This window comes from Barbatula barbatula (genome assembly GCF_947034865.1).
Source record: "Barbatula barbatula genome assembly, chromosome: 17".
NCBI lineage: Eukaryota > Metazoa > Chordata > Actinopteri > Cypriniformes > Nemacheilidae > Barbatula > Barbatula barbatula.
In genome coordinates this window covers 1,398,899-1,524,545 of record NC_136780.1, presented here as the reverse complement: position 1 = coordinate 1,524,545, position 125,647 = coordinate 1,398,899, and the positions used below count along the sequence as shown (strand labels likewise).

At 38.6% G+C, this 125,647-nt stretch overlaps 6 protein-coding genes across 8 annotated transcripts; 2 read left to right on the top strand and 4 right to left on the bottom strand.

The window, feature by feature from the left end:
• Positions 1 to 11,944: 11,944 nt before the first annotated feature.
• On the bottom strand, positions 11,945 to 16,615 carry tent5ab (terminal nucleotidyltransferase 5Ab). Its single transcript, XM_079478427.1, has 3 exons — positions 16,524 to 16,615; positions 15,477 to 16,352; positions 11,945 to 14,799 (listed from the first exon to the last, which is right to left on the bottom strand). The coding sequence occupies exons 2-3, from the start codon at positions 15,876 to 15,878 to the stop codon at positions 14,017 to 14,019; spliced, it is 1,185 nt and encodes a 394-aa protein (XP_079334553.1). The 5' UTR covers positions 15,879 to 16,352; positions 16,524 to 16,615; the 3' UTR covers positions 11,945 to 14,016.
• A 363-nt stretch (positions 16,616 to 16,978) lies between these two features.
• Positions 16,979 to 28,810, top strand: LOC306906644 (protein-glutamine gamma-glutamyltransferase K-like; the record flags this gene model as incomplete). The annotated part of the gene is made up of 14 exons (XM_079478243.1): positions 16,979 to 17,006; positions 24,006 to 24,203; positions 24,307 to 24,498; positions 24,591 to 24,842; positions 24,988 to 25,106; positions 25,793 to 25,900; positions 25,996 to 26,173; positions 26,260 to 26,398; positions 26,546 to 26,738; positions 26,922 to 27,075; positions 27,190 to 27,474; positions 27,886 to 28,046; positions 28,408 to 28,544; positions 28,666 to 28,810. The coding sequence occupies 14 exons, from the start codon at positions 16,979 to 16,981 to the stop codon at positions 28,808 to 28,810; spliced, it is 2,289 nt and encodes a 762-aa protein (XP_079334369.1).
• Positions 28,811 to 29,452: 642 nt separating this feature from the next.
• Positions 29,453 to 55,625, bottom strand: LOC306906862 (complement receptor type 2). Of its 2 annotated transcripts, none has more exons than XM_079478560.1 (25): positions 55,362 to 55,625; positions 53,093 to 53,290; positions 52,334 to 52,570; positions 51,957 to 52,130; positions 49,626 to 49,823; positions 48,867 to 49,103; positions 48,488 to 48,661; positions 47,586 to 47,768; positions 47,186 to 47,374; positions 47,004 to 47,100; positions 43,724 to 43,797; positions 43,349 to 43,528; positions 42,549 to 42,740; positions 42,288 to 42,467; positions 41,149 to 41,349; positions 40,967 to 41,063; positions 37,706 to 37,779; positions 37,331 to 37,510; positions 36,531 to 36,722; positions 36,270 to 36,449; positions 35,128 to 35,316; positions 34,946 to 35,042; positions 31,516 to 31,589; positions 31,141 to 31,320; positions 29,453 to 30,140 (listed from the first exon to the last, which is right to left on the bottom strand). In XM_079478560.1, the coding sequence occupies exons 1-25, from the start codon at positions 55,411 to 55,413 to the stop codon at positions 29,938 to 29,940; spliced, it is 4,032 nt and encodes a 1,343-aa protein (XP_079334686.1). In that variant the 5' UTR covers positions 55,414 to 55,625; the 3' UTR covers positions 29,453 to 29,937. The 2 variants fall into 2 exon arrangements, with proteins under 2 accessions (XP_079334686.1, XP_079334687.1); XM_079478561.1 differs by having other exon boundaries at positions 41,149 to 41,337; positions 55,362 to 55,465.
• A 1,399-nt stretch (positions 55,626 to 57,024) lies between these two features.
• On the bottom strand, positions 57,025 to 69,450 carry pfkfb2a (6-phosphofructo-2-kinase/fructose-2,6-biphosphatase 2a). Of its 2 annotated transcripts, none has more exons than XM_079478124.1 (16): positions 69,285 to 69,450; positions 69,065 to 69,193; positions 67,678 to 67,803; positions 66,738 to 66,834; positions 66,178 to 66,244; positions 65,984 to 66,058; positions 65,605 to 65,661; positions 65,219 to 65,343; positions 63,969 to 64,176; positions 63,641 to 63,787; positions 63,342 to 63,446; positions 62,600 to 62,729; positions 62,055 to 62,117; positions 61,878 to 61,942; positions 59,122 to 59,313; positions 57,025 to 58,900 (listed from the first exon to the last, which is right to left on the bottom strand). In XM_079478124.1, exons 2-16 carry the CDS (start codon positions 69,120 to 69,122, stop codon positions 58,847 to 58,849), a joined length of 1,569 nt encoding a protein of 522 aa, XP_079334250.1. In that variant the 5' UTR covers positions 69,123 to 69,193; positions 69,285 to 69,450; the 3' UTR covers positions 57,025 to 58,846. The 2 variants fall into 2 exon arrangements, with proteins under 2 accessions (XP_079334250.1, XP_079334249.1); XM_079478123.1 differs by having other exon boundaries at positions 69,281 to 69,422.
• A 1,387-nt stretch (positions 69,451 to 70,837) lies between these two features.
• Positions 70,838 to 73,541, top strand: myl9a (myosin, light chain 9a, regulatory). Its single transcript, XM_079478133.1, has 5 exons — positions 70,838 to 71,108; positions 71,550 to 71,756; positions 72,225 to 72,386; positions 72,834 to 73,036; positions 73,318 to 73,541. Exons 2-4 carry the CDS (start codon positions 71,570 to 71,572, stop codon positions 73,007 to 73,009), a joined length of 525 nt encoding a protein of 174 aa, XP_079334259.1. The 5' UTR covers positions 70,838 to 71,108; positions 71,550 to 71,569; the 3' UTR covers positions 73,010 to 73,036; positions 73,318 to 73,541.
• A 2,244-nt stretch (positions 73,542 to 75,785) lies between these two features.
• Positions 75,786 to 97,287, bottom strand: dlgap4a (discs, large homolog-associated protein 4a; the record flags this gene model as incomplete). The annotated part of the gene is made up of 11 exons (XM_079478242.1): positions 75,786 to 77,263; positions 77,542 to 77,694; positions 78,813 to 78,904; positions 79,476 to 79,873; positions 80,568 to 80,656; positions 81,377 to 81,786; positions 90,908 to 91,091; positions 93,540 to 93,696; positions 95,662 to 95,900; positions 96,046 to 96,909; positions 96,994 to 97,287. The coding sequence occupies 11 exons, from the start codon at positions 97,285 to 97,287 to the stop codon at positions 77,042 to 77,044; spliced, it is 3,102 nt and encodes a 1,033-aa protein (XP_079334368.1). The 3' UTR covers positions 75,786 to 77,041.
• Positions 97,288 to 125,647: the final 28,360 nt, after the last annotated feature.

Below are 125,647 nucleotides of genomic sequence, written 5' to 3'. Positions count from 1 at the left end.
AAATATATGGAAACTTGTGAGTAGATGCAGCAAAATTGCCCAAAACATGCCTAGAAACTTTGCTCGCCTCTTTCTGCTCTTTGGGAATGACTCAAGTTTGTAAAGCTTAGAACTTCTGTTTACCTCAACGTGGTTACAGCAGTAAGCAAACAAAGAGCGTAAAATACTCCTTTTCTTCATATCAAGGGCCTACAGCGCCTCGGATTTACAACTCTAAAGGTGCATCTTAACAAACCATACATCAATGGAATGCTTTTTTATTCAGATGATGTATAAATCTCAATGTAACAAATATTGACCTTTATGACTGTTTTTTTAGTCCTGGGTTAAATTTGTTTCTGCTTTTATATCTCCTAAGCATTTTCAGGAGAGACAAACACAATTGAGATCCTGACTTAACATCTATGTGAGGCGACATGGAAATAATGATGTATTTTTTTTGTTGAGAATTTCAAAATCAGATTTTCTTTGTAAATGTGTACCAACTGTTTTTGCAATGTATTTATCGTCCATATTTTACCCAACCATGAGTTGAAACAACCCACCACATTTTTAGACAAAGATAAAAATATCCACATATGGATGACTCTTTAACCTGTTATAATTAATGTCTTATTTTAAAAATCACGAGCCAAATAAAGCCACACTTTAATCCAAGCCATCCATCTTTTCGACTTCATAGCAAGGGTGGATGTTTGACCCTTATTTGTGGCCTGCCCAAGAAAAATAAAAAGCCCTTTGTTGCGCTCAAAGTCAATTTGGATTGAAGCGCTGAATGAAAACAGTCTGGAGTTTCAACGTCCGGCATCGCTAAACCAGATCCAGCCATCATCCTGAATCACAAAAAATGATGCAAAAAAGTGTGACATCTGCATCTGATGGTGCCCTACAGAATGATCTTGGTTTAATCTAATCTAGTTTGTGCATAACAAGTCTGGCTTTATAACAGCTGTTGAAGGGAGATAAATAAAGGGAGGTCACTCGGTCCGTCACAAGGCCACGCGAGGACGCGCTCTCAAGAACGGGGTCACCGTCACTTTCATTGATGCTCACGCCCGCCTAATCAAAACCACAACATGCCCTGTCCTCTTTTTCCGGATATTTGTCGATCTCATTCACAGCTGGTCGGCTGGAAATATGTATTCATTTGCTTCAATAAACTCCAGTTACCCCGCTGTTGGGTAGTGAATGAATCAAGTGTGTTGAGACAGCTGGCTACTGAGGCAATCTTAACTTAGTGTCAGAGGTTTTGATGCACCCCACCGGGCACACGATACGGGATTCGACAACACTCTTTTAACCTTGTTTCACCTGCACGTGTTCGAGCTATCGACGATCTTGTTTTTCCTGAACGCTAGCGCCAAAATCACTGGTTTTTAATTCCACGTGAGTCATGGTTATCATTCCTGTTTTAGACACACCTGTATTGGATTTGTTAACGCCAATGTGCAGAAAAATAGGGATTGGATACATGAGCCCAAGGTAGAAATTATATCGCAGTAGCTATGGTCTGTTGTGTCTTTCTCTTCCAATTTCTTTTTTGAGAAGTTTCAGAGGAAGCGTTCTGTTTTGCCAAAAGGTGGATGTTTTGTGTTTTATATTTTGTAAACACGGGACGACTTTGGAGCTCACGGTCGATTGAGAGCTGTTACTGTAAATATTGCATTGGAAATGAAAGAAAGCGATGACAAACACTGCTCTGTTTGTTTCAGTGTTCTGCATAGAGACAAATGTTATTGCTTTGGAGTTCTCAGTTGTGTTTCATTTAGGTATCGAGGTGGTTTCTGTAAAATAGCTTAGGAACAGAAAAAAGAGAAACAAATGAGACTAATTGTTGAAGAGATTGTAGAGATAAAATAAACTGGATTCGGGTCAATGTGATTAGAAATATTTCTTATTGAGTTCATATTGAGATCTTCCATAACATTGACTTTTGATTGCAGACTTCACCTGAGCTCTCAGGAGAAATATCTGAGACTCAGGTGAGACTTGATGTCTTGTCTCGAGTAAAACAATAAAGAAGATTTCATTAGGTCATTTTTTTCTTTGCTTGATATAATGGATGTAAATGGAGTCCACGAGGTCAAGAGTTCTGGTGACATATTGACGTCTTGTGAAGCGAATCGATTGTAATTTGCAATAAACTGCACATCATTTATACAATTATGAGCGGTATTCTACAGTTTCCGCCAAATGTCCCGAACGCATGTCCACTGTCGCATAAATGACGCTCAAAGGTGAACGGACACTGGTTTGTTTACGGGAGGATGCGTGTGCATATCTTAAGATACGCCATTTATGCGACATAACGAGCTGATAAACCGATTCGCTTCACAAGACGTCAATATGTCACCAGGAGCCACAGTTTCACGCTTGTGTTTAATGTTTATGTGCTTTATTAAAATATCTACCACATGCACAAACGTAAATATATCTCTTAAATGCAATGCAATGGTTCATTTTGAACTGCGGGCGCTTGTTGACCATGGCCTTTTTCCTTTTAATATTCCATTCATAACCAAACCCTTTGAGGTCAGACGCTTGGCTTGCCCCTTCAGGTTTTGGCTGGTTGCTGGTGGTTAATAGCAGCTGGTGAGTCATCATCTTAATGGCAGAGTGCGGTTCCTCACAATCCAGCCAGAGCGACTCACATCTCACATCTGGTTCTGATGTTCCTGTCGACCTGTAGACCGAACCCTTTCTGCCTCAATCTGACACTCGCTTAAGAGTTCAGAACCGTTGTCTCTCACAACATCAACTCGCAGTCAAGAAAAACATGACCGATGACACACTTTAGACATCCCCAGAGAAACATCTCACTATGAACTCAAACACTTCTCAGTTTACCTGAATCTACCATCTACATAAAATTTACTCATCCATCCTCTTCGTGTTTCAACGATTGTCTCATTTGTTTCTGTTTCTGCTTCTGTTGTTTCTGAGACTTGAATGAAACACGACTGAGAACTCCATCGAATCTCCTGAGCTATTAAAGAGCGGTAACATATCCGGCTGTGAACGCGTATGGAAGTGAAAATAATGACAGGGCTGTTTATGATGGTACTGTCTGGGCTAGTCGGGTCATTACAAAGCGCAGTTCTTACATTGCGCAGGTTGACATGACCAAACAGACTGTAGCTGTAGAAACATCTGTTAGCGTTGTGTAATATTTAAAAAAGCAGATGGGCAACGTTTCAAATCAGTTTAGATTTGAGCAAGGCACCTTACCCCTGATTGCTCTGCAGTAATGTGCCACTGTAAAAAACTACCTGTAAGTCGCTTTGGATAAAAGCGTCTGCCAAATGAATAAATGTAAATGTAGATCCGAAACAAAACCAATTCCAGTGTTACATTCCCCTCCAGTGTTTTCACGTTTGTCTTTTTATTTTCCTTTCATCTAAGAAGCTGTCGACACGAGACGGTTTTCACCTGAAAACGCAAAAAAAAGCCATTTGGCTGTCCGTTTACATGGAAAGGGCGTTTTAGGGGACTGAAAACGCAAACTTTTGAAAACGGGTCTCAAAGTGCAACTTTTTGAAAACGTTTCCATTTAAACTGCAAGACAGAACTTTCCGAAAACGATGATGTCATGCGCATGCGTATTACGCGCTCGGTCCCGCGAGTATTACCAAAACAATATGGCGGCTTCTCGTACAGTAAATTCTCGCTGCTCGACTATCTATTAACGTTTGGATTAACGTGGATTTGTTGCACCAATAAGACCAGCGCAGATGGACTATTTACATTCGCCAGATTTAAACACACATATACGTCGACCAACGGTATTTAAAAGCACAACTGTGCATGTGTTTGTGCCAAGGCACGTCCTGTTTCTTTACACAACAATGCCAATCGCCATCCACTGGCCTGGAAGTGCAAACTACAGCGTTTTTATTCGTTTTACTGGATCCGTGTAAATGCAGAGCGTTTTGATGACGTTGTCATGTGTATACTTTCCTGTAGCTCAGTGGTAAGAGTCTTATAAACAGGCAGATGTCCAGACAGTGTATTCGCTGGGGTTTTAGTCAGTTAAAAAACTGCATGTGTGATGTATACAAAATGTATATGAATGCATACAAAATAGGAAATTGTTGTGAGAATCTTACATTGAACACTAATGTTTCAGCTGTTATTTATTGATTTAGGTGATTCATGCAATGAACTGGACTTTAAAACAATACAAACAACGCATGAACACAAACAAAACAAGTGGACACAATTCATTTGAAGCATATTACCTCCTGATTGTATTCAGATCTCCACATTTCAACCAGTGAATCAGGATTATATAACCCAAACATGAAAACAAACTTAACTGCTGACTTTAAAACGCATTACATCACATAAGAATCTAAGAAGCACTGTGAAGAAATACAGACTGAAAACATGGCCCGGCCCGCACAGGAAGAAAAATATTAAAAAGTCATTTTTTAAATAGATAATTTTCCGGCTTTTTATCAAACCCTTGTAATGCAGATGTCATGGAGATGTCATGCAAGCTCCCTGTTTTTGAAAGAATGTTTCAATAGTTTACTGGAAAACATAAGAATATTCTATCATATTAAATATTACATTTACAGTGTTTTTTGCTATTTATCATGTAAAATCATGTTTCACTTTTATCAAGTCCCTTAATACCTTACAAAGCAACGATATACACCAACTATAAAAATAAGCACCTTTTGCTTCAGTTTCAATCATTCTTAAGAGAATAGCAATGTCCACACCAGAACTATAAGTTCTTTTTAATAATCGTATATTTTTGTACCAATCACATTTTTATGTTGTGAACATCCATCTTTATCATGTTGTGAGGGCTCTCACGATATCATATTTTCACTTCAAGGTTATGATATGATATCACGATATCTGCAACTCTTTTTTGGGGGGGGGCAACTAATGCTAATAGTTCATTTTGTTATTTGATCATGAACTTTTTTGGCCAACGAATCACATTTTAATTTCAAGTTTATGGATTAGAGAGTTTGTAATCATTGTGACTCTTAAGACACCATTTCAAACAGATGCTCGATGAATTTATGTTTAAATTCGTGTTTAGATTTAGGACGGTATTAATAATCAAGGGTTTTAATATCACGGTTATCCGGTCAATTGTGAGACCCCAAATTTAGACTTACCCAGACCACAACTCTCATGTCACACAAATGGCCGGAAACATCTAATTTGATTTGAAAGGTAAAGTGTATATTTATCTCAGAACAGGTGTATGTATGAAGAGCAGGTGTAGGAACGGTGTTTTGTGGGTTTGATCTGCAGAGGTGGAGATTAGCCTGGGGAGAACTGAACAAAACAGCTTAAATCTGTTCACGCTTGAGTTTATATACATGATTGCGACTGTACAGCATTAAATGGAGAGAGAGGGGGGAGAGATAATGGTGTCATGCTTTTATTTTATTGGGCAAATGTGAAAAGAGAAACAAAACAGCAAATGGGTTCAGTCTGCAGACAGAGTGACTGTACGTCCTGTCCTTGTGTTAATATGCGACGTTCTGCCCTGTCAGCAGTGGTTTGTGTATAAAGATTTCAATGAAAAAATGGTTAAAGGCTTATATTTTACAAGGTGTTCATACATCGGACAGCTCGTGTCATCTGGATTGGTGATGACTCAATGCATTTAAAGTTTCAGATTGATACATTATTTTTACGTTTTGGTTTTTGACATCTGTTTACACCATTAATGTTATAATCCAAATTTCAAGTTGAACTGTAGTCATTTTATCCATGAAATTTCATGAAAAATATTACAATGTGTACACTAATAGTTTTGGAATTGCTGGCATATACTCCTAAAAATGTAATTGCCATATTTTTTGAATGTATTAAATTAAACTTGTGCATTCATTCAGCATCATTAAATAAGTGAAGCCTGAAACCACACAGCACAGTGATGGATTTCATTTGGAAAAAACATTGTGATTTTAGGGGCAGAACTGAACATGAATATGTACCTATGGAATGTCTAAAAGGTCGTATAAAGGCTCAGTTCCTCTCTGGTTCTGGTAACAGTTTCCGAACTTTATTTCCATTCGAATTAAAAAGTAGGAAGAAAGATTTGTGCGTCTAAATTCATATTTAGTTGTGTTGAAAACACATGAATTGAAAAACAAATTAAACGTTTTTTTTCACTGTAGGCCAGTGTCTCCGCTTATTGTAGTGTGCAAAATATTTTGACTTCTAAAGCAAATTTTTGAAAGTCTTCAATGTTTTTTCTTAATATTTATAATTTAATCCTATTTCAATTTCATTTGTAATTGATTTTCAGTATCTTTAATAGCTCACTTTAGTATTCAGTGTTCACTTTTAGCTTATTCACAGAAACAGGGACATCATAAACCCAGAAATGTGTTTAAATCTATCTAGAGTTAAAACATCACATACGGACAATTTTAGTCTTTGAGATCGGCTAGAAGCTCTCTGAGGAGTAAAGTGTGACATTTCAGTACTCCTTGTTGTTTTAAACCTGTTTCCTTGCGTTAAAACTCTGCATATCTTCAGCCAGAGGATGAAAGACTTCAGATCTACACACGTGGTCAGAAGATGTCCAGAGATACAGATGGGAGATGCACACACACTCAGTGAAGAAGAACATTTAGGTGGAAGTTCAAAGCGAAGTTTGGAAATTAAATTATTATTCGTGGGCATGATATTAACAACCATAACACTTCATTCGTTTAGACTATAAATATAGTATCTTGTCCGTGTCATTATCTATTGTTTAAGTAAGGGATGGTTGTCATCGCAGAAATAAGCCCCGACAGTGTGATCAGGCTGGATCAGACCGAAGTGGTTTATTTCGCGATAACAGCCGGCTGCTTGTACATTATCCCATTTATTACACGGCTCCTTGCCACATGAAAAAAACCTGAAAATATATGTGTATGTTATCTGTTAATAACAAATCTGCTAATCAGAATCAAGCATTTCAACGAGCCGTGTAATAATCATGCTTAGGATGCTTTGGAAAATAAATGACACTTTGCATTGATATTTTGTTATCTAAATCAAGAACGTTCATACAGATGACAGTATGGCAGCACAATGCAATGCACATTGTATTCTATAGAAAGAGTGATGGAGAATCTCTGATCACCCTTATGTACATGATTCTGTGCGTGTGAATTATAATGTTATTCTCAGACAGTGTGTGGCTGCGTGTGGAGGAGACACGGCTCGTGCCAGATTTGTGCGCGGGTTGTTCCGTTTATCAGCAGATTTATAGATGCTGTGGAAAAGCCTCTTCATTCCTGAGTCATGGCCAATCACCATAACATTTACATTTCACATCATTTTAGCCCACTTTACCACCAAGTCTGCTGTTATCATTGCCCACCCGCTGCACAAGAAAAATACTGTAATTCAACCCATGGTTGGGTAAAATATGGAAAACGCAACTGTTGGTTTAAATGAACCCGTCTCCATGCTTTCCTATTTAATTTTGCAACAATCACCAAATTGTTAATAATACATTGTTGTCGCATAATGTAACATGTGCATGCGATTGATTCAACTTCTAGTTATCGTGTAAAACTTGAGCGAAAATATTTTCAGAGCTTTAAACTTCAGTTGACATCAATCAAATAGATTGCATTGCAAAAAAAAGAGTAAGAGTGGTTTATTACATTAACACAATCATAGCAACAAACTTGCTGAACCGCATCTCTTCATCTAGTCAGCGTAAACATACATAAACGTTTTGTTTAAAACGTCTGCTTGTTTGGGTGTCTCGCACTGCTCCCTAATGCTGCAGTAATCGTGAAATTGGTTTTGGAAACTGGGAGTTTGGAGATTTATAATATTTACATAACTATCATGAACGTTTTTTGGAAGGGATGTTTAAGTGACATGTCTGGCTCGAGCATTTATGATTCTGTGAAACCCTGCAGACCCTCTGTTTTCTTTCTCTCTCTCTTTCGCATTCAGATTACAAGTCTGGAAGATTTTACTTTGGCTTGCTGAGAATCCAACTGGCAGGACTCAGGAAAGGTCAGAGGTCACTGTCTCACATGGACCGAAATTCAATGACCTATAGGACATACACTTGCTGTCAAAATACAAACGTGGCATATCAAGTTTTTATGATTACATCACAGACAGATTGTGTTTCTGTGACGTTCAGTTTTTGTCAAGGATATACAGAGTAATGCCTATAGTATGTTTGGACAGAAGTAAATGTAATGTGTAAAAACTCAAGACATGGTTACCGTTGAACATTTCTTAGCTTTGCTTCTATCATAATATTATAAAAAATAAGCAAAATGACTACAGCCTCAACATTCATATCTTTCAATGTCATATTCAATGGTTTTATGATGTAATCTTTAATGAAAATGACACCAAGTCTAACTGAGAATGAGATCAATGTGCTACTGTACAGTACAGTTAGTTAAAATAAAACACGTTTTTGTTTTGTACATTTTAACAGGAATGCAACACGTGTTTTTGATTCACTGGAAAACAATATCCAGCTTTAAATGAGGATTGCATGGCTAATAAACAAACTGCTTCTCAATCCAAGATCCGTCTGTTTCAAGACATTGGATTTATTGTCAACATGGTCATGTTTCACAAAAACTCAAAGACTCTCAAGAGACTCGATGTCCAGCATCTGTTTCCGAGATAGGAAACGATTTGCAAAGAAATTTGCAAAGATATGTTTGTGTTTCTTCAACTGTGGGTACTTTTGTGTTCAAAGGGTTTGATTTTATTAAAGAAGGAACAGATTTCATACATGTATGTATTGGCAGACACTTTATGCAAATAATTGTATTTCTTTTATGCATTGCATTTTTCTATGTGTATTCTACTGCTTGTTTCTCATTTTAATTGAATCACATTAAAAGTGTATTGCAGTTATTTAAAAAACGTTTTTAATATAATTTATATCATTCTTTATCATTTATTGTACTATCGCTTCAATTTTCGTCATATATCAATATGATTGTTGTTAAAGCTAAAAATGTCGAAAAACTATATAAACATCAAAACAAATATGGACATATTTTATATAAACCATTTTGATGTTTGTTGTGCAATTTGTCGTGTATTCATTCAAATTGCAATATTATAAAAAAGTGTCTTCCATTTTGCTTTACAGATATTTGAAATATCATTTTCATGAATAGATTCGTGAGGATGTTTCTAGGAAATCTAGGCTGACAAGTCTTTGCAAACTGGTGCACGACCTTTTCTGTAAACCATAGGTCAAACCGCACGCACAACACGTTTCTGTGTCGGCATGCACCAGTTTTGCCATTACAAAATCATTCAGAGTTACTCCCTGAGTCTTGCGAATCTCACAGAAGGATTTGATTTCAATCTATTGGTCTGTTGAAGTTGCAGTATTGAGAAGAAGCTGACGTGTTTTTTCCAGGGTTCATTCACAGCGCACTACGTCATTCTTGTCACAAGGAGGCGCAGCAGAATGAACAAACACATCCAGAGAGACTTTCTCTCTCAATTCCCCACAAATTCAAACACTGATTTTTCATAGAGTTTAGAGGAAGGTGGTGGCTTAGCAAGATGAGCTGCATGCAAATGGAGCTAATGAATAAGTAGAACCAACTTGTCTAATTCATTGAGCCGTCACGTGGTTAGCTTGAGGCTAGGTAAGTTAGGGAATTGTGCAACGGCGCGGCTCGGTTGAGCAAGCCTTTGTTTGCTTTGTTTGAAGGCGTGAGAAGCAAGTGAACCCAAGAATCAAAGGAGTATTCTGTCTCTCCACTTACTATTTGTCTTTCATTCGTCCATCACTGGCGCACACTGACCCAACAGTTTAATCCGGTGACAGAGGAGGGCGCTCTTATCACCGGGGTGTATGCGTCACGATACACATAAACCCATGAGCTGTGTCTTCCCCAGACACTTGAGCACATGACTATTAAGCGTTTAATAAGATTAAGGGAGATGGGTAAATATCCCGCTCATGAAGCGCTAAATTTAGTACATTCAAAGTGATGCTTAACCCGAGGATAACGCTGGCCCTGCCCGGCCCCCTTTACCGCTGACGCCCTCGGACCCAATTGCAGGCTCCGAGGGCGAGCTAAGGTAATGCACTTACTCTAAAGGGTGAAAGCTAGCTTGCTAAAATGATGCTGGCAAAGACATTTTTATTTGATGCAATTTACAACATCGATGTGTTATAAGAATAAGAATCAAAGCCATGATATTTCAAGCACCACATACTGGGAGCGTTGTCAAAGTGAAATTTGTGATGGTGCTGTCTTCCCTTTTGTCAGAAGGAAGTGACTTCTGGGAATGAGGAATAAAATAGGATACAAACACACCGGGCAATCGTTTATAAACCCTCCAATATTACATTAAAATAAAATTCATGGTGACACAACACTGTGCATTGTTTGTTTGACAAGTGACGCATGTGTAACTGTGTTTTGCTTTCTAAGAGGAAGTGCATTAGGAAGCATAAGGAAGTGCAAGAGGAAGTGTGCAACAGTTGGAGAGGGACAACAGCATTTCTTCCACATCGAGAGCTGTTGTTAATATGTTTCAGATACATTTAAAGCATCTTTTTGGTTCCTCGAAGTGGAAAAGGGTTCTCCAGATTATACAAGTAAATGGTTCTTATAAGTTAATCGTTTTTTAGGGAACCAAATATGGATTTTCCATATGGGCATCGATACAAGGAAGCTTTTATGTGACTACAGTTTGTATTCCGTATTATTTATTGGGGTTATATAACAAAATGACTAAAATACTTCAAAGATGTTCTGAAGCAGTCTTCATAATGCACATAAATACAGTCAGATACAAACTGAGAGAGAGAGAGAGAGAGAGAGAGAGAGAGAGAGAGAGAGTTACCAATGAGGGAATGATATCCTACATTAAGAAATAATCTAGTATACTTCAGTGTTTACTATAGTTAACTGCAGTCAAATTCTGTTTTTGATCCTTACCGTATATTAAAGGATGCTACAATATTTACTACCGTTTGTCAATTCATTCAACTTGATCCCTTACGAAAATGAACAATGGTTTTATTACAGTAGAAGTGTATAAACCGTCCTTTTTAGTTTTATTTGTTGTAAAATATGGTTCATTTTTGTATGGGATACAGCAGAATACTGTATTATCAAAGTGTAATACAGTATAGGCCTACTACAATTGACCACAGCTTACTATAGTAAACATTAAAGTATACCACAGCATTTTTATACAGGGTCTATCAAAACATACAGACACTAATACATTTATTTGCAGTGTGTGCTGTTTAGTCAACAGTTACAGGTGAAATGCACAATTAACACACGATTTCTGTCGGGTTCACTGCCATCAAATTGATTTACAATTGGCTTTCGGTTTAGATTTGCCGTATGGTTCTGTTCTGGGCAAGTGCAGCGATAACCCCCCTTAGTGTTAGAACAGCAGATGTCATTAGATCTTTAAGTGTAACACATTATATAAATAATTGAGAAATTATGAAAGGGATAAATGAATTTTAAAACGGAATGATGGCGTCATATTTCTATAGGTAGATGATGACCTACTAAGGGCTTGACTCACGTGACCTGCCAGAACTAACGCTATACGCTAGACTTTAGATTTTCAGACGAGTCAAAATAAGTGTAATATCTACGAATTATATTGTAAAGTGTTAATGATTTTTCTTTATCTACACAGTGTTGATGCACAACTCAGCCGATTTGTATAAAAAAACCATGCTGCTCAAGACGGGTTTATCGCTGGTCTAGATCAGTTAGTACAGCCGGTGAAGCCGAATAGGTTAATAGTTTAAAGTAACTTGTTCGCTGGTGGTGGGTTTTATCATTCTGCATCACTCAGCTCTATGAACATCATACTCGTTATCAGCCATTGGGTTTTGTTAAAACCACACAACAGGATGTGATCGACGTGAAGTAGTCGCTTGTGTGCACAGTTGTTCACAAACATCACTGAGGCTATGTCTTTTCTCAAATCACCATTTAATGAGTCATTCATGTTGGAAATACACGATGCATTGCAAGAAGGACAGCTGTGAGTTCAGAAGACCACGTCTGAATTCAAAAACACATTTAATTTAGAAGATAAGACACACATAGATTCTTCTCGACAGCGGCCAGCCGTATGCAAGCCGTAATGAGAACACGCTGCATTGATTCTTAGTCAGCTTTTTATTTGACTCATAAAACACGACAATTACTCTTCACAGCTTTGAAATAAAGGTCCTGTGATCTTCAGCTGCACAAACCTCACAATATACTGTACAAAAATAGAAGAATCAGTAGAAAAATAAGTGATATGTTAACCATGCCTTTACGATCGATTTGGAGGAATTTTTCTATAAGAAACGCTTATACTCACAACATATATTCAAGTTCTCTGATTCAGACTTTATGGAAACATAAAATAGGGAATTGTGGGGTGACTTTCACAGAGTATGCAAGTACACTCTCAAACATGCTGGGTGGTTGTTTTGAACAATTGTTAAGTAAAATCTGGATTTGAGTATATAGTAGTATATAGAGGAAAATGCTGACTCAGGGATATCTTCTGCATGTCTTACATGTGCTCAGTTTCTTTATACTGTTCTTAATCTCCCATGTTATACAGGTCAAACGGGTCAGAGGTTGCTGGATTTGGTGACTGTGATAATTGGGTCGGCAGAAAAACTTCAGCTTACATGGACTTAACGACCACGGTTTGAACGTCATTCGGTTTTTCTGACAGTTTAGCGCAGAGCTGTTTTACATATCTGCTTTAGTTGTAATGGCATTGCCCTGGACATTTTAATCTGAAATAAGCCAACGTTGAGCCAACGCTGAGCCAACAGTACATCGAGGTCAGTTCAGATAAGACTGCGAGCTGGGAAGACCGTATACGTATATAGAGTCAAATCTTGACTGCTTCATTACAGGGGTCACATGGCGCCAATACGTGTTTTATTGTGTCTTTGATGTGTAAGAAGATGCCCATGCATGTATTAGACACTAAAATTAGCAATAAGCTCTTATTGGATGCATTTGTTGTTGGGGTTTTTTCTGAAAATGTGCTAGTTGCAGGGCATCCACGGCGAGAAGGTGTGGGTGGGCTGACAGGCGTAGACCCGCTGCACTTGAGCGATGTAATAATTGTTAAAGTTGTCGTCCGCGATGTATTAGACACTAAAATTGCAAAAATGTAAGTGTCGGAACAAAAGATGTATTCTATCTAAAAGCGAATGCTCGGCCATTGTGAATGTGTACCGGAAGTGAAGTCGGGTTCACAAAAGTGTGCATGCGCAGTAACGTTTATGTTGTAAAGATGAAACCTTCTATACACAAAATCCCAGTCAAACGTGATTCCAGCGGGTGTTTTTAGCAACAAACACACACACAGAATGAATGAATGTCCTAAGTGTAAGGCACTTGATTGAAACGGTTCAGCTGTCTGATATTTCTACAAAACTAATCCAATCCATTGACTTCAGTTCTTTCTGTGTGAGAACAATATTGCCCTACAAAGGCAAAATACCTCAATTCGCTGGAGTGTGGAACTGAGAAAAATGACTTTAAAATGTTTACTTGTTATTTTCTCAGGGGATTTTTGAAGTTACAGCCCATTTATTTCTTGAGAAAACAATGAAATCACTCAAGATACTAATCCACATGATAAAAAGGGTCTGGAATGTCCCAAAAATATCAATAACAAATTTTCAACCGAACGTTAAGTATGTCTATCACACACACACCTTTGTGTCCTTGTGTAACTGCTTTGACTCATGTGCTCTTTATATCTGGAGTCTGTGTGTGCGTCGGTGTTGTTAGAGCAAGTGTTGTGCTTCTGTAGGCTGGGCACATAGCCACGTAAAGCCTAGTTAAAACGTGCCGTCCCATGGGAACCCATCCAAGTTCACCTCACTCTATGTATGATCTTTTATCCGGTGGCTTCCCCTCGCAGAGAGCATCTTGGGTTGCACACTTCTCAACCTCTTTAGAAATTGCTTTCTTTAGCAATAAGCTCTTATTGGATGCATTTGTTGTTGGGGTTTTTTCTGAAAATGTGCTAGTTGCAGGGCATCCACGGCGAGAAGGTGTGGGTGGGCTGACAGGCGTAGACCCGCTGCACTTGAGCGATGTAATAATTGTTAAAGTTGTCGTCCGCGATGTACGGCGCAGGCTGGTAAAAGCAGGTGACATTGGCCACGTTTGGAATAACGTTCTGTTCCGCCAGCACGCGCACCGCCAACATAGTGATGAGACTCAGCGTCTGACGTCTTTCGTGGCCCATCAGGCACACCGTACTTTCATTGACGACGCTGTGGAGCGTGGTCAGATACTCGTATTTGCGGTCCTCCAGTCCCACGAAATGATTCTGCAGATAAGACTCGAGTTTGCGTCTCTGTTCCGCCACGTCCGAGAAGTCGATGAAGAACCGAGAGCACATGTAACGCTCCAGAAGCTTCATCTCACGTTCCGAAGCAGCGCGGAAACCCCGCACCAACAGATGGCAGTACTTCAGCAATCCTCCGCCCCGTATCTCCTCGGGATTCCGCGTGCAGATAAGTTTCCTTTGCAGGTGGTCCAGGGCGACGGTGAAGTCGCCGTAAACACTTTCTCCAACGACGGAGGGGTGAAAGGTCTCGGCCATGGGGTTCTCAGAGCACTCATAGAAAAGCTGGAGAGAGTCAAGGTGGATCTGGAAAGAGTCCACGCTGAACTCGAACTGACGCCGGAGGGAATCGACAAACTTGAGCTCCACGTTCTTCCCGCTGTTGTTCGATAGGGAGATTAAACTCCAGCGGTCTGAGTCGTTGCATACTTTTACCATCTTCTGCACGTATGCCTCCTGAGGAAAGAACGTTGGAGAATGGAATTGTTAACAAAAACGTATTGTAGAAATAATGAAAAAAAAGAGTATAAATGAAAATAAAGAATACTATAAAATTTGTGCATTTGTAACGTAGAATACCTAAAAACGTTGCACTTGCATTCATGGCATTGCATTACTATTGACATAAAAATATCAATGCTATCTGCCTCATTTGAATGCTCAACTCAACGCTTTGCATACGTGGAGTAGAAGGAGGTGAAAGCAGGTCCATGGAATACAGGTTTAAATAAACCTTTGTAGTAGAAAGCAACGTTTTTACTATCAGTGCCCTTATCATTCTGCAGCTTAAACCTCACTCAATGTCAACTTACACAGTCGTGGCCTTATGGAAGGAAGCATATGGAATTATATCAATTACGGATTAGTCAATTGTTTGTCTTTACTAGAAAGACAAGCTGAAAGCCACGAGCAGTCCTTATGTCAAAGATGCAGCTGCTGGTCAACATTAGGAATATTGGAACTATACACAATTTATTTAGTCTCAGAACTTTAAGCACCACGTGCCTCGTTTATAATACTTAGTGCTTAGATTTCGTCCGTAAATGTTGTGGCTACGCAACAATTATAAATGACGCCCCACTTTACACCACAATGAAATGCAAAAAACAATGTAATGCACGTGAAACTTTTACCTTCAAAGCCAGTGGAGTTATTTTCTCTTTATTTACGCCTTCGGGTAAGAAATCCAGGAGTGAATCCAGAACGATATCTTTGACGGTCTGAAACTCGGCTTCTCCTTTTAGATCTGCGCAAAAGATGAGGTCCAGGTCCTTGTAGCCCAACCCGCTGTCCTCGTGGAGGACGTGACTGGCCGCGGAACCGTTCAAACGGACCTCGCGGACGTGAATCTGACGCACTTCCATACGACACCGCACCGCTTTGACGATATCCCGAGGCTTCATCTCCAAAGTGGGGAAGTTCCACTTGCCGTGAATGGGGATGTATTCGGTGAGGATAGCGTCCAGACGCCTCACCTGCTCCCAGTTTAGCACGCTCAGGTTGGAGCATTCACGGTTATTCAGATTCTCCTCCATGCTGATCGATTGGAGATCACCTGTTATGATTTGATCTGGTCTATGGTCTTATATCGCTTTCGCCATGTCGCAAATTTGAGGAACTCGCAGTGGCGTTACATACGATGTCGAAACGTCACAATGTCGTTAAATAACGCTAGAAAAGAGCATTGCTCGCAGGGATGAGAGTTTATTCGCGCGTCCGTGCATGTGCGGTGGATGCCGCGCGCCGCTGGCGCTCCACCTCTGTGCGTAAAAGCTCGCCAGATGTCCCGTGTGCGCAGTGCGCTTTAGTTCGCGGCGAGGGCGAGCACCGTGACAATCACAGTCTCTTGGATGATGGCTGCATAGTGAGTTTTTAGGTCCATTCAAATAGTTTGTGAAGTAAGAGCACCGTCTCTCTAAGTCTATCAATATCAAATGGCCAAAGACGCGGTCACTCTTCTCAACTAAAGTGAGATTTGCGCTTGAAGTCTTCACATGTTGTTTTATTTCCTGTAAAAGATAAATACATATGAAAGTTGAGCAAAGTTACAAGTACAAAGAAACTAATACAGTGAATTAATACAGTAATGTTGTGCAGAAAATATGCACGTCAAATCAGATGCAAATGCAAACCTTTTAAATGAAATGAAATAATATATGTGGTGTTAATGCGATGCCTACCTGAATCCTCACATTGTGAGTTCCGTGTGAAGTGCTGGTTGCTCGTGTTATCTCGTTGCGCACAGTGTGAAGTTGCATGAAGATTAACCCGCAAACTAAAGAAGGCGTGACGATAAACTTGAGAGACGGGTGAGCAAACCAATCCGAACCCGCCCTCACTATCTTCAGTTATTTTACACACATCTATACTTCAGGATGAAGTTGAGCAAGGATGGGAATATACATTTTTTTTGTACAGCTTTTGTTTTTATGCAAAACGTACTAAAACGCAATCATATCTGTATTTGTATGTGACTCAGAAAACGTGAAGATGAGGCTTAAAACATTTCTGCGAAGAAAAATAACATGTATGAAACAATGACTATGGCAAAGTTTAACGAAATGTTTTCCTTCTGTCTGTTTACTGTACAGTAGATAAAAGTGAATCTCAACGCTGCCCTCTAGAGAAAAACATCATGGTGCTGGAGCTGTACCTGTACACAGGTGAGTACTGTCACTAAATGTGTAAATACACACAAAAAAAGAACAACAAATTGTCTGTATTATCATAAATAATTGAGTTTGTGTGTGTGTGTGTGTGTGTGTGTGTGTGTGTGTGTGTGTGCGCGTTTGCGTGTAAATGTCTGCCGTCATGTCATGTCAGGCTTGATATCACCCAGAATCTATCAGGAGGAGAGGACCTGCGTCACTGCGGTAACAGCCAATAAAGAAGGATTATTCTAGACTACCACCGACACCATGACTCTCCTGAGTGTGTGTTAGGAGACGGGTTTGTGTGTGTGTGTTTCAGAGCGGTAGAGAATGACAAGTGTGTTTTGGGCCACAATCTAAACAAAGTGCATTTACATGTATGATGCATGAACAATCTGAACATTGGTTAAGGTAACAAAACACCGGTTAAGAACATAACCTGGCCAAAGAAGAAAGAAAGAAATTATGTTTTGTTTCCAAATGAAGGTTTTAGGAACCTTTTAACGTGGTGATATTATTTAAATGACTATTAAGCGTATTACTCATCACTTGTTTCTGCATATTGAGAATGGCTGATGTACGGTATATTCCTTTGATGTGAACTGACATTATGATGGTGGTTATTGAAGCTTGAATATGTGTCGGGTGTGCGTGCGTGTACTGTGAGTGAACATGTGACACATAACCTAATGCAGTGCGACAATGCGGTGTGTGATATGAGTTTCCCTCATCAATGTGTTGTTTTCAAAAGTTTGCAAAGAAGTTAAAAGTTTTGAAATGATATCTAAATTCTTAAAGAGAGCTTGTGTCGGTGCCTTGCTGTGTTGTAATGTGGAGTTGGACATGCAGCAGTTTTGACCTCTGTTTTGACCTCAGGCCTACATGAGGAACTGTCTGTTCCTCTTACTGGACCCACATAACATAATACATCTGTTTTACTTCCGACGGTCCGCTACAAAAACAAGTCTTAAGCAACCGCCTTCAGCACCATCAGCAAAACTATATATATATATATATGATATACTACTTGTTTAGCAACCATTACAAGCACACACCGTATATACATAGACAACAATAATTGTATTAAACCACAAAGCTCTCATTATACGCTACTGTATGTATCCACGTCATTTTATCAGTTTTAAATGAAAAGAAACATTTTTGGAGCCTGTGCCTCACCTGCGGAGACTCGACAGGATTGTGACAGGCCTGATGATTTATGTTGTCAAATAAAAACATCGAGGAATGTTCCGTTGAGCTTTTAGGGCTTGAATGGAGGTTTCCTTCTGTAAAACAGAAAATAATACTAAAATACTTCAGAACTTATGAATGAATATAAATAGTATGGAAACGTATTTAATGTAATCTTTAAATAACGTGCGTCATTTTTGGAAAACACTCTGCACTGTGAGCACATTTGAAATATTGTTTTGTCCGTGTGACAGACGTTCCTTTCTCACTTATATAAATAACATTCGGCACATTTTACATTTACATTCATGCGTTTTGCAAGCGCATTTTTCCAAAGCGACTTGCATTGCATTATGCTGTACATTTGTGTCTGAGTATGTGCGAACCCACGACCTTGACATCGGTAGTGCCATTCTCTAACCACTGAGCTACATTCAATCGGGTGTTAGGATGATTTCACTCGAAAGACGCTTGTTGTAAATACTCTGTTTTTAGATTATTCAATATTTTTGATATCCAGAGCTTACCTTTTCTCTCCGTCGTGTCATGTCAAATCTGCAGAGAGTTTCTCTCTCTGCTGCAGAACAATAAAGAAGATATTTTGAAGAAGGAACCCCGTTGACTTCCATTGTCCGAACACAAAACCACAGTCATTTCTCAAAATATCTTCTTCCGTGCTCCACAGAAGAATGTGTGGGTCAGGTTTTGAGCAACCTAGGGTTGAATAAATGTTTTTTTATTATTTTGGGCTGAACTGTAACTCCTTTAAACACAGCACATGTTTTAAATGAACCACACATCTATTGCATCTCTGTCGCACATGTCTGTGAATATTTGGCCTCATCACAGTCAGGCGTTTGTTGCGTTGAAGCATTAAGAGATGTTTTGATGAACTAATGATTCTCTCAATACTTCAAAGCATTTGATCCTTAATAACACACAGCGTTGTTGTAATATTCTCATTGTTATGGAATATGGACTGACCCCTGGCGAATCGGGGGCTTGTGTGTTTGTGCGGAGGAAGTCTAATGGCTTCAGCAGTTTTGCTCAAAAGGCATGTTGTCACCAGATTGTGTTTCCTGGTTGTGTGCGGTTTCACAACACAAAGCTCACACACATGCACACAAATACACGCGCACACACTCATGTTCTCACCACAGAGTCACATGTGGTTTCTGTAGGCAGCGGCAGGGGAGATTTTGGTTACTTGTCACAGTTTTTACTTTAAAACATGTTTCCCGGGGTTTGTTGTCAAACTATGAGCAGTAAGTTGTCACAATAGGAACCTGCCATTTGTCTTCTCTCATGTCACTGCGAAACCTGTGTGACGGTCTTTCTTCTGCAGAACACAAAAATATATTTTGAAGAACGTTGATATTGACCGCCATTGACTTCTGAGACAGAATTAGAAATATGACTTGTCATGAGAACTCATGTCAATCCATATTTAACCAAGTAGTTTGTGCAACAGTTCAATGAAATCTGAAGTATGGCTCACATCTGCCCTCTATTGGACGGATAATAATATGAAAGACATTCCCTACTCCCTTCGAAGGGCCGAGCCCTTGAAGTGAACTGTTTGAAGGGTATAGGGCTCCGTTGTTAATACTTCAAATCCGACCCCAGAAAAGAGCCGCAGGCAGGAGACGAAGTAAAGTTGAATAAAACAAAAGCTGGTTTGTTGAATGATCTCAGCTGTGCTTTAATGTTCAGTCTAGCTCTGTCAAACTTCGTCCGACTAGGAACAGATTCAATAGGTGTTATTAACCACGCAAGATTACGGTATCTAAACATTGTCTCTTGACGTTATTATGAACCTTGAGACGGAAGCCAGTGGAGTCTCATATCAGCATAAAAGACAACACAGCACCCAACAGACGATTAAACAGTGTTAAAAACAAGGACAAAATGTGACAAATAATAATATAAGAATAAAAGGGAATAATACAATGATAAAATGATCAAATAAATGAAGGAATATGTATGATAAATTAAATGTAATAAATGGAAATTAATGTATGTTTCTACCCAGATCTATCAGTCCTATTCATGTCATTTCAAGCAAGTAATGGATGTGCTTTAGAAACAGACAAATGTAAACAGATTGACATTCATTTCTAGAAGTCATTAAAACTAACTCTACAAGCAACCGGTCTGCTTCCGAGGAAATCAGAGTTCAAGGCACTTTTTGTCTGTCATTTTTCTATCAAACATACTATGCACTATGTGTAGCCAGGGTCTTATTATCATACAATTTTAGCAGACGCATCTAATAGCAGCAAAACATCAGAGGGTGGTAATTTAACCGCTTGTGGCCACTATGGGGCCCCCCAAGCCAGCAGGGCCCTATACGCTCTAGCGTGGTTTGCGTGGTGGCCATCTATGTCAGGGAGGGAGTTTAGAGGTTCACTCGGCTCACAGTGAAAATCGTCTGGGTATGAACGCCGAAATATGTCTCGTAAACGCTGGCGGTGTGGACAAGCCATTACACCGCTACTGTATACTGATAACACATTTTAATATCCTAATAATACTTTCTACGATTATTTTTTATTAGTCTGTCTCTTCTCGCTTCATTTTTAAACATCCAAATTCTGTTCTTGCTTCATTGTTAAGCATCTATATTTGTAAAACATTTTCAGTCTGGGGTATTTGCTCTTTTAGCTCATTGTTTGGTTGTGTATTCCAATAAAAAAAGTTTTGTGTATGCAAGTGTGTATGTGCATGTCACTTGTGACTCATGGCCTTTACCGTAATGTGTAATGTGTAATAATGAGAAATGTTTTTGATGTTCCAGGTGAGAGAATTTGGCGTGGCCCTATTTTCAAAGATTATTACTTCCGTGAGATTCTATTGTATGAGAGCTATTGTATACAAGAGTGGATCATTTATAGGGAAATGGATGTTCTTGACAATGTAAAGAAGCAGGTGTTGAAATTTGTTTCAATTACAATTATTGTAAGCAGCAATGTAATTTGGATAAAAGCGTCTGCTAAATGACTAAATGTCAAATGTAAAAATGTAATCGTCAAGAGTCGTATTCAATGAACCAAAGAGATCACACGTGGCTCCTCTCTTCATTAAGTTACATTGGCTCCCTATAGTCGCTCGCATCAAATTCAAGTCTCTGCTCCTGGCCTACAAGACCACCACTGGTTCGGCACCCGCTTATCTCCACTCGCTTAAACAGACTTATGTATCCCTGCGCTCTGCAAACCTACAACGTCTTGTGGTGCCATCCCAAAAAGGGAAAAATGATTCTCACGCACCTTCTGGATCTGTTCCACGTAAGATCAGCAGATTTTGCTGACATCTTTAGGGATCGGCTGAAATCACATCTCTTCCGTCAACACCTGACCCATTAGGTCTGACTTCTATCTCTTTTCTACTAAAAAAAAGAAATATAACGAATGTCCTGTATTTACCTCATTTGTAAGTCACTTTGGAAAAAAGCCACTGCTAAATGACTTAAAGTAAATCTAAATGCACAGGAATCAGAATTATGTTCAGTTTTTCTAAATTGACTATTTGTAGTTATGTGTTTAGGTTCATTCTGTGAGCTGCTGACAGTATGTCTCCCAAATTTCTAATAAAAATATAGTTTCTTTTGCATCTATTTGCAGAAAAAGAAAACTGGAGAAACAGGTGAAAATAGCAGAAAAGATGCTCTGAATGTTTTCACACCTCAAAGAAAGAAAGTTCAGATTCAAGCAATGCATCACTAATATTTCTATCTGTATTTAAGTTCAAAAAAGTTCTTTTTTAATACGATTACCTTGATTTTTATCACAGATTTCATGCGTCGTGTCATGCTGTCAGTCTTTCTCATTGACTTTATGTCACTCCTGAGGTTTGATTTGGTTGAAATTCAACAGACACTGGACTGAAATGACCACAATACATCTTAAAAACAAAGATTAAATGAACATTTGTAACGGGTTCCTCATTTTCCCAAAGCTATATGTGTCTGTGCGTGTGCGTAAAACCATGTGGATAATGAAAACAAACATAAATATGTTTGCATAATCTACAAGGTAATTTTATTTTGTATTTCAGTGCTGTTTGAATTAATGATGGAGCTCTTTGCTTGTAAAAAACACCAAGATAAAAGTCCCTGAAGAAAATCTTTCACAGGTGAGAATATGTTGGTGTGTTTTAATATGTGCAGTATGTTGCATTTGATTATTTTTAATGTAAACCTCTTGATCTTGTTTTATGTTAGTTTACCAAGTAAAACGTCTGAGTCTGCACAACAACACATCACCGTACATTCATGATCTTCAAAACATGGTCCAGACAGTCCTGTGGCTTACATCCCTGTGTTCTGGTCAAGCACATGCATTTCTTACCAGGATATAAAGAAATAACAGTTACAGACATTCTGACAGTATCTTTGGTCCGCTGGAATGCGAATCCACCTTCACCCTGGAGCCGTAACGGAAAACCTGTCTGTATTTGTTGTGTTTGATTGTTATATTGATGTCTGTGTGATAAGCCTCATTTTCCATCAGAGACATTTTTCACTTGTTCCTGTAAATTATAATGTCTGATGTGACGGCAATTAAACAAAACACTTTACACCCTGTTGGTGTTGGTGTGGTTTCAAACATCACTTTTGGGTGTGATTCTCCTTGTCATATTTGTGTCTGGCGTCTAAAATGACATCAACTGTTAAATCTATTATTCATTATTATAGAATCTATTATCTATTATCATTCGATGTTATTATCTATATTCAAATGCAGCGTGGAAAAGTATGTTAAAATACAAATACACTCATCGCACGTTCTGTTATATTGTAAATCTATAATGTAGATAACATAAACGCATTTGCAAATGATCAGTTGAAACTGCCTGTCAGTTTTATAATTATATCAAAATGTTAATATGTATCATTAACTTTAATTTTTGATCAAATTAATCGGCGTGATTCATGGTGACCCATCCTTCTTTTAAAGGAAGGGCGAGGAAACGTTTGCAGACTTGAGGAAGTGTATGTATATATATTGGAAAAGTGTCAGAAGAGCTTTAATTCTGCTTCAGCTCCAGTGACTGTCCTCCGACTCAAGACTGACTTCACACACTTTTTATCAACAACTGCAAACATGTAAGTATATTTGAAATGATATTTCCTATATTTATTCAGATGTGCACTGTATATTTTGTGTGTGCATTTTAAATATTTATATTTATATTGCATGTAATAATAACATTACACATTATTTTTATTATTTGTGCATTTATATTATAATAAAAGTTCAATTGAATATTGATTGTTATGTTTGATGATATTAAATATTTGTTAAATACACATTTATTCAAATATTACGAATTATGAATATAGTTATGAACGTTTATACAATGTAGCATTAATGAAACAAATGTTTATGCAAATGAGGACCAAATTAAATTTAAGGCCAATGCTCTTTCAATTTTACGGTGCTTTCCGCAAATGCATCTGCTTAATGAATAAATGTGAATATAAAGTTGCAAAACAAGGCAACCGTGCATCACAAACAGTTCCTTTAGCTAAACTGGTAAAATGTCTAAAATGTAATGTAATAAACAACAGCACAGTTTCAATAAGTTGACGTTTTAAGGAGTTCTGGTTTCTTTGGCTCTGGTTTGTAACTGTCCAAAATATCTCCGTCTCTTTTATCCAAAGGTCCCAGAAGAAAAGCATCTGCCTCACTGGCCGTTTCCCATGCATCAAATGTGATGAATGGAAAAGTCCATGTGTGAAGCCGATTTGTGAGCACGGGCCATGCAACAAGCCGGGATGCGACCATAAAGCATGTGTTAAACCCATCTTTGTGCAAGATCCATGCATCAAGCCAGGACCCGACCACAAGCCGTGCGTCAAACCGGTTTGTGAGCAAGGAGCATGCAACAGGACGGGTTGCGACCATAAACCATGCATGAAACCTGTTTGTGTTCAAAACCCCAAATCATGTCATGATGACCAGCAGAATATGATCCTGGAGTCTGAAGCACGTGGATGTGGAACCGAGGTGCCTGGTAAGAGTTGCATCGTTCGAAAACCAATGCACGATGAGACATTTTTTCAATGCCTTACTAATAAAATCAACCATTCGTTTGCTTTCTTATGTATTTTTCTCAGGCGTGGTCCTGCAGGTGCGTTGCATTGACCTGATCAAATCCAGAAAAGAACAGAATCGCCTGGAGCATCGCACAAACTTTTACAATAGCGACCACCTCATCGTCCGCAGAGGACAGACTTTCCAGATGTGGATCGAGTTGTCCCGACCCTTCAACCCCAAGACTGACCAGCTTCTTCTGGAGCTCAGACTCGGTCAGTTGTTTTCTCTTCTTGATCTGATGGTGTGCTCTCTCGGGTGCATGGGGCTTTCAGATTTCATTTCGGTCGTTGTGCGTGTTTTACAGGTGATGTTCCATCATTACGCAACGGCACTCTGGTGATCGTTCCCTTAGTGGATGAATTGAAGAAAGCACACTGGGCGGCAAAGATCGTCCAACAGGATCATAACCGCGTTAAACTGTGTGTTTACTCTGTATCAAGCGCACCCATTGGACGATACAGACTCACCGTAGTGACACGCGGTCCTAAGGGGCGGGCTTCTTCAGCGTACAACCCCTGCAATGACATTTACTTGCTGTTTAACCCCTGGTGTAAAGGTACGAATCCAAATAGAAAAATAAGATTACAATTGTGAGTTTTGCTGTATGTTTAAAATTAAAAACAAAATTGTACTACCTTAAACTCACTTAAAGAAACAACATTAAGCTTTTTAAATCAAATGTCATGCCTTGTCTGTCGTAGACGACTCTGTGTATCTGGATGATGATGCTCAGAGAAGTGAGTATGTGTTGAATGACACAGGCATCATTTACCATGGTACTAAACACCAGATCAGCGGCAGAAACTGGAACTTTGATCAGGTAAAAGGCTTTATATATGACGATCTTGTATATAATAACTTTTATTGTTTTTAAATCCGATCTCAACTCTACATTTTCTTGTGTCTTGTTGCATCTTGGTTTTTCAAGAGGCTTGGTTAAAGTTCTGTTAAGTTAAGGACTGTTGCCATAAATGATAATTGTGCAAGTATAAGATGCTAATTTTAGTCAACACATTTATTTAAAGTGTGTAAGTAATATGAAAGTGAATATAAATTAACACCGTTAAAAATCCCGTAAAAAAGCTGGGGCGACAGAAATATTCCATAAAATAACCGTTTTTCACGTAAAATTATATGTTTTTCTTGTATATTTTCTTTCTTTTTGGTGTAATTTGATGGATTTTGATCGTATTTAAAAAAAATTACACTTTTTGTGTTTTAAAAAAAAAAGCTAAAATTACTTTTTTTAATGATATTTCACATTATTGGCATCAACGTGGTACAATTTCATTGCATTTCTTACTTATTTTACGAAGTGACTCATTTTACTTGTGAGGTCCGCTTTCATGTATTTCTGTTATTTCTAACATCATAAATGTTGCCGTACACTTTTTATAAATTGGTCATCTATTCAAGTAGTTGCAAATTCCCGTTAAAGCAGGTTAAACACTGTACAACCGTATAGACGGTTTTAATCTCACGTTTGATCTCAAATCTGATTCTCAGTTCGATGAGGGAATCTTGGATGCGTGTTTGTTTGTGCTGGAGAAAAGCGGAGCTGCGTGTCTGGGATGGGGAGACCCTATAAATGTGGCCAGAGTTGTGTCTGCTATGGTGAGTCCTGCTTGAAAAACCTGATCGGCTCTTTATTTCATCTGAAAGTGGACGGATGTAATACTTTTAAGCGTCTTGCATCCTTATCCCGACAGGTTAATGCAGACAATGACTGCGGTGTGTTGATGGGTAACTGGTCAAACTGCTACGAAAGTGGAACGTCTCCAGCGGCCTGGTGTGGAAGCGGTGAAATCCTGAGACAGTATCATAAGACTGTAGGAAAACCTGTTAAATATGGACAGAGCGTGGCCTTCGCCGGAGTCACTAACACACGTGAGGGTTCATGTAAAGTGTAGGAGATGATGCTTGTGATGTGTGATTTGTATGACGCATTTACATCTTTTTCTCTCTTACACTAGTGTTGAAAAGCCTTGGTATTCCCGCTCGTCCTGTTACAAACTTCTGCTCTGCTCACGACACGGACGTGTCTGTGACAACAGATGTTTACATCGATGAGAACTGTGAGCCAATCAAACACCTGAACAAGGATTCAATCTGGTAAGATTCTTGCAGACGTGAGCAATAGCGATAACAGATATAAATTCCCTTAAATTACGACTTTAAAATCTTTTCTCTGCACCAGCGTAGCTTCTCTAAACGCATCCGTAAGACACTGAGAAACATCTTATTCACGTCTCTTTGTAGGAACTTTCACGTGTGGAACGAGTGCTGGATGACCCGTCCGGATCTTCCAGCTGGTTTTGGAGGTTGGCAGGTGGTTGATGCCACTCCTCAGGAGACCAGTCAGGGCTTCTATCGCTGCGGCCCCACCTCTGTCTCTGCCGTCCGCAGCGGGCAGGTCTTCCACAAATACGACACGCCCTTCGTCTTTGCCGAAGTACGTAAATTATCTGTCATTTATTTTCTTTTATAGCATTATTTGTCAACCATGGGACCAGGGCACACTAGACGGCATCAACAATCTGGTTAAGATGACGTCAAATTATGGTTGAGATCCCCTCGGGCCCACATCGACTTCCCATTCTCTATCTCCAATACAAATGTCTCTTTTATCTCTCAGGTGAACAGTGATATTGTTTACTGGCAGCGGACGGCTTGTGGAACCTTCGCTGTGATCAACGTTGACAAGAGCGCCGTGGGTCACTGCATCAGCACCAAAGCCGTGGGCTCAGACAAACGTGTGGAAATCACAAATAACTACAAACATCCAGAAGGTGACGCTTAAACGCGGAGAAAAGATCAATAGTGACTTCAATTATTGTCCATCAAAACAATTCCTTACGAGTGTTCAATAGTTTGAATCTGATCTTTTCTTCCGTGTTGATCAGGTTCACACGAGGAACGTAAAGCTGTGGAAACAGCCGTTCAGCACGGATCCAAACGCTGCGAGTTCCAGCCGTCCTGCGCCGAGGATGTGCTTTGTGAGATCGTTATGCAGAAGGATCCTGTGTTTGTGGGAAAAGACGCCGTGCTTTCCATCACTCTGAAGAACAAATGCAGCTCTCCTCGGACCGTCACACTCAGTAGTCAAGTCGTGGCCATTTACTACACCGGAGTGCAGAAGACCTTAGTGAAGAAAGACCAGACGTGCCTGGAGCTCAACGCCTGCGAAAGTGAGCAAATGAGAGACGTTTAACCAAACCAAAGCATAACTTTGGCACGCTTGGGGAAGTGCATTATATTGACAAACTTGCTATTAAATCAAGTTAACAAAAAAATACACCTACATGGCAGAATACCGTAGTGTATACTTGTATTTACTATAATAGTCCATTATAGCAGACTGTAGTGTATAGTAATTATACTACAATCTGTTAATGTAAACTTTAGTATTCTGTTCGTATTTAATAAAGTAAACGGATCAATATTTAGGTTAAAATCTGAAGGAACTTTACTGCTGTATACTATAGTAAACACTACAGTATATATTATACTACACAGTATTCTTGAGCCGTGAATTCAAAGCAATTTAGTTTTTTTTTTGCATTCGCATTCATACAGCGTTTCATTTTCTCCATCTGTAGCCAAGATTGTGTCATGGACTCTGCGATATGAGGATTATAAGTGTCATCTTGTGGATCACTCGTGTCTGATGCTGATGGTCACCGGACGGGTCCTGCAGACTAAACAAGTCCTGGCCAAACAGTTCAGATTCAGACTGTGCACACCAGATCTTGTTATTACTGTGAGTTTGGATGCTCTACATACTGAGATGTCTTCCCAATGGCCTTATTTCTTTTTTATTATACATTTTAATTTATTACATTTTTGGATGACGTCCAAATTATTTGGTGTGAAAATATGACAGGGTCTTGAATTGTTTATTTGTTCTTTGGTTATTTTATTTTAATATACTTATTTTGAGCTTTGATTTAATTTCGCTTAATCATTTTAGTGCATTAACTTTTAACTTTGATTTTATTTGGGACAACAACAAGCATTACGATTTACTCTGACGGTTTTACACATGGAATATAGAGAAAGAGAAATCAATATTTTGTCTAATGTGACGTGTACCGATCTGACGTGACCTGTGTATGTTTCAGCCTGCGTGTGATTGTGTGGTGGGTATAGAGGCGCTGATCAAAATCACATTCAAGAATCCTCTGTCCTGCATGTTGAAGAACGTGATCATCCGTATTAAAGGACTGGGATGGAAGCATTGCCGAACTATTAACTATGGGTAAAACACTGAATCCTAATCGTTTCCGCTCACTGATCTTAATGTGAATTATCTGATGTTACTAGTTCATTTACAGTATATTATTAACTCTCTCTCTCTCATTTATTTCCTCTGTCTGTAGTGATATTGCCAGTCTGGCCACAGTGAGTCTGACGGAGACGTTTATTCCCAAATGTCACGGTCCATGTAAACTTGTGGCATCACTGGACTGTCCTCAGCTGACTCAGGTTCATGGAGCCTGCAACGTTGTTGTTAAAGAAAAGTAAATGAAATGAGAAATCGCAATGGCTTTAAAGCCTTTAACATGCTTTTCATTAAATGTAGTAGTTTGGCTTTATCCATTCAAATGAAAACGGTGATGGTGAGTGTATTATGCTCTTTAAAACAACTATTGTAATCCAGGTGTCTGTGTGGATGTTATGTTTTGGGGGTTTCTGACAAAACTGCAATTGTTAAATCTGTGATCAGCATCAATAAAAGTGAATCACAGTAAATTGTGTGTTGGTTTGTGATGTCCAAGATTTAAAAAAGGGCTTTCCTGAAATGTCAAAGAACAATTTTCAAAGCATTACTTTTTTACCTTTTAGTAGTTCAAACAAACGTTTGTAAAACCGAACGTCTCTGTGGATGTTAAAAGTTCAATGTTGACAGACAACCTGTATATACATTACGTACATATTCATCTTATGAGTGTACAGAGAACACTGAGGTTTATTAACAGAAGACAAACAGTCCTTTTAAGTCCTCTGGAGTTTGTTCCCGGTGACTTTATATATTAACGCCGTATCAAATCTGTATTATTTGTCATCTTTAAAATGCGATGCCGCCAATTGAATCTTTTCAATTATAAAACAAAACCACAAAAAAACATGAAGATCAAAATGTACAGACATAGATCAGACATATACTTGGTTTCATAAGGTTTTAAGATTACTGGAATTTATTAACATTTTATATTGTACTTCACAAATTTGAACCCTTTTTCTGTTCATGGATTTCGTCACTCTTCGGGTGATTCTTTTACAATTGTTTATCATCTTTGACACTGACGCAGCGCCCAGATTTAAGAATAACGTGCTGGACCTGAATCACTTAAATCATCATTCTTGATCTAGATATCTTAAAGAAATTCATGTTCAGGCTCGGTTAAAAAACAGCAAAGGAGAAAATCGGATGACTAATACTCATTTTTAATGGTGAAAAAACATTCAGCATTATGGATGTCATTTTGCAATGAAGCTCTGAAATATTTTTGATGACAATACAATTTTACCACAAACCATAACTACCTGTTTATATAAAAAAAACTGACAGATTTTAACCTAAATATTTAGCAATCATGTAACTGTGATTCATACATCTCAAGCCAGAGAAAGCTTTTGTGAACCGTATTTTAGTATGCAACACGTGAATACCGGCACAGTTTGGAAACATCTGGTGTCCATTTTCCATCTATTCCACACTTGACGTAATTTTCTTCGGCAAATCTGAAACCAGGATTACAGGTGATTCTCACTGTGTCCCCAAATCTATAGACAGACCTGTGGCCCATCATACCAGATCCATGTGGCACTCTGGGTGGAGGACAAACAATATCTGGAAGACAAAAACAAAATGTCTTGTTCTTCTGAATTTATAAGGAAAATAATGGAGAGTGTTATTAAAGTCAGGAGAGCGGGACAAGATGGGTTGAATTTTATATGTGCTGTTTTTAGGTAATAAACATAAACTCATCTAAACTGCAACAACCATAAAATATGACCTTTAAATGTTATTCCTCTTCCAAATCTTTAATACATACGCTTCAGATATACATGTGTGATGTTAGTGTTTGTAAAATTGATGGATGGTGTACCAATCTCTAAGAGACTTAAAAAAAAAATGTCCTTGACCATCAAACGATTTCAGGGTCATGACAATCGGGATAGATCTGGTATTTTCTTTACAGTTACACGAAAGTAAAATAAACAAAACCAAGTGACAAGACAAAAGAATTTCATTTTACTTTTATCACTGTAATGTAAAACATGTGTGACCAAAGCTGCTTTGGAACAATGCAAACTGTGAAAAGCACTATATGAATAAAATTGAATTGAATTGACCGATGCGTCGGTGAAATCTCGGCTAAAGTCAAATAATCTAATTATGAGATTAGAAAAAAGCATTAAAGTAGTCAGAGAATGACGAAAGTAGGTCATGTTTGTTTCTTGCTGTAAATGTAATAACTGAAAGGATAAAGCGTTTCATGTTTTGCAGTAAAGATAATGAAAGTTGGCTTCCTAAACATATAACGATTTAAAGGAGTAGTTCACCTTCAAAATGAAAATTGTGTCTCTTGTCATTTTTCTAAATATCTTCATTTGTGTTGTGGAGAAGAAAGAAATTCGTACAGATTTGAAATGACAAGAGGATGAGTAAATGATGACGTCATTTTCATTTTGAAGGTGAACTACTCCTTTAATGTAGAAAAGAGACTGGGTCACATGTACTTTCTGAGCAATGTTTTTTGTATGTCAGAATTAGGCTTTTGAATTGGTTTGGGTTTTCCACGTGTTTATATGCAGTTATTTTATTGACGGGCACATTTAATGTTTACCTCGACATACAGGAGGAGGCGCGCTCCACGTTCCGTTCTTGGTGCAGTGAATCTCTCCTGCACCAATCAGACTCCCGGTATGACAGCGATAGGACACCATGTTACCATACGGAACTTCATCATATGTAAGGTCAATCATGTCCGCACCATTGACCAGCGGGGGCGGAGGACAGTACACAGCTACAGGAAACAAACACAGACCCAACAAATTCATAAGTCATCCGCTTGACAACAGATTTACATGCAGATGCATTACAGAGTCTTGAGCGGATGTCCCATATATTGCACAAGCAAACCTGGTTTTACGTTTAGCTTTAACAGCTAAACCTGTGCTTGTTCCGCTAGGACATCTGTGTCAATTAAAAAAAGTCATACATTCACACACGGCGTTCCTTCCGTCCCAGCCTCCGTCCCGACAGTACCGCACAGGTCGACCAATCACCTCAAACCTGACGAGATCAATAACAAAACATCACACTTTTTTATAACCATGGACAAAATGAAGAGGCTTATTTTCTGATTCGACAATTTATATGTGTTTAGGTAAAATTATTATTTACGTTTCACTCTGTGAACCACTAACAGTACTTCTCCCACATTAGAAATCATATATCGTTTTTTTTTCATTTATTTTTAGAAAATGAAAACCGGAGACAACATAACATAACATAACATAACATAACATAACATAACATAACATAACATAACATAACATAACATAACATAACATAACATAACATAACATAACATAACATAACATAACATAACATAACATAACATAACATAACATAACATAACATAACATAACATAACATAACATAACATAAGATTTTATTTCGGTCCTCAGACTCCTCACAGATAATCACTCATAAATATAAAGCTATACATAATAACCGAAAAAGGTGTAGGCTGAAGCCTCTGCTTATTAAGCCTACCCTTTATACATCATTATCAATCAATTTAGCATAATTTTTCCACAGGTATTAATTAATACAAGACAAGAGAAAAAATTTAAAAATAAATAAAACAACATGGTACACATTTCGGATACTGTATTAAGTACATAAAGAAAAAACGTTATACACATTGAGTTAAATAATTATTTACCACCTTATTTTAAAACATTTTCTTGAATTCATAAAGTGAATTACACAATTTTAGATCCTTATGCAAATTATTCCATAGATTCACACCTTTGACAGCTATGCATCTATTTTCTGTATTAGTTCTTGCCCTTATTTTTTTAAACATATGCATTCCTCTTAGTTTATACTGGCTTTCTCTTATTTCAAACAGCCTCTGGATACAGTTTGGAAGCAAATTATAATAAACCTTATACATTGTCTGTACAGTATAGAAATTTACTAAATCATCAAATTTTAAAGCTTTTAAATTACTAAACAATTGATTTGTTGGTTCGTGATAGTCAACGTGTTTTATAATCCTTATTGCTCTTTTTTGTAACACATATAAAACCAATATAAATCCAATATATATATGTCCCCAAACCTCCACACAATAGGTCATGTATGGAACTATGAGGGCACAATACAAAATATATAATGAATTTTCATTTAGAATATGTTTAGTTTTATGTAATATTGCAATGGATTGTGACATTTTTCTTTTTACATGAATAATATGTGGTTTCCAACATAATTTATGATCTATTATAACGCCTAGAAATTTATTTTCATATACTTTATCTATTTCCTCATTGTTAATCCTAATTTTAACTTTATTATTACTCTTTCGATTACCAAATAATATGAACTTTGTTTTACTTAAATTCAGTGACAATTTATTATCATCCAACCATTTTTTTAAGATCATCAATTCAAGTTCCACTGTATTCAGAAGCTGTTCCAAATTTTTCCCTGAACAATATAAGTTTGTGTCATCAGCAAACAAAACCATTGTTGACACTTTACAAATATCATTTATATACAGTACAAACATTAAGGGGCCTAACACCAAAACCTGTGGAACTCCACAAGTGACTTTCATTAAATCTGATCTAACATCATTTATTTGTACAAATTGATATCTCTCATCAAGGTAACTTTTTAACCAAGAATAGGCTTTGCCTCTTATACCATATCTTTCCAGTTTCCTCATTAATAGGCCATGGTCAATAGTGTCCAAAGCTTTTTTTAAATCCAGGAACACCCCCACAATATATTCATTATTATCCATTGAAGTGGAAATCTCTTCCACCATTTCCATCACTGCCATTGAGGTTGACCTATTTGCTCTAAAGCCATACTGATGTTCACCTAATAGTTTATGTTTGTCTATAAAGTTATCAAGCCTACGCACAAATAGTTTCTCTAAAATTTTAGAGAACTGGGAAAGCAGAGAAATTGGTCTGTAATTGGAGAAAAGATGTCTATCACCACTTTTAAAAATAGGAATAATTTTAGCTGTTTTCATATTATTTGGAAATATACCTGTTAAAAATGATTGATTACAAATATGTGTAAATGGTTTTGCTATATATTCTATAATATTTTTTACTAAAGACATGTCAATATCATTACAATCAGTTGAATTTTTATTCTTACAATTATTAACAATATCAAGTATTTCCATTTCATGAGTTCCCCTAATAAATATTGAATGTTTATTACTAGAGATATTTACTTCATCTGGCTTGTCCTCATTTCTTTGCTCCACAATCTCTTGTGCTAACTTATAACCAACATTTACAAAATACTCATTAAATGTATTGACAATGTCATTCACTTTATTTATAATTCCTGAATCTTCATTTACAAAATAATTTGGGTAATCTACTTTTCCTCTATTCTTTTTAATTATACTGTTAAGTACTTCCCATGTTTTTTTAGTATTACTCTTGTACTTGTTCAATAATGTGTGATAATAGTCCTTTTTACTAAATCTTATAATACTTACTAATTTATTTTTGTATATTTTATAATTATTTTCAGCTTGTTTTGTCCTTGTTGCAATAAATTTCCTATATAATGCATTCTTCCGTTTACACGCCTTCTCTATTCCATTTGTAATCCATGGTTTATCCAGATTTTTGCGCTTCCTTACAAACTTCTTGAAAGAACAATGTTTTTCATATTTTTCAATCAGTATGGTTAAGAAAGCATCATAGGCTCTATTAGGATCTTCATTTACATAAACCTCACTCCAATGATGTTTCTTTAAATCCTCCCCAAGGGCTGCAATGGCTTCTGGTGTTCTATGTCGAATCATTTTAACATTGTTTGTCCTATTTACCTTTGGTTTTGTAAAAAATCTTTGAAAGATCGCAAAAACTGGAAGATGATCAGTCATATCATTTATAAATAATCCTCCTACATTTTCCCTCCAATTTCATTTGTATATATATTATCAATTAGTGTAGCAGTGTCGGATGTTATTCTACTTGGTTTTGTAATCACCGGAAATATACCTTTACTATACATTGTGTCTATAAAGTCTGATGTTCTCTTATGTCCATTTGGATTTAACAAATCAATGTTAAAATCTCCACATATAATTTGTAACTTGTATCAACATATAAAGCAACTCCTCCTCCTCTTTTGTTAATTCTATTAATCGTAAACAAATTATATCCATCCAATTCCACATCTTGTGGTTTCTCATTATCAAGCCAAATCTCTGACACCGCAATCACATCAAATGTATTAAACTGGCACAAAAAATCCTTAATTTGTACTAAGTTTTTGGAGAGACTTCTACTATTAAAGGAGACACAGGTGAAAATAACAGAAAGGTATTTTCTAACACCTCGAATACTGCAAAGAAAACAAGTTGATATTCATCTCACCCCTCATTACAGATGACTGTCGCCGTGTCTCCGAATGACACGCCGGAGTATTCAATGCGGCCGTTTAAAATCTCTCCGGCAGGACCACATTTCCTTCCTTTACAGAGAAACATAAAGAAGGTCAAATCTTGACACCTCGACGTTAAAAGTATAAAAGAAAAGAGTAAATCGCTTTAACGTACGTTCACAACTCATCCGCAGATCTGTCCACTTTCCCTCACTACAGTATATACTGTCTTTGCCTCCAGCCCAGCGGTGTCCCATAGCGCACTTGTATCGAAGCCGAGCGCCAGCTTCGTATTCATTCTGGTTTCGAGAAAACTCGTCTCTGAGATTAGCGTGAGAATAGACGGGAGCTGGACCACAAATCCCTGCAGGAGAACCAAAGCACACATCAATGTCACAAATGTATTTACATATTTATGTTTAGATTTGGCACACACTCAATCTTTTGTTGGAATTTTACAGTTAAGTGTGATGAAGTATTCTCTATATTCTTGGGTTACGTACTAAACTACTTTTTTCACATAGTTTAAATGCTGGCTTATTAACATTCATATTCAAGTTTATACACTTTTGTGTGGTTAAGAGTGAATTAAATGTGGATTGAAGCACAAAATAGAGTAGCATTCATTAATATATATACATACATATATACTGTATATGGGCCATTCTACAGAATTGGTGTAAAATCCTGAATTTTGTATGGATGCAAATTGTATAATATCAAAGGTACACATTTCTAATGGTGCAGTTCATTTTCATATTTGATTGAAATATGAAATAAGTATAATCTCTCTCCCCAAATTGTGCCACTACCGATACACAAAAATATATGATTTAATAGGACGGATAGTATTGAGAAATTAACATTTTAAATGTATTTTCTGCTCTTTTTTCTGTTTTCGCATGTAAAGCTACAATTTGAACAATATTGCAAGAGTCATTTATGAGAATTTGTTGTAGTTTGAATCCAATCTTTTTTTGTAAAAGGCATAAAATTGATCGTACCGATTTCACAGGATTTATCCGTTTATATATATATATATATACTGTACATTGAACCAAACACTATCATAACATCTTAAAATAATAATTGAATTACTTAATTTTTGACGAAACATCCGATGTTTCGGTTGTGAAACACACATTTTCCAGTAGTGATGGAAATATTTCTGTATATATCCCATGCAGTTTTGTTTATTTCCTAAAATAAAGGATTAAGTGTTCCTTTTGTGCACTACCGAATACGTTTCGCTCGTGACTGTTTTGGTCGTGACAATTTTTGAAGACTGAAGCAAATCTGTAAATACTCGAGCGTTACCTTCAGGGCGACACTCGGGCAAGCCCTGCCATTGGCCGTCGGGTCCACATGTGACTTGTGACGAGCCAATCAGATCATAGCCTTCTGTGCATCTGACGGTCACGGTGTCTGATGGTTTATAATGTGGCTTCTCTCCGTATTGTATTTTTCCATTCACCATCAACGGTGTCGAGCACCTTACTGACACAAAACAACAACAAAATATCATTTAAACAGGTTCTGGGTTTAAAGCCTACAAGGGTCGAATCAAACTTAGATTACCTTCAGGGCGACACTCAGGCAAGCCCTGCCATTGGCCGTCTGGTCCACATGTGACTTGTGACGAGCCAATCAGATCATAGCCTTCTGTGCATCTGACGGTCACGGTGTCTGATGGTATATAATATGGCTTCTCTACGGATTGTATTCCTCCATGAGCCACAGCTGGAGATGAACAGGTGACGGCTAGAATTTCTAGACAAAAGAATTTCATTTTACTTTTATCACTGTAATGTAAAACATGTGTGACCAAAGCTGCTTTGGAACAATGCAAACTGTGAAAAGCACTATATGAATAAAATTGAATTGAATTGACCGATGCGTCGGTGAAATCTCGGCTAAAGTCAAATAATCTAATTATGAGATTAGAAAAAAGCATTAAAGTAGTCAGAGAATGACGAAAGTAGGTCATGTTTGTTTATTGCTGTAAATGTAATAACTGAAAGGATAAAGCGTTTCATGTTTTGCAGTAAAGATAATGAAAGTTGGCTTCCTAAACATATAACGATTTAAAGGAGTAGTTCACCTTCAAAATGAAAATTGTGTCTCTTGTCATTTTTCTAAATATCTTCATTTGTGTTGTGGAGAAGAAAGAAATTCGTACAGATTTGAAATGACAAGAGGATGAGTAAATGATGACGTCATTTTCATTTTGAAGGTGAACTACTCCTTTAATGTAGACTGGGTCACATGTACTTTCTGAGCAATGTTTTTTGTATGTCAGAATTAGGCTTTTGAATTGGTTTGGGTTTTCCACGTGTTTATATGCAGTTATTTTATTGACGGGCACATTTAATGTTTACCTCGACATACAGGAGGAGGCGCGCTCCACGTTCCGTTCTTGGTGCAGTGAATCTCTCCTGCACCAATCAGACTCCCGGTATGACAGCGATAGGACACCATGTTACCATACGGAACTTCATCATATGTAAGGTCAAACATGTCCGCACCATTGACCAGCGGGGGCGGAGGACAGTACACAGCTACAGGAAACAAACACAGACCCAACAAATTCATAAGTCATCCGCTTGACAACAGATTTACATGCAGATGCATTACAGAGTCTTGAGCGGATGTCCCATATATTGCACAAGCAAACCTGGTTTTACGTTTAGCTTTAACAGCTAAACCTGTGCTTGTTCCGCTAGGACATCTGTGTCAATTAAAAAAAGTCATACATTCACACACGGCGTTCCTTCCGTCCCAGCCTCCGTCCCGACAGTACCGCACAGGTCGACCAATCACCTCAAACCTGACGAGATCAATAACAAAACATCACACTTTTTTATAACCACGGACAAAATGAAGAGGCTTATTTTCTGATTCGACAATTTATATGTGTTTAGGTAAAATTATTATTTATGTTTCACTCTGTGAACCACTAACAGTACTTCTCCCACATTAGAAATCATATATCGTTTTTTTTTCATTTATTTTTAGAAAATGAAAACCGGAGACAACATAACATAACATAACATAACATAACATAACATAACATAACATAACATAACATAACATAACATAACATAACATAACATAAGATTTTATTTCGGTCCTCAGACTCCTCACAGATAATCACTCATAAATATAAAGCTATACATAATAACCGAAAAAGGTGTAGGCTGAAGCCTCTGCTTATTAAGCCTACCCTTTATACATCATTATCAATCAATTTAGCATAATTTTTCCACAGGTATTAATTAATACAAGACAAGAGAAAAAATTTAAAAATAAATAAAACAACATGGTACACATTTCGGATACTGTATTAAGTACATAAAGAAAAAACGTTATACACATTGAGTTAAATAATTATTTACCACCTTATTTTAAAACATTTTCTTGAATTCATAAAGTGAATTACACAATTTTAGATCCTTATGCAAATTATTCCATAGATTCACACCTTTGACAGCTATGCATCTATTTTCTGTATTAGTTCTTGCCCTTATTTTTTTAAACATATGCATTCCTCTTAGTTTATACTGGCTTTCTCTTATTTCAAACAGCCTCTGGATACAGTTTGGAAGCAAATTATAATAAACCTTATACATTGTCTGTACAGTATAGAAATTTACTAAATCATCAAATTTTAAGCTTTTAAATTACTAAACAATTGATTTGTTGGTTCGTGATAGTCAACGTGTTTTATAATCCTTATTGCTCTTTTTTGTAACACATATAAAACCAATATAAATCCAATATATATATGTCCCCAAACCTCCACACAATAGGTCATGTATGGAACTATGAGGGCACAATACAAAATATATAATGAATTTTCATTTAGAATATGTTTAGTTTTATGTAATATTGCAATGGATTGTGACATTTTTCTTTTTACATGAATAATATGTGGTTTCCAACATAATTTATGATCTATTATAACGCCTAGAAATTTATTTTCATATACTTTATCTATTTCCTCATTGTTAATCCTAATTTTAACTTTATTATTACTCTTTCGATTACCAAATAATATGAACTTTGTTTTACTTAAATTCAGTGACAATTTATTATCATCCAACCATTTTTTTAAGATCATCAATTCAAGTTCCACTGTATTCAGAAGCTGTTCCAAATTTTTCCCTGAACAATATAAGTTTGTGTCATCAGCAAACAAAACCATTGTTGACACTTTACAAATATCATTTATATACAGTACAAACATTAAGGGGCCTAACACCAAAACCTGTGGAACTCCACAAGTGACTTTCATTAAATCTGATCTAACATCATTTATTTGTACAAATTGATATCTCTCATCAAGGTAACTTTTTAACCAAGAATAGGCTTTGCCTCTTATACCATATCTTTCCAGTTTCCTCATTAATAGGCCATGGTCAATAGTGTCCAAAGCTTTTTTTAAATCCAGGAACACCCCCACAATATATTCATTACTATCCATTGAAGTGGAAATCTCTTCCACCATTTCCATCACTGCCATTGAGGTTGACCTATTTGCTCTGAAGCCATACTGATGTTCACCTAATAGTTTATGTTTGTCTATGAAGTTATCAAGCCTATCACCACTTTTAAAAATAGGAATAATTTTAGCTGTTTTCATATTATTTGGAAATATACCTGTTAAAAATGATTGATTACAAATATGTGTAAATGGTTTTGCTATATATTCTATAATATGTTTTACTAAAGACATGTCAATATCATTACAATCAGTTGAATTTTTATTCTTACAATTATTAACAATATCAAGTATTTCCATTTCATGAGTTCCCCTAATAAATATTGAATGTTTATTACTAGAGATATTTACTTCATCTGGCTTGTCCTCATTTCTTTGCTCCACAATCTCTTGTGCTAACTTATAACCAACATTTACAAAATACTCATTAAATGTATTGACAATGTCATTCACTTTATTTATAATTCCTGAATCTTCATTTACAAAATAATTTGGGTAATCTACTTTTCCTCTATTCTTTTTAATTATACTGTTAACTACTTCCCATGTTTTTTTAGTATTACTCTTGTACTTGTTCAATAATGTGTGATAATAGTCCTTTTTACTAAATCTTATAATACTTACTAATTTATTTTTGTATATTTTATAATTATTTTCAGCTTGTTTTGTCCTTGTTGCAATAAATTTCCTATATAATGCATTCTTCCGTTTACACGCCTTCTCTATTCCATTTGTAATCCATGGTTTATCCAGATTTTTGCGCTTCCTTACAAACTTCTTGAAAGAACAATGTTTTTCATATTTTTCAATCAGTATGGTTAAGAAAGCATCATAGGCTCTATTAGGATCTTCATTTACATAAACCTCACTCCAATGATGTTTCTTTAAATCCTCCCCAAGGGCTGCAATGGCTTCTGGTGTTCTATGTCGAATCATTTTAACATTGTTTGTCCTATTTACCTTTGGTTTTGTAAAAAATCTTTGAAAGATCGCAAAAACTGGAAGATGATCAGTCATATCATTTATAAATAATCCTCCTACATTTTCCCTCCAATTTCATTTGTATATATATTATCAATTAGTGTAGCAGTGTCGGATGTTATTCTACTTGGTTTTGTAATCACCGGAAATATACCTTTACTATACATTGTGTCTATAAAGTCTGATGTTCTATTATGTCCATTTGGATTTAACAAATCAATGTTAAAATCTCCACATATAATTTGTAACTTGTATCAACATATAAAGCAACTCCTCCTCCTCTTTTGTTAATTCTATTAATCGTAAACAAATTATATCCATCCAATTCCACATCTTGTGGTTTCTCATTATCAAGCCAAATCTCTGACACCGCAATCACATCAAATGTATTAAACTGGCACAAAAAATCCTTAATTTGTACTAAGTTTTTGGAGAGACTTCTACTATTAAAGGAGACACAGGTGAAAATAACAGAAAGGTATTTTCTAACACCTCGAATACTGCAAAGAAAACAAGTTCATATTCATCTCACCCCTCATTACAGATGACTGTCGCCGTGTCTCCGAATGACACACCGGAGTATTCAATGCGGCCGTTTAAAATCTCTCCGGCAGGACCACATTTCCTTCCTTTACAGAGAAACATAAAGAAGGTCAAATCTTGACACCTCGACGTTAAAAGTATAAAAGAAAAGAGTAAATCGCTTTAACGTACGTTCACAACTCATCCGCAGATCTGTCCACTTTCCCTCACTACAGTATATACTGTCTTTGCCTCCAGCCCAGCGGTGTCCCATAGCGCACTTGTATCGAAGCCGAGCGCCAGCTTCGTATTCATTCTGGTTTCGAGAAAACTCGTCTCTGAGATTAGCGTGAGAATAGACGGGAGCTGGACCACAAATCCCTGCAGGAGAACCTGTGAAGCACACATCAATGTCACAAATGTATTTACATATTTATGTTTAGATTTGGCACACACTCAATCTTTTGTTGGAATTTTACAGTTAAGTGTGATGAAGTATTCTCTATATTCTTGGGTTACGTACTAAATTACTTTTTTCACATAGTTTAAATGCTGGCTTATTAACATTCATATTCAAGTTTATACACTTTTGTGTGGTTAAGAGTGAATTAAATGTGGATTGAAGCACAAAATAGAGTAGCATTCATTAATATATATACATACATATATACTGTATATGGGCCATTCTACAGAATTGGTGTAAAATCCTGAATTTTGTATGGATGCAAATTGTATAATATCAAAGGTACACATTTCTAATGGTGCAGTTCATTTTCATATTTGATTGAAATATGAAATAAGTATAATCTCTCTCCCCAAATTGTGCCACTACCGATACACAAAAATATATGATTTAATAGGACGGATAGTATTGAGAAATTAACATTTTAAATGTATTTTCTGCTCTTTTTTCTGTTTTCGCATGTAAAGCTACAATTTGAACAATATTGCAAGAGTCATTTATGAGAATTTGTTGTAGTTTGAATCCAATCTTTTTTTGTAAAAGGCATAAAATTGATCGTACCGATTTCACAGGATTTATCCGTTTATATATATATACTGTACATTGAACCAAACACTATCATAACATCTTAAAATAATAATTGAATTACTTAATTTTTGACGAAACATCCGATGTTTCGGTTGTGAAACACACATTTTCCAGTAGTGATGGAAATATTTCTGTATATATCCCATGCAGTTTTGTTTATTTCCTAAAATAAAGGATTAAGTGTTCCTTTTGTGCACTACCGAATACGTTTCGCTCGTGACTGTTTTGGTCGTGACAATTTTTGAAGACTGAAGCAAATCTGTAAATACTCGAGCGTTACCTTCAGGGCGACACTCGGGCAAGCCCTGCCATTGGCCGTCGGGTCCACATGTGACTTGTGACGAGCCAATCAGATCATAGCCTTCTGTGCATCTGACGGTCACGGTGTCTGATGGTTTATAATGTGGCTTCTCTCCGTATTGTATTTTTCCATTCACCATCAACGGTGTCGAGCACCTTACTGACACAAAACAACAACAAAATATCATTTAAACAGGTTCTGGGTTTAAAGCCTACAAGGGTCGAATCAAACTTAGATTACCTTCAGGGCGACACTCAGGCAAGCCCTGCCATTGGCCGTCTGGTCCACATGTGACTTGTGACGAGCCAATCAGATCATAGCCTTCTGTGCATCTGACGGTCACGGTGTCTGATGGTATATAATATGGCTTCTCTACGGATTGTATTCCTCCATGAGCCACAGCTGGAGATGAACAGGTGACGGCTAGAATTTCTAGACAAAAGAATTTCATTTTACTTTTATCACTGTAATGTAAAACATGTGTGACCAAAGCTGCTTTGGAACAATGCAAACTGTGAAAAGCACTATATGAATAAAATTGAATTGAATTGACCGATGCGTCGGTGAAATCTCGGCTAAAGTCAAATAATCTAATTATGAGATTAGAAAAAAGCATTAAAGTAGTCAGAGAATGACGAAAGTAGGTCATGTTTGTTTATTGCTGTAAATGTAATAACTGAAAGGATAAAGCGTTTCATGTTTTGCAGTAAAGATAATGAAAGTTGGCTTCCTAAACATATAACGATTTAAAGGAGTAGTTCACCTTCAAAATGAAAATTGTGTCTCTTGTCATTTTTCTAAATATCTTCATTTGTGTTGTGGAGAAGAAAGAAATTCGTACAGATTTGAAATGACAAGAGGATGAGTAAATGATGACGTCATTTTCATTTTGAAGGTGAACTACTCCTTTAATGTAGACTGGGTCACATGTACTTTCTGAGCAATGTTTTTTGTATGTCAGAATTAGGCTTTTGAATTGGTTTGGGTTTTCCACGTGTTTATATGCAGTTATTTTATTGACGGGCACATTTAATGTTTACCTCGACATACAGGAGGAGGCGCGCTCCACGTTCCGTTCTTGGTGCAGTGAATCTCTCCTGCACCAATCAGACTCCCGGTATGACAGCGATAGGACACCATGTTACCATACGGAACTTCATCATATGTAAGGTCAATCATGTCTGCACCATTGACCAGCGGGGGCGGAGGACAGTACACAGCTACAGGAAACAAACACAGACCCAACAAATTCATAAGTCATCCGCTTGACAACAGATTTACATGCAGATGCATTACAGAGTCTTGAGCGGATGTCCCATATATTGCACAAGCAAACCTGGTTTTACGTTTAGCTTTAACAGCTAAACCTGTGCTTGTTCCGCTAGGACATCTGTGTCAATTAAAAAAAGTCATACATTCACACACGGCGTTCCTTCCGTCCCAGCCTCCGTCCCGACAGTACCGCACAGGTCGACCAATCACCTCAAACCTGACGAGATCAATAACAAAACATCACACTTTTTTATAACCACGGACAAAATGAAGAGGCTTATTTTCTGATTCGACAATTTATATGTGTTTAGGTAAAATTATTATTTATGTTTCACTCTGTGAACCACTAACAGTACTTCTCCCACATTAGAAATCATATATCGTTTTTTTTTCATTTATTTTTAGAAAATGAAAACCGGAGACAACATAACATAACATAACATAACATAACATAACATAACATAACATAACATAACATAACATAACATAACATAACATAACATAACATAACATAACATAACATAAGATTTTATTTCGGTCCTCAGACTCCTCACAGATAATCACTCATAAATATAAAGCTATACATAATAACCGAAAAAGGTGTAGGCTGAAGCCTCTGCTTATTAAGCCTACCCTTTATACATCATTATCAATCAATTTAGCATAATTTTTCCACAGGTATTAATTAATACAAGACAAGAGAAAAAATTTAAAAATAAATAAAACAACATGGTACACATTTCGGATACTGTATTAAGTACATAAAGAAAAAACGTTATACACATTGAGTTAAATAATTATTTACCACCTTATTTTAAAACATTTTCTTGAATTCATAAAGTGAATTACACAATTTTAGATCCTTATGCAAATTATTCCATAGATTCACACCTTTGACAGCTATGCATCTATTTTCTGTATTAGTTCTTGCCCTTATTTTTTTAAACATATGCATTCCTCTTAGTTTATACTGGCTTTCTCTTATTTCAAACAGCCTCTGGATACAGTTTGGAAGCAAATTATAATAAACCTTATACATTGTCTGTACAGTATAGAAATTTACTAAATCATCAAATTTTAAGCTTTTAAATTACTAAACAATTGATTTGTTGGTTCGTGATAGTCAACGTGTTTTATAATCCTTATTGCTCTTTTTTGTAACACATATAAAACCAATATAAATCCAATATATATATGTCCCCAAACCTCCACACAATAGGTCATGTATGGAACTATGAGGGCACAATACAAAATATATAATGAATTTTCATTTAGAATATGTTTAGTTTTATGTAATATTGCAATGGATTGTGACATTTTTCTTTTTACATGAATAATATGTGGTTTCCAACATAATTTATGATCTATTATAACGCCTAGAAATTTATTTTCATATACTTTATCTATTTCCTCATTGTTAATCCTAATTTTAACTTTATTATTACTCTTTCGATTACCAAATAATATGAACTTTGTTTTACTTAAATTCAGTGACAATTTATTATCATCCAACCATTTTTTTAAGATCATCAATTCAAGTTCCACTGTATTCAGAAGCTGTTCCAAATTTTTCCCTGAACAATATAAGTTTGTGTCATCAGCAAACAAAACCATTGTTGACACTTTACAAATATCATTTATATACAGTACAAACATTAAGGGGCCTAACACCAAAACCTGTGGAACTCCACAAGTGACTTTCATTAAATCTGATCTAACATCATTTATTTGTACAAATTGATATCTCTCATCAAGGTAACTTTTTAACCAAGAATAGGCTTTGCCTCTTATACCATATCTTTCCAGTTTCCTCATTAATAGGCCATGGTCAATAGTGTCCAAAGCTTTTTTTAAATCCAGGAACACCCCCACAATATATTCATTACTATCCATTGAAGTGGAAATCTCTTCCACCATTTCCATCACTGCCATTGAGGTTGACCTATTTGCTCTGAAGCCATACTGATGTTCACCTAATAGTTTATGTTTGTCTATGAAGTTATCAAGCCTATCACCACTTTTAAAAATAGGAATAATTTTAGCTGTTTTCATATTATTTGGAAATATACCTGTTAAAAATGATTGATTACAAATATGTGTAAATGGTTTTGCTATATATTCTATAATATTTTTTACTAAAGACATGTCAATATCATTACAATCAGTTGAATTTTTATTCTTACAATTATTAACAATATCAAGTATTTCCATTTCATGAGTTCCCCTAATAAATATTGAATGTTTATTACTAGAGATATTTACTTCATCTGGCTTGTCCTCATTTCTTTGCTCCACAATCTCTTGTGCTAACTTATAACCAACATTTACAAAATACTCATTAAATGTATTGACAATGTCATTCACTTTATTTATAATTCCTGAATCTTCATTTACAAAATAATTTGGGTAATCTACTTTTCCTCTATTCTTTTTAATTATACTGTTAAGTACTTCCCATGTTTTTTTAGTATTACTCTTGTACTTGTTCAATAATGTGTGATAATAGTCCTTTTTACTAAATCTTATAATACTTACTAATTTATTTTTGTATATTTTATAATTATTTTCAGCTTGTTTTGTCCTTGTTGCAATAAATTTCCTATATAATGCATTCTTCCGTTTACACGCCTTCTCTATTCCATTTGTAATCCATGGTTTATCCAGATTTTTGCGCTTCCTTACAAACTTCTTGAAAGAACAATGTTTTTCATATTTTTCAATCAGTATGGTTAAGAAAGCATCATAGGCTCTATTAGGATCTTCATTTACATAAACCTCACTCCAATGATGTTTCTTTAAATCCTCCCCAAGGGCTGCAATGGCTTCTGGTGTTCTATGTCGAATCATTTTAACATTGTTTGTCCTATTTACCTTTGGCTTTGAAAAAATCTTTGAAAGATCGCAAAAACTGGAAGATGATCAGTCATATCATTTATAAATAATCCTCCTACATTTTCCCTCCAATTTCATTTGTATATATATTATCAATTAGTGTAGCAGTGTCGGATGTTATTCTACTTGGTTTTGTAATCACCGGAAATATACCTTTACTATACATTGTGTCTATAAAGTCTCATGTTCTCTTATGTCCATTTGGATTTAACAAATCAATGTTAAAATCTCCACATATAATTTGTAACTTGTATCAACATATAAAGCAACTCCTCCTCCTCTTTTGTTAATTCTATTAATCGTAAACAAATTATATCCATCCAATTCCACATCTTGTGGTTTCTCATTATCAAGCCAAATCTCTGACACCGCAATCACATCAAATGTATTAAACTGGCACAAAAAATCCTTCATTTGTACTAAGTTTTTGGAGAGACTTCTACTATTAAAGGAGACACAGGTGAAAATAACAGAAAGGTATTTTCTAACACCTCGAATACTGCAAAGAAAACAAGTTGATATTCATCTCACCCCTCATTACAGATGACTGTCGCCGTGTCTCCGAATGACACGCCGGAGTATTCAATGCGGCCGTTTAAAATCTCTCCGGCAGGACCACATTTCCTTCCTTTACAGAGAAACATAAAGAAGGTCAAATCTTGACACCTCGACGTTAAAAGTATAAAAGAAAAGAGTAAAGCGCTTTAACGTACGTTCACAACTCATCCGCAGTTCTGTCCACTTTCCCTCACTACAGTATATACTGTCTTTGCCTCCAGCCCAGCGGTGTCCCATAGCGCACTTGTATCGAAGCCGAGCGCCAGCTTCGTATTCATTCTGGTTTCGAGAAAACTCGTCTCTGAGATGAGCGTGAGAATAGACGGGAGCTGGACCACAAATCCCTGCAGGAGAACCAAAGCACACATCAATGTCACAAATGTATTTACATATTTATGTTTAGATTTGGCACACACTCAATCTTTTGTTGGAATTTTACAGTTAAGTGTGAGGATTAAGTCCTTTTGTGCACTACCGAATACGTATCGGTCGTGACTGTTTTGGTCGTGACAATTTTTGAAGACTGAAGCAAATCTGTAAATACTCGAGCGTTACCTTCAGGGCGACACTCGGGCAAGCGATGCCATTGGCCGTCTGGTCCACATGTGACTTGTGACGAGCCAATCAGATCATAGCCTTCTGTGCAGCTGACGGTCACGGTGTCTGATGGTATATAATATGGCTTCTCTCCGGATTGTATTCCTCCATGAGCCACAGCTGGAGATGAACAGGTGACGGCTGACTCGAAAACAAAGACCGAATTATCACATAATGATGTTTGAATGAAACACATGTATTTATCGACTATGTGTTGAATTGATAAATATCATGTATGCGGTTTGAAAAGACTGAAGTGTGTATTGGTCTCATCATATGCCTTCTGAAGCTCCTCTCGTAGATGTGAATGTCTTAAGATCTTAAAGGGATAGTTCAACTAAAACTCTTTCATCGTTTATTCATCCTCATGTCATTTTAAACCAGTATGAGTTTCTTTCAGAGCACAAAAGAAGATGTTTTAAAGGGCGCTGATAACCAAACAAAGTTTAACCCCATTGACTTCCAGGTAAACCACCGACACATTTCTCCAAATATCTTCCACAGTAGAATGAGTCACATACAGATTTTGTGGGTGAATATTAAAAACATTTTTGGCTGAACCACACATTCAAGAACTCAATGTCTGAACGGATTATCTAACCATGTTTATCTACAGGTGTGATGATGTGACTGAAAATATGGCTTTATTGTAGTAGTGTAGTGTAGTGATTATGTTCACCAACAGAGGCCGCTGCATGCTACGCGGTTTACAAATCAATCAGAGACGCCATCATCCTCAGTTTCAAGGAACTGATGAACAACATTGAAGGTAGAGATGTTTTTTATGAAAGTATATAAATGGTTAAATTGTAGAAGAGCTGACAGTCAGGTGAGGGTGGAGCAGGTGTGTTTTCATTTACCGGGCTCACACTTGGGGACGTCTGGTGTCCAGGACCCGTTCCCCTCACAGCGGAGACTTTTATCACCACGCAGAATGAATCCAGATCCACAGGAGATAATAACATGGCTGTTATATTTGACTATACCAGTCGATGTGCGACCATTGATGATTTTAATTTTTGGACATTTAACCACTGAGAGAGAGAGAGAGAGAGAGAGAGAGCACCAATCACATGCTTCTTCTAAGACGTCCACATTTGCATTTACGCATTTTCACATTTATCCAAAGCATGTTTTCACTGTTAACATTGTTATTTGGGGACCAGATGCAATTTAACTTGGTTTTATTTCAACTTCAGCTATATACTGTAACACAACATCAATATAATCTGTACTTACAGTCACACTTCGGTTTTCTCGGGTGCCAGGTATTGTAGTGTGAACATGTGTAAATTCCAGATCCATTGAATCCGGTCCTGCAGGTGAAGGAAAACTGTTCTCCTATTTTGAATATGGACTTCAGATCATTCACAGTTTCAACATCTTGTACTCGAGGTCTGGAACATGTCACGGCCTTTGAAAACCCACGGGCCTGCCTTGAAAATCGGCGATTTGCTCCATGTGATGATGACATTTCTGAAACAGGAAGTGAGGGTGGGACATAGTAGTGGCATTGGCGGATGAGAGAGGAACATTTTTAACGCTCACAGTCCTAACATAGTCATGCTAAAAGCTCAAAAATGTCCTCGTTGATTCCATGGACCATAAGACTAGAATAAGGAGCATGGCTGAGACAATAAGGAGATACAGAGAGAAGATGAAGGACACATTTGAGAGGGTCAGATGAGGAGAAATCAAAGATTCCTTGATGTATTTTGGACACACAGAACAGATCAAACCTTTCAAATGACTCATGCCAAACATGAACGCTGAACAAAGTAAATAACAAAAAAACAGCTCAAATTGAAAACGATCCTCTCGATAAAAAGGATTTCATTTGGTCCATGAGGAATGATGCAAGTATAAACATGTCGTGTGTTTAAACAGTGTGATTCAGGCCGGTAATGACAGACTGTGTTCATCTCGTTCTGAACACTAACAGAGAAAAATGTTAAATATGAAGATGAAGCATTGATAAACTTCACAGACGCTTCATACTTTCACATGTCAGGTCTAACGGTGTCCAGCGTCCCTCCTTGCAGAAGGATATTCGGCTGCCGTCCGTCATCCTGTAACCCGGAGCGCAGTTGTACTCAACATTGTCGTCATGCTTGAAGTCTGATATGTGACGATATTTGTCGTCCAGTCGTCTGTCTGGATATTTTGTTGGTTCGCCGCACTGACTCCCTTGAGACCCTGAAACAGATTCAAATCACATCTCAACACTAAACTGAACAGAGTGACGTGAACCGCTTCATGTCTCCAGCAAAAACATTGTACGTGTTCAAACAGAAATCTTGTTTTAGCCAAGCAAAACTAAAAATTCAGGCCGGTATGATTTCATTTTGTCCAGTGTGATGCTGTAGAAAAACAACAAAGGATGAACAACAAAATGATGAATATCTTGTCTGGGTTTGATTACAGTAAAACACACATAGCTGTTGAACTTTTAACTTATAGTGTCGCATCTGCTTTGCACATGAGGTTGTCTAACCGCTCGAGCGGACCCACATTAAAGGGGAAGTTCACCCTAAAATCAACTTTGTGTGATTTCTACTCACCCACATGACGTTAAACACGTTTAGTGAACCTCCGGCGTCTTCAGAGCACAAATGAAGATATAAAGGTGGCATCCGAGAGTTGTTGTCAAGGTCCAGAAAAGTCCTAAAGACATGGTTAAATTGGTCCATCCGTTGAATTGTTTTGAAGTGACGAGATCGATATATTCTCGTCCTGTCAGTGTATGGCGCACGAGAGCACTTCTACGTATGTGTTGTGAGTCAGAGGCGGCGTCCAATAGGACCTTTATCCCGATAAATAATATATCCATTAAAGTCTGGGGCTTTTTTTCGCACATAAAGTATTTTCGTCGCTTCAAAAAATTCAACTGATCCAGTATGAGCGGATGGACCAATTTAACCATGTCTTTAGTACTTTTCTGGACCTTGACAACAACTGACACCATGATGTCTAAGAGGAGGCCTGGAAATCTCTCGGATGTCTCCTAAATATCTCCATTTGTGCTCCGAAGACGGCGGAAGTTCAGCCGGCATTTTTGTACATTCTCCCACTTATTACACGGCTACTCGCCACATAAAACCGGACATAAAATATGAATTTGAAAGCTCATTTTTACCGAATGCAGCGGCGAGGAAAAGTAAGAATCGACGTTCAAACGTCACGAACAGGCAAATTGGTTTAATCATTTGTAAATATAATGTCATATACGTTATTAAAAGACCTTTGTGTAATATTAAACTGCCCTTCTCAAAATGATTTGCAGCATCCGGGTTAAAGGGTGTTATTAGTCTTGAGCGCTTGTTATGTGAAAATAATAACCCTGGGAATGTCGCAACCGGCCAATCAGAATCAAGCGTTCAAATGAGCCGTGTAATAAACATGTTTAACGTCATGTGGGTGAGTAAACAATCACACAGAGTTGATTTTGGGGTGAACTTCCCCTTTAAACCGTAACGCTCGGTGTCACTTGGTAAGTGAGAAACATACAGTTATTACATATGGCAGGATAAAGTACACAATAGATGCAAACTGACCATGCTGGGTGTGACAAAGGCAAACCCAAAATCTCACAGTAACTATAATATTTACTATAGTAAACTTCTAGCATGCTAGTGTAGTATATAATACTAATCATTACACTGGTGTAGTTATAACTATTGATCATTGATTTCATATTTACTATAGTACGGTTGAAAAACTATAGTGCCGAGGTTGTTTACTACAGTAAATACTGTACAGTATTTTTTTCCATTCATCAAATGTACCTCTAAAACTCTGCATATCATTTCATAACCATGAGAAAGAAAAACAACAGATTCTCAAAAGCTTTAGTCATCAGCTGTTGTCATGTATTGTGTATCGGGTCTTATTATTCCAGTAAGATGTAATGCTGTTCCTCTTCCACCAAATCCAACACATTACAGACCCGACACATTTCTCCAAATATCTTCCACAGCAGAATGAGTCACATAAAGATTTTGTGGGTGAATATTAAAAACATTTTTGGCTGAACCACACATTCAAGAACTCAATGTCTGAACGGATTATCTAACCATGTTTATCTACAGGTGTGATGTGACTGAAAATATGGCTTTATTGTAGTAGTGTAGTGTAGTGATTATGTTCACCAACAGAGGCCGCTGCATGCTACGCGGTTTACAAATCAATCAGAGACGCCATCATCCTCAGTTTCAAGGAACTGATGAACAACATTGAAGGTAGAGATGTTTTTTATGAATGTATATAAATGGTTAAATTGAAGAAGAGCTGACAGTCAGGTGAGGGTGGAGCAGGTGTGTTTTCATTTACCGGGCTCACACTTGGGGACGTCTGGTGTCCAGGACCCGTTCCCCTCACAGCGGAGACTTTTATCACCACGCAGAATGAATCCAGATGCACAGGAGATATTAACATGGCTGTTATATCTGACTTTACGACTCGATGTGTGACCATTGATGATTTCAATTTTTGGACATTTAACCCCTGAGAGAGAGAGAGAGAGAGAGAGAGAACAAATCACATCCTTCCTCTAAGACGTCCACATTTGCATTTACCCATTTTCACATTTATCCAAAGCATGTTTTCACTGTTAACATTGTTATTTGGGGACCAGATGCAATTTAACTTGGTTTTATTTAAACTTCAGCTATATACTGTAACACAACATCAATATAATCTGTACTTACAGTCACACTTCGGTTTTCTCGGGTGCCAGGTATTGTTGTGTGAACATGTGTAAATTCCAGATCCATTGAATCCGGTCCTGCAGGTGAAGGTCAACTGTTCTCCTAGATTGAATGTGGACTTCGGATCATTCACAGTTTCAACATCTCGTACTGGAGGTCTGGAACATGTCACGGCCTTTGAAAACCCACGGGCCTGCCTTGAAAATCGGCGATTTGCTCCATGTGATGATGACATTTCTGAAACAGGAAGTGAGGGTGGGACATAGTAGTGGCATTGGCGGATGAGAGAGGAACATTTTTAACGCTCACAGTCCTAACATAGTCATGCTAAAAGCTCAAAAATGTCCTCGTTGATTCCATGGACCATAAGACTAGAATAAGGAGCATGGCTGAGACAATAAGGAGATACAGAGAGAAGATGAAGGACACATTTGAGAGGGTCAGATGAGGAGAAATCAAAGATTCCTTGATGTATTTTGGACACACAGAACAGATCAAACCTTTCAAATGACTCATGCCAAACATGAACGCTGAACAAAGTAAATAACAAAAAAACAGCTCAAATTGAAAACGATCCTCTCGATAAAAAGGATTTCATTTGGTCCATGAGGAATGATGCAAGTATAAACATGTCGTGTGTTTAAACAGTGTGATTCAGGCCGGTAATGACAGACTGTGTTCATCTCGTTCTGAACACTAACAGAGAAAAATGTTAAATATGAAGATGAAGCATTGATAAACTTCACAGACGCTTCATACTTTCACATGTCAGGTCTAACGGTGTCCAGCGTCCCTCCTTGCAGAAGGATATTCGGCTGCCGTCCGTCATCCTGTAACCCGGAGCGCAGTTGTACTCAACATTGTCGTCATGCTTGAAGTCTGATATGTGACGATATTTGTCGTCCAGTCGTCTGTCTGGATATTTTGTTGGTTCGCCGCACTGACTCCCTTGAGACCCTGAAACAGATTCAAATCACATCTCAACACTAAACTGAACAGAGTGACGTGAACCGCTTCATGTCTCCAGCAAAAACATTGTACGTGTTCAAACAGAAATCTTGTTTTAGCCAAGCAAAACTAAAAATTCAGGCCGGTATGATTTCATTTTGTCCAGTGTGATGCTGTAGAAAAACAACAAAGGATGAACAACAAAATGATGAATATCTTGTCTGGGTTTGATTACAGTAAAACACACATAGCTGTTGAACTTTTAACTTATAGTGTCGCATCTGCTTTGCACATGAGGTTGTCTAACCGCTCGAGCGGACCCACATTAAAGGGGAAGTTCACCCTAAAATCAACTTTGTGTGATTTCTACTCACCCACATGACGTTAAACACGTTTAGTGAACCTCCGGCGTCTTCAGAGCACAAATGAAGATATAAAGGTGGCATCCGAGAGTTGTTGTCAAGGTCCAGAAAAGTCCTAAAGACATGGTTAAATTGGTCCATCCGTTGAATTGTTTTGAAGTGACGAGATCGATATATTCTCGTCCTGTCAGTGTATGGCGCACGAGAGCACTTCTACGTATGTGTTGTGAGTCAGAGGCGGCGTCCAATAGGACCTTTATCCCGATAAATAATATATCCATTAAAGTCTGGGGCTTTTTTTCGCACATAAAGTATTTTCGTCGCTTCAAAAAATTCAACTGATCCAGTATGAGCGGATGGACCAATTTAACCATGTCTTTAGTACTTTTCTGGACCTTGACAACAACTGACACCATGATGTCTAAGAGGAGGCCTGGAAATCTCTCGGATGTCTCCTAAATATCTCCATTTGTGCTCCGAAGACGGCGGAAGTTCAGCCGGCATTTTTGTACATTCTCCCACTTATTACACGGCTACTCGCCACATAAAACCGGACATAAAATATGAATTTGAAAGCTCATTTTTACCGAATGCAGCGGCGAGGAAAAGTAAGAATCGACGTTCAAACGTCACGAACAGGCAAATTGGTTTAATTATTTGTAAATATAATGTCATATACGTTATTAAAAGACCTTTGTGTAATATTAAACTGCCCTTCTCAAAATGATTTGCAGCATCCGGGTTACAGGGTGTTATTAGTCTTGAGCGCTTGTTATGTGAAAATAATAACCCTGGGAATGTCGCAACCGGCCAATCAGAATCAAGCGTTCAAATGAGCCGTGTAATAAACATGTTTAACGTCATGTGGGTGAGTAAACAATCACACAGAGTTGATTTTGGGGTGAACTTCCCCTTTAAACCGTAACGCTCGGTGTCACTTGGTAAGTGAGAAACATACAGTTATTACATATGGCAGGATAAAGTACACAATAGATGCAAACTGACCATGCTGGGTGTGACAAAGGCAAACCCAAAATCTCACAGTAACTATAATATTTACTATAGTAAACTTCTAGCATGCTAGTGTAGTATATAATACTAATCATTACACTGGTGTAGTTATAACTATTGATCATTGATTTCATATTTACTATAGTACGGTTGAAAAACTATAGTGCCGAGGTTGTTTACTACAGTAAATACTGTACAGTATTTTTTTCCATTCATCAAATGTACCTCTAAAACTCTGCATATCATTTCATAACCATGAGAAAGAAAAACAACAGATTCTCAAAAGCTTTAGTCATCAGCTGTTGTCATGTATTGTGTATTGGGTCTTATCATTCCAGTAAGATGTAATGCTGTTCCTCTTCCACCAAATCCAACACATTACAGACCCACAGACGCCATTATTATTTCCACCAAATCCACTGCAATTCCCGTTATATTATCACGGTATTGAAATAAATAACTAACAAACTACAGCTATAGGTTCAGATATTACGCGTCGGGAAAAACAAGCCTCCAATGCGCTCTGCGCTTTTTACGCGTCGGGAAAAACAAGCCTCCAATGCGCTCTGCGCTTTTTACGCGTCGGGAAAAACAAGCCTCCAATGCGCTCTGCGCTTTTTACGCGTCGGGAAAAACAAGCCTCCAATGCGCTCTGCGCTTTTTAGTCCGATGCTTCACACTTGACTTGAGCTTTAAATGTCACTCACCTACAAAGTGCGCGAAGACAAGTACGACAATATTCAACCAAACAGTCGCCATGTTCACGGAGAACTGCAGATGGAGAGTCTTTCTGAATGCACGAATAAAAGCGTTGCGTTTATATAACGCACGCCCTCTGCCGTCATCACCCCGCCACCGTATTACAACCTACACGTGTGTAAAGCGTTTGACAAAAACAACACGAATGACTCAATACTAATAACGACACGGACGCCATAAAACCGATAGAAAAAACGCAACGCTCGTGGCGCAGATAAACGCAGCGCTGACGCGACGCAACGGCGCGGACGCCAAAGGTGACCTTCAAACGCATAAGGTGACAAGTTCTGAATAAAGTAGATTAAAATAGCCAGTGATAGATGTAAATAACTAAATAATAAATACAGTATTGTGTAGAATGATCCACCCTGAATGAATTTATACTGTACTATACTTTATTCAAGTATTTAGACATTCAAAAACTCAAGAATAGGTAGTACAGGAAAACTTAAACTAGTTGTAGAAATGACCGTTAAAATATGAGGATAATAAAAGGGAAAAAAGAAATCTTTCTACTTTATCTACACACAATGAATGCTTTTATATTTGATGTCATGTCAGGAAGTTTCAAGCCTAACCATTTCCAGCCTAAACATTCTCTATTTTCCCTTCGTAGTCCTTGAGGTTGAAAATATCTCCGATTGTTTATTCTTTGTGATGCCCTTGAACAAGTAGCCGTAACAGAGACATAAAATCATCTCAACACCTGATATGTATCAGATCAGAAAACGTTGAACGTTATTGTAACGACAAGATGAACAGGTGAGGCGAGGCGGACAGGAGACGTACACTACAGGTCCTTGACTCATTCTTTCATAACACTGACACTCCACCCTATAAAGACTGTATCATTACACCACCGGCTGTGGGTGGAAAACTGTTTTACTACACACAGTTTCTGCTGAAAGTCTGACTGCTCTTTTCCATGCAGTTTTCTGAATGCGGTAGATATAAGTTTAAATAACTGTCGCTGTGGATTAAAAATCAATCGAGACGTTTTTTTAACATGCCTCAAATCCACTCATAAGAGAAATGTGACTTAAGAATCCTTGCTGCTATTAAATATCAATCAAAGCGATGACTTCACATGACGACATTCTCATAATGTGACATTTCTTTTCCCTCATATGTGTGTTTTCGCTGGAATCGGACAGAGCTCCAAACAGGAAGGTAAAACTAAGTAAAACCATGGTTTTGCTGTAGTGAATGTGCAGTGATCACGGTTTTACTAGATTTTATTCTGGATAGAATTTGATTTCACCAAATCTCCAGGATATAACAGATTCAACATCCTCTAATCACTAAACATCAGAAGAAAAATATTAACTCTTTCACTCATTTATCACCAATACAAACGTCAAGACAAGAATAGCTAATTTTCCTCGGCCGCATTTCAGGGCAAGCTGTAAATAAACACTTCCAGAATGTACCGCCATTGTGACGATGCTCATGTCCATGACCATGCCTGGACCGGATCAGAACTGTTTTTGTGAGACAGCATAGATATATATGTAATCTAGGAGTCTCGCTTTTCAAGCAACAACCACTGTGTCATTCCCAGCTCCGTATTAGTAAGTTTGTAATAATAATACAAAATGAAAAAACAGTACCCAAAGGGATACAAGTGCTTTAATGCTTAGCCATATTTACAGTTCAGTATCCAAGCGGGTCCAAGTGCTTTAATGTGAAGCCAAATATACATCAGTATACAAAGATGACTTGATCTTGTGATTGGAAGTATTTCCAAAGGAAACCAGAAGACGGTTATTTTTCTGAACTGCATTGCAATAAAACCAAAAATGTGGCCTTCAGATAAGTGTCTTTTGACCCACAGAGGATTGGGCAAATTAATGGCATTAAAGGCTTTCATTGGTTACACTTCGGTTTCCATGCTAAGGCACTTACTGTATACAATGATGTCATCGTATTCAAATTAGTATTGAAGTCTATTTACAGTGTGTCTACACCAGATGCGACCAACGCGACAAAAGACAATCGAAACGGATTAGAACCCATTATTACTTTACATTTTTTCCGGTTGAAAACGTTGTGCGTCGTTCGACAGAATACAGTATACTTTCATTACTGTTATACATAAAAAGTACATTATGCTTAAATTTAAAGAAGAAAAGTCACTTACTTTTAAAATAAGACATGCAAAACACATCGCTACAGAATACCTCTCAGAATCTTAGACAAAACAAAGCATTCAATGTCAAATTAGCTTAAAGCTTTTCAAAGTTTAAGATTATTACATATAATAGCAATATTCTCAGTAGTTTCAAAGGAGGCTGGAGATTAAGAACTGTAACATAACCCTATAACTGGAGATACTGTGCGTATGTTTTTGTTTTAAAAACAATTCAAGGACACATTCATCACAGTTAATAACAATCACTTCTGTTAAAACACCTACCCTGATGTCCCTATTCTGAATTATAAAAGATGGGAAAATCCAGCAGAACCCATACAGGCTTTTCCCCTGTCGTGTGACATCACATCATAGAACATTCATTAAATGTAATACAATAATAACAAACATCAAATCAAGAACTGTAAGCACTGCAACGCTGTGATAGACATGCAAACAATAACATCACATATCAAAAACACAAATACAAATTCAGCCTGAGTTACATTAATAGCGGCAGCATAACTAATGGACGCAAGAATTAGAAATATAATAATAATAATAATATCTAATAATAAAATCAGCCTAACCGACACAAGCCACACCCACTCGGCTTTAAAGTCCCAGTGAAATTAAAGTTTAACAATGCGTATTTTTTCATGAAATATTGCAATGTTTATCGTAAATAGTTTATCAATGCGTGTCTTTTTCTCTTTTTAAGTTCGTGTGCCCTCATAATCTTCAGTTGAAATCTGAAAATGCACTTCCATCCTGTAATGACTATGTATGTTAAATGGCTTGGGCGGAGCATCCGTTAACTCCTCCCCTTCAACTGTCAGTCTGCTGCCAGTTCCATTTCAAAATGCAACGGCTGTTTTTATACATCCAAATCGTTGAGAAAGACGAAAGCCACGATTTCTCTCATTTAAAAATCGATTTCACTCGTAAATAAAAACGATCGCAACTTCCGGTTCACAGGGACTTTAAACGCTGTGCCTTTCGTCCAATGTGCTGTCAATCTGTTCAAAAGCACCACCGGATAATTGGGTCTTTAAATCAACACCAGTCATTTTGAACCTTAACAACCTTCACCTGACTTTGATTTTGCCGGACGAACATATATTTTAAAGGCGGGTGGAGATCATGGGCAGTTACTGCCTGTGCTACACAAAGCAGCCGACACACGTACAAACTCTTCAATCTACACAACTGCATGGGTATACTGAGATCTTTGAGTTTGTTTACATGTTGAAAAATGAAAAGCGCTGTTGACCGAAGCCACACAATTGCTTGTTTGTGCTTTTACTGCTGGACGGCGTCTTTTGCGTCTCCCAGGCCGAAGCTGTTCAGGATTTCCTGCGACACAGAACACACTGGTTACTTTATTGCTGGAAATTTCTACACAAGGACAAATACTTCAGCGGTTAAAGTTTGGATTATATACGTTTTGTTTTGTGTTCCTGCCAATTTAGGAAAAAGTGATTATTATTTTTCTTCTCATGTGCTTGGGGTCCTACAGGCTCAGTAACGTAAATCAAGTTTAAGAGGAAACATCAAAGGTTTACACAAACACAGACCTGGCTCTCGTTCAGCTCCTCGCTCTCTTGTGCCCCTAGGAATCGTGTTGAGGATAAAGCGGGAACACTCGCTAACCGAGGTGGGTTGCCCACGCTGAACAGACGAGGCCTTTTCATTTGATCTTGACTCGACAGCGGCGTGAAGCTGTTTCTCCTGAGCAAAGTGGGAGGCATCTGGTGTTTGCTGCAGCCCTGAGAACACAATACACCACGGTGTAATTAACCGTTATCAATGAACCAGACCTCTTAATTTTCTACTGTACCTTTAAGACCTCTATACATAGATGACATCAGTTATGTGTTGCATTATTGTTTTTTGTGTTTCACTAAAGTGTCAAGTGATTGTAGAAATAACCTGGATTTGGTTCATATTGAGATCTTCATTAATACTGAATTGATAGCAGATTTGACAAATCTGAGCTCAGTTTGACTAACTGTTGACATCTCAAACTCTGACATGAAATCTCTCAATTTCTGATAGAAACATCCGCAAAATATTAGATACTTCTGACACCTCGTATCTCCATAGTTCGGTTGCCACAAATCGTTATTATAAGTCACCCTTTATGCTTGTCACTGGTTTTGCAAATATCTTACCAATAAGAATTATTATTACACGGCACGTTGTAATGCTTGATTCTTGATTCATCATTTCCTGAAAATCAGCGAATTTGGAGATACAAGGTTTCAGCAGGACAGCGAGGATAAAGAGATCTCTTCTGTGACTCAGTGGTAAGAGCATTGCGTTAACAACGCAAGCTTGTGGGTTGGATCCCTTGGGATTGCAGATATAAATCTAAATGTATACGGTCTATTCGTCAAGTCTCTCCTGACGGTACAAATATGAATTTACTGGAAAGCCGCTTTGCAACAATGCAAACTGTAAAAAACTCTTCACACGTAAATTTTTTAATCACTTTAAAAAAAAGACACACTCATTTATACAAGTTCTAGAAGTATTACAGCAACATCTAAATGTGGTAAAAGTTCAGCAGGGAAACTCCCTCTGTACTGGATAAACAGAAGCACAGGCGGCTGATCTCATCCACACAGAAAAAGAGAAAAACATCCAACCAGAGCTATTTTCAGAAAGAGACCGGGGGAGAGAGAGACAGGGAGAGAGAGAGAGACTGACGGTCGTTGTCGGGTCTCTGACCGCAGACCTGTGATCTCACAGCGAGGGTGTTTATGGTAAAACTCACCCTGACATACTCTGAAACAACAGATTGCTAACTTATGACACTCAAGCCAATAGCAGTTTCACCAGTGGCGGCCGGCCAATAGAGGGCGCTAGGGCGCCGCCCCCCTTAAGCCACAAAAAAAAAAAATTAAAACAATTAAAACAAAAATAGTAATAATAATAAGAAAAACATCAGTATGTCAATATTTGTGTGTTTTAAATATGGAATGCACCCAGTAATACATGTAAAATATGATACAAAATCATATTTGCAACCTTTCCTCTGCCTGTCTGACCGCTTCATCAGCTCTGGGGCGATAGAGAAAGCGCCCCAAGGAGGCGGGTCTATGTAGCAGTTAAGCCAATTGCTAATTTAAGATATGAATGTATGACATAAAATTTAGCCAATCAGCGTTCTTAAATAGAATCCAAGAAGGGCGATCATTTTATCGCCCCAAGCCCTGATAAAATAAGGACTGGGCTCTAGGGGCGCCATTTTTACTAAACGACAATGGCAAGCGCGGACGTTACTCCTCCAAGACCTAACCCTAACTCGGTGAAATCTCTCCTCCAAGATCCGTTTGAGAGGAGAACTTTGTCGCAGAAAGTTCGGGTGAAAGAGCTGGGCCCAGATCAACCTGACCTCTCAATCAAACAGCAGGCTAGCGAAAAAGGGAAGCAGTATATGCGCGGCTTCTCCCGTAGCTTCACACACACACACACACGTTTCTTTGTATATAGTTGACCTTAGCATAAAAATCATTCAGTTATATATGGTACTCTAAAAAATGTTAATAGTGTGTTTGCTAATATTACTGTATATATGTTTTGTATCAATTAATTGTTGCAGTTCTGGAGCACATTAACAATTAGTTACATTTAGTTTGATCATAAAATACTTTATGCTATTCTTCCAGTCAAAGGTTTGAGTTCAGCCACTTGATATCCATTTCTATATTATACATCCTTTATACAGTGTAAGAATTCCTATAAACTTTATAATAATTTAATGTTATTGTCCACTTTCCACTCTGTTCTGACAGCATGCATATTGTGTTGCCTATTTACTACCAATGGCACCAACAGCCTTTCCAAAAGATGTTACTTATATGTAGAAATAGTCAATTGTTTACAAGTTCAGTTTAAATGCAAATAAAAGGCTTGTGTTTGTGCATCATGATGTTTATGTTTTTGTGTACGAATGCCTCAACTTTTTAATATTGGCATTAAATAATTACTGACTATTTCACTGAGCACTGCTGTCCTGCAGTTTGTGTTAAATTTTATTGCGATGGTTACGGAAACAAAAAAGTATGGCACAGCCCCACCGAGAATATTTTTCACCAGCCGCCACTGAGTTTCACCGTCAGTCACCGACACGTAATAAAAAACTAAATCAATCAATCTTTAGAGTTTATGAGACAGTGAGAAAAGCATGTTGCCAAGATCATGGGATTGACCTCTACCTGTAAATTAAATATAATCGTTCCAATTCGAAGCAAATAAATCAAGCACTACTCACTTCTGCTAAAGGCAAAAGTATATAAACATATAATGTTATGTAAGGTTTTCTTACCAGCGGTCTGTCCCGGTGTGTATTCACGGCTTCAACTTTCGTGTCAAACATTTCGACTTTACAGCCTGTAACAGATTCAACATGTATTAAAAATGTATCTGGCAAGATATCGTCCGAGTCTACAGTTTGACATTTTATTTTCTTACTGATGTTTCTAGATTCAGAAACGACACAAACCGTAAGCAACTGGAGTGAGTTTCAGAACCACATGGAGGGGACACTTCAGATAGGGCAAATCATCTGTGGAAAACCATCACACAAAAATCAAAACCCCACTCTAAGCCAAAGTCAAATTCCCTGACTATTCCCTGACTTTTCACTGACAAAAAAGTTGAATTTTCATGACCTATAATGAATGAAACCCAGTCTGAGTGGTCGTTTTTTTAGCCAATGATCATGAAATGTACATCTTCCCTGGCATTTGCCTTAGATAAGAGCTACAGGTGACTGCATTTGACAAGTGATTGCCAGGTGACAAGCGGGAAGGGAATAAAAATGGCACTAAAGATAACCATAACAATATGCAAAAATGTGATTAAAAATACAGTATAGAAAAAAATTCCATTTCTATAAATGGAAACTAAGATTTTAAGTGACAAACAAAAATCCCATGACTTTCAATGTCTGGAATGGACCTTTAAAAACTCCATGATATTCCAGACATTGCATGTCCCGTGGGAACCCTGCCTATTTTTTGTCACACACACAGACACGTGATGTACCAGCGCTCTTGTCCAGAAAGTAAGCGAGCAGACAGCGCATGACGGCCTGATGACAGATGACCAAAACGTTCCCTTGTCTCTCCAGCTCCATGATAACAGGCTCCAGACGCTGAACCAGATCCTGATACGACTACAAGAGAACATTTCATACACAATCCATCACCAAATATAAATAACAAATAAATATGTGACCGTCCCTGTGAAAACTCACTAAAGTACGGTCATTTTTGTCATTTACATACCGCAGAGAGCATTGTGTGAAAATATAACCTTGAAATCTTTTAATATTGACTAAGTAAGGCCATGTCAGGGACTGAAATCATAGTGATGCTTGAACTTGTTCATGACAGACGGGGGGCACATTTTTGAAAACCGTAATAGTATTTAAACATTTGTATGACTTAAATAGAAGTCACATTTGAAGTCAAATTGTCATACTGTGATGCAAAAGATGGCGTTTGATTTATTGTAATACAAACTTCTGAACACAATGTTTAGTGATGATAAAAAGCTCTTAACTATGCTTTTGTTTTCTTTGTATTAAATATGTTGTTCTTATAAAATACATCACTTAATGTAAATAATGGTACAAGGTACCATGCTGGTTTTTTACCTATTGGCAAACTAGGCATGATATGTTGTTGTTGTTTATTCCCGTTCCTCGTATTTGTGTTCTATCGGCCAACCGGCCACATTGCTTTCTCAATATCAGCATCAAAAAGCGATATGATACATCACATACCTCTCCACCTGGGTATCTGTAATGATATTTGTCCTGGTCTCTGAGAGAATATTCATATGGATATGACTCTTCTATCTTTTCATACGTCATCTCCTCACAAATACCCTGACACACAACACAAGCAAAAGAATTGCAAAGCATTAGAGAAGCGAACGAATGTAGGTGTGTTAAAGCAGTTAAGTGTGACACACCTCCATTAAACATCTGCCTCAAATTTTCTTCTAACGAAAACGACCGTAAACGATGAAAACAGTACAGTGGTGAAAAACACAAGCCCTGCTGTGCCAATAAAAGCTTACAGCATCAATCTCGTTCAGTATTTTCCACTGCTCGTACGGGACGCCCAGTTCCTCCGCCGTCTGGATGGTGCGTCTGAGCTGACTGGTCCACACCTTCAGGTCTGGGATCTTCTGGGTTTCCAGGAACCCACGCAGGGCTTTAGCAAACTGACACAGAGCGGGAAAGAGATTAACAAGACCCACAACATTCCACAACGGTGTGTGATAAAGAGCTGCCCCAGTGCATGCTGGGACGCGTGTCATCAGCAGGTGGTTCACCCATCCTGCATTACAGGTAAACAGCTCTTAGTTTTGATTAATCAATGATACACAACATGTTGACATGTACCTCTTTTCCTCTGCCGGAGAGCTCTGAATCCCCCCCGATGCAGCCCTGCAGGTTGTGTTGGCTCTCTCCGTGCCGGCAGAGGTATATGGAGTGTTTCTGTACGTGAATGTTCATGAGGTAGTACACGATCTTACTCTGGATATAGTCCTGAACACGGTTCACCAGGAAACTCTGACCCACGTTTATAACCTGGATGAACGACAGATCTCTGAAAAGCAGAAAACAAAAACAGAAGAGAGAGAGAGAAAGAGAGTCAGTAAACCAGTTTTATTTGAAACAGGAGACATTTTGTTGTACTTTAATGGCAAAAACCCGCCATTTCCTCATTTCTGACAAAGCAGAAACCCGTTTATCCGAGTGGCCAGAATGTGAATAGAGTTAATCTCCTAACTGGATCTTCAAAGCATTTGTTCCAGAGAAGTTGAGAAATGCTGCCAGAGGCATTCCTGAAATGTCTCGGAGCGTCCAAAGGATTTCTGCTGTATGAATTTACAGAGATCCAGGATGAATCTGCGATAGGCCAATGAATATTCAACTCTTTGATACGTACTATAAGAAAACAATCTTTGAACAACAATAAAGAAACAAATTCTTTGCGTTAGAAAACATCCAGTGTGAGGAATCTACAGTGCCTGAAGGTTCACATACGCTCTCTGCTGGACACTTTTGGAAAACATCAGCTTGTATTATTGACTACCAAATGAATTGTTAAAGTGATAGTTCTCCCCAAAAATGAAAAATCTGTCATGATTTACTCACCCTCAGACTGTTCCAAACCCGTTTACTTTTCTTTGTGGAAGATATTCGTAAAATGTCAGTAACTGAGCAGATCTCATCGCCCATTTACTACCATAGTAGGGAAAAGTAATACTATGGGAGTGAATGGGGGGCGAGATCTGCTCGGTTACTGACATTTTACGAATATCTTCCACGAAGAAAAGTAAACGGGTTTGGAACAGTCTGAGGTCAATGGTGAGAGGAATGTTCCTTTTTGGGTGAACCGTCCCTTTAAAGGAGGAGTTCAATTCAACTTTCCATACTTATACTTTTTCCTACTACGGAAAGTCAATACTCCTTCATATTAAAATTGACTGTAAATCGAAATGTCACAATTTATCATTTTAACATAATAATGACAAATCATTTTTGAACACAGAAAGTTGCAAAGGAAATGTATTAAGGGAAAAATCTTGATCTAGATTTCTCCCCATAAAACCTCAAATGAATTCAAATGGAAAAGGAGACCTCACTTGTCATGTCGATCAGGATCTAACGGTTGATATGTCACTTTGTAGCACTCGATTCTCTTGAGAAAATCCTCCATAACGCTCTCTCGGTGTCGCTCTGGATAATCTGGGCTGGACACCTTCACATCCTAGAACACAAACATGACGTCTCTATCGTGAGCTTGCAATAATAATGACACTTACATAAGTTCGCGATCTCTTTTACTTCGGTAATGTCACACTTCTTAGTTAAACAAGATTTTGTGTGGCATGAAACGTGAAAAGTTCAATGTTAACTTCGATGTTTAACTAAAACATTCGCATCCCAACTTTTAGCGAATGTCATGATGAATGTCTGATGATATCAAATATAATAGAATAGTGCTGTGATGAAGAGTGATGTCACTCACCAGGATGTTGGCAGCTATGACTTCAGGATCATCACAAAGTGATTCCACAAAAAACACCTGCACACAAAATCTTCACATTAAAGAAAAGACCATCATCTCATGCCAAACCCTGTCTAACTCTCTTCTGTACAGTTTGGACAGTGAGCTGGTTGGTTTTTTGCATGCAGAGACATACAAAGCAACCGGTACGATTCTTCAAAATGATGACCGAATTTTCATTTGTAAGTCGACTATCTCTTCTACATCTGACTCTGTTTCTTTACAACTTTATAAAGACATGTGTTTTATCGGTTTACGGGCAGACATTCAGAACATCAGATTCTGCCTTTCTCCCGCGTAACCTGACGACAATATTTCATTTTTCCGCTGATCTGCTGACCTTATACGAGTTCTCCTGCGCAAAACTCAGAATGAGGTTCCTTCTGTCTCTGGTAGTGTTTGTGGCATCGAAGACCTGCCGGAGACGAACACAATCACAATCACATCATCATCAACCAAGTCTGTAATTACAGACACAAGGGCAAATAATATGCTTTTATAGTATATATGTAATGTAAAATCTATAACCCGTACAGCGATCTGCCCCCCCTCCTCACTGAAATAAAACTTCACATCCTGTAGAGCCACAATCGCACAGTGCCTGAGAGAAAAAGAATAATCATATTAAACCGTGAAGCATCAGATGCCGTATTTACTAGCACTGGTCTACAGCACCGACATTAAAGCATGAAATATCAGAGATTTGATTTGCTCTTTGTAAATCACAGACGTCGAAGTACTATGTAGACTTTGTAGAACATGCTTGAAAAATATGACCTCTCAAATCTCATTTTACATTTACATTTAGTCATTTAGCAGACGCTTATATCCAAAGCGACTTACAGATGAGGAAACATTGGAACATTAAAGCCTAGCACAGTATACAAAGCTTAAATTAGTGAGGTTAGTACAATTTGTATTATTATTATTAATTTTTTAATAAGAAGACAGAAAAGAATTAGAGGTTAAAATCAATCAGCTACATGTTGCTATAAAAACAATGTTGAATATGTGGGTTTTGTCTTACATCATAGCGTTTGTGTAATGTTAGTCTGGACGTATCCTGTGTTTATACTGTACATGCCGACACTTACTTCCTGATTTTCATGGCCTCTTCGTTGTCATGACGGAAGAAATCGTAAGACTTGTACGACTGCACCGCCTCGCGTCTATAAACGCCCAGATTGAAGACTGATCAAAGACACAGAAAACTGTTTACAACACACACAGGGGAAATCAACCGTCCTCACAGTAAATCCAGTGTAAGCAAACAGAAAAGATCTTATATGGAAGATCTCATTCCGAAACATGGGAAATTCACTGTCAAAATCAGACATTGTGAAGATTTTATAGAAAAATGACAATGAATACAATCAAATCTCTGTTGAAACACAAAGTTCAGTCAGTGCTTCTTTAAGGTCCAGTGTGTAGTTTTGTGGCGGATCTATTGACAGAAATGCAATGTAATAAACATAACTGTGTTCAGAGATGTATAAAGTCCTTACAAAATGAAGCGTTATGTTTTTATTACCTTGGAAAAATGCTGGGTTCACAGCAAAAGCGAACAATCGCGCTCCACGCTCTTCATTACTCGCCGGAAAAGTTCGTTATTTTCTCATGATCTCACATTATGATGTTTTCAATCTTCCATCACGGCGAGATTGACGTGCTTTCGACTCTATATGCATCTTTGCATTGACTTGCATAGACTAACTCGCTTAATTTGCGTTTGGTGTGAACACTGTGTAAGCTATTGCTATCTCCATACACCGCGGGTCCCCTTGCACGGAACTCTCCATGTTGTTTCTACAGTAGCCCTAAACGGACAAACTGCTCTACAGAACGCGTTTCGTAAATACGTTATCTCCTTCAGCAAAGAAGCGAAATCTTTGTTCTGCGTCAGCCACCGTAGCTCTTCGAAAAGGAGGGGTGGAATGCAATTCACAACTTCTCCACTACATGCCGCTAAATTTAGTACAACGGACCTTTGAAGCTGTCGGAATCAGACGGGTCTCTTGATAATCTCACACTCACCTTTTGTTGGAACCCCGATCCAGTTGAGGTAGCGTGTCAGTTTCTTTGATATATACGTCTTTCCTCTGGCGGGGAGTCCGATCATCACTATCACCGTGGGGGAGTTGGTCATGTACGACGCCCATGCTACATATAAACACAATTTATTTTTACGCGTTTGTCTTCATAACAGTTCCACATATTTCACATTCACATGTTTGTTTAGTGTCATAGCGTTTCTCTGCTGGGTTTGTTCTTGGAAATAAGTTTATGTGATAAATCACAGATTCAGCATGTTTGATGCAGTATTTATTAACGCAAAGTCCTCTTTATAGACATCAGACTGATCGGTTTTGCATGAGAGATGTCTGAAGCTTTCAAATGACGTATTCTGATATAATATTTTTACTCCATATGCCAATAATTTATGACCACAACACCGAGTTTAGGATTCCAGGACTAAATACAGAACTAAAAGTGCGTGTTGCTTTAAGAACATGACAGTGTGATGTGATTGTGATCGGCTGTAAACATCCAAGTCAAGTCAAGTCAAGTTTATTTTAACAAAGCAGCTGTACAAGAAAACATTGACTATAAGCAAAACATAAAAGGTAATGCAAGTCAAAACACAAGTCAAATATCAGACAGACTATAAATTCCTATATAGTGTAAAAAAACTATAAAATCCAGTAATATCAAAAGAGCAGATGCTTAGCAAACCAACAGTCGTGTTTGTGTCAAACAGATTTTAACCGTCATATTTATGGAAAGACGTTTATTCAAAGTATCAGAAATGATGATGGACCAAAACTATATGAACTGGTATAACCTAACCTTCGGGCGTCAGATAAAACACATCCTGCAATACAGTGATGTCACAAGGTGTGTCTCTCATCTCCGAACGACTCTTCACCAAAGATGAGACACAGGACCCAACACGCCGTTTGACTGGGCTTGGCATTGAGCAAAAACGCCGCTCAGACCCACGGCTCAAATTCCAAATTTCATTTTGAGGTTGAGTGAACATGTTTCAGCCCAACTCTCCAAATCCACAAAACGTTTGTTAAAGTTTTAAGAAGGCAAGTGCAAAGTCGAACCACAAATCCATCAATAGAAAACCAACTGCTTTCATACGGTGTAAGACTAGGAATACACTCACACGAACGAACCAGTCTACATACTGAAGCATACTATACTATAGTATAGTATAGTAACCCTACTGTACTTCAGTGCCATTGCTACACTTTGTTAACACACACAACTGTGTAGTATTATCTATGTAGTGTTAAACCCTGAAAAGGGTTCATAAGCCCTTCAACCCTTAACCTGAGGTCACTCCGTAGTCAACATAGCCTACTTGAAAGCTTGCAAGTCACTCCGCATGTCAGCATCAGTCTGTTGAACTTACAGCATTTCTTCACGTTGATTCTGGGCTCCATCTTCTTGCTGTCATTCGGGTGGTCCATGTTTCACACCGGGGGTCTTTAACACGCAGGTACGCGGGTCAGCAGACTGGGGTCAGCGGAGGTCAGTCCACCTGTCCAGGTATCACGTATCACATGACGTCAGTCAGATAATAAACGACCTCCACGAGCATAACACATCAAATCTGTCACGAACTCACCCACCATCACAGGAAACACGACGGCGCGGGACACTCTCCGTTAAAATGTCATTTCTGCACGAGCTTTAGAACAAGAAGGACGTTGATGTCACCGCTGTGTTTCAGGAAGCGCGTTTGTGTTTCCTTTAATAGATCAAAGGACGTAGAAATAAAAGAAAAGAAACCGACTAGAGGGGCGGCGTGACTAGATGGGCGGAGCTCGGTGGCCTGGAAGTCGTCTCTGATTGGCCAAACACGATACGTCTTCGTTGCTCTGCTTGGACTTCTCTACTGTGCGTCTTCTCGGTGGCAGTACTTAGGTGTAAATTACAAAATACAAATAGCTATAGTGACATTAAACTTTAATTATATTCTCTATTCGCTGGTTTGGGTAACGATAGTCACATTACAGCTCGAGACCATTTTTTTTAAATCATATGAATCATTTAATAATTTCCGTTTGCATGTCGGGTGTCAGAATTAAACGCTTATACTTTGCAGAATACAAGTATATCCAGTAAATAAACATGTTTTTTAAGGAGCCACCGCGAGCGCCCCTGCAGGATTATAACATTAATACCTTTTCTTATTAATACCTTTTTTTATAATTTTTTTTATTCAAAGAAATCTTTGAAAGTAACAATATTATACAGATCACACAAAGAGGAAAATAAAAAAAGGATTAATAAATAATAATAAGTAATAAAGAAAAATAACTAAATAACTAAATACATAAAACAACTAATAGAGATCTCTGTAAGCGAGTGACGTCTCCCGCTCAACTGCCCAGCCAATCACTGCGATGGACTAGAGGAGGAGGGGTTGGATGGATGCGTTTGATTGGATGGAGTTGACGTCAATCAAAAACCGTGTAAAATACGTGAAATTTAACTTTTATAGCAAACATTATATGTTAAATTTATCATCAATGAAATTCTAAGTCATTTATGTTTCAGTTGTATGTGCTAACTATTTATAAAAAAACGGAATATTGAGATATATCTAGAAAATTACACTGGTTTTATTATACTGTTACTGTAAAACAATTATTTTCAGATTTTAGAAATAATTTCTGAAATAATCTTGAAAGTGTAAAGGTTTTTACATACACGTCTGCTTATATGTGAAGTATATTTGTATATTAACATTTATATGTGTTCTTGACAGACCTTCTTCCCACACGACTTACAAGAAATGTTGTGTAAGCAAACATTATTTTAGTAACGCATATAGAAAAATGTGTGTTTTTCCGACATCTTAAACTTACAACCTTTAACTTACTCGTCTCTGTAACCACTACTTGACTTGTTTTATTCACGCAACTGCATTTACTTTATGTATTACTCTTGAAACATACCAGGATCTCAACTGAGGACTTTAAAACACATCCATTTATGTATATAAACAGTTGAGAGAGTGTGTTAACATGAGCCGTATCTCTTTATACTCCTCTGGCAGCAGCTCATGCATTTACATCTGTTTTCCTATAATGCAAATGTTGAGAATTGACAGCCCGGCTCTGGCCTTCATCTACACAGACATGCTGCCAAAGGAAGTGTTGCTTTTGTGCAGCGCCTCAGTCCTTAATTTGCTAAATAAGGCCTCCGTCTGACCCGAGCCGAGCTATTGTGAAAACACTGATGTTTCTCAGGATATGTGAGGTCTGGCGCTCTCAGATTCCTTTGCCTTGTATGGCTAAACATTCCCGACTGCCGGAGTTTGACCTTATTGGCCGGATCAGGAACAGGGAGGTGTGGAGAAAGTCTAAAGAACTAAACAAACTTCCCTTCAGTCTGACCGAGGAACCAGCGAGACGCACGTTCACAACCTCATTCAACAACCAAACAAGGTATAGTTATTATAATCATGTGCTTTTCATTCTTATTCCTTCTGTTTATGGCAAACAGTTTGTGTTTCTAACTTCTGAACAGTTTGGTTAAAGTTGGAGATGTTTGTCAAAGCATGAGGAATACGAAATACTTTAAAAAACGTTTGAAAAGACAGATCTTGTGACGTTTTACATGTGTGTGTAAGGTATATTGAAATATGTATGATGTGAAAAACCTTTAACCTGGTTTTCTGTTCCAGTACGTAAAGGTTTTGTTTGGATGATAACTTTATAACTTTATATGCTGTACTAAATGTTTGTGGCTAATTCGTTACATTTCATACAAAGGAAAATGGACACGTGCATATCCATTACAGCTTTTTGTGCATTGTTCATTATGTTTGCCGGTACAGAAGTGATAAGACGCTTGTAATTACTCAGTCTCTAATCCGTTCATGACAGAACCAAACCCTGACGCCATCATGTCTGCGGCCAAACGTGCAAAAGGAAAGACCACAAAGAAGCGGCCGCAGAGGGCCACCTCCAATGTCTTTGCCATGTTTGACCAATCACAGATCCAGGAGTTTAAAGAGGCCTTTAACATGATCGATCAGAACAGAGACGGATTCATCGATAAGGAGGATCTTCATGATATGTTGGCTTCTCTCGGTAATGTGCCATTTAGAAACTGATGGTTTGAGGTTCATGGCTGTCCGTTTTTGGTTATGATTGCACGGGTGACGCCAGGTCTCATTTATTGCCAATACTTAAAAAATTAATTTGTGTTTCTCAAACTGGGGGCCGCAAAGATGGATCCAAGGGGGGCAATGGTTTTGTTGGCATTTAAAGAAATAGATCATAAATTTCGGGCAATGAAACATTAGAAAAATAAGACAACCGATCAAGGGAATTAATATTACAGGATTGTATTATTGTATGTTTTCGGTTTAATAAAAAATGTAAGATCAAAGTATTCATTTTGGGGGGGCACAAAGTAATGTACCTTACATAAAAAAAGCTCGCCTGCCAGCGAAAAAGTTTGAGAGCCACTGTTGTACACTCAAAAAACCCCCACAAGGTTGTAATTAACGCTGTAAGGATTTATTCATTCATGTGACATTATTCTTGTTTCTGAAGGAAAGAACCCATCAGATGAGTATCTGGAGGGCATGATGAGTGAAGCTCCAGGACCCATTAACTTCACCATGTTCCTCACCATGTTTGGAGAACGTCTGAACGGAACGGACCCCGAGGACGTCATAAGGAACGCCTTCACGTGCTTCGACGAAGAAGCTTCTGGTACAGTAGGATCAAAGTTATTATCGGAGCCCTCAGGAGAGAGATGAGACGTTTCCATTCTGAGTAGAGAATGAGATTTGAATGCAGCTATTACTACATATATTAGCATTGTTGTTTTAATTCTGTTATCATTAGTTTATAATATTTAAAACTTGTGACTCTTTGCTCTGTGGAACACAAAAGAAAGTATCTTGAGAAATGTGTTCATATAATGGAAGTCAACAGGGTTTAATGTTGTTTGCTTCTCAACGTTCTTCAAAATATCTTCTTTTGCGTTCTGCAGAAGAAAGTCGTACGTGTTTAAAATGCTAATATTTAAGGCCGGGGACAGAAAGATGAGAAGTGACAAACTCGAGCTACCGAATTGTCCTGATTTACGAAACATCTCCAGTTAATCTTCAATGTTTTCTGTGACTAAGATCCGGTCTGAAATCTCAAACCCTTCAGGTTTCATACATGAGGATCATCTCCGTGAGCTCCTCACCACCATGGGAGATCGCTTCACGGATGAAGAAGTGGACGAGCTGTTCCGCGAGGCGCCCATAGACAAGAAAGGAAACTTCAACTACGCCGAGTTCACTCGCATTCTCAAACACGGCGCCAAAGAAAAAGACGACATGTAAAGCCCAGCGACTCAATTCACGAAGCAGGTGCCGAGATTGAATCTATAATCAAATCAAATCTATCGAATCTATAATAATCAAAGTAAACTGTTTAGTTCGCCGTGGTTTAGATACACAAAAAGAGAATAAAATATAACGTAATACATATCAAATAATCAATGTTTGAAATATCCTTCATTCTCACATATACAAGTATTCACTCAGAAGATATCTAGCAACATCCTAGAAACCTTAGAACGCCAATGCAATAGCTGAAGTGTTCAAATGAAATCTAATATTCAATCTGTTTTCTTTCTTTGTCTTTCCAGCTAAATCCAGCTGTGTCAGTTATGAAGACTGAAGCAGGTATTAAACACTGATGTAATATGAAATGAAGGAAACGTGACATTAATATATGAAGTTCAAGTTGCACAGCATTATTTTGCTGGTTTTATGTATTGAGAAACGGTTCCCACATTTCAAAATATATAAAAAATCTAAATGTTGCTTTGGTATACACGCGTCATTTTACAATAAATATTTTTTTCCAGTGTGTCTGTGCGCTTTCCTGAATGTCACATTCCAGATACTTTTCTGTGTTTTGGATATAACTCATGTTGGATTTATATTCGTATCACCGGATACACTCGGGACAACAGTATGAAGTTAGACATGACTTCGTATAGATAGGATATGACATCACCAACATGATTCTGAACAAGTCATAAACGGGAGGGGAATGAATTCGTGCAATATTCCGAGAATAATTCTGCTTATGATTCATAAATCGACGGAGCACAAAGAACAACCATCCACCGTTTTGCTCCGCTCTTGTTAAATTAAACTTTATTTTTACCGTAAAAGAAATATTCCCACATCAATCCTACAATCTACAAAGAGTGACATTGTATCTACATCACATCAACATGTGAGTTCTGAAAAATAAGAATCATGAACAATATCTATAAATCTATCTTTCTCTGCACATGGGATGACATTTGGGTCTGCATGTTCAATCCGAAAATTCAGACTTCCTGTGTCAACAGGTCAAACACAGAACGCGTCCGGAATACACATTCAATTCCCACAGCAGTAATAAACCAAATCTCTTTTGGTTACATTGTGTTTAAAACAATCCAATCATTTCCCCCCTCGTGTTTTTTTAAACCCCAGTCTTAAAGTCCCCGTGTTTCACGGAAGATAATCACATGAAGGTGGAATGACGAAATTGTGATTTTGGGGTTAAATGTGTCTTTTAGACACACGGTAGATGTATGTCATCTTTATCAGCCCTCTCCGTCCAGCTGGAAAACATCATTGGTCAGTTACAGCAGATGATGTCAAATGCATTTAATGTACGCCACACACAAACCGCTTTAAAAATCTCTCAAGAAACGTGAAATCAATGCAAAGGCAGTTAGGAGTCCATTGAAAGTCCTGCAGAGACTGTCCGTCAGTCCAGTGTAGCCCTGTTTTGATTTTGTTGATTCGGAGTTTATATCCGACGGAAAGCAAAGCGAATCATCAGTCTGTGAGATTTCATAGGGAAGATATTGCAGCGACATGCAGAATTTAGAAACTTGTGCTGAGTTGTAGTTGTCATTAAAAAAGCATGTCATGTAAGTGGAGACGTCTCAGATGAACAAACATGATTTTCAATAACAAGTGAACTAAGAAACACGTGACGTCACCTGCTTTAGCTTTTGATCTGTATCAAACAGTAACTTTATTGCTGTAGAGTCTAAACATTTCTCATTCTAAGCTGTGATTGGTCCAGATCAAACATTATCCCTTTAGGATGAAGAACTGAGGTCAGGCAAAAGAAGAAACACAAACCTTCATGTTCTCTGAACACGAACAGAAATGGCCGGTCTTTTCTACAGTACGGTTTACATAAATGACAAAACCAAATGATATAATTCATCCAATGATTTCATTTGATTAGGATATTGTTGTAACACGTTAACATTGGTTAATACATTTTAATATTTTAAAACCAAACATATGTTAACGCACAATGAACTCGCTCATGTTTGCTTAGCATTACTATAGTATACTAGAATTGTTTTCATGTGGGCTAACGTAAATGAAATCTTGTTATTGTATTAAATAACATCAGCAAAAATGAACGAATGATGTTAAAATATGTTGCACATTGTTAGTTAACTCATGATGATGAAGAGTGTTTCTAACATTGTTTACTTATTTTTATTCAATTCAATGAATTTCTGACTAAGCTTCAAACAGTGTCGAGTACATGGTCATCTATACTCATAATAGTCAGTCATGTCATTGCTAACACGGATGTCAACAGACTTGGGTAAAAAAGTTTCAATAAAATCCTGTTCCCATTAAAATTGCGATAAACCATATAATGCGCTGAATGAAAGTTTCCTCTTACAATGTAAAGAAAAGTCGTAATATTCAGCCATAAATCTAAGCAAAATTTAATGGTTTGTTAAAATTATTTTAAGCTCCGATCACACCTGTATCAGTGAACAATACATAGAAAGATCTCTTCATCTCATCTCGACCACTGGATAGTGTTTACTGTGACGTCGACACAAATGTAGGTGTCTAAATCATAACTAATACAAAGCAAACTTAGAAAACAAAAGGTGGTGACCCTTACAGTTCCTAAAGGTGACGCGTGTCATTTTATGATGTCAAAAGAAACTTTTAAGGTTTAATGTGCAGACTTTGTGTAAATACTTTAAAACGTAAATGTTTTAAAACATTACTCTGTATTTTTGAGTTTGAAAGCGACATAAAGGAAAATTACGCAGACATTACTGACAAGTTCTGGGTAACCGAAGTCTTTAATTTCTGTAAAGAAAAAGAATCTATTACAAGCGACGGCTTCTAATTGGTCACACAAAGACGACAGCTTTACTGTCACTGCCTGAATCGACTGGAAAACACCCGGCAGCGGATTCAAGCGTCAGAAAAACTGTTCACTCAAGTACACGTGGAATGACTGGACCATAGAAAACAAAAGCAAAAACCTTTAAAATAATATAATAACAATAATATTAATAATAACAATACAAAAGAAAAGACTGTTGACCCAGGTAGAAATCTGGACCATTGGTGAATTTCTCAAACATTCATCATAAAAACCATTTTAATCCTACAAAATTAAAAAGACACGAATGGACAGCTGGAACAGAAAGAGTGTCATGCAGTTTCATGGAAAATAAACCAAGCTGTGCGTTTTCTGCATCAAATTTTACTGAAGTGAAAAACGATAAAGTGTCTCTATCTTTACTAACTGCAAACTGGTTGAAAACAAACGGAAAGAAAGAAAACAAGCTGAGTGAAATCCTTCTGCTCGGGCTGGTCTGAGATCTGTGCTATTCGTCTTCAGCTTTAGTACATTTCAAGTATCTGTTGTATCATCATGACATCTGCAGAGTATCAAGAGCTCATATTGACCGGATGCTCAACATCACTGAACATTCACATACGCCATTAAAACGCTTCGAATTAAAAATTCTGTTCTCGCTCCCACTGAACGCACTCCACCCGACCGGAAACCAGGAGCGAACCTAACGTTTAAAGAAAACTGAAAGTGTGTTTGTGAGAGCAGGAAGACTGTGCTGATGAGAAGCAAGTGCACACGTGCAGGGTCCTGAGTGCATGCTCAAAACAAAATACTTCCGGGAGGGTTTGGCGCGTGTGTGTGTGTGTGTGTATGTGTGTGTAAAGGGTCTGGAGTAAAGATCGTCTTTTCGTCAGCGTTATTAGCACAATTTACAGTCAAAGTCTTGATATATTCCATGAGATAATTCACTTTTATAACATTTATCATTTTAACAAGGGTAACCATAGAAACAAACGTCAAGGAGAGGTTCTTCTGTGGCAGCGATAGCGCCGTGGCGTTCAAGCTCGTTTCATTTTTCGCTCTTTTTGTACATTTTTTGCTCGTCGTTTTTTTTGTGATGTACGCCACACGTCCCGATCCACGAGTGTCCGCGTGGGTACTAGGAAGTGCGTATTTAGGGAGGCGTATTTGGAGGTGCACAAAGTGTAAGTGTTTGATTTCGTAGTGTCTCAGAGTCGCGTCTGGGCCTCCGGAACGTAAATCTCGATGCTCTCTGCGCTCTCGGTGGCAGAGTTCTGCCGTTCAGAGACTGCTCGCTTCGCCGCCATCAAACGCTTTCTGGCTTCCTGACGCTGCTTGTTGGCAACAGAATCGCTGCTCTTTTCCTTCATGCCGCTGGTTTTCACCTTCACCGTCTTCTTTGGTGTGTGTGCGGGAGCGGCCTTCTCCTCCTGTGGACATTGATTCACCGTCACAACTTGGTCAGGAAATTGCTTTTAACATTACTGTAAACATTACAATGAATTTCTAAACAATTGATGTTGATGTCGTGTACATTACATTCTGAGCAGCGCTCACTATGTCAGTTCAATCCAGTAATGCTATTTCTTCACATCACATAGACAAGATAATAATGTTATAAGTAAGGTTATTAAATTCATTATACATTTCATCGTGGTTAATACAATTCTGGAGAGAAAGCGGTGAGATGTTGGTGTGTCGGCTGGACCTTTTTGTCCTGGATCTCAGATATCTTCCAGTCGTTGGACCTGAGGAGGTGGAGTTCATCAAACTTCATGCTGATGTCCTCGATGGACAGCTGCAGTAGATCCCAGAAGCCGGCCAGATCCTGCGCTGTGGGCCGCGGTTGAGCGGTTGCATCCTTGCACACAAAAAATAAAGAATAAATAAAAACATCAAGCCAAGGTGACGGATTAAACTGATGAACACACACTGATAGAATGCATTGAAGCAAATAAAAACAATCTATATAAAAACATAGGTCCCTTTAGGTCAGCTGCCCCAGTTTAACTTGTGTGACCAGAACATATCTGAAATAGAAAACAGTCTTCATTCAGACTGCTGTACACATAAAGTGCCACTAGAAGGCAGTACACTGACAAAACTCAAACAATAGTGGCCAAAAGTGATGTTTGTAGGGCGGTGGTTCTCAAACCCCATATGGATCCAAGGGGGCCACAGATTTGGGCAGTTTATGAAATATAGAAAATTATTTTGAAACAGAAAAATAAGTGAATTGATGTTTCAGCAGTGTATCTCTGATTAATTCAATTCTAAGTTTAAGATTATAAGCCATGCACCCTACACAAAGAGGATCTTACAACAAAAAAGTGCTGTCGGGCATATTTGTATACAACATTTGCATTTAAAGCCAAAACAACAGCGACAGACTGATTCTGGTTTTGCTCATATTCGAGCAATGTTTTAAAGGGGTCAAATGGCACGAATGTGTTTTTCTGTGTCTCTGGTGTGTTTTAAGTTGCCCATGCATGTATTAGACACGTAAAATAGCAAAAATGTACAAAAGATGCATTCAATCTAAAGCGAACGCTCGCCAATATCTGCCTGAAACGCCCCGTGTAACCACACCCCCATAAATCTACATCAGTTTGTGGTATGATTTGACCAAATGTATACGCAAGTAAGGTGCTCAGTACAATTGCATTGGAACCTGATGTCCGTTTAAACACATTGCGTTCAATCTAAAGAAACGATAAAATTTGTTTTAGCCGTGTCTTATGAGCCCTTTAAAACAAGTTCCCAAAAACGCACGTGACCACAGAACACAAGTCAATTCTGGGAAAGTCCAGTAACCCCAAAAAGCATTCTCAAAAAACCCACCCACAAACTGAACAGTCGCACCACTCCCTTAGTTACTCAAAACTATGTGGGCATGTTCTCCACCCACACGGTCTGGGTTTAAAGTTGCATTGAGCGAATATAAAAACATTGATTGTCAGAAGACAGATTCATGCTCACCAGATTCTGCTCACAAAGACCCTGAAACTGCTTGAACTTCTTAGACATCAGGAGCTGAGCACTGCCGACCGCACTGCGAACCTTCCCCAACACTACACACACAGAGAGAGATTTTAAAAGTCAGTTTGCTGTCATGCATCACAAACAGCATTGATTAGTTATGTTTGATGCGGGCTGTCATGAAGGAGGCAGAAATACTCAATTTCATCAGTCGTCTGGCCTCCCCCTTCTCTGCTCCAGGTTCAACCCTAATGACTTTAATCACAGGCTCAAAGAGACAAAATTAGCGCCAACCGCGAGCCGTTTGTGATTAAAGCCTGTAAATGAGTCTGCGCGTCTTATCTTTAATTCATGAGCCCTATGGGAATACAGATCCTGTATCTGAGGCGCCAAGCGGCCAGATGAACCTGGACACGCATTTCATCTGTTTCTCCAACATATGTCATTTCTAATTGTTTCTATAATGAAAACATACGGCTACAGGTGTAGATAAGGGCTAACAGGAGTTTAAAAACTTCATCGTAAATCTAAAGTGCTTGAGCTTCTGGTGGTAAAAAGCCTCGTGTTTCAACACGATCACAACCTGTGAATAACATGTATTCTGTTCTTTTTTTTTGGAGAAACAGCTTGGCATATGTTGCTCACTATAAAAGAAAAATTCACCCTCTTCGGACAGTTGTTTGTCTTTGGTCTCGTGGTCCATCTGTTGACACCAGGCCTCCATGCGTTCAGTCTCGGCCTGTAGAAGCTTCTGGAACCCGCGTCCGTCCCTGAGGCAGGCCACGCCTCCGGACTGATCCGCCGCTCCGTTTACGCTGCCCGTACCGGCCTGCAGTGAGGGGTCGGGCGGGGGCAGCGAGGACGGATCCAGCGCTGGGTCGAGGTTTTCCGGCAGCGAGGCAAAACTGCAGCGCGCGTCCGGTCTCACGGGTTTACTGTGCACGCTGCCATCGAACGATTGGTTGCGCGTCTTGTTCTCTAAAGGTTTACCGTCTGATTGGTCCTGAGCTTCGGCATCCGCAGTCTCCTGTCTAGACGCCATGCTAGTGAAGCGACTGAGTCTAGACACACACAGAAACACAGACGCTACGTGAACATTCAGATTGATGTGAGCAATAACAACCAATCGGTAGTTCTAACAGTTGCAAAAACTTAAAAAAGAAACGTTGTAAAAATGTTTTAATAAGAATGTCTTTCATTAAGTCAAACTCTAAATACAACACAAACACAAAGCATTACAATAGTAGCATTTTATATACTCTAAACACTATAATGCTATCTAGTGATAAATAAGCTGATGACATGATGTATAGTGATGATAACTTGAGTAGTTTATTTCACCAAATGAAGAACTACACATCATGCTACATAAGAACCTTACGTTACAACGTGTTTTCTTTAATCCGTTTGTAATACAATTAATAAACAGCATTATTTTGTGTGTCAAAGGTGTACAAAAATGTAAACAAAACGATGACGCATTTTTCTGCATTCTGTATGATATCTTGTCAGCGAGTGGAGGAGCAGCGAGGAGAGAAAGACAGACAGCTGGTGTGTGGGAGACAGGATACTTTAAAGAGAGAGATATGTAAATGAGTCAGAGAAAATATGAAAATAGACTGCGATGAGGAGCGCCAGGAACAAAGTGAGTGGGAGATCCGGACACAATCTTCTTCCCTCCTGCTGTGTGTGTGTGTGTGTGTCCTAGTCAGTAAATGAAGAACTTTGGCCTGTAAGTACAGAAGCAAAACTCACGGCCTGCCGTCTTCAACCTGAACCCCGATGGACTGAAATCTGGTCGTAGGAGTTTGTTCCTCTTTCAGAATCGGCTGAACACAATCCACCTGTGACCAAGCAAGAAATATGACACAAGCTTTTGTTTAAATTGATAAAGCGGTATGTTTATGCAAATGAAGTACACTTCAGAGTTAGTCATCAATAGGCCAAACCACACCTCAGATGTGAAGACAGATTTCAACCAAAAATACTAATTCTGCTTGTGTTCACTTGCAGCTCAAATTCATCTGTTTTTTATTATTGTATGAAACACAGAAGAACCATCAGGTGTTTGGTGTTAATAATGGTAAAGTAGGCGTGATCTAGTTGAAAGCCTGAAGATGTACCTGGTGATTAAAAGTAATGAATATATCTCCCGTCTAATGTCTCTGTTTTGTACGCAAGATTGAAATGACATGGAAGAGTAAGAATTTGCATTTCGGGGTGAACTATCTTTATAGATGATCATGCTGGTAGTAAAATAAGAGTTCACAATGCAGCGTATGTTCCCACACAAAACTATACTGCGAGAACAAAACAGATTCTCTACGGACATGAACAATAACAAAAACGAGTATAACTACAATATCAAGACTTCAACATCTTACCAATTTAAAAAAATAAAAACAGAGTCCGTTTTATTCCTTCATGATGACATTTGAGACGACGAAAGATGTGAGATTTGACTTAAATCATTCAGTTATCGGAAACCACTGCGATATGCATTTTGAAGATTTATAAACATGTTTCAGTAATCTAACACGTCTCATGAAGATCCACATACACACCTGAATACCAATAGACGAGAGTTTTCTTTTGGGCGCAGCTTTCGGTTCGCCGGGGGTCACCGTCAAACTCGGAGGCTCATTTTTGGCATCTGGGGCGTGAGGGGGTGGAACGATGAAAGGGGGCGGGGTGGTCACCCTCGCGCTGGGCAGAGGTACGGGTTCCCGTGGAGCAGGTATGGGGGGCAGGATGGGCGACCGCTTGGCGCTCTTAACTAGACTTCCTGTCCGTGAGCTGGCGAGGCTGTCTGAAGAATTGCTGCGTCCTGATTGGCTGTTGACCTCGCTGCGCTGTTCCTGGCTGTCCAGGTAAGTGTCCTGGGCGGATTCAGTGCTGCTCTGGAGCGTGACGGCGATGAAGGGTTTGGAGGTGATGCGGGGAGGTATAGGGGGAGGAGTCTTCTTACACACAGCTGTACACGACGACTCTGAGATGACGGGGAGAAATAAGAAGAAATTTAGAGAGTGAAAACGTCAAGACTAAAATAAATAAAATGTCGTTGTCCGACAGATCAAATATCGCAAACTCTTATCACGAGAAACATTTCAAAAAATCTCTTCAGAATTTCAGACGGTATCCCAGCAGCCTCTGCTGTGGAGACACAGGAAGAGACGAGACAAAGACAGGCATTTACATACTCAAATCACAACAACATTCCTCTCGCGCATCAGGAATGCGTCGCGCTGCACCCACCAAACAAAAGATCTGCTGATGCGAGGCCAGATTTTACACAACGTGATGATAACGCTTGTCTGTGCGTTACTGAAGCTCTCTCGACAAAACCACAACACAAAGAAATTGTGGCAAATACAATTCAAAAACGCGATAAATCCTATTTTATTTACATTACGAATGAAGCCGAATCCCATAAAATCGTCTGAACACACCAATGAGTTAACTGAAGTTGAAGTGTAACTTTAACAATCGCACATCTGTATTGTGTTGTTATACAAGGTGATGTTTTGCATTATTCAATTTGCATTGTTACAAAGCCATTATAGGTAAATGTTTGTCTGTGTTAGCTTGAGAACAAAAGTTTTTTTTATTATCTATTATTGTCTATTATCAAAGCGTTTCATTTTATAAATACATGTCGTCCTTTATACCTTTAACACTTCAAGTACATTAAGTAGGGTAATATCTTTTATACAAATATTTTTCCTAAAAATGTTATACGTCTAAAAGAAAGTAGATATCTATGTACTGAAGTATGAAAGTTACATTTGCTTTATAACGTAATGAAGTATTTAGTAAATTACTTTTGCAAAGTAAAAACAAAGTACAGATACTTGTAGATGTTCTTCAATACAAAGCATTTATAATTAAAACTTATATTGGCACTATGTTCAGTTAAGCCACTCATCCACACAGTGAAAAACCGCACTAGAATAAAAACATCTGTAGTCAGCGCATTAGCGATGAGCAAATATATCACCATGGTTTGTTTAATAACACATTACTGAAGGAACAAGGCCTAAAGAGGAAGAAATGTTCGAGAACAAATATCCTCTGTATTGCGTCTCTGTTGTATAGCCGGGTCTGTGCCAGGACCAGTCCAACACAGCCACTGACAGTTCACAGACAATCTTGAATACATCTGTTCTGTCTCTAGCACAGGCTGTTGGCATTGTCAGCGTGGTGTTTTAATGCTCGCCGTGTGATGCCAGGACAGCTGCCACACAGCAGTCTGATGGCCAACAGAGATTCACTTAAATGAAAGAAATTATGAAAGAAGAGAGCCAGTCAAGCCATAATAAAGTATCTTCACATATACAGATATTATTGTTATTAAACTACATAGCTTAGTAGTTTTGAGTGATCAAGACAGCCAACCCAAAGACCGCTGGCGATCTCTTATATTTTGACTTCAAACGTATTTAATGGCCACGTTTTAAAGCCATAAATCTGTCTGCTCAACTATGTTTCATCTGAAGTTGCACAACTCAAATTCTTAACCCTGAGGCTACGTCTACACTTATCCAGATAACATTTCACAACGATGAACCATACTTCACCATTGCTCAAACTGAATCATTTTGTTTGGTGGGGCTCACACAGTTTTGGGGCACATGACAAGTCGCGAAAATCGACTTATGAATAATTCATTCACAACATGTACAGCAGCTTATCTGCATAACATTTTGATTGTCGTTTTTAAGGACCCCCTAGGTCTATCTTTTTCCTCTTATAGGGGGGCCCCGATGCCTTACGGGGGTCCTGGTCCCCCCAGCCCCCTTCAATTCAAGCACAACTCATGGTTCACTCCGGCATGAACAAGCTTTTTCCAAAGGTCTGAAATGCCTGAAAATGTTTGCATTCTTTTACTGCAAAAGGTAAAGACGTGCATGTCTCATCAATGTAGAGAAAAGACAGTTTAGTTTTTGAAATAGATGAACACGAGGTGAAAAAAGCACTTTACTTTTGTTAACAAAACTTGAACGGTCCACACTCACAGTAACAATAGTGCAACTGTTTTTATTTAAGGTGACAGCTTCTGAACGGACAACTTTTAACTCAACTTCTCTGGGATGTAGCGGTTGATAAGTTACGACCTCTAGACCGAATCTCAAAGCACAGCGCTGTATTAAGCCGATCTGACAGTATGGGACTGTGAGACTACTTGAATTGCTCTGGCAATTCAACACAACAAAGATTCTTGTCATCCTTCATCTTCTTGTTGTAGCAGCACACACACATCACAACGCAAACAAAGTGCGCTAACAACAAGACTTCGGTCAAGGACACTCAACCTCCCACATCCCCTGCCTTCCGTTTAGAAGTGATCATGCCTTTGTCCTACTCCCTTCGAAGAGTTAACTCCCTCTTAATGTGTAAACTCTTGAGGGAAAACGCAACTGTATGTCTTAATGTGGAAAAGGGAGGAATAAAACAGTGCAAGTTTCTGTTTATTTGAATCTTCGTAGGGCGATGTGTCCCGGTTTGAACGCGCCGCTAGTTTGATGGTGGAGGGCAACGAGCTGCGGATGCGTTTACACTAGGGGTGGGCGATATGGACAAAATATAATATCTAGATACTTTTGGCGATTTTAACGATAACGATAATTAGACGATATCCATTAAAAATGTGTTTTTAAAAGTCTGAGTTACTTAATCACTGATGATATTAATGGGCACCATGTTGAATGAAAACAGTGCTTATTTATTTTCTTTAACATGTAAGTATTCAAGTAAAAACAATTCAAAGACATACAAAATACTAATTGAATTAGTGTACGAACATCGAACTCTGAGTAAACATTCAGTTGTACACCTCTGCTGTAATGTAAATTGTACAGCATACAAGCAAGATGAAATTATAATATATGAGTATATAAGTTGAGGAGGGCAGTTGAGCTGAAATAATTTCGACTTGGCACTTTCCCCACCTACTGAATCGGCAGCATTTATTTTGCTTGGTGATTGTTTTAGCATTTGTTTAAACTTGGTGATAGCATTTGTAATGTCTTGGCACTGTTGCTTTTCTTATCGTAAGGCACATTTCCGCTAAACGACTCCGCTAAAGTTTGCTGCGTGTGTTGTGCAGCAGGTACCTTAGCCGATGTCGGCTTTTCTCGGGCAGCGGAGTCTCTGAAATTTTCATACTCTTGGTATTCCTTATGGTTGGTCGTCGAGCTGCTTTTAACAGCAACATGTTTCCTACACACTTTGCAGAGTGCCGTCTTTTGCGCAACATCAGTGTTCTCAAAATCGAACCACTTCGATGCAAGTGAGTTTGAGCCACGTTTAGCAACTAAATCATCTGAAGTATATTGCGAGGCTCTGGGTGTCTGCATGTTGTCTCTTTCTGTCAAATGTTTAGCATAACCACATTCGTTAACCGGTGTTGAACATGCGTGCGGCCACGCGCTAACCTGTGAGAGCGATGACGACGTGTATGCATACAACAGCAATCACGTGACGCCCTGCTGCAGCAGCCTCTGAATGTGTGGAGTTTTAACGCGTGTTTTGGATTGTTTTTTCGGAGTAAATAAAATACTCGATAATGAGAATTTGCACATCGTTAACACAACAATCCCGATATTATCGCAGACGATATATATCGCCCACCCCTACCTAGTTTACACCATCCACTTGAATGGAGCGTGCAACATTTAAGTGGTATTAAAGTGTTTTCTATATTCAGCTATACACACTTGTTGCTTTAGGATGGTTTTAAACAGCTTCATGTCTGTTATACTAGCTATTTAATACGCTCTGTAATGTTTATTAAACATGCCAGCAGTTTTGAATTCCTCCATGCAATAATTTGACGCAAAACCTTCTGCGCTGTGACTGTGTCACATCCAACATGATCACTTGCCGATCCTTTTTGACAGGTTTGAAAACGTGATAGCGTTTGGGATCGCTCGAGACAGGTCCAGATCACGTTGCACACCTGCTTATACTGAACGAGCATCAGCGACCGAAACGAGCAGCGATTTGGTCGCAACCTGGAGGTTTTGTCGCAGATCTTAGAAATTGGTCCGTGACGGCAAAATCCAGCCTAAAATCATGGAGTGTGAGCTTGCCATCTCCCTCAGTCTTGTTTAATTTCCAGTGCCTTTTAACAACACCGCTGACCTTTCATAGAGTTAAAGCACCATGATTTCTGGACAAATGGGACTTAGCGTTTTGAAACAGGCTTATGGGTTTATCTTACTTCAGATATGCTGGCGTCAGCACACGTGTGACTCCTGTAGAGAGGGTGATAGTGAGTTTATGACACAGTTCACGCTCGGCGGGGAGGCTCAGATCCAGATTAAAGGCATTACAGCCGGTCTCTGCCCCCGAGCCCCTGCCAAAGCGGCCATGGCTTTTTAATGAACACAAAGAGCACAGGCACCAAAGGGCCACCAAACTCAAAGACTTTTTACCCACAGAGCACATTTCTGGGAGGGGAGAAAAGGCTTTTCTTCTTCTGCAGAACAAAAGATATTTTCAAGAACGTTGGAAACCAAAAAACATTGGACCCTATTGAACGCATTTATAAAAAATCTTCTTTTGTGTTTGACAGAAGAACAAATGTAGCATGTAACATGCAGGTTTTGAATGACATAGAGATAACAGATTTTTTGGGGGGGTGACCCATCTCCTAAAAGATGAGAATAAGTTGCAGATGCTGTTGAGAACGTAACAATGGAAATTTGAAGCATACAAAGAGTGAAAGTGAAAAAGAGACACAATAGGGAAAAACTTAAAGCAACAGTTCACCCAATTTACAAAATTCTGTCTTCATTCACTCACCGTCGAGTTTTTCCAAATCTGTATAAATGTCTTTGCTGTGGTGAACACAGAGAGATATTTGGACGAACTCTTTTAACCAAACATCCACCCCGTTGACAACCGTAAAGAAAATGGTGATCGAAAGTGCCCCAGAACAGTTTGCTTTCCTACATCCTTCAAAATATCTTCTTTTGTGTTCAACAGAACAAAGACATTTACAAATAACTTTGTTAGAAACACTCTTCCAAACATCTTTCTCTGCGTTCCTCAAACCAAAGAGGGTTTGTTTTGGACGAACTGTCCCTTTAAATGATATTGAGCAGAAAATGTGACCACTGAGGGTTGTGTCACAAACCGCTCATTAACGCAAAAATGACCTACAGACTACACAACACAACAGAGACAGCCCAACCGCTTCACATTCAGACTAGTAATCCTTATTAGGACAAGTTTTAAGATTAAGTGCACAGCAAGTGTTTACTAAGAAGCGTGCAACCTGCCAAATGTAGGACAAACCAGACTCGATACACAATCTAAGCATCAAACGCATGACGTAACACAACTAGCTCTGGTCAGACTCAAGCATGCATGGACACAATTACACGTCTAGTAAGCCCCACACTAAACATGTTATTTCTGCGTGTACATTACATAAATAACACGTCTAGTAAGCCCCACACTAAACATGTTATTTCTGCGTGTACATTATATAAATAACACGTCTAGTAAGCCCCACACTAAACATGTTATTTCTGCGTGTACATTATATAAATAACAGCTAATTTAGAAGAAAACAGACTAATGTTCAGGTCTGCTTCAGAAGCAGATGTCACTCGTTTAAAACCCTACACGCTCGCATCCTTCACACACACAATGGCTAGTTGTCGTGTTATCTCTCCTTGACTTTGCATTGCAAAAACCTTAATCCGGACTTTAAACGTGATCACGTGTCATCGCCACGTCAAGTGCACATCACCTAAAGCAGCGTTCACGGGACAACGTGCGTGAAAAAGCACACGCATGCATTCACACAGCCCGGTCAGCGTGTCATGTTTGGGTGGTGGTGGTTGAGTCACGCATCATTATACACACACCTCCACTAGCCAGCATGCATGCTAACGAAAGCTAACCGGCTAATGCAATGAACACGTCCCTAAAACAAACACCCGAACCGTCCGATAAAACGTCTTTCCGACGCTTAGATTCGCAACGATCGGATGTCTTTGTCACGACTTCCTCCGAAACCGCACATGGGATCCGTCTCGACACGCTGCGCGTGCGCTCGCTCTCTCTTTCTAGCCGTGGCGCGTGCCCTCTCCGCGTTCACGGCGGACATTTAACGTAAAGAAATGCACGCACACCTTTTCCTCCGCGCGCGAGGCGATCACCGTCGATCAAGTCTCTCCATGTCGTCGGCGCGAGGATACACGAAGCGTTCCGCCGATTTCCGTCTTTTACTTCAGATCCGCGCGTCGTTTCTTCCACGCGCTGCGATGTCCTTCCGTTCAACGGGTCCCGCCATCCACGTCTCGAGGAAGAGAGTCGAGGGGAAAAAACACGCGCGAGAGCGATCCGGCTATTCTTTCAAAGCGCGGGATTGGAGAGACTGGCGCTCGAGGCGTTCACGCGCTGCGCACTCATTGGCCGACGGGACGAGCGTTTGATCTCGTAGAATGCTGCGTCATAATAGAGTCGCCGCGCTCGCGAACGGGAGAGGCTGGGCGGGAGCGCGCCCGTCACGTGACCGCGCACGGCGAACGGACGGGAGGAGCGTTTTGAAAGCACGCTTTTTTTCAATGAGATGAGATTTCACGGTCGAGATATGATGTCTGGTTCATTTTAACATTTTAAAATTTAAATCCCAATTACTTTGATTTTAGTGGATATTATCGTCTTTGCTGGGGCCATTGGTGGTGTTCACAAACATTTCAAACTGGCAGTTTTATGTTTTTTTACGTTTTCATTACAAAACGATTATAACGAGGACATTCTTTTGATAGTTCATAGTAAAAAGTAGTTAATTATGTAAATGCGTGTTTCTTCTGTGGAGCACAAAGGATGATATTTAGAGAAATGTCTCCAATTGGTTACAAACATTCTTCAAAATGTCTTCTTTTGTGTCCTGGATAAGAAAGAAACGCACACGGGCTTGAAATGACATGAGAATTAGTAAATGATGGAAGAATTTCTTGAACGCCAGGCAAATTTGTACCCATATGTGACCGGATATATGTGTGTGTGTAAGTGTGTATTCTGAGGTCTATAAGAGTAGACCTGAGTACATGAAAGGTGTGAATATGACCTTTTCTAACATTTTATTTATTTGGTCAATGTAAATTTCACTATTAATGCATGTATGATGTATTATGTTAGTTTCACATCAGCCCGCCCAGGGGCTACGGGTCAAAATAAGCTCTTGGGCTAAAACCTGGTACTATGCATCTCTCCCTTTGAGGTTAATGTTTATTGTACGCTGTCCCTGTTTCTCTAAATAAATAAATACGATAAATAAAAACTGATTTCTTTAACAGATGCAATGGAATTCTAAAATGCTTTGCGCTATTTGTTGGTTTGACTACAACATAACTCTGTGTAATGAGTAAAAGAATTAAAATATCAAAATGCATATTAAGCGACACCCTCATGTAACCTTAAAATGTCTCACTATACTGTACCTATGGAAAACTGACCGTACATTTAAAAAAAAACTGCAACTTAAATAGAAATACAACACACGCTTACGGTATTCATTTTTGAGTCACTAAAAGCACGCATTACAGGAAAGACCCTGTTAAAGGAAGTTCGTCATGAGTCACTTGTGCTGACAGATTCAATTCAGTTCATTTGCAAAGCACATGTCAGATGTGGTTAGGAACTGAAATTCTACAGTCTTTGATCATGAACAGCGATGAAGGAGTGCCTGTTTAGAGCACAGGTGGGCTGGTGAAACATAATGTATACCAGGTATTTGCATTTTTTGAAGAATAAATGCAGATATCACAGCCAAAAGTATTAAAAGAGCCTAAAGAGATATTTCTAAATTCTAGAAACGTCGTACGATTGACTGCCGTTATCAGACTCTATTTTTTATTTTGCCGTTTGAGCAAATGAGAATACCAAAAACATAATTGTGGTAGTCTCCCATTAAAAGTTACCCCACAGACGACTTCCGCCGCTGTGAAAAAGGGAAAAAGGTCCATTCTGCTGTAGTCTGAGTGCTGTTTATCAGTCCCAGTTCATCCCTGATCGTATCCATTATAGGATGAACAACAAGGCGTCCCATTGGCTGCTTGTGTATCACATGATACGCCGTACTAATCTGCTTGATTCATTCCTAACCAACTGAGATAAAGTTTAATTTTTAGCCAAAGTTTTTCCAGAGGGGTCATGATGGACTGAGAAACTTCATCTAAGACCATCAGCTGTTAATCTCTGGGATTCATTTTAGCAAGACACCGCCTGTCAAAATGTAGGTCAGCAGATGTTGTGTGTGCGAGACAGCCGGCTAAAGCAAAGCTGGTGAGTATTTAAGACGTCAAAAAGTCTAATGACTCCAGTAGTCTATTGAATCTTAACCAGCTGATGTAAAAGCACCCAGTCCCTTCACGTTTCTGAGCACATCTGTAGATCACGTTTCTGAAGAAGAAAACGTCTCTTCTGTCCTTCGTAATGTAATTTCACGTTCTCATTTTGTGTTCCACAGAAGTGACATGAGACCACGTACGAGTAAATCATGACAGAGTGTTCATTTTTGGGGTGCCTTTAAGAAAGTCAATGAGATGGCCGTCATGGACATTGGCTGGATTTGTACCCTCTCATCCAGATTCCAGAACCCCTGTCTCACAGAAAGCGAGAGAACGATCACACGTCACCTTGAGCACTTCAATACTGATATGATATCATCGGCATCATTGAAGGCAATATAATGACATCATGTTAACCTGAAGAGACCTTTGCCTCTCCTCATGTCATTATATCACCGGCGATGAACTTTGTCCACAGATTGCTCGACAGATTTTCCTGTTGTTTTAGTATGTCACACAATATATATATATACGTCATTAACGCTTCTTCTCTTCATGCCATACAGTGTTTAACAAGCACTAAACAAGATAAGGTGAATCAAGGCCGATATCATAAACCACAAGATAAATGTTTGATATGGATCAGATTGTGTCTTAAAATGAAAGAATCCAATACAGTCCGTTGTTTAAACTAACACAGATGATTCTCATAATCATGTGCATGTAATGCTTTATCTGATCTCTACAAAGGCACGCCGTACTCACTGTTGCTGTTGGTATAGCTACTGATGGACATGGTTGTGGGCGGAGTCTCATCTGAGTCCACGGAGCCCGTATCATCATCCTGGGAGCATCCGGCCTGGATGGCCCGCAGGTAACTGTGGCTGCGAGACCGAAAGCAGGTTGGTTTGGGAAGGTCCAAAGCCTCCAGCTGACAGTAAGACGCACTGCCCAAATAACCTTGCTCCACCTGAAAACACATGTGATGATTCAGAAAATAAAACAAACAAACTAAATGTTTTAAACATTATTAAACGTATTTGTCAAGGCAGGTCATATCATTTTGAAAAAATGGCCACAGCTCTATGATGTATATCGTGATTTCCCCCCTTAAAAGTCGTACCAAGATATATTGTTACACCCTTAAAAATAAAATATTGAATAGTTTTAAAATGCTTCTAATTTAGTCTATATTACATGCTGTTTGTATATTTATAAGAGGTGGGTGAGGTGAAATAAATATAATATAAAACCTGACCTTATACTGTATTAATATTCTCATTCCAAGAATCAATATTTTAGGTTAAAATTTTAATTGGACCGTTTTTAAAAGAACCACCATTAAGTAAAAGTCTGCGAAAACATTTTTATTTCTGTTCAACCAAAACTTGAACCAAACTAACCAACCTTCAAAAAACTATTCTGTGAATAAAAAAAGCACACTAACCCTCTTCTCTCAACATTCGCTTTGGATGAAGGATCATCACCTGCAGCTAAACCTTGCAAAAACGGAACTGCTTGTGATCCCGGGCAACCCAAAGATTAACCACAACCTTGCCATTCAACTAGGCTCATCAACGATTACACCGTCCAGCACAGCCAGAAACCTGGGAGTGGTAATCGATGATCGGCTTAAAGTTCAAGGCTTTGCTCCTGGCCTACAAGACCAACACCGGATCTGCACCATCGTATCTCCACTCGCTAATGCAGATCTATGTTCCTGCCAGATCACTGCGGTCTGCAAAGGAACAACGACTAGTGGTACCATCCCAAAAAGGAAAAAAGTCACTCTCCCGTACCTTCACTGGATCTGTTCCACATTGGTGGAATGATCTACCAGCTGCTACAAGATCAGCAGACTCGGTTGCCATCTTTAAAAAACACCTAAAAACGCATCTCTTCCGCCAACACGTTGCTGATTGAGTTTTTCCTAATTCTCTTCCCTTTCCTTCTTTAAAAAAAAAAAAAAAAAAAAAAAAAAAGAAATGATTACTAACCTCGCTATTCTTAGCTTTTATACTGTGCTAGGCTTTAATGGACTAGTTTGATGCACTTATGTATTTTTCGTTGCCTATGTTGTTATAATTGCTTCCAATGTTTCCTCATCTGTAAGTCGCTTTGGATAAAAGCGTCTGCTAAATGACTAAATGTAAATGTAAATGTAGGTATTGTTCTAGCTTTTGTTGAAACTAGTAACTTTGTATTAGCACCTAATGTGCTTATGCTCTTTTATGATACATCGCTTATTACTCGTTGTGAGTAGCTTTGGATAAAAGGCCTCTTCTAAATGTAAATGTAATGTAATTGTAACTGAAATTGTGATATTAATATAATAATGGGTTGCCAGGTATTTGATGAGTTCACCTGATATATATAAATGATCTTGCCTAAAATAGGACAAACATCTATAGGTCTAATAATTTTGCGATTTTTTTCTGAACCCATGATTCTTGAGCACATCAGATTATTATAGCATGTTATAATCCTGAAATACGTCAATGTTTTCTGCTTCAATCCAACAGGCAAAGTGCAGAAACAGAAAGTGAACTCCAAAGTGTTTCATGTGAGTCCTCAGGTCCTTCTAATTTGTAAAAACACAACCATTGTCACTAACAGTAGAACCGGAGACAGAAGTTTGTGTTTGTTCTGGTAGCAGGTGACACTCTCCACGAGGACGAAACAGAATGAATTAGATGAATAAACCGTCTTATTAAAGGCAAACAAATAAACAGAAAGATCCACTGAAACGCAATAATGAAACTGTAAGAGATCATTCGAGTGAACCATTCCCAGAACAAAAACACTGCGTAGTAAATGCTTTACTAGTTAAAGCCTTCCTGTAGTCAGTTTCTTTTTCTCTCAGAAAAACGCCTCGGTGTTCACAGTACAAAATCCCAAGAAAGTAGACATCGGTTGTCTTTCCTCTTTAAAAATCCACATCATTTCATTCCCGTCTCACTCCAGCAGTCGTTCCTGACGTCTCATCATGAAATGAGGAGAGAGACCGTATGAAAAGCTGTGCCCAATAAAATTCCACTTAAACTCATTTTTCACCCTCCATGTTTCTATAAACAAGCTTGGTGATGTCTTACAATGTCTTCATCTGGAACATTCTGTTTCTGAGGGCACAGCAAAACATCTCTGACACATTTCAGAGTTTCTCAGCGATTTACAAACACACTTCAACGGTTCTAGAGTGGATGGTTGCGTTGCGAAATTGAACTATAGTCTTACCACAGTAACCATAGTTTTACCACAGCGTTTGTGGTTCTAGAAGTGGTAATCAACCCACAATTAATACTGCGTTTTACTTTTACTACAGTAAAACCATGGTTCATTTTCCCAAGGGTTGCTAAAGCGATCTGTGCGGTTTTAACACACTGTTATGGACCGTGGGGCATTTGCAAACACCACTAACCTGGCTGATGTCAGGCCCTTGACCCAGTGTCCCACAGCCCTGACTGAACCTGTGATCCATGTCCCAGTGCGGCAGTCCCGCTTCCCCTGACGTCATCAAACAGTCCAGGTTATCCAGACTCCGATTGGTGGACACCTCACATAGAGATGGCAGACAGCTGATGATCGAGAACAGAGGCGAAACAGAAGAGAATGACACAAACCCTGAACACTTATTTTGTCTTTCTGTCATTCGATTGGTTCACCGATTTATTTTCAGTTCACAGAGACGAAGTGAGCGAGCATGTGACCAAGAGCAAGATCCTGGACAGAGGAACAGACGAAGATTCACACAATTCTGTCATTTACACGAGTATTCGTTCTTGTGGTAAAATCGGTACGCTTGTCTGTTTTCAGTGCACAAAATGAGTTCATGTGAAGTTGTCAGAGGTTCCTCTGTTCTGTGTGTTTCAGTGAGGTTGTTGTGGATTTGTGCATCCTTGTGCATTGTGGAGGAGATCAGACACCCGTCGGACAGAGTGGAAACGTGCCAGTGAGTTGTGTCTCTGTGAATATCTGGTGTCCATCTAAACTGGGCGGAAATGTAAGTAAAGGAGTAGTTTAGCCAAAAATGTAAAATGTTGTCCTTATTAACTCACTTTTATGTTGTTAAAACCCTCGATGGCTTTTCGGGACCAAAATAAGGGTTTTTGTTTACAGTGGGAGTGAGTGAATGATAATCTCCTTCTCAAACTTCAAAAAGATGCGAAAGTGCATTAATCGTTTAATCGTCCCGGAGGCATACAAAAATATAAAATATAACGTTTTTATTGATCAATTATTTCACATTTGATTCAAAACTTTTTAAGCTTGAGGTCACCAAACTTCCAACTTAACCAAAAAATAAAACACCACTTTAAATTTGGATGTGAAACAACATGAGAGTAGGTAAATAATAATGAAAAAGTATAAAATGTCTATTTAAATGAATTATCAGTAAGATGACTTTGGATAATATTTCATATTTTTGTGCTCCACGGAAAACAACAACAACACGATAGTGAGTATAACATGAAAAAAGATTTACTATTACAGGTTCACCTCATGAATGAAATGAACATCAGGGGGTCGGTGACTCGGTGTGACTGTATAGGGTCATGTGATCGGATGGAGGCGGGGCTCTGAAACACTGACCTGTGCAGGTGTGGCACTGAGCTGGCGCTCTGCAGAGGAAACCAGACCACACCAAACACACAAAAGGGCTTTGTCTGCTACGGCGAGCGTGTAGGAAGGGTGGGACGTTACATGGCTGATTGCACATAGAAAGAATGTATTTAATGCCATCTGTATTCTAGTTTTTAATATTGTGCATCTACATCATACAGGACCGACGGCATATTTAATGACAAAACACTTCTGTAAAGCTTCATTCATTTCGCCTTTATTGCAGATGAATGCAGAATTGTTGACCTCATCACGTGACCTCGTGGTTTTCTTTGACATTGGGCACCTGTGATGACAAGTTTGCTACGGCTATTCAAGAGCTCAGAGCAATGCCTCATGGGATTTGTACTTTAGTTACAGTAAAGGAGGTTAAGCATTCTGCAAACATGCTGCCATCTGCTGGTCACACTGAACATGTGTCTGATCACAATAATGTGATGATAGTGATTCAATTGAAGATATTTGGAAAAGATGAAATACAGAGTCACTTAATAATGTCCTTCAAGTGTTGGTTCATAAAATAAAAATGTAAAATAACATTTAAGAGTTGTCAGGGGTACAGAAAATCACGTGTTTTGGAAACCAGTCAGCAGTCCCTGGAAAACAACTTGATGAATCAAATGAATGTCTTATGAAATGCAGAGAGGTTTGTTTGAGGATTTGCTTTATTCAAAGCACCCTGAACTGGTTTGCTGGTCTGAACTGGTCTCTTGGTTCTTTGACGTTGTTTTCAGACAGAAACATCAGCAAACAAGCTTAGATTGATGTTTCTTAATCTAGCAGAGGACAGGATATTATGACTTTTATTAGTTTATCATAAAAACAATAGAAGTTTCCAAGTGTTTGTTCTGTTCAGGTATGATATGTTGTGCTGCAGGTGTGTGTGGTTGTGTTATGTTCTGCCGTGGGGTTTTACGTACTTGCGTGGTGGCAGTGGTGGTTGTTGTTCACTCAGAGACTGATGTGTGGCTTTCAGGTAACTCTGTCGTCTGGCGGCGGTCTTGGGTGAGGGTTTGGGCGAGGGGGGTTCGTCTGAGTCCTCGCTCTCCTCTGTGTCTCCCATGGCTTTCACATAACTGCCACTGCGCATCCTTCTGCACGGGATCTCACCCGCCCCGCCTCCCTTACCCAGAGTTCCACTCCACTCTCCCGCCGGCACCTGCGGCAAACACACAGGGTTCATCACACCAAATGACAATTCGAATGAATTTAAATCCAGACATTTCATAATCACATTAAGTATAGTGCACAATGTTACGAAATCTCTCTCTCACTTTCGTTTTCTCGTCTTTGTTTTGTGTTACCTTCAGCAAGTTGCAGGTCATTTCTTGGCCGTGGCAGGACTTAGACTTGAGCAGTGTGCGGTTGACGGTGGCCGAGCCCTTCTGAAGCACCTGTCTGGTCTGACTGAGCGTCAGCGTGGACCAGGAGGCTCTCTTCACCAGCGCGTTGTGCTCCCCTCGACCCCCAGAGGGCACCGGTCCCGACTGAGTCTTGAGATCTCCGCTGCTCTTGGAGGATGTGAGGGAGTGAGCGGCAATGGTGTTGTAGCCCTGTGGATGTGGTCTGGGTGCCGCCTGACTGTCCGACACGGCTCTGCCCAGCGTCATCATGCTCAATGGGTTTCGATACGCCACCGCCAACGGGCCGGCAGTGGCGGGCTGACTGGCGGGCTCGTCCTCCAAAGCGTCGTCTGAGCTCCAGAACCCTGAGAGGTTGGGTCGAGGTCGCCTTTTGGTGCCCTCTGTCTTGGCCCGGTCTTTGCTCTTGCTTCTTCGGGCCGTCTTGGCGGCATCTCCTGCCTGACCCGCGGCGATGTTCCCTTTCACCGCCGACACCTCCAGAGACTGAGATTTGGCGAAGAGCTTCTGGACGGACTGCACCAGGTTGCGGATGCGACTGGGACTCTCGCTGCGCTGCTTGGAGCCGCGGCTACGTCGGTGGAACTGCAGCGTGCTGAAACCGTCTCGCTGGAGCGGCAGGTGTCTTTCCAGTTGGTCGAGGAGGTTGGCCGGAATCCGATTCATCTTAGCGGCTGCGGCGGAGGAAATGGTGGCCGTGCCGCTGGAGATCATGGCGGGGGCGCCAAGCCCAAGTCCCAGATTCATACCCATGGACATGGAGGATGTGAGAGTGCCGGCACGACTGCCTGTTTGAGTCATAAAGCCCTGGTGGAATGAACGCCAACATCACTCAGAAATCATGCGGATGTAGTTTATACTCAAATCAACACATATAAAATGTTAAAATACCTGCGCGTACTCGTTCTGCTCTGCCTGACTGGTGTAGTGGAGCCGCGGGAAGGTGCTGCTGTTGGTTAGCTGGTTATTCAGGGGAAGCAGGCAGTCTGATTGTAGGGTGGTGGGAGAGGAAACAGGGAAGTGATGGAGGTGAGGATCCAGAGTACCATAGTGGTTAATGGTGGGGCTCAGGAGGTAGGCAGCGTGAGGGTCAGGGGCCAGGGGACACAAAGGCTCCTGTGGGCCTGCGGTGGGGTCACAGGTGTCTGACAGATGTCGGCTACGGTTGGCCCCTAAACCTTTCATGGTTGCTGTAATGCGTCCCGTCTAGAACATGGTCCCAGCTGGAGAGAGACAACAGCCCTGGAGGGCGCCCCCTAGAGGAATAAACACAGATGGGAACGTCTTTAATGTCTTGATTATTTCTTCTAGACATCAATGACATTGAATGAAGTTTCATTTGCATCTCAAATGTTTCTCCTGAGAAAAAGAGCCTGATCAAGAGTCAATATTATTGAAGATCTCAATACGAACATTAAATTAACCAAAATCCAGATTATTTGACCTCTACAATCTACGTTCTTATTACACTTTCAGGAGAAACATCTGAGACTAAATTGAGAACTTCATCAAAGGTAAGAAGAGGAACTTCTGAGCAATAAACGTTTCCTACAACAAGTAACAACTGTATATGCATTTTGTTTTCTGCTACAGAAGACCAAGATGCAGTCATAGAGTAACATAATTCAATATAGTGGTAAATAGCACAAGGTTGCTTTACAACGGTAAACTACAACTTTTCTACATGCAAAGGTTTTCCCGCTTTTCATCACAATGTTCTGTTCACACCCTCCAGGTTCCTGCCAGCGACATCATCTTTTCCCGTCGACACACAAGAGAAACGTTCATATGCAGTTGAATGTGTGACAGCAACAGCGCAGCTCCATTCACAAGAGCATCAGATATACGCACATCAGCGGCACCGGTCACAAAGAGCTCTATTGGCATGCTGAACATTTTCATCTGTCATTACTGCACAACGCAGTCGGTCTCAATAGGGCCGCGTGATGAGTCACGCCGCCGTCAAAGAGCCTGGAAGCCTTGTTAACATTCATCCCGCAGCTGAGGCTCCTTTCGAACGGGCCTCCGGAGGAGCCGCACTAACCCGGTGACATCCGCACCCGAGCGCTCGGGCATCAGAAGTGCTTTTCCACAGCATTTATGCAGATTATGAAAACATCACATGTTCTGTAGGAGGAAATAAGTCATTGGACAGTCGATTTGTGCGCGCAGACTAATACAGAGTGTATCTGGTGGGATGTGTTTCATTTTATAATGTAAAAAGGAAAAATGAAACTTAGGTATTGAACCTAAATAAACCTTGTGACAATGACAACCTGTGAAATAAGTTTCAGTTCATATTTTATGTCTTTGAAGGCCACCACGACACTGGATCAGTTCTTGGTGACCATTGACTACCATAAATGACGAAAGAAGATATTTTGAAGAATGCAGTTTTGGAGCACTTTTGACGACCACTCTCTTTTTTCCTACTATGGTAGCCAATGGTGGCCTAATACTGTTTGGTTACAAGCATTCGTCCAATTATCATTATCTGTGTTCATCAGTACAAAGAACTTGACACAGATTTGGAACAAAGGATGACCACATTTTTTGGATAACTGTCCCTTTAAGTGGACATCTGAAGATATGACAGCGTATATGACATCAGAACTCTTGCATACGTAAGAAATGACCACTATAGTTATGTCTATATGTGAAAGGGTTAAGCATTTCATTCTGCTTCACATAAATCAACCAGCATGCAGTGGTTACACCTGGAGCCCAGGTCACGTGGCTCCGTCACGTTGCATCAACTCTGTGCACCACCTGTCCATCAAGAGGAGACGGTACCTCCCATCTGCACCTCCCCTGCAGTTACCAAGAGTGATCACTAGGGGGCATTTCAGCGATTGTTAATAACAATAAATGTCATTGTTTTGTTTTGAGTGTATGGTCAATAATAAAGTAATTAATAGAAATTACAATATATCCACCTATTTGTCACGCCCCACTTGTCATGTTTCTATTCCCGCCCCACACTTTGAGAACCGCTGGTGTAAACACAGGTATAAGGAAGCTAGTGTTGTGACTATAAATATAAAAATGTATCTCCTTAACAAAACAAAAAAGTATCAATAAAACAGTTTCCTCAGATATTCCCTTGTCACTGAGGAGTCCAGTCACACAACGATTGATGGATGAACTTGACGGTAGACACAAAATTCTGCAGGCCGGTAAGAATCTCAGATCATTTTAATGTAGTGCCCGTGAGCAAATGACGTGCGTAACTGAGATGAAGCATCTTCGGCGAGTCATTTAAAGCATCACACCTGTCTGGAGATGATTAAAGCCTCCCATAGACCTGCCATGTTTAAAAAGTCATTAAAGACCCTGTGATAGATCTGTGCTGAGTTTAACCGAGCAGAAAAAAAAGACAGACATGATAAAACTGTAAAATAATAACTGATTTAGAGAGAAAGGAGTCCTTATTTTAATGAAGAAGAGTTCGTCTGTTTCTAGATCAGCGGTTATTAACATAAGCGGACGATACGTTTACACATGACATTATGTTAAATGTGTTGAGATAATTCTAGGAGATGATAGCAACCCAGGGTTTACGGCTTGAGATTTAATGTGCTTCCGTAAAAAGCTCAAATTCTCTTCTGCATTTCCATTCTCATATTTGTGCTGTGAATTAAATAAATCTGAGCTTCATTCCAAAACCAGATCACCTAAAACTATCTTTCTTTCTTATAACCTTATAATCCAGAATAAAAATCATATAACTTTAATGTGACTTTTTGTGTTAACGTGTCGCACTGGGATGTTATTATTCACTTATTTAGGCTACGTTCACATTTAGTCATTGAGTCATCAAGGATATTTTTATTGTAAGGATAGAAAGAGTCGAAAAGAAATAGAAGTCCGTACTGATCGGTCAGGTGTTGACGGACGATTCTTAAAGATGGCAACAGAATCTGCTGATCTTGTAGCAGCGGGCAGATCAATCTCACAAATGTGGAACAGATCCAGAGAAGGTACGTGAGAGTGATTTTTTCCCCTCATAAGACTGCAGTGTTCATGCAGCACACGAGGCGGTGTTCAGATTCATCAGGAATAAAATGACTTTCCTTTGCTCCGCTGAGGCATCAAACACATTGTTCTACGTTTGAATTGTGCACGAAAACTTCGTATTTAAAAGAGGAAGCTTTTGAACGTTCTGTTCCACGCCAATTTCATTTATCACTAAAGGACTGAACTACAGTAGCTAATGAATTATTTTTGAATGGTTTTTATGAAAATGTGCCTGACAGCAGATCTTGAAAACACAAAGACCTTGAGAAGTTGCCTGCGGTTGTTGTAACGAGTTACATTGTTAAGTGTGCTTACAGAAGCATATTAACTATTGTGCACACTTATGAGGGCGTCATTTGAACAATGAATGACATCATAATGCAAAATACGGTCCATTAAACAAAAGAGACACCAACGTATACATTTAATCGCTTTTAAACGTGAAAAACACAGAGACCCTAACTGTATTACAAATGTACAATATCAATATTTTCTGATATTTGTAAATGGGATGTTTTTGGAACAGGTCAAACCTTCTGATTCTGAAAATCACATTCGGTTTATCTGCAAAACATTCATTAAAGCAATACATTTTCAGATTACGAAACCTATTTAATTATAACTTTTGTCAAAACTTGAAATAAGTGTATAATAATGTGGAAGAAATGTTTATGACACTTAATTCATATTTTAGGATGCTTTTTTCTTGTTCAAGGCCGTGCTAATGGTTGAATCAATGTGTTATCCACAGAAGGTTCGACAGAAAATTAACCTTTTAAAGAGGAGTGTGGCTAAAACACATAATAATGTTTATTGTTGTAATCAAGACTCTTGATGTTCTTGACTATTTGGCATTAACTGCATTATGAGTGTCTGTGTAAACAAGTGTTTCTCAAACTTTTTCTGCCATTCCCCACTTTGGAGGTAGGGAAGGGGTCCGAGCCCCACCTGTCCCCGATAGCCAAAAACAAAAGGGTAATAAACTTTAGGTCCACTGTCTGTCTTGGTTTTCTCTGCTGGTGCAGATAAATGTAAGGCTCACGTTTAAATGTCATTGTTTTGTTTTGAGTGTATGGTCAATAATAAAGTAATTAATAGAAATTACAATATATCCACCTATTTGTCACGCCCCACTTGTCATGTTTCTATTCCCGCCCCACACTTTGAGAACCGCTGGTGTAAACACAGGTATAAGGAAGCTAGTGTTGTGACTATAAATATAAAAATGTATCTCCTTAACAAAACAAAAAGTATCAATAAAACAGTTTCCTCAGATATTCCCTTGTCACTGAGGAGTCCGGTCACATGACAAAGAAAGCTGATCCTGATTGGTCCTCTTGCGTGCATTCAAAGTGCTGATTGGCTCTTGCAGCACCAAATTATATTTCGATTTTGCTGCTAGAACATTTATGTTTTCTTACAAAAAACAAACATGGAATAATGTAAATAAGTTGTCAAAGAATAAGAATATCTGAATAACTCACTTTTGACCAAAATGTCAGATAGAACCTTATAATTCTAAGGCCATGTAGTTTTGTAGCTGCAGTCTGCGCCGCTTGCCTCTCTGTCGCCATCTCTGTTTGAGATATAGAACTGCAGCTTATTTATAAATGATGTCAAATAATGATGTCGAAACTGACTTGACAGCTCAACTTATAAATCATCCTTAAAAAGTACAAGAAACAGGTTTCAACTGAACGTATCTGATCTGATTTTTGTTTATTTTTAACCATCGAAGATTACAGACTGCAGCATTAATATGAAAGGTAGGAAGTGTGATTTGAACTGATTTTGAGATGATGACTTCTCTGTTTCCTCAAGCAGGTTTCTCTGTACCTTTCTGTACGGAACGTGACCCACTTTCAGGCACTTAACGTGAAAATCAATGTCACGAACCGAGCACGACCTCCCGGCGAGATGTTAGACAGCACGAGCTCCGGTCGTTTATCACGAGTCAAACTGTTCCACTGTGCAGAACACAGAGAGGACATCAGGGGAGAGAGAGAGAGAGAGAGAGAGAGAGAGAGAGAGAGAGAGAGAGAGAGAGAGAGAGAACATCCACTATACCAACATCAAGAATGAATAGACGATTCCGATTTTATTTCTAAAACGACTAAACATACCTTCACAATGACAAGGGAAAGCCACACTACTAAACATTAACATAAACAAATAAATGAACAGTTTGGTTCCAAAATGAGATAAATAGACAAAAAACATGTTTTTCATAGTGTTTTTATTGTGTGTTATTGTATTAGTTAGCTGTATTATTTTGGTTATTATGGCGTAAATCAAAACCAACCAACTGCTGTTTGATTGATAGGAATGCATAATAAAAAACTAATAATACATTTTTTAAAATGATTTTTTAACTTATTTTGGAACCAAACTCTTCATATACCATATATACATATATATATTTATATATACACATATATTATTATTATTACCGTCAATTTTTACTGTTGTCAAAAGAACAAGGATAACAAGAAGAACAAGAATTATATCAAGTAATGCCGCGGTCACACTTGATTTTTCACTTCATCCGTCCAACGATATTTTGCATTTCGCTGCGTAGCAAAGTTCAAGTTTGGTGGACTCTGACTTGGGAATTCGCACCGAGTGAGACCAATAGAAGATGGATACGTCACAGCGTGACCTCTCGGTACAGAAATGTGAAAAATGGCCATTTTCGTAACACCGTCCGAACGATCTTTGATGCTTAAAGTCAAGTCTGTGCTTATTATTTAAGACCTTATTTTTGTTGACAGCTATCAGTGTTTATTACAAGTACATTTTGATAGAAATGTGGCTTTCCCCAGTCTTTTTTTAGGTATGTTAAGTAGTTTAAGAAATTAAATCGCAAACTGATATCCCGACCTCTGACAACGTTGGAAGTGCGTCACTAACAATTGTGCACCGCGTCCAAATCATTCAATAAAATATGACTTTCCTGTAGCTCAGTGGTTAGAGCATCAAGGTCATGGGTTCGATCTCAGGGATTGCACATACTCTAAAACAAATGTATAATGCAATGTATGTCGCTCATAAAGGTGTTAATGTAACTACTTTTATTCAGATTCCATTTTTTATGTTGATATCTATTGTTATTTTGATCATACCTATTATATTCATATTTTAACTTATTACTTGCACATTCTAACGGTGGGTTGACGCCAAAAGCGAAGCATGATCGGACAGGAAAGGTCTCATTTTCCTAAGGTTGTAGAGGATGAATCTGCAGGACCGGGTGGTCCGTGAAGTTGAGCTGATCATCAATTACCACTCCCAGGTTTCAGGACGTTCTGGAGGGTGTAATGGCTGATGAGCTCAGTTGAATGGAGAGGTTGTGATGAATCTTTGGATCGGCTGGGATCACAAGTCAGATCGTCAGACTGTAATCACAAGTGGAATTAGATATCTGTCATTTTATACAGTGTACATGTATCGGTCCGAAAGTCTAGGTCTCATGTTGAAGCTCCAAAAAACACAAACAGCCGTCATTGAAGTGATTCAATGTCTTTTGAAACGAAACAATGCATTTGTATTAGAAAAGATCATATGAATATTTTGAGCTGATTTAGCAAAATTGAAACCAAAACAATTGCATAATTTATATATGGTACCGCGTTTCTTTTGACAAACTTTCACGTGTTGTCATCACAGGTCAGAATACGTTTACATTGAGTCATTTAGCAGACGCTTTTATCCAAATCGACGTACAAAGAGGTCAGGGAGCAATAAGCGATGTGTCATACAAATAAGCGATATGTCTTACATGTCATACGTGGTTTACAGTGAATTTAGAACGGCTGATGCTTTTATAAAACGGTTATTCCGGATACCTGGCAACACAGCAACAAAAATGTAATGATGCCGAGAAACAAATATTTTTCTTTGGTTGCCAAGCAACCCAGATGCAGAAATACTGAGAGTCATTGACACGTTGGCGCTTTGGATGCACCACGATCAGAATAAAGAAGTGAGGTTTATGCTCACGTTCAGACATACGCTTAATGCTGATGTGACGTTTTGAAACTCTTCTTTTGAGTTACAGTGAAAAACATGGGAGGGAAGAAATAATGACGCTGCATTTATATAATAATGTTGTACGTTGTGATTTTTGGGCGCAGTGCTCTTCAACACAGTATATGGTGATGTCATAGGTCTCTAAGGTCAGGCTCTCTTGTTTCTCTATCTCGAGCAGTCATCTCTGACACGACGGCAAAGAAAAAGTCCCATTCACCAGTCCAACACATTCACTGCAGGAGACTGAGAGGAGGAGAAATAGACATCTGACACGTCCTCTCGGGCACGATGACTCAGTGGATATGTGTGTGTGTTTGTGTGTGTGTGTGTGTGTGTGTGTGCATGTAAAAGTGTGAGTAATGGCTGCTTTGAGACTTTGAGAGGGAAGAAAACACAAGTTTATCAACTTCTCTGCTTGCTGAACACTTTACACCGTTACACTAGTGTGTTTTAACACCCAGACTCAATACATATGCAAATATATTCACAATTGGTTTTTGGATTTGATTTTCAATGACTGCAAGCATTTATGTGTTATTATTTTTTATAATAATATTTCAGATTTCCTAAACATCCATGTATACTTTTATTTGCCATTGATTTACAAGAAAATCTGTAACCAAAAAAAACCAATTTACTTGAAATCACAGACGTGTTTGTTTTTATACATGTTTTATGGAATTTTATATAAACATCATGTAATTTACCTAATAGTCAGTTTACATCATTGGGACCTACACAACACTTTTCGATTGCTAAACGACAGCGGGCACAACTGGAGTCACATGTGCAAAACTCTTACTACAGTCTTCACAGCAGCAGTTCATGTGGACCAAACTCTAGTTGGTTTTTCATTGCTTGAACACAGTTTTCAAAACTCTACACACTTATCCCACGACTTTAACCACAACCTGCACAACACTGTGGATTTACAGAACTTTGTTCAAATGCTAACACACTGCTGTCAAAACTGTGAACCACACATTCAAAACAGAATAGATTTCAGCCTTGTGCCTTTCAAACACTGCTGGTTGCAATTTCAGCTAAAAGGCTGAGCAGGTGTCTTGTTTTAGACTTGTTAGTGAACACAGATAGTCACTTCCTTACAGTAAATGAAAACATTACAGGAATTTATTTTCTATTGTAATTATAGAATATTTACACAGATATATATTACAGTACGTTTGACTGTAAAAAATATTTTTACAACAGGACCCAAAGGTTGGCCCCAACAGGAGGAAGAGGAAAAATATTCTCAGATGCGCAGGAAAATGCTATTGTTGTCAACAATGCAATAAAACTGTTGGAGATTCAAGATAGAGGGCTGGCTGATAATAATATATGTGAAAATGTTAATTCTGTCAGCACACCAACTATTGCTCGAGTCCTACAGACACACCAAGTTACAATGAAACAGTTATACACTGTACCATTCGAGAGAAACAGTGAACGGGTAAAAGAGCAAAGATACCAATATGTCCAGGTAAGACGTCGCAGATTTATGGTTTTGTACCTGCCTGCATATTCACCCTTCCTCAACCCAATAGAGGAGTTTTTCTCTGCCTGGAGGTGGAAAGTGTTTGATCACCACCCACATTACCAAATGTCTCTTTTGGAAGCCATGCATGCCGGATGTGAGGCCACGAGTCCAGAGGACTGCCAGGGATGGATAAGGCACTCAAGAAGGTTCTTCCCGAGGTGCATTGCAAGAGAGAACATTAGATGTGATGTTGATGAAAACATGTGACCTGATGCTAGAGAGAGGCAGGATTAGCCCCTCAATTATTTGTTTGAATTACAGTATGTACTTTTTGTTTATACCTTTTTTTCCTCATTACTGTAATTCCGTAAATTACAGACTATTGAAGCAAACTGATAATTTTCATTTACCTTAAAAAATTGTTATGTTCTAAAAATGTAAATAAATCATGTGAAAGAATGTCACTTTGAACTTTTCTTATAAGAAATTTGACTTTGTATGAGGTCACTAAAATTGTTGAAACTGTAAAGATGAAAAGTTGGTATTTTCTGTATTGGTGTTTGATGCTTGTGTTTTTACTCTCAGTGTGTTGTGAGTGACGGTGTGTGTTATCTCTGTGAGGGTTGTGCATTGTGTTTGGATGCACTGAGTCTGTTTTGAGCCGTGTGTTAAGAGTTGTGTTGCTTTGAATGAGTTCTGCAGGTGATGTGAAGAGTTAAGGGGGTCCAAAACAATGTCCCCACAAGGTCAAAAATCTACACTTTTGTTGGGAATAAGCCTTGACCAGAAACAAACACTGTTTGGATGGCGATTTTTGGAATGTTTGACGGGACAAAAACAACATTCAGCATCACATGAGTCTCTCTCACAGGTAAACACAGGCGTCAGGTGTGTCCGGCACAATCCTGCTCCGGATAAACCTGACGGCTGAAGAAACACACAAGTCAACTGAAAATCAAAGTCCAGTGTCTTGAGTCAACTATTACTGTTACTGTGAACTGAGATCAGTTACATTTACATTTAGGCATTTGGCAGCTTTTATCCAAAGCTACTTACATTGTATTATCCTATACATTTATACATAGGTATCTGCAATCCCCTGGGATCCAACACACAACCTCTTACCGCTGAGCTACAGGAAAGCATTATGTAATGTAAAAATGAGTACGAGTGCAAAAAATAGTTTTTTCATTTGCATGTTTGATAAGACACCTGGCCGGGTTCAAAAACATCATTTGAATGTTGCACAAATTTTCAATCACAAGCACATTCAGTCGACCCTTCAATCGACGTGTGCGGAGCTGAAGCGACATCATACGATTGTGTGTTTGGATGTGAACGGAGAACTACAACACAGAGCGACTGAAGACAAAGTGGAGTAAAAAAGTGGACAGGTGAAGTAGTTCATCGTGATGTTTGAAATTTTCCCTTTAACGCTTTGCTTATTCTTCCCTCTTCGTTTTTTGGAAATTCTAGGCATGACGTCTGCGGCAACAAACGCTTCTATGTGCAAGATGTCCATTTTTGGCAAGAACTCCAGCATCTGCTATGATTTGCCTTACCATTATGTCGCCTTCTCGTTTGGCGTCAACATGTTTTTCGGTCTTCCGACGAACTCCATCATCCTGTGGCTCAGCATGAAGGAGATCCTCCGAGGACAGTCCACGGAAATCTTCATCTTCAACACGGCGCTGGTCGAGATCATCTTCAGTTTTTCATTCATTTTAGTCATACTATATTATTTCTTTCACTGTATGGCGTGTCAGATTCCGACAATCACTCTGGGATTGTTGCTGATGGTCGGTCGTCCTCTGTTTCAGAGCTGCATCTGTGTGGAACGTTACTTAGGGGTTGCACATCCGCTGACGTTCCTCAAACTCAAACCCATGAAATACAGGACTGGGTGTGCCGCCGTGGGATGGATGGCGATCGCAAGCTCGTGCCTGACGGTTTTGAAAGACCCCTTTGAATTTTATAAGTTTCTTTTGCCAGGTTATGTTGCGTTCCTCCTGATAAAACTCTACACCTGCTCGATGGTTCTGAAGGCTCTAGTGCGGCCCGGACCGGGCGTAGATGTCAAGCAGAGAGACAGGGTAAACCGGGATAAAATCAAAGCTTTCCGCATCATGCAGATTGTGCTGGTGTCGTCCATGTTCACTTATGTTCCAGTCATTTGTTCTCTTGTGCTTTATCACATTATAGTTTATGAAAGGTTTCTTTGGTATTGGTCCATATCTCTGTCTACAGTGATAGTAATGGGCTTCGTGCAGCCTTTTCTCTATCTCAGAAAACTCTGGAAACTAATGCTGGGGCCACACCTAAAGATTTGTTTTAATCTTATAAGAGTTTTAAACGGTGAGAGACCACAAACATGAGGAGAAAAAATCCTAGATTTGATCATTCTGCTCCTATAATGTGTGGTGCGTAGTGATGGGACAAAAAAAGCACGCTGTGAACACAGGACAACTCGCAAATTCTCTCGAGATTTCAGAATAAGTGACTTATTTTTCACTGTAATCTTGGTTTATTATATATATATATGTGTTCAATATAAACAAATGTGTACATATAACATTTAATGTCATTTTAAAAATATCATTCATCGTTGAGAAGTTGCTCAAGCAGCGTCGTCTTCAGCATTTAAGGTGGCACGCACTAGATAATTGTATTGTTATCACTAGATAATAATTTGATTTCAACTTAAATATTGTTGTATTTTAGTTTTCACAGTAATTAAAAAAGTATATTAATACAGATTTTTAAAAAGTTCAGAAACCTAATGGCCATGAAAATGATGATTTCTGAAAACACAAGAGGCTCCTCGCTTTACACAACGTAACCATTTGAAAAAAAGGTTGTGCTTCGCTTTCATTTGACATTTCAGTTTAACATGTTGAATATAAAATCACATTAATATTTTTTACCATCGACAGTACTCCCAAAAAACGAATAAATATTTTCACATTTGGGTAATATTCCTCGTATGCAGAAATGACAAGGTACTGGCATAACACTGAGCTCAAAACAACTGTTTAACATAAAAATGAGTCGTCCAAAACTGCACAAGTGTACATTTGATGTTTCTTTTATGACTAATACTTTCCTCACGAAACAAGTTCAAGACGTAGCCGCCCATCATCACTTCATCCCACCTTCCCTGTGCTTCAGACATTTCTAGAATTTGTGAAAATGTGTAGAGTTTTTGTACTCCGATATACAGTATCATAATTAATGATAAAAGCTCCAAATTTTAATGTTAGTGAAAATAAATATTACCATAATAATTAGCATCACAGAAATGTCCAAGAACTATTAAAAGGGCGAAACTGAAATTTGTTACAGTCTGTAATCATATATAAATTGTCAGATATGATTTAGCATGTCATGTCAGTTGGATGTATTTTAATTCAACACACATAAAGATAAGTCAACATATAAAAGCATAAAGTAAAAGCAAATTAAATTAATGTTTCAGACAGAGAGGCAAAAGTCAAAGCTTTAAGTTTTGATTCTGCTTTCTCTGAAGTAAGCCTTTGATGAAATTTAATATAATGAAATATTTCTCCTTTAATGCATCTCCGATCTCACCAAGTTCGGCTGAGAATATGTTGAGACGAAGCCAAATAAAAGTGAACTAAAATCTTGCATATAACTCGAGGCTCAGTTTGCATTTTTCTGACTGCTAAACATCCTACAAATATATTCTTTATATAAAACTGAAAACTGATTGATGTGTTTAGTCGGATTCAGCATTACTTTGGGTTGATCACCCTGAGGCCGTTTCTGTTTGTACACATTTAAATCTTCACGGCTCTGTAATTTCCATATGGAGCTATATTACATGCGGCCGTCCGGCATAATAAAATAAACAGAAATCTTATCCACGTGTTTCGTTCGCTGTCACAGCGCAACAGCAAAAAGACATCAAAACACACGTGTACATGTGTGCGTTCTACGAGAAGCATTACATGTGTTAAATCCGTTTCAATGGGGCATTAAAGCATCTCAATGGCCTTCACTACATCATAAGACACTTTAGAAAGAGTTTGTTTACAAAGACAACATCTCCAATGATGCTTGAAGAACAATTTGAATATAGTTAAGCAAAATGCCTTCCAGATGAGATCAGACCTCTATTACAAGTTTGAATAAAAGATTGTGAAACAAACACATGTTTTGTTTTGGAATAAAGTGATCGTTCAGAGTATGGCCGGGATCGTGTACTAATAAAGCAAACAGGGCATATTTCTTTAGGAAGAGTTGACTTAAAAAAAGAACATCATTAGCAACCTGATTCGTAACTATTTTACGAGGTGGTATTCTCGATCGTATAGATCGTACGAATTCATATGAATAAGACAAAATCAGTCATAACTTTAAATAGTTGCGTTTTTGCCGTTAGATTATATTGGAAATCCCAGGGGTGATCTAGCCTTGCATTAGATATTTTGAAATAATTGAAAATATCATAAATATATATTATTATTATATATTATTAAGGCAACATGTCTTGTGGTAAGAGCATTGTGTTAAGGTTGTGTGTTGGATCCCAGGGGACTGCAGATACTTATGTATAAATGTATAGGATAGTGCAATGTAAGTCACTTGGGATATAAGCGTCTGCCAAATGCATAAATGTAAAATGTAAATATTGTTTGTGTCTTAGAGTTTATTCTTTTTAAAATACAAAATCTAACATCTCCTGATTTTAGGCACATTTATGCAAGAAACAAAAAAAATTCCTCAATCGTTTAAACCTAAGAACACGTCTTCTGAAGACCTCACACTTAAAAAAGCACATAAAAGCAACATCATTAATGATTTTCCTTTCATCTACGCCGTGAATTAAAAGCAATTCTCCAAATACTATTATTAAAAACATCACACAATCATCCGTGAAACACTAAACACAGCATCGAGCGTGATGCTCTCAGCCGAAAGATGAAAAATAATCTAAAATATCCATAAAACATGTCTGTGTTCTTCACTATTACAGTCTGACCCCCACACACGGTATTTCACCAGCCACTTACAGAGCTTCTCTACACAGATCACATTTCTCTCCGTCCTACATTCATCTGAGCTTCAGAGTCATTCTCAATCACACTGCCGTGTTCTCATCTTCCCCTCGAGACGTTCAACCACGGAGATGAGATTTTACAATCACACGCTTCACATGGGAGGAACACCAAACTATAAAACTGTCGCCGCATCAACACTGGTCTGGGAGGTTGCTAAGGTGTTTTTAGACCGTTGCTATGTGATCAGGATCTGCTGGGTGATTAAATAATACTCCCATACTCTCTCAATGATTGTCTTCCTTTTACACCAAGAAACTCATCGAGTAAAACACACAAGAATATTTCCGTTTTTTCTCAATAGATCTCAAATTATTTCCCATATTTCCCAAATCCGGATTCATTCACCTTTTCCATCTACATTCATTTGACACCTTCGTACTCTTCACGTGTTTCAACAAATACACATATTTGTTTCTCAAGACAGAAAGATCTGAGAACTCTCCTGAGTTATGAAAGAGCAGCATCTGAGCTTTTCTTCTGAGTTTGTTGAAAGAAAGAGAACATCTTTCACACTGTAAACACTTGATTCTTACTTGCCCAAAAATGAAAGGTTCTGGATGACCTTGAGACTTCCTTTCCTTACCAGAACACATTAGAAAATATTTTGAAAGAAAGTTGGTAACCGAACAGCGTTTACTTCTATTTTCATGCACGTCAATGGACGCTTCATTCTTCAAAAATATCTTCTTTTGTGTTCTGCGGAAAAGTCATACAGGTTTGAAATGACAAGAGGATGAGTCAATTTTTGGATGAACACTGTCCCTTTAAATCTCATCTGCATCTCAAATGTTTCTCTGGGAAAGAGTCCGAAACAAGCTTTTCGTTTCGAATACTTTCTAATAGTTGATGTTTAATAGGCAGAAAATGTCAATTTAAATCATGTAAGTTATTGTAAATCTGACAAAAAAGTGATGCAGGTGTATTGAGTTATTTGCATAGCTATTTCATCAATGCAAAACATCAATGCAAAACTGCTTAATTTGTCATTTTCAAAGTTATAAATGTGAATTTTAAATCACATTCGTCCTGTTCGGCTGTAGTCAGTGTAGCGGACAACCAAAAAAAGAACTTGTGAGTATTTCTACATATCATGAACGAATCATGAATTCATGTATTTTTCCTTAACTTCATGTTTTTGTATTCCAGATGTTTAAAATCCAGGTGTGATCATGGCTGAAAAAAATAGCACGACGTGCACCGTATGGCTGAACGCTGGGAACTCCAGCATCTGTTTTAATTTCGCCTCGTATTTAATAACCACCTCATTCGGCATCAACATGATTCTCAGCCTCCCGCTGCACGGCTACGTCCTGTGGCTCAGCGTCAAGGAGATGATCCGAGGACAGTCCAACGAAATCTTCGTCTTCAACGCCTCGCTCGTCGAGGTTATCTTCTGTTTCGACTTTCCTTTCGTCTTACGGATGTACATCTTTCAATGTGGTGACTGTAAGAATGCGGTGGTCCTACTCGGGACGGTGCTGTTCGTCGGTCGCCCTCTCTTCCTCACCTGCATCTGTGTGGAACGTTACTTAGGGGTCCTGCATCCTCTCATCTTCCTCAAACTCAGAGCCATGAAATACAGGATTGCGTGTTCGGCTGTCGGCTGGGTTGTGATCATTAGCTCGTGTGTAGCATGTGCTAAGTACGTGGTCCATTATATCTTTATTTTGCCGGTGTTCCTCGTCTTTTTCTCTGTTACTCTGTACACTTGTTTGATGGTCATGAAAGCCCTGATGCGTCCCGGAGACAGAGACGCTGTACACCAGGATAAACTCAAAGCGTTTCATATCATTCGGCTCGTTTTGGTGTCCACCTCGCTTACATACGTTCCTGGAATTACTACTCTTGTGCTGTATTATATTTTAAAATATGAAAAGTTCATTCTGGTCTGGTCTGCGTTCTTATGCTTTGGTATAATGACAGGGTTTGTCCAGCCACTTCTTTATCTTAGAAGACTTGGCAAACTGTCATTTCTTAGCATGAAAGGAAGGGTCACATTTGAAACTCAATGAATAAATCATATTATTTAAAAATATCCAAGAATGTTACGTATATCATGTAATGTAATATAATGTACGATATGTGTAAATTATAAATTGGTTTTCTGAACGTGAAATTAAAAAGAACTGAATAATACAACTCCCACCTATTCCTGAACAAAGTGAGAATTGGCGAGAAATCCAAACATGCATAAAAGTCTAATGTATGCAATTATAATTCATTATGCCTTTCAAGTTACTGGAGACAAAACCTTTTTAATATTCCGCATATAAATCATTTAAAATATAAAGTCGTAATGTTATTGTTCTTGATATCCAGAAAAAACGACAGCAACAGTGACGTCTCGCATAGCATCTATGTCTTTGTTCCGACCTTATATATATCTCATATGGGGGTCACGTATTAATCCTGCCTAATTTACAAAAAGTTTTTCTAAACCTGACAAACCTGCTGCAGTAAATTTGCTTTTTATTTGCATGTCTGATATGACTTTTTTGTTCGAAAAACAGAATTTGACTGTTGCGTTAATGCAAAACTGCCGTGTAGGTGCAAAGCAGAACTTTCAGAATCGTCACATCATCCAGCTTCGGTCCGAGCATCACTTCGGTGGTTAACTAAAACACACAATCTTCTATACCATTATTATTGTAAATTGCTTCATACAGTTTGTTGGTATATTCCTAACTCGACCGCACGTTAACTCTTCACTTTTATGTTAAAACGATAACAAAATACATCCAGGCATGAACACAAACGTTTCAGCATGCAATGCTAACATGGAGAACTCCAGCACTTGTTTGATTCTTCCCAATTATGTCATTGCATGTTCGCTGGGCATCAACGTGATTCTTGGTCTTCCAGCGAACTTTTACGTCCTGTGGCTCAGCGTGAGAGAGATGATCCGAGGACAGTCCACCGAAATCTTCGTCTTCAACGCGGCTCTCGTTGAGGTCCTCTTCTGCTCTTCCTACGTGTTCATTATACAAGCGTATTTCTTTCAGTGTACAGACTGTGGTATGAAAACCATCTTTACTGGATTGATTCTGTGGTTCGGTCGTCCTCTGTTTCAGACCTGTATCTGTATGGAACGTTACTTTGGGGTTCTGCATCCGCTGACGTTCCTCAAACTCAAACCCATGAAATACAGGATTGCGTGTTCGGCTGTTGGATGGACTGTTGTTATCGTCTTGTGTGTTTTAAGTACCGTGTTTATCGTTCGTCTTTATGACTTTGTACTAGTAGGATTTCTGGTGTTTTTGGGCTTTAAATTGTACACTTGCATGATGGTACTCAAGGCTCTCGTTCGACCCGGACCGGGCGACAACGTCAAAGACAGAGACAGAGTAAACCAGGATAAAATCAAAGCTTTCCGGATCATTCTCATGGTGATCGCGTCTTCAATGTTTACATACGGCCCTGCCATCGTCGTTCTTATTCTGCGTTATATTATAGGGTATAAGGCGTTTATTTTGGGATGGTCTGTTTGCTTGGCATTCGGTGTCACGTCAGGATTTTTGCAGCCATATCTTTATCTCAAAAGAGTCGGCAAATTGCCCTTCTGTTAACATGTTTTCACGATGGAAAAGTCTGGTTTTGAAAATGTTCACTTTTGTTTTGTAAAAGGAACTATACATAGCTTTTTGTCTCATTTGTTTTTTCAGAAAATTATTATGAATAGTTTTTGAAGTTTCCATCTGTTACAACATAGGGTCTAGCATTATATATATATATATTAAGTTTATAGCATTGTACACGTCATTCTGACTGTCAACTTCAGTTTGTATTCCTATGCACCTTTTTTTTGTTTTTCCCGTCGTTATTCTAGTCAATCAAATAATTTGAAGAGTAAATTTGCAAAAACAGATAACTTTGTTTATAAAAAGGTTTAAAAATCACGTTTTTTTATTGTGCATTCCAGTTAATATCAATCAAACTGCAGTCGGATTGTTTTGAGCTAACTAACAAAATAAAAACATGTAAATTAAAAAGAGTACAAAAAAGCTTGTGTTCATCTCACTAAAAGTTTCAGCTGACAATAATAAACTTGTTTTTTACAAAATAGATTCCTCAGGTGTGCCGCTGTGGTTGTTCTTTACTACTTCGATTTACAAAATGATGGCGTTGTCATAATCATACTGTGGTGAGGAAAGCGGGACGAGAGCCGTGACGCGAGTGATAGTTGGAATCAGCAGTGCCCGCACCGGTCCTGCATATCCCACGGAGGAGATCGGGAGCTTAAGAGGACGAGCGGCAGGGCTGTTGATGAGAGACGACCGGCCCCGGACATTTGTTACGTTTGTGTTTTATGTCTTTTACTTCAATGTTTGTTGTCTGTTTATTTAATCAAAGAATTGTTAAATGTTCGCCGGTTCCCGCCTCCTTCCTTCCCTTTTATGGATCTTGTTACACATACTAAACACAGCACCAAACTTTCATCGATCTCCCGTGGAGTCGTGACTTATCCCTTATAAGTAAACCGGGGAAGTTTGCATAAAAACACAGAGCTAAGCCTGAAAAAAAGAAATGGATAATTGTCATCAGTGCTACTGACTTGTTGAAAAAACTTGATGTATTTGTGTGCGTAAGGAAAAAATAAGATCACTCCAGTTTTTACGTTAATCAGCATTTCTGTGTGTATTGTGGAAACTGTACTCCATTGTCTGTTGAATTTCAACCAAATCAAACCTCAGGAGTGACAAAGTCGTCCAACAGCAATGAGAAAGACTGACAGAATGCAAATCCTTTTGTAAATGATCCCGAAATACGTTTAAAACATGAATAAGAATGTGTCCTCTTCGCAAGATCTGAAAGCCACTTTGTTTGGTTATTCTGACCAGTTTGTCACATTTTAATTTTTAAAAACAAATGCAAACGGAAAAAAATGATCATTTTCCCTTAAAACATGCCTAAAAACTATAAATTCAGAATTTTACATTAATGCAAAATACAGTCCATCTATCCATCGACGATTTCTTCATCATCAATTTTCTTGCTTCATCAAAAACGTTTTCAGATTTCTTGACTCTATTCAGTTCGGAGGTTGATTTGTTAAAGCCATTCAACACACGGAGAGAAAGAGTCACAAGAAGCCATCTGTTCCTCAGATCAGCAGACGGAGGTCGGACTGTGTGTTTAACCTTCAGCAAAGACTTTCCTATCAGACGAGAACTTCAGTAAACAATGACCCTTTAGAAGTTGTTTTTTTTCTCAGATGTCTCTGTGACTTTTTCACATATTAAAATATGGTTTATCCTTGATTTTCAAATCTTATGTTTCTATCTTTCCCTCTCCACAATGTTGAGGCTGCACAAAACAAATGGCAGGCAAGCACAGGAACTATTAATACGAAATTATAATAATCATCTTCCTCTCCGCAATCATCATTCGTCTCATTTTAGACCTGGTGGACACACTGCAATGCTGCAAATGGTTTTTTGATGAATGTAGGGGTGTGCGAGTAGCACGGTTCTTCTGTTACGACACAAATCTCATCTCACTGTAAAATGAGAACAATTTCCAGCACATTAGAGGCAGAAGTGTGACCGAGCTTCCGTTCAAAGACGTGGAGAACACAAACCGGTCGTGGGAGTTTCAGGCATGCGGCGTAACGTGGACATGTCAGAATTGACTGCTACTTTTTTGTTACTATTACACAATAAGTTTGTCACTTTGTGAGGTTATTAAACAGACTTTCACATTGTATGCAATGATTTCGAATCACAGCAAGTTCTTCTACACCATCAAACAACGTACAGTACATTAGAAATCTACATATCTGAAGAATTGGTTTTTGATGTATCAATGTGAATATATAAACTAGAAAAGATATGTAAGAAATACTCGGTTAATAAACAAACTGTGCTACAAGTGAAGCGTAGTATCGCTCAACCGTCTTTGATCCGGCGAGATCTTCATATCTGAAACTCTCCAGACCTTCAGCAGACCGTCCTCATCCATATTAATGACAACACGTATCATAAACGCCCGTCCAATACTCCTGGGTTCTCATGGCTTGACTAAACAGCAGGTCCATTAATGAAATCTGACGCATATTAATTATGCATGACAATCTACATATGGAAGTATGCAAATGAGGGAAGCGGTGTGTTCTGTACGATTTAAAACGGCAGAGATGAAGAAGAGAAACACTCTTTAAATCCTCCGGCGCTCACAAGGATACTTGAATGCTTTCCTTTCCACTTCATCTCCTGACAGATCTGTTAGGGTGAAAGGTTTTAACATGTGTAATGAAAGCCTGTGATTTTATTCTGGAGACATTTTATAAATACATGTACGGTAAACGAATAAGGTTTCTATGATTTTTAAAGTCTCTAAAAGGCCATATAAATGTTCATGCATTTGGTAGACACTTCAGGTAGGTGTGATTCCCCTGAGAATCAAACCAATAACCTTGCATTTTGCAAACAATTTATTTCATTATAAAACATGTATCGGACTAAATATGATGAAAACGTAGCCAATAAGACTTGTATTTCTACATATACTGTATTTTATTTATTCATATTATGTTTAATGTATGTAATGCAGCTTTGCAACAATGAAAATTCTGAAAAGCGCTACATAAATAAAAAAAATGTTCAGAATAAATACTGTTTAAAAAGCATTTCAGGATGAGATCTCAAGAAGCTGCTTGATAAAACATTACTGCAATCTCTAAAAACTAATCTAACAGTTTTACAATATAATCTGTAAAGCTGAATTTGTGTTACTGCATTGTTTTCATAAGTTCACTATCATTTTAAAACGTGAAGAGGAAAATGAATAAGCGACCCTAAATGTTTGTTTGCTTGTGTACATCACAGTATTTGTTGTGTGATGTATTTCTTCTGATTCTGTATGACATCCGACTACAGTAAAATCACGATTCAACGCAGTAGAAAAAGAATAAAACCACTGAAACATTACAGTCATTTAACTTTGTTTTCTGCAATGCAAATGCTTCACGTTTGCCGTCGAGATAAAACATGACCTTCATCCTCACATCCTTAAAGGATTTTAAATGCATGTTAATAAATCCCATGACTAACACCTCACATCAGCAGGGGATGCATTCGACTACACTGTGCCTCGCTTTCATTATGACACAAGCTCTTCTTTCTCATGTTTTACTGCTTTTAGATTCTCGCTCATTTCTCTGCATTTGTAATCTGTTGGTGAACTTCTGTACCTGTTTCACATCGTGTTGCACTGGGTTTCATCAGAACAGGAGAAATATTGTCAAGGAATTTCACCGACATATACAAAGCAAACCTGAAATAATGAGACACCTCGACCTGCGATCAGACGGGTGACAAAACAGAACTCCAACAAGTACTGAGAATAACCAAAAAAAAGAATGAAATCATGCAAGAAAATGGTTGCTATGCAGTTGCTAAGGTGTTGTGAATGATTTCTAGTTTGTCGCTAGTGCATGGACCCTTGTTCAAAACATATTTATTTCTACAATAAGATAACATTACTCGCTTCATAAAACACAGAGAGGAATCCATGACTGTCAATCATTGAATAAACTCGGTTCTCCACAGCAATTCACACCAAACTACTTATTGACATGAGCGAACTCTCTACACCCAAATGGCGACTTTACCGAAAAATAAAAATAAAAGCTCCAAACCACAACAACCACAAGGCCTGTCGTATCACAGACACCTCGAGCCCACCCTTCGGCACATTCATTAAACCAAACTGACCCTGTACTGTACTCGAATCTCTCGTGTCCTTTCTATTGATCACAAGTCTGGCACGTTCTCATCACCAGTCTCACAGGTTCTGTTGTACAACACCACTGACTGATCCATTACACATGTTATTAGAAAACAGAGCTGTCAGTCAATAAACCATTTATACTTCTATATCAAAAATAAACAGAGAGCTTAGATTATACTTCATCTGTAAAGAACATTTGTCTGACTACAGAAAGTGAATTGAAAGGGATTAAGTGAAAAGAATAATTGAAGTCCAGCATCATAGAAAATCAATTAATATTAATCCGTCTAGTGTGTGGAAGGGACTTCACGCCGGGACATGCCCCCTTAAGTGCCAGGACATGTTCCCTTGAGTGGTAAAACACGGAGAAACAAAGAAACCCGGACTGGACTCGACTGTGATCTATGTGACTTTCACCTTGGACACTGATATGTTGTGCGGAATTGCGTTACCTGATATTGTAAGCAGCCGAGTGTTTTGCCACTCAAGGGAGCTTGTTTTGGCACCTCACGTGCATACCATCTATATGCAAACACAATCCCAGATCATTTTTGATACACAGTAAACCACTTTCAGATGGTTAGTTTTTTCACAAAGTTATTAAGTCTCATTAAAGGAGCAATGTGGAGATTTTAGCAGCATCTAGTGGTGAGGCTGTGAATTGCAACCAATGGCTCACTCCTCGCTCACCCCTCCATTTTAAAGCACTACGGTGGCTAACACAAGACATAGATTTCGCCACGTTTTCGCTTCTTTGCCGAGGGAGATAACATATTTACGAAGTGCGTTCTGTGGAGAAGTTTGTCCATTTAGGGCTACTGTAGAAACAACATGGCGAAACCCATGTAAGGGGACCCGCGGTGTATGTAGATAGAAATAACTCATTTTAAGGTAATACATATGTTGTACATGAAACAAAATTCAGTGACACACACACAACGCTTTTTCTTTGACCTGGTTTACTTTCAGATTTCTGTAACAATGCTCATGAGCTGCTGTCAGGTCCAATCCTTCAATAACATGAGAAATAGTTCATGATGATCTTTTATGATTTACTGGATGTGAAGGGGCTGGGAATGATCATTTAGAGATGATGTGTGTTATGTATTTACATTCATGCTGTATGGTTGAAAAAAGGAAAGGGAGCATTATCCCGATATAAATAATAGTTACACCATGAGAGAATATGAAATGAAACTGTAATACGCCAGAGGCCGCAAGGCAAATGAAGGTTTAAAGGGGGCGACAGCCGGACCATAACCCACAGAATGATGAATGACACATTGAAATTCATTCGCCAGACCGCTCATTTGAATTCTTACCACATGAGGGTCATGACAGCAAAGAGATATTTGTATATCAGGACAGACAGTGATGTTTTATGCAAACACGCATTTACAACACAACGCACATGACACGAGACGGACGGGACGGGAAATGTGCTGATCGGGCACAGAACACACGGTAAAAAGGACGGCGATGGAAATCAAGATTAAAAGAGTCTTTGGCATCAAATGAATTATTCATGAAGCTGGGAAGAGCGCCAGTTTACAAGCAAAGGTTCAGCGGCTTTGTTTCTGAAACGTATGGCATCGGTCAAGCGCCGGCCGTCAAACCAACTTCAACATGCTTAGAGTGACACTTCACCAAAAAAGTATGTATTCCTCCTCCTCCTGACTCTTTCTTCAATGTAACACGAATGAAATGTTTTGTGTTCATACATTGAATGGAAGTGTAGTTTGGTTTATCAACATTCTCCAAAATATCGTCTTTTGTGTTTTGCAGAAGAAAGAAAGTCACACGAGTTTGAAATGATATGAGGATGAATAAGTGATGGAAGCATTTTAATTTGACGCTTTAGAACATGTTTATTAGCTAAATTGTTAGTAAGATTAATAATTGTTTATTTATGTCAAAAGTAACATCTTTCACAATGTCGAATTAGAAATAAGAACAACAATGACAATGCAAAGGAAAGAAGAAAGGCGTTCTCTCATCGGACTTCTGAAGCAGACGGCCGGTTAAACATTATATGTCAGTTTGATATTGAGACTACCACCGTCTGACCTCAATATCACAGACACACATAGAGAGACGCGCTTGGGTTGATCTTATTCTTATTAAAATGTCACTGCTACTCACATCAAACACACGAGCAGCTTTACAGATGCCCCAACAAACAAAAAAAGAAATGTCCGAATCATATGATCTTATATAAAAACAGACATTACATTTCAATAATGAACGAGTTGCATCATGTTCCTGAAAAAGCTGCTCTGATGTTTCATATTCACAGACATTTCTGTTGCATTAGTAAATGAGTTTCATATCAAAACATGTGTTTTAATATCCCCTTCATTGCTTTAAATTATCAGGGTTAATGTTATATCACTGACATTCTAACATAAACACCTTCTGGAAGGGAAGAAGTGGTTAACATCTATTCACAGGCATTGCCTAGAAAGTCTCCCGAAAAAATCGAATTATCAAGAGTCAATCCAGACTAACAAACTGTTAGCAAAGCAGTTTACAGGATGTGCGTTTCCTAAAGACAATGACACTTTAAATCTGACACACACTTATATATGTCTTTATATCTCATGACGGTCACATCTTACAGAATCTGAAGTCTCTGATGATCTTTAATATAACATGAAGCGGCCTGTCAGGTGCCGCCATTCAACTACAGCTCAACCAATCACACAACGGTCACATTCATATTCATACAGGGATGCTTCGGTGGTTCACAAACGCGTCTGAATGTCACTGGCTCTTTTGACTGGACGCTGTGCAGCGTTGTGTTGAAGTGTGTGTGCGAGAGGCTTCTGTCGGCTCCTGATATGGGATGTTTCTTTTGGACGAGGTTGTTGGCGGAACCACGAGTGCAAAGGAAGATAGGACAATGAAACCAACTTAAAATCACAAACATGAATGTCAAGGAGAACCGGATGCTCTTGGAGGACTCAGAATGGAAATAAAATCAACTGTGCATTTTAGAAAATAAAATAACTGTCTCCAATACTTTTGTAATTTAAAATAGTTTTAAATGCAAATACAAAAATTGCTCTTTAAAATCTTTCAAATGAAGTACATATTTAATTTTTAAGTTTAAAACTTATACATTTGGCAGACGCTTTTATCCAAAATGACTTACAGTGCATTTAAGGTATATTTCTTGTTGAAGATCTACCAACTGAGCTACAGAAACACTAGCACCCACCATAGCAACCTCTCTTACCACCCCTAGCGACAACCCAAAACACCTTAGCAACCATACAGCGATGGTTTGTCGCCTCTGCATTGTGTTCTCTTCTGAATGTAGTTTCATTGAAATTCAAGCTGTGGAGCTCCTCTGCATTCCGCTCTGTTCTCTGTTTGTTTATCCTCTCTTTTAAATGAGAGTGACTCAGAGAAACTGTGAGACCTGCGTATGTGGGTCATTCCCAAAACACGGTGACAAAAATTGTCCTCCACCTTTCAGTTCTGAAAACACAGCAGGTTGGAGAGGACGGGTGGCTCGAAACGTCACCTGGGTGGGAAGATAATATTTTTGGTGCTTTCAAGATGTTTTTTTTGGTCGAGCACCTACACTGAGCGTGGTTGCTATACAATGTATGTTTGTTTACTATTAAAGCCAACATTCTGCATACAGAATACAGTGGCAAAGACCATTTAAAAATGTCTTTCTGAATTTACTATCTAAAAGTATGTGTTCAGGTGAAATTGTCATTGTGTTTCATTGTGTGAACTACTAACAGCATCTCATTTACATTTCAAATAGAAATCTCGTTACTATTTGCATTTATTTGCAGAAAATGAAAACTGGAGAAACAGGTGAAAATAACAGTAAAGATGCTCTGGAAGGATTTCATTGCAAAATACTGCAAATAAAACAAGTTCAGATTCACTTTTAAGCAATACAACAGTCATTTCAAAATAACTTTTTATGATAAACAGTTTTCATGTGTTTTGGCATGATGTCAGTTATTCACGTTGCCGTACGATGACTTTATGTCACTCTTGAGTTTTGACTAAAATACATCTAGAAATGAAGATTAAATGAACATTTGGAATGGGCTCTTCATTTTCCCGGCTGTATACCAAACAAACTGTTTAGAGTTAATTTGACTTTATATAATTTCACGGACATTTAAAAAAAATCCTCTTCATCATTTCATTTACTAACAGCTATTTAATGTATTTTTGTGTGTTGTTCCTTGTTACATATTACAGCAAGGTTTTACAGCCGTGAGCAATGAACCATTTCTCTAAACCCCTCATGAAACTATCAGAGAGTGAGAGATGAATACAGTACTGCAGACGTCCCAACAGCAAGTTACAGCACCTTTCGATGAATATGGCAAAATGCGCCGTCATTTCTGTGACAGTGAGATGCTTTAGACACTTTAGTGTGTGTGTGTGTTGATCTTGCAATACACGAGCATATGGTTTACATTTATTGTCACTCTGAAGTTGCTGAATCATTTACCCAGAGGAAGCCGCACAGAGGACATCCACACGCACAATGACATCCCATAATACAATATAAGACACACTGTGTCTGTCTAATACTAACTGATAGCTAATATGAGATACTGGAAAAGAAGCTAACACGAGAGCAAGAGAGAGCGAGAGAGTCGCATGTTGTTGTTGCTGATACTTTGGGTTTGAGTTTTGTTCACATCACTTAACCGGTTTCACAGACAAAGCTTAGCTTAAGCCAGCACTACACCTTAGTTCAACCAGATATTTAAGTCGCCTTTATAAAAATGACTTGGGAAAAAAAAACATTCTGGAGTGCATCTTGAGACAAAACAATAGCACAGACATATTTTAAGATATACCAGTTATTTTCAGTTTAGAAAGCTCAAACATTTATTTTAGTCCAAGACTTGTCTTAAACATTGTCCGTGATGTGTGAATTGGCAAATATTACAATTCATAATAACTCATTTTGTAACAGTGCAAATGAAACTACAGTACTTTCATTATCTGGCAGATATTATGTTAGGAAAACGATCAATAAACTCACAGTAACCGACTCCCATCAAGAGATCAGAACACAGAGACATGAGGGTGGGCTCTTTTGACTTCAACCAGGAAATGAGGACACAACACTCAACCAGAACATCCTAGTAACCACAGAGAATGTAATAACTACCCAAAGATAACATCATAGCAACCACCCAGAACACCTTAGCAACCACAAGAACATCCTAGCAACCACAAGAACATCCTAGCAACCACCAGAACATCCTAGCAACCACACAGAATGTAATAGCTACCCAAAGATAACATCATAGCAACCACCCAGAACACCTTAGCAACCACAAGAACATCCTAGCAACCACAAGAACATCCTAGCAACCACCAGAACATCCTAGCAACCACACAGAATGTAATAGCTACCCAAAGATAACATCAAAGCAACCACCCAGAACACCTTAGCAACCACAAGAACATCCTAGCAACCACAAGAACATCCTAGCAACCACCAGAACATCCTAGCAACCACACAGAATGTAATAGCTACCCAAAGATAACATCCTAGCAACCACCCAGAACACCTTAGCAACCACTCGAACATCATAACAACTACCACAACATCCTAGCAACCACCCGGAACACCTTAGCAACCACAAGAACATCCTAGCAAGCACCAGAACATCCTAGCAACCACCCAGAACATCCCAGCAACCACCAGAACATCCTAGCAACCTCGCAGAACACCTTAGCAACCACCAGAACATCCTAGCAACCACCCAGTACACCTTAACAACCACCATAACATCATAGCAACCACCAGAACATCCTAGCAACCACCAGAACATCATAGCAACTACCACAACATCCTAGCTACCACCCGGAACACCTTAGCAACCACAAGAACATCCTAGCAAGCACCAGAACATCCTAACAACCACCCAGAACATCCTAGCAACCACCAGAGCATCCTAGCAACCTCGCAGAACACCTTAGCAACCACCAGAACATCGTAGCAACCACCCAGAACACCTTAACAACCACCATAACATCATAGCAACCACCCAGAACATCCTAGCAACCACCAGAACATCATAGCAACTACCACAACAACATCCTAGCAACCACACAGAGAACCATAGCAACCACCAGAACATCCTAGCAACCACCCAGAACATCTTAGCAGCCACAAGAACATCCTAGCAATCACCATAACATCCTAGCAACCACCAGAACATCCTAGCAACCACCCAGAACACCTTAGCAACCACCACAACATCATAGCAACCACCCAGAACATCCTAGCAACCACCAGAACATCCTAGCAGCCACCAGAACACCATAGCAACTACCACAGCATCCTAGCAACCACCCAGAGCACCTTAGCAACCACCAGAACATCCTAGTACCCACCCAGAACACCTTAGCAACCACCAGAACATCCTAGCAACCACCCAAAATACCTTAACAACCACCAAAATATCCTTGCAACCACCAGTACATCCTAGCAACCTCCAGGGCATCCAAGCAACTACCACAACATCCTAGTAACCACCCAGAACACCTTAGCAACCACCAAAATACCCATGCAGCCACACCCAGAACATCATAGCAACTACCACAACATCCTAGCAACCACCCAGAACACCTACCAAAACATCTTAACCCCCCAGAACATCATAACAGCATCCATAAAGACTCTAGCACTTTTATTTGTTTTGCAATAAAGGTCTCAGTGTGTGTGTGTGTGTGTACATACGTGTAGGTGTGTGATGCATGTATGTGTCTCATGGAGATCAGAGTCATTAATGCTTCAGAGCTGCAATAAACAACTGATATTCTGCGTGTCCTTCAGGCTACATACATTCATTAACATCCATGAAATAAATAAATAATGATGAAATAACCTTGCAGATGTAAAGCTGATGTAAAATTCATAGATGTTAACGGGTTCATATCCTTCACTTCTGTAGCGGAATAGAATTTCTTGAATATCAAATATTCAAGTTTAAGGTCACGGTGTCTTACACCAACAAATTACATTAATTCAGTTTTCGTTTTTTCACCCTCCATCTTATGCTTCCTAAGACATGTATGAGACCTCAGACAACCCTTCACAGACCTTAAACCGTTTCAACTCTCCGTTACTTTTTTTAACCCCACTCAAACCTTCTTAAAAAATCAAATTTTCTAAAAGTGTCTTAAACCTTCTCAAATGTTTTCAACT

Excerpts from the sequence above, each read along its gene's own strand:
- LOC306906862 (XM_079478560.1), bottom strand. The coding sequence starts at position 55,413 with ATGGCGACTGTTTGGTTGAATATTGTCGTACTTGTCTTCGCGCACTTT. Across the intron at positions 49,824-51,956 it reads CGTCCCCAAGTGTGAGCCCG|GGTCTCAAGGGAGTCAGTGC; the intron begins GTAAATGAAAAC and ends AATCTGTTTCAG. Across the intron at positions 42,741-43,348 it reads GCCTCCTCCTGTATGTCGAG|AAATTCTAGCCGTCACCTGT; the intron begins GTAAACATTAAA and ends TCTTTTGTCTAG.
- myl9a (XM_079478133.1), top strand. The coding sequence starts at position 71,570 with ATGTCTGCGGCCAAACGTGCAAAAGGAAAGACCACAAAGAAGCGGCCG. Across the intron at positions 71,757-72,224 it reads TGATATGTTGGCTTCTCTCG|GAAAGAACCCATCAGATGAG; the intron begins GTAATGTGCCAT and ends TTGTTTCTGAAG. Across the intron at positions 72,387-72,833 it reads CTTCGACGAAGAAGCTTCTG|GTTTCATACATGAGGATCAT; the intron begins GTACAGTAGGAT and ends CAAACCCTTCAG.
- pfkfb2a (XM_079478124.1), bottom strand. The coding sequence starts at position 69,122 with ATGGACCACCCGAATGACAGCAAGAAGATGGAGCCCAGAATCAACGTG. Across the intron at positions 65,662-65,983 it reads CGCAGGAGAACTCGTATAAG|GTGTTTTTTGTGGAATCACT; the intron begins GTCAGCAGATCA and ends TTTTGTGTGCAG. Across the intron at positions 59,314-61,877 it reads CACACCGGGACAGACCGCTG|GGCTGCAGCAAACACCAGAT; the intron begins GTAAGAAAACCT and ends TTGTGTTCTCAG.
- tent5ab (XM_079478427.1), bottom strand. The coding sequence starts at position 15,878 with ATGGAGGAGAATCTGAATAACCGTGAATGCTCCAACCTGAGCGTGCTA. Across the intron at positions 14,800-15,476 it reads TAACTCCACTGGCTTTGAAG|GAGGCATACGTGCAGAAGAT; the intron begins GTAAAAGTTTCA and ends TTCTTTCCTCAG.